Source organism: Ostrinia furnacalis, unplaced genomic scaffold (assembly GCF_004193835.3).
Source record: "Ostrinia furnacalis isolate ACB-3 unplaced genomic scaffold, ASM419383v2 OfSCF0802, whole genome shotgun sequence".
Lineage (NCBI taxonomy): Eukaryota > Metazoa > Arthropoda > Insecta > Lepidoptera > Crambidae > Ostrinia > Ostrinia furnacalis.
The window spans coordinates 92727-209432 of NW_021131041.1; the positions used below are offsets into that span (position 1 = coordinate 92727).

Here is a 116706-nt window from a genome sequence, read left to right on the forward strand (position 1 = left end):
TACTTATTAATAAACAACATTATATTTAAATCATATTATGTTGGTATCCACCCACTTTAAATGCACAAAATAAAGCTATTCAAACCTAGCGGCCGCCCGCGACTTCGTACGCGTGGATCCCGTTTTACCTCCTTCATCTATCTTAGGCGGTTTAGATTTTTTCATACAAATATTTTTTCCGCTAACTCCCGTTCCCGTGGGAATTTTGCAATATCCTGTTGTAACTAAGCTTTAAGTTTACTAAGATACCTGTATGCCAAATTTCAAGCGTTTAACTTAAGCGGTTTACATTTTTCATACAAAAGGATTTTCCCGCTAATTCACGTTCCCGTGGGAATTCCTAAGTATACTATAACCTGCTCAGGAGTATGAAGAATAATTATACTAAGTTTTGTTAAAATCCGTCGAGTAGTTTTTGTTTCTATAAGGAACATACAGACAGACAGACAGACAAAAATTTTACTGATTGCATTTTTGGCATCAGTATCGATCACTAATCACCCCCTGATAGTTATTTTGAAAATATATTTCATGTACATAATTGACCTCTCTACAGATTTATTATAAGTATATGTAGATGATTTTGCGAGATAATCTTTTTCCAACGCAAGATATTACTGTACCGCAAAGTTAATAAGAGTAATTTACAAATAAAACCGGTCCGTAACTGAACTGAATGTTAGTTACTTACTTTTCTAAAAAATGCTGAACTAAACTCTACAATGTCTTCTTTCAGACTTTCAGTTTCATAATTAATACTAATATTATCACCTAGGTACCTATCAAATACTTATCTCATTATTACTATTATACATTTATATGATAGCTAAAAACACATACTTAGACTGATAGGCAGGTATTTGTGTAGTCGTTTTAAAAGAGAAACTTGGGATTTATAATATTGAGATAATATCCAACATAACATGTTTAACATAATACCATAGCATTCTTTGTCGAAAGTTAAGTGCTTATTTAATTTCCTTAAAAGATTAGCAATAAAAGTATTTAAGTGAAATAACGTTGCAGTTAGTATAAGCTCCACTTCGAAACTGACGTTTCGTGATATGAGGTGCATTTAAATACATTTTTAATGTATTATCCTATGTGCTATTGCGTTGATGGTTAGTTTGGAACTGTAAGATTTATTAGAATGCGAAGAGGAACTAGTTATGTACAAAGTAATATAAGAATAAGTAGAAAGTAAGTAACATTCTACTACTACTTACTACTAGTAGGCATGTTGTTGTTGTTGTAAGTAAAAGCAAGAAAATTGGAAATCAAACTTTTTAACAGAACCCATGTTTATAAATTCGCTCTAATAAATATAAAAATCCAAATTAAATAAAATGACGACGTATCCATTCATAGCGTTTTATTGGGGTATAGATATAGAGTTTTTTCCATCCATATTATATTTCGATTCTACGATCAATCGATGTAGATTGCACGCTATTAGTTTTATGAGTTTATAATAGCAAAGTCTTTAAATATGTTAATTAATAATCTTCTATATATATAAAAGGAGAAACTGACTGACTGACTGACAGATCGACGCACAGCCTAAACGGCTAAACGTAGGCACTTGAAATTTGGCAAGGACGTAGCTTAGGTACCGTAGAGGTGCACTAAGAAAGGAATTCCCGAAATTCCCACGGGAACGGGAATTAGCGTAAAAATTCTTTTGTATGAAAAATCTAAACCGCTTAAGTTAGAATCTTGAAATTTGGTGTGCAGGTAGTACCTTAGTAAACTTAAAGCTTAGGTACAACAGGATAATGCAAAATTCCCACGGAAACGAGAATTAGCGGGAAAAAACATTTGTATGAAAAAATCTAAACCGATTAAGATAGACCCTTGAAAAGACAATGCCGGAAATTGGCGTCTTTTTTTTTTCGCGCGGCCATCGACCAAACTTTGTTTTTTGATTACAAAATAGTGTAATAAACCAAACTTACTATGACATGTATACCTCTAAACTCAGTCTGAATTGAGTTACGAGCATTAGAAGTTTGATGATTTTCATACTAGATTTGCTTTTTGCGCGCAAAGTTTTGTAAGAAATTGCAACAAAATAGTGAGATTGTATGTGTAAACAAACAATATCATCCATTAAAGGCTCCAGACATCAGTATGGAGCAGAATCAGCGCAATAAAAAAATAGCGCAATATTTTGTTGCAATTTCTTACAAAACTTGCGCACAAAAAGCAAATCTAGTATGAAAATAATCAAACTTCTATTGCTCGTAACTCAGTTCAGACTGAGTTTAGAGGTATACATGCCATAGTAAGTTTGGTTTATTACACTATTTTGTAATCAAAAAACAAAGTTTGGTCGATGGCCGCGCGAAAAAAAAAAGACGCCANGCTTGAAATTTGGCATGCAGGTACCTTAGTAAACTTAAAGCGTAGTTACAATAGGATATTGCAAAATTCCCACGGGAACGGGAGTGAGCGGGAAAAAACATTTGTATGAAAAAATCTTCACCACGTAAGATAGACGATTGAAATTTAGCATGCAGGTACCTTAGTAAACTTAAAGCTAAGTGAAATTCCCACGGGAACGGGAATTAGCGGGAAAATCCTTTTGTATGAAAAATCTAAACCACTTAAGTTAGACGCTTGAAATTTGGCATGCAGGTACCTTAGTATTTAGCATGCAGGTACCTTAGTATTTGGTATGCAGGTACCTTAGTAAACCTAAAGCTTAGTTACAACAGGATATTGCAAAATTCCCACGGGATCGAGAGTTAGCGGGAAAAAACATTTGTATGAAAAAATCTAAACCGCGTAAGATAGATGAAGGGGGTAAAACGAGATCCGCGTACGAAGTCGCGGGCGGCCGCTAGTACCTAATATAGATGAAATTAATTAATTTTCTTATTTATATGTCACCAGCGACCAAAACTTAGTTAATTAAAAAGTAGATAAAATTATTTATATGATCTTATGTAATCTAAAGGTGCTTATCCCCTGGACTTCTACTACAATGCTTGCTGCTTATTGCAGCTTACGTTTTTACACAACATTTTAAATGGCGTATATCTGAAACTGACAAAATTGCCAGACTTTTACGATTTAACAAAAAAAAGGAACTCACAGGAAATATCTCATACGTCGTGTGAGACCGAAGAGGTTTAAATTTCCATTTAACTAATTGAGCGAAAACAACACAAGCGACGCCATTCAGCGTCACACTAATGAATGGCCGTCGAAAAAGCCAATTTGTAGTTTTTTACCACTACAATTTGTGCCGTAAACCTCAAAAAAGGCTCGACCAAAACCACAATCGAATTAGTGTCCCTTGTTCTGGAGATTAGAGGACTGTCGAGTCCTTATCTCGCTCGTTCGTTATTTTATTGGCTTGTATAGAGTACGTCGATAAACACGACGCATAATGGCCCATAATGAATCGTCCGCACCAGCGGTTTGACTAATCATAAAGGTTTTATGGGTGTCGTATCTGAACACTCGCTTTATGACGTGGACTTGTCCCTTCTTACTGCATAATAGCGCATTTGTTGCATAAACAATGAAAAACACTCCAAAATGTTCCAGTACACAAGTATAAATGTGTGTAAGTTAATCGCAATATAAGTGTAATAATCATAAAGTGCAAGAACGCTGTCTTACTTAATTTGTCTAACAGATAACAATTTAATGTAGGAATATGAATGCGAGAAATCGTAAACTTAACCATTCTGATTCGAGAAATTGATAAAAGCTAATGTCTGAAATATGAATAAAGACACGGTCTGAATATCTTTTATTGTTACAAATTACTTTTCTAACTGTTTTCTGTTCCAGCAAATTTCTAAAATAGTTTGTTAAACTTGTTATCGCGCAGCCGCCTCAACAATGGGTGACACTCACGGTGCGGCCTTCCCATTCGTTGCCCACGTATAACGAGCTCACTTAATATTATATTAATGAACACAAAATGGTGTACAAACCGCGTAAAAGCGCTATTCATAAGGTGAATTAAAAGTGAATTAAAATGTCTGAAATGTCAAATTGCGAGGACGCATTGCTTATTAGCGACCACTATTTGTGGCTGCCACTTACAACGTCGCGAGCAGTGTTCTAATCATCTCTAATATTTAGTGCTATTAGGTAGAATAAGTTTAAAATTATAAAGTCATTTATAAGTTTTTTTTTTATTAAATAAAAAAGCTTAACTACTAGCTTTTAAGAACTACTCACTTGGCTTTTACAAAACAATTACATTGTGCTTTATAGCTTTTATACATATGTATTGGAAAATATGCCTGAGTCTTTAGTTACATGTACTTCAGTTACAATTTGATTGATTCTAGTTTCTACCATAGAAATTTCCTCTGCTTAAAACTAAGCTTTATAAGTTTTATATTACTCGACGGCCCAGAAGTAGAAAACTCTACAGCAACAAAAGTTTAGTGAGTGTTTTTTTTCTACATCTCGTCCCAATTCGGAACTGTGTGACTGCGGCCAGGCCCACCGTTCTCGTGAAATAGATGCCGCTCGTTTTGCCACTAATGACTTCCTGTATTTTTTCATACGGCAATTATTTCCCATGGGTGAGCAGGGCGAAGACAACAGTTTTTATGAATGCCCACGACCAACTTCATTCCGATTTAATTTTGTATCGCTACAAAGTGCTACCTTAACTTGATAGAGGGCTTATTACTCGACTTGCGCTATGTATGTAATAATTTATTGTAATTACATGAAATGTGAATTAAATATGACATTACGTTTGGTGAAATCACATTTATAGGTCTTCGTAAATGTATCTTATTACGAGTATTACTGTTTCCTCGCAACGACTTTCAATTGATATAATGCCCTTTTAAATTGACAGACAGGCTGTTTGTCCAGTGCAATTATATCTCTTAATTAACTCACATTCACATAAATATTAAAACTCCCCGCAGATTGCAGACTTAAGTCGGCTGATAGTTGGGTCGGGCTGTTAATCAGTATGGACTTGGACATGTATGAAAGTTTTCTTCTTCATACAAATTAGAATCGGGCCCGACGACGGCTAGGCTAAAACTTAAGGGCGATCTGATGTGAAATTTTATCTAGTTGAGTAGGTACTAATAGCTATATCTAGAGCTAATCAACTTTACTACCCAAACGCACAAACCTTTATTGTCATATCTTATACGGTAGTGTTAATTCTTGAAATCTGGCATAATCCCAAATAAACTTTGAGAGAGTAGGTAATGAACCGGGAACGTATTTTTTGCAGCATTAGTATCGTACTAATCAGTGGATACTATATTGCATGTAGGCGACAGCTTGAACAACTGGTATATTCATTTGAACTGTATTATAGTATAATAATAATAATAATAATACCTTGACTTGGCCCACGAGGTGACCGCCATGTGGGATGTTGACTCGACGATCATTGTCCCGATAGTTGTCTCGGCGAACGGGCTAATAGCGAAGAGCTTCGACCAACATCTAAAGAAGCTCTCGCTAGATGGTTGGCTCAAGGGTCAGATTCAAAAGGCGGTGATCCTCAGCACGGCACGCATTGTCCGGAGGTTCCTCAGCCTGTGACCCTGACCACCGGTAGCTTGGGCCCTGCTCCGCTACCAGCGGATTAACTATTTTTAAGAATTTTTTTTATAATGTATTTTTAGTTTTTTTATAATTTACATTGTAAAAAAAATATTAAAAATAAGAAGGAAATTGAATAAAGAGATAATAATAATAATAGTCTTTATTTTCTCATCACAAACATTACAATGACACAAGTTATTAAGCACATTACAAATTCATAAAACACAGTTGTTTGTGTGAGACTGATGCCTGTGATAGGTATTTGCATACCTGTAGTACAGGTCATCAGGCTCCCACCACCCCAGATATTGGCACAATTTAGAATTAATTTAAGAACCGATAGTAATAGTAAACAAATATTTGTGATAACCACGCAAACCTTCTAATCTGTATTACTGCGTCTGGTTCGTGGGACGCCAGCTAAACTGTTGTCCTTAGTCCATTACCGGTCGAAGGTGGGTGGTTATAATAAGTCTTTCGCGGAGATTTATTAGACGTGTCGAACTTTGATAACACTGCACCTTTAAAATTTAGTGCATTAGAGTTACGAATTGCTATTTGACTGGATTACTTGAAGCCATGTGTTATTGGAGCATCACACACTTGGCAGAATGTGAGTGACGAACAATCATTATTTTTGGTAAGTTACATTTTAGTCCTATTACCCAAGTGTCCACGATTTTTATAATCTAACTACAAGTATATCATCATCATCATCATCATCTCAGCCACAGGACGTCCACTGCTGAACATAGGCCTCCCCCTATGCTTTCCATGTTACCCGGTTGGTAGCGGCTTGCATCCAGCGCTTTCCTGCTACCTACTACGCTTACTAATAATATTGTACAGGTGTTTAAATTTGTACGTTTGAAAGTAGGAAAAATAATACCTTAGTAGAGTGTAGTTCATTATTTTTTTATCACATCATTAATCAAAAACTCTTTCGTTGATAGGTTTAATATATTCCTGAAAGAAATAACTATATTTTTATGTCAAAACTCGATGGAAAAACACTTAATTGTGTGATAGAAAAGTCTTAAGTACCCACAGCATAAAAGGTAATAAAATTCTAAAATGAAGCTTGTGATGATTGCTTGATTTATAGTTTAGCTAAAATCCACCATTATGTTGATTCCGTTACAAAAGATTCATTATACAGACAACGGCCTTAGAACACAATAAATGAATTATAATAAAGTCGCGGAGGTCGCCATCGGGACAAATGTGTTGAGCGTGTCGCACCCTCGCGACTTGCCTGCATTTAGGGATGACACAAGAGCGACCACATCATTAGTGCGACCGCGTTGCACTACGTTGCGATGCGTATATTTTCATACAAAAACATATACAACGTGCTCTTTTGGATTTCCTGAAACTCTAGGGTATTAATAAGACCACTTCAAAGAATGGAATGGCTTTACATTTTTTGTTAAATTCAAAAAATTTTTTGGACCTATTTTTTCATACGAAATTCTTAACTGTACTATTTTTTACTGAAATAATTCATAATTTACATACACTTATAAAAATAAAAAGTCTGCACAAAAAGACTAGGTGACAATTTTGAAAAAAAAAACTAGATTAATGATACTATAATATAAATCAACTAGGTATCTTCTAAATCTAGAATTCACATTATCTTCAAAAATATGCTTTTGAAACACATATTCCTAAGACTCTTTAACTAGTTTTTATTTATAGAATATACCCCTAAAATTTCCGGAAAACAAAAGGAACACGTTGTATACGTGATCATAGCTTTTAGTGGAGAAATTTTAGGAACGCCATAAATAATGACCTGTTACATACTGCGATCCAATAAGCCAATCCAACATTGACATTGGTAGAGTGTTAATCTCTACATATTTTAGAGGGAGGCCAATGTATGACAGTGTACGTCTTGTGGCTGAAATGATGAGTAATATTAAGCATCTTTCTGCTTATTGGCAACCCTCATAATGCTTGGGTAATCGTTTACTTACTAAAATGAAGAAGAAATCGTAATATAACTACTCGTGGTTTATAAATACATTTAATATTATTGTTTTTTTCCTTTTTATTCCTGTTTAATTCACAAGCTCAAACATATAATGTATTTTCTAGCTAGATTTTCACGCTCTACATTCCAATCTATATTATGCAGAGTTGCTAAATAACATTTATTACCGGGCCGATATATCTTTTCATCTCTCAATTTTAAGACTTTTTTGTAATTAAAGAGCTTTTCATCGACCGATATGAAAGCATTAAATACGAGTAAAGTTCTCATTACCGACGAATACCCTCATTACTTTAGATTCAATACAACGCAAAAAGTCTATAGTGAGTATAACATAAAAGCACTTGGCTCCGAACTTACCTATTTATGATTCGTATAAAAGCAGTAATGTATGCAGACCGCAAGACTGAAGAATGAAACTGAATTTAAACTCATTTAGTCGACTGACACCGCGAATGCCGTGCTCCCCGAGGGTGCGGAAGCCCTCGTCAAAACTCAAAAGAAACTATAGGAAACGGGAAATATTACAATTACACATATTATCCCGCATTATTATGGCTTGTTTGCGAAATCGTTCTGCGCATAGCATCGGAGTGACTGGCTACGTTTAAGCATTTAAGGGTGGGCGAAACCGCAAGCAATTATTATAGCATCAAAACAGACTGCGAGTGACATGCGGTCGGAAATTTTAAGTCGAAAGAACACCATTTGGCGTAAATGTGCAGTTTTGCCAAGTTACCTACTAAGTAATTGTGTTTGTACCTTAAAGTTGTGCACTTGAAGCAATTCTACATATAATGTGCTAGTTCTTTAATTGTTCTGACTGAACAAATTAAACATTAATTTTATAGCTACTTTACGAGTATATCTATACGCTATGGACTTTTTACTCGTACCCTTGTTACTTACTGAGTCACTAGAATAATGTCCTGTAATAAAGTTAGGCTCATTTTTCAGGATTTAATGGAAAAATGTAGAGTCGTGTCATAAAATGTACATTTCTTCAAACCATACGACCACCCACATTACCTGTCTTAAATTAATTAAATCTTGTCTTGCGTAGATTCAATCCAATGTCATTTTTCGACATTACACAGTGTCCAATACAAGTCCAAGATTTCCCAACTGAAACTAAAAAACAGCTTCATTTACACAGCGCCTTGTGAAAATTCCTAGATTTCCCCACTGAAACAGCTTCATCTTTACACTCCACCATTTCCCTTGCCCTTAACAACAACAGCATAGCAATAGTTACAGATAATAACTCGCGTAGCGTTTAATTCATACAAATGTCCGCGAGTGCGCGGCACGTACAAGAGCTACGTGACCGCACCACTGCAATCAAACTACGACGCCCTACACCTGCCTGCCACGTTTTAAATATATCTTTAAAACTATTACATAATTATCATTTTCATAAGTTTGTTCGCTGTATTCGTAGCCTTTGTAACTTTACTTATGTAGTCTTATAAGTAGGTACAACTCCCATGAAAGTTTAGAAATTGAAATGTCGCTTAGCCGCCATCGTAAGTTAAACTGAAGTTACATGAATGCACACATGGTTTTGTTTGGTTAAGTACATCAGCTTTTTGCTAGATCCGATTGACGCTAAAAGAATAATATGATATTCAGATAACAAAGTGTTTCAGCAAAAGGAAAATCTACGATGGCTGAAGGATAGGAGCTCATACCACTCAGGAAAGTGGTGCCACTTTCCTGGTGTTTTAAACTTTCATAGTCACTAACAGAATGATTATTGTTATTAATTAAGACACATGGTAGCAATCTCGTCAATAATTTAACTTTTCAACACGTTCATCAGGTCACCAAAGTTTCATTTATTGGGGATATAAAGAGTCGCGAACATAGAATTAAAATATAAACAGAATTGATGATAAAACGCATCTCTACCAAATGGCTTTTTACATTACCTACAGTTGCTGTTTACACATTTCGACACATTTCAAACTTAAATAACAGACTATAAAAACGATTGAAATTCTCATCAATGTTTTTCCAGTGTGTTTGTAAACTGAGTAAAAGTAGATACGGCTAAGCTCCGTTTTAATTTCCATAATAGCTTTCGCCGGTGGTCCGCATACAACGACTGATGATTTGTAGTATTTGTACTCAAACTACACATTACGTTTTCAAATCGATATTTTAATACCATCGCTGGTTTTAGATGGTCGATTAAAGTGTCTTTGAGGAGGTTAACGTTTGAAAAGTAGCGGAGAATAGCAAAATAACAATCAACGTCCGCTCCGTCGTGTTATTAGCTTATCGTCCGTGGATCGGCCCGGGCTGCGCCAGCGCATTGGTGAGCGGAGGGCCAATCGCGTGCACCGATCGCCGATGGTTAGAGCATCGATTCTTTTTGGTTATTACAATAATTCCGACACGATTGCATCTAATTGCGCTAGTTTCCGATGGTCGTGGGCTCAAGACGAGGAATTACCGGTGGATATGTCTGCTTGAGTGCCGCCTGTCGACTTCGCTAAGCAGTGCCGCAATGAGCAAGACCGATGTATGAATTATTTGTTAGTAAGTACCTACCTACTTTAAAATTTCCAGCTAAATTATAGGCATTTAGTTTTTAAGTTGAAATTTCTCACTTAATTTATTTCATTTTACCCGAAATTGGATTTATAATATTTTATTAAGGATATATTCTAAGTGAAATGGTGTAGAATATTTCACATCACTATAAACATTCAAGATCCGAAGTTAAGTTTAAGCTGCATGTGTCAAACAAGGCTAAGCTGTATGTTTCTTTAATAAAGATAATTAAAGTAGAATAAAACTTAATAAAAAATATACCTAAATTAAAACAAAACTGTTTTTACTACGACTCTACCTAACTACGGTCCTGTATTTCACAATAATAGTTTACAATATTGTTTGTAAATTACTTCTTATTGATGCAATTATTCACGCTGATCATCTGATGATGGAACGTGCTTTATCTTACAGGGGTTTTCCGTGTCTTCAGTAATAATGAGATAAGTAACTATATTATGCTTATAATAACAAAATGCAATGTAAATCCTTCGACAGGAGCTAAAGGACATTGTCAGAAACCGCCTAAAAAACCGCCCAAAAACATTAACCCATCATAATTATTTTCTATTTTTTTTAATACATTAAGCACCCTTTCATTCTAATGGACACTTAAGCATTGAAAAATTAAATAAATAAGTCTTTTAACGTTTATTCTATAATACTATTACAACTTCCGGACGTTTTGGTGCGTGGCATGGTCTAAAACCTATCAAGTTCCATAATTTTTGCCGATAAAATCTGTACGAGGCATTACCGTACTTTATTGCTGGGAGTCCATGTATAGTGATGTTCCTGCGGCCATCATAGACAATAAAATATCGATTTTGAAAATAAAATAAATCGATTAAACTGCTTTGAAGACTAGATTTGCGTTAAAAGCTAAAAAGATATTGACAGTTTGACACTATTACAAGAAGATATCTAAAGTGTCCAACTGGTCGAAGGTCGTAAATAAAATAAAAATAATTGGAATGCCGAGTTGTATTTCTAAAACTTGTTCTATTATTTTATACTATTTGGCTGCGACTCGGCGTGACGACAATACAAAACATTTTTCGCGAATCGGTGTTCATACATTCACACAATACATTAGACGCCATGTTGTCATAAACGACATATTATAAAATCGCTGTGATTTAATATTCTTAATCATTAATTTTATGGCAAGTGTCCATCAGGAATCATTGTTCTTACACACAGAATCGTATTATTTCGCTTTCGGGTAGTAATATGTCAAAATTGTTGGTTCTTTAGGCGAACAATGTATGGAGAACGAACATTGTCCTTTGCATGCAAAACAAGTCGTTAATTACGGCATACTGCATAGGACGTGAGCAAAGGCAGCCATCAAAGACAGCTAACTGTCAACTAACTGCTAATTAGTTAGACGTCTTAAGCTGCGCCGCCTCCGCCGCAACCGCCTAACGACCGCCCTACTTAATCTATGTAACTCGAACTCACTACCCAAACTTACAATGCTTCGTTATTATAACAAACCACAAAATCTCCTTAAGCCGACGATCAACGCAACTTGAAACGATCTCGACTATATTTCCCTAATCTATCTTTGTCTTCACAAAAACTCAGCTACATAAATTGTAACAATAGCTCTTAATACCGGCGTCAATTTAGCAACGGAAGCTCAAAAACTACCATCGGCAAAGGTTTTAGTAATGTTTTTACCGGCGTTTTATAGCCTCAGCGCTAGATGGAATGGAACGACGTACCAACATAATCAAACCACATGCGGGGCAGTAATTGCCTCTGCATTCAAAGACCCGCTCACATCACGCCGTATAATGACAAAAATAGTCCAAAAAATGCCTCCGCATATGAGATATTTTTTTCAGAGTTCGCGCGCTCGCACGAAGCTAAATTACTAAATAAAAGATTAAGTTAAAAGATCAATAAACTTAATAAATGATCTCAATAATTGTTGTATTACGGACACAATGGAGCGGCGTCGTGAAACGTCATTAAGGCGCGAACATCATTAATTTTATTCGCGCCTCTCTGACGTTAAAGGCAATGGCGTCTGTCAGATTTGAAAGGCCGCGCTGCTGCCACCTGTTGGTAGCGCGGGGCATTAGGCGTTAGACCCCGCGGCGCACTCATACTGCCACTGGAATGACTCGCCGAAACTAATCCTGCACGTTTAGATACCTGTCTCAAACAATTAATTTATAACTGGCATTCGCACAAAAAATAAATAAATCTTAGGTGATATTATCACTTACGGTACACTAACTTCAGTTGGGTATACCATATTCTGACAAACCAAGATTTTGGAAAGCTCTACATGTACTCATACGTAGGTATTTTAAATGCATCTTTTACATTTATAGATAGGTAATGTAATCATTGCTACACATTTTGGTTGATCTTGACGAGTTCAGTAATCATTAAAAACATCTTCACGAATATTCAAAAAGAGCGGTCAAAAAACGCGTGTCCGCCTCTTCAGATTAGATTTCCCATTGGTAGCTAATTGCGTCTATCAAATTAGGCTCAGCCCGCGGCTGCGCGTGAGGTGATTGATAATGTTTGGGAACCCGTTCCCACTGGCTTTACTGAATAAACTGTTTTGATTCACACTAACCTTCGCGATTTGTCACGAGGACACACTCACAAAAAACACAAACTAATTTTACAGACTTCGAAATGGGAACCATTAAAACATCGTTTTGTTTAATGATCCAAGTAATAAGTAATCTGAGTAAATCGAATTTGAAAATTAAATACGTTAAATCTTCAATTAAAACATGGAAATTAAAGTTTGATTCACTGAAATATATCATATCGTATTTGATTGTTACTTCACTTTTAGACGATACTATGATCTTATCACCGTAATTCTGGGCAATATTCTCGATTAAAATCCCTGTGTGATAGTTCCACATTTCACTATGAATATTTCAAGCAAAAATCAATCATTTTCCAATAAGAAGCATAAAACACTGCCTTTGGTGACACGTAAACATAAATCTAACTCTACATAGGCAACCCCTAAAGGCTCCTAGTAGGCACCAGGCATATACTCGTAGTAATATAATAAATAATGTAGAGCTCGATGTTAAATACATTTTTGCATTTTAAAGTGCTAATTAAAAGGTGGTAACGAAATACGAGCCGAATGAGTTTTGCGTTCATTAACAGGTGCAATCGTTTCGAGTTTAAAAACTAATGGGCATGCAAGCTGGAGGCTGGGATAGTGCCGCGGCCGGTCAGAGTGCAGCGGCGCGGGCGCAGCGTTTCAATCATTAGGAATTCGGCGGCGCGCACAAAGAGTGATTGATGCGCCGTTTACCGGCCGCGGTGGCACCCACCTAAAAAACGAACGCTTAATTAACTCGTTTGGCACCGCCGCTCATTAGAATTATTAATCAAACCGAGGCTGAGCGATAGTGAGCATGATGTATCGAGCTTTGATTACATTAACGCACTCGTCCGTCAGTAATTAAAACCACGCCGGGACGTCTGAACGAGAACAAAAGGGAACGAAGCACAAATTTTTAAACTAATAGCGCCGAAATGATGTATCGTTTCGCTAAAAATACTTGGCAGGTGCAATTAATTATTATCGACCGGTGAAACAATCGACTTGAGCTAGAATTAGATCCCTTTGTGTGATGCGCACGATGTGACTCAGATTTGATTAAGTATGTCAATCAATGATATTTTTTGAAGTAATTTAAATAATTAACACCTACTTCCAAGAACCGTCGAAAAATGCTACCAACTGGAGTTTCATTTTATTGGACTATACAAAGGATACATTATTCAAGTAGTTACCATCAGGTGATCCGTCTGCAAAAAAAAAAAGTATCCTATCCTATCATTGCTTTTTTCAAACACACAAACATGGTTTCGAAGCATGGAGTTGAGTTTCACCTACAACCAAAACTACCGCTCATTTCCATGCCTCAGATTCTTCCATCGTCCTTTTCTAGGAGCCTGAAAAATCCTAAGAAAAATTACATTGAAAGAAACATCTTAACTGAAGCATTCGCAGTCCAAACGTTTCAAAAAACCAGTATCGCAGTATTATCATAACACGTCCCAAACAAATTATACGACTGCGTGTACAAGGGCCTGCGCCCATGTAGGGAGAGTCCAGCGGGGCCCAGCCGTGGGCGGGCGAGAGATACGGCCCGATCTAATCTGGGCAGATAACCCCCGGCCATAAAGTAGCCGGGACGTGCCGTGTACACGACCTGACGGATTTCTGCGGCTAGTAAATCGGGAATAAACAATTGTTTAATACCAACTTTCTACGTCTATGCGACAATGTAGTTTAAATTTATTTGATTTAAACTTATTTATCCAAAACCAGAATTAAATAATATTTTTAAAGATAAGTAAGAGAGCTTTACCTAGTAAAGGTAGGGGACTCTACATGCACAGATGTTAGTTAACTTTTGATAGAGTTATCATCCAATAAGTCGATAATTAACACTTAAGGACTCGCGCCATAATTTGTGACATTCGTACTCGCTACCGGGTGCGCTGGACCCAGTATATAAAATCCTATGTATTTTTCAAAAACACTTAATAAAAGTGAAAACTATTTTATAAGAAGGATAATATGATATAAACAAACACAATAGTAAACCAAATAGTAATATTTATTGCTTTTTTCTAAAATAACAACTAATTTAAAGAAATTAAGGTTTTTTGGCAAAATGAAGGTAAATTTTGAAAATTTCTGTAATTAATTATTTTTAATAATACCATGTATATTTTCGTAAACTACTATGATTTGCGTACATATAATAATTAACAATGAATGTGAAATTAGTATAGAACATTAAAAAAATCACTTTGAATACCGGGTCCAGCAGACTCAAAAACACCTTTTTCGTCTGTAACACTCACATGCAGTGGGGTATTTGACGAGTACGGCCTTTATTGGCCGTGCTACACTGTCGTGGAAAGGTACTAAGAGCGACACCATCACAAAAGTCAAAACTTAAAAGTTATTACACAAAAATTGAAGTACTGGGTCCGTTAGACCCATTAGCGAGTCCTTAAGTGTTAAAACGAGCTTATTCTTGACCTTCAGGTAATTCATACCTACATAGCTATGTTAATAACATACATAAATAAGGTCATCTCACAATAACGCTTTGTACTTAAACTAAAAAAAAACATTTATTTATCTGTAATCATTCATACAATCGAATCGTGATCACACTAATGGAGTTTAAAGCAATAATTACTGAGTAAAAACGAAATGAAAGAAAACAAAAAACATAATTACATTGTTCTTCCTATCATTTACGTATAAAAGCGTTTTTAAATGATATTTTAAGTTAAAGACAAAAAAGTTTCATTGGAAATGAAAAGAACGACAGGTGTGTCACTGACGCGCGCAGCAGACTCATTTAACAAAGCAAGGCTAGGCTCACTGTAAATTGTATATGGAGTGAGACATAAGCTTTAAAGAAAAAGTGCCTAGCTTAATTAACAGATTATTTATTTTTCAATAGGTACTACCTATTATATCAGTGGTTCTTAACTGGTGGTAACTAGCCGGAGCGGCATGCATGTTGCTCCTTTAAAGCTAGTAGAGGTCGAGTTCCAAATTTAATTAACCAATGAATGGTACCTATTTAAAAAATCTTTTTTCTTTCCTTTTTCTTGTTGAACGAGGCCCGTATGTTCCTGGTGAGAGTTTAAGAACAGTAACAGCAACAGAACATACACACAATAAGTATAGGAACTCACTGTCAGTAGAATATCGATTGCTTAGGCTGAGTTGCACCACCTAACTTTAACCGTAACTACTCGTATAACGATAAACAGTGCTTTTTGTAAAAAGTTTCATAGATTAGTTAATTTTTAATCTCTTTATAGCCATAAAATTTGGTCAACATAGCTATGCAGGATATTGTCAATGCGAGAAGCGCGTGCGCACCTCCTAACTAACCACAATCCCTTGCAATTTTTTATGCAATCTAAAATAGTCTTTATGTTCTTTAGATTAAGCGATACGTTACGCTGCATAAATTTAACGGATATCTTTAATATATCAAATTTGCGCACTTCAAGCGTAAGTTTTAAGAACAAAGCCCGAGTCAGTACGAGTTCGACCACACAGGACGTTTATGAAAACCTTGCGGTTCAACGGTAACTCTAGACTTATTTTGTGGCTGTGAGCTCTACGTTTTATTTGATATCAATTGTCAATTCAATTTAAAACTTTTAAATGATACTTCTACTAAATATAACAAACAAACTTATATTTGGTGGACACAGGATGTATGCCTAACTAATCACGAGTCTACTCCGCTGCAACAAATGAGTCTCAGTATCACCTTGAAATTAGTGCAAGACCTTCGTCGAACCTGTCGTTGACTACGAGTCTATGAAACGTCTGCTGTACGAATGCATGAATGAAATTAATAAGGATAAGACTTCTAGGGTCACCAGAAACTATGGGCTCCTCTTATCCAAGATCATAAGTAAGTATTCTCCTCTCATTCAAGAGTTTTAGAGATCATGAAGTAAGGAAAGGGGAAAAATTTGGCCCAAAATTTTCCAATGACTTAGGCTGAGTTGCACCATCTTATTTATAACATTAACCGGTGCTTTTTGTATGGAGTTTGACAGATTTTTGACGTTTGTCAAAGTTAAAGTAAAATGGTGCAACTCAGCCTTAAAGTGTATTACGCTAAGGCGTGGCCCCAAATAAAGGGTACGTGTAGTAGATAGGTACTGTGACCGCTATTGATGCTCTTAATCATATTACTGGGAATAATGTCAATTTGCTAATCCCGGCCGGACGGGATGTCGCTGTTTATATTGTTGGCTCCGCAGTCAGCCACCAACGCGCGCGCACGAGCTACGATTCGGCTCCTTGGATATGACAAAAGAATATCTTTTAATTTGAACAGATTAATAAAAATAAAATTGTAAATTCTCACTTTATATTAATTTTCAGTAGGTATAAATATCTTTAGTGATGTAACATACCGGAACATTTTATATTGAAACCCTGGCTCCTAAACTAGTGTAAACTGTATTTTAGGAGCCAATATCTTCCCTCCCAAGTGATTTACAGCTTACGAGGAATTTGAATAGTAGAAAAGCTGATGAAACTTAATATACGATTTACTGCAAAACAGATATTATTCACGCCTAAGTTATACGTTACTAACATTCCTACTTTCAACCAGCAAGTTCGTAGGTCGTAGTTGCTACTATGAATGGACATGGGAATATTTGAATTTACTTACGAGTGTAGCATCTACATTATTATAAAGGTCGATTTCTCTATAAATTCATAGAGAACGTAGCATTTATGTATTTAGTTACTTATAATATTTCAATTAGACGATATTTTACTAAGCCACAGTGATTTTTCATAAACAAAAACCATTTTCATGGTCACGTCCCTTGTTAAAAACAACATTTGAATTTTCCTCATATAAATTGCCAACTCCAAACATTTTCGTTGCTCTTAAATTAGTCGTTACCCTCATAGCACAATCAAGTCATTCAGTTCATTAGCAAATCCTGCGCAGGACGACTGCCTCAACATGCTGCGGCGACCGTCACAGATTATTGTTTTAGGTAAGTACTTTTTCCCTATATTCAAGTTTCGCACACACACATATCGCACGGTACAAAAGGCGAATTTAATGCCATTCGGCATTCTCATCCAGTCAACCTTAGGGCCAAACTGAAAATAGAGAAAGACTAAAAATATTGTGCAAAACATGTTTACGGGAAACCCCCTGGATCTGATATTGATGGACTAGAGTTAAACAAGTCCTTATCAAATTAATTTTGAACGTTGAAATTGTTACTTACCGGCTTTACAACACCTCCTTTTTTCAGTTTTCACTCTTACCAGTCTTTCAAGGTCTCTATTCCGTTTTCTAACCAGTATTTATAATTGATAGCGTCTCTTCTCTACCTGGTTTCGGCAACGAAACCGCACGGCAAGCTCACCAGCTGCCAGGAGTTCACGCACGGGCTCACCTTCAACGACAGCCAGGCCATCGGCACCTGGCACCTGCTCCACTACCGCACCGAGAAAACCTACGACTCTGGCGACCCGCACTGCGTGGAGTTCTCTCCTGTAAATGATCAGGTAAATAAGATGCTATTGACAATGCACATATCCCTTTTACTAATAAAAAGTTATACGCACGCGTTGAACAGTAGTAAGTTTAAAATAACATTTCCTAACTAAACGTCACTTAAAACTAATGTTCAACCCGCGTGTAACTTTTATTAGTCCCAAGGGGGTTTATTGACTAAATGAATTTTACACTGCTTTCACTTATGTCGAACCTAGACACACACACAGACATTTTATACATAACATTTTAAAAAAAATGTACCAATGAATAGTGGCTAAACGCCTCTGGACATGGGAAATCGTTGTCTCATTTGCTAACACACCAATTTACAGATTTGAGTGTAATTTAAACTCCTTAAGTAATAACTGCCTACCAAATTATTTTTATTTACTAACAAAAGACGACCTCACCAAACAGGAACGGAAAGAACTATCGGACCGCATCGGCAAGTACGTAGAGAACCTGAAATGGGAGAGCTTGACGCTGAAGATGCAGGTGCCGTGCTCCGGCATGAAGTCCAACCGGAGCCGCGACTACTACCTCGAGAAGCTCGACGGCGACGGCTCCTACAGGACTCTACAGATGCCATCGCCAACTGGTACAGTTTATTTCTGTTTGATAATATTATCTGTAACCGGAAAACTTAAGTCAAAATACATAGTTATGAGTCAGAAAATATTAAAATTGCCTTAAAGTAGACTATACAGTATTTTCTCGAGCATTTTCACTCGTAATGGAGCGTTCTTAAGGATGGGACAATACAAGTAAAATCTCATTTTCCAAAGCACACTTTTTTGTTACAAGTAAAAGCTCTAGTCTATACTCACCTTTAAGCTATTTTTGTATCTTGACAATACACAATTTCTGTAGCTCACTTGTAGGTATTCTAGTCTTACTTTGACACAACCGTATCGCACAGTTTTTTTTTATCCACAACCAGGAAGCTCTTGGCCTGTATCTCACCTGATGGTAAGTGATGAAGATTAAAGCTATAGTTTAATCGTAACCTGGTAATCTCCAAGTTCCTCTTTCCTTGTTGTAGATTAAAAATTATAAAAAAATCCTTTTTCATGGTCATGTCCTTTGTTGAACTTTTTTATAGCTAAGCTGGACCTGGCCGAGTTTCACCGATATCCCATGAGGCTGAAGATCGTGGAAGGTCAATTCCTGGGCATGATGGACTGCCACGAGAAGTTCGTATTCCTGCTGGGGAAGCAGCCCTCTGACGGAACCCGCCTGGACGACCGGCTCAGGAAGATGATAGAGATCTACTGGCCTGAAGAAAATGACTCCAAATAAATAGCTGTAACATATACAACCAATTCCCTGAAATGTAACAATGGTTACCTATAGTAAATATTATGGTCATCCCTCGCCATTTATTAGGGAAATAATATAATTACTGATTTTGATAGTAGGACTAAATAGCACTTTTTAGCTAAATATGTTTAGAGTTTATTGATAAGGCGTTCTAATAGTTCGGTCGGTCGTTATAAGTTTGATAACTGCCGTTAGATTTAGGAAATCAAAATAAATATTACTCAAAATTCTATCATTACATTGGATCATTGGCTTCTCTTACATTAAAAAGTGTTAGTACATTTGCCTATGTATTTGTTTTATTATGTTTGCCTAAGTTTTACTTTCATGTGTGTTAAAAGGCATCAAGTTTCTCAGCAAGCAGTCTGCTTTAACATAACATTATATTCATGCAATTGTACTGCCGTAATACAAATTTAATGACTCGGCCAGTCCGACATACAAAATTAGTACAAATATCAAATAATCAAACCCAACCGGGCCATTACTTATCCACCCCACATTACAACCCCTCGTACTTACAAACAACGCTAAAGCACCACTCAAATTAAGTGCGGCTCGATCAACAGTCATTTTCGGTTACAATTAACCACACGTTTGAGTGAAAAGTCAACCACCCACTCCAATTGATTTATTGTGTCCTTAGAGTTCCGCCATTTTGTGGCTCTACTTGTATTGTGTTACATGAAATTATGTTAGACTGGAAGAGACACATTTCAGGAAGGGCAAAAAGGTAATTTAAGGTTAAATTCACTAATAAATAAAAAAACAGGCAGACCATAGTTCGAGGTTAAACATTCTCTTTAAGTATGTTTATGTAATAAACGGGGGAGTAAGTATTAACGTAAAGTAAAGTAACCTCGAGAGTAAGTTGAAGTGTTAATTTAACCCTTANATGTCATCGGCAAAGGTAATTATAGGTGTACCAGAATCTCATGGCAAATGGGGAAAATAAACTTTGTTGAGTGCAACACTGGGGAAATTGGATTAAACGATCTTGATACTTTTTAATTTTTTATTTATGACTTTAATATTAATGAACATGAAGTACGAATTCCTACCTATACCTGAGAAAAATGAAAAATGTCTTGAAAAATAGGTAAACCGTATATTACTGTAAATAATTTTAATAGGTATCATACTTATAACTTATCAATTCATTCAGAACTAGAAAACGATTCTAAGAACTCCACTTGCATTTCTTGTTCTTCAATAGATGATCAAGTTAAAGAGGTATTTATACAGGGTGGAATTTTGTAATGCCACCTGGAGGAAAGTACTCTTAATACTGTAGATAGAAAATTTTACTGAAAGAAAACATTCCTTTATTTTTGAAAAAAAAAAGAGAACTGCATTCAAAGATTTTCGAATTTTTTTCAAAAATTCACTACTATACCATAAAATTTTCTGTAACATTATCAAAATAATTTAAGATTTCATGGGTTTCCTTTCATTTGATTTATCAAGTTTCTTAGAGAGATTTCATCCTTATACTTAACCCTAACGATCGATGTAATAAAAAAAAAGAATGTAATTTTTAACAGATTTTAGTTGGTTCGATTCCCGGGTGTGGCAACCAAATTTTTGGAAATCTTTGAATGCAGTTCTATTTCTTTTAAAAAAAAAAGGAATGTTTTCTTTGAGAAAAAAAAACTATCTACAATATTAAGAGTACCAGGTACTTTCCCTCCAGGTGGCATTACAAAATTCCACCCTGTATAATATAAATCGCTCTTTCAGCATTTCAATTACTAAAACTTGCTTGATGAAATCTTTTTCAATTTTTCACTATTCATCATCATCATCATCATCATTTCAGCCACAGGACGTCCACTGCTGAACATAGGCCTCCCCCAATGACTTCCACATCGCACGGTTGGTAGCGGCCTGCATCCAGCGCCTTCCCGCTACCTTTATCAGGTCGTCGGTCCACCTTGTGGGTGGACTTTCACTATTCCTCTGCACTAATGTTTCATACATACACCTGAAAACCCCGAAATCAGCTATTAGGTAAGAATAATTAAAAAATAAACATAACCCACCCTCCTTCTGACGCAGTTAGGTAATAAATTAAATGTATCAAAACATTTCACTCCAACTTAATGTCAACTCAACGACGCGCTTTAAAATCAAAGATTGAGTTTGAATTATGCCCTATTTTACAATACACATTGAAAACAATATGTTTTGCTTGATCTTTTTCGACTTTTTCACAAAAATAACAAATAGGCATGAAGAGATTACAAANAGATATGTCAATTTTTATGCGCCTGGGGTAAAAAATTACCCCACGGTGTTACTTAAGGGTTAATAAACTCAGCAAAGTAGGTATATCTCTCTGAAAAACGAACATGTTTGAAATCAGTGTAAACAAATATTATTTGTTTTAACCTTTTACCGGTTAAAAATTAATTAATATGTAAGTTTTTCCAACCTGTTTCATTGCCAACACTTTAAAAGAGTGTCAATCAATGTTTTTCCGTAATTGGTTTTAGGATAAATGTCCAAGATTCCAATCACATCTAGTAGAGTTCTTTTAGATCGGTGGCACTCATAGCAGTGGCGTGTGCCGCGAAGGGTGCACTGCTCATTTGTCTAAACGCAGTATGTAGCGGTTTGAAGGGCACTCGCGAGGGCTGGGAAAGTGTTGCACTTTACAAAAAGTTAAAATGCTTCTCGAGTAGAGTGCGCTCTACCGCTGGTCTTTTTGTCCGAAGTTTCAATAGGTTAATGATTGCAGTTAACCAAATAAATTATGTAAGTCGGCAATAATTCCTCTTTACATAGACGTTTCCTCTGACAGCTGGATAAGTGTTTGCACTTATTATCCTGTCATACACGAATTTATACATAGTACTTTTCAGGTAATGGGGTTCGCTAAAGCAGATGGCGACCTCTATTAGCGAATTTATGTTCTGCACTTTTTCATACATAAATAATTAGGTACTGAAACATAATAAGTGCCCGTAATAAGCTAACTAATAATAGGTAACTTTAATTTATCGCTGTTATTTGGTAAGTTTTACCGACATTAATACTCTTAACTATTTCTCAAGTCCAACTTCCACCGAAATGGAAACTTTATAAATCATAACATAATACAATGTAATCACTTTGTAAGTTTTTAAATTACACTTTCAGCGAGTCATTAAGTCGAATTCCACACGAAATCTGGCGCACGCGGTCTACCGACTCATTATTAAAAGTTCAAATAGTAATAACCGCTGAATACAGCCGATACGAATCTCAGGAATGACGAAATGTACAAGGAGGTGTAATTTTCGGCTGTTTGCCCACTACATCGACAGAAAAGTTTTTCAATTACCCATAGAAGCGTTGTAATTACCGTGACTTAAAAAATAATTGCGCTTATAATTACATGATCGTCAACACAAACACGGAGTTGCTTCGCCGACAAATGAGAAATTAATTTGCCTGTACACTTCAAATATTCATTCCATTATAAAGTTATCGAATTCAAAAATAACGAGTAGGCAAGTCACCTACTACACGATATAGCTCGTATCTAAATTAGGAATTTTTGGTATTTGGGTCATATTATCAGGTGTACATAATTATTTAATGTTTTTATAATAAACAAACAGCAGATAATATACCTTACAGGTGATGTGAACAGTTTGCAATACCTATGTAACTACTAGTAGTATCTAGGTATTCGTAGAGCTTCTATGGAAGTGATGGATTTTCAGTAAAATTACAAGATTATTCAAGAACTGCCTATTGTTAACAAGCTTTTTTCAACGGCAAAGCTTTTTCATTTACCACACTATGAGCATTCCTAAATGCAATTTGCAACATGTACTTACCTAAGTAGTAATTAATTAAAATTCTTGATAGACGCATACAAAGCTTAGATAGCATGCAGCTGTTACGTAGCGTGGCGTGATTGAGCCGCCGTTTACCGCGGCCCCACACCTGTAATTACACCACTACACACATCCACCTTAATTGTTGGGAAAATTCGGAACGCGCGAGGGTGACTTTCCGACTTATGGGAACCCGCGTATTGCCAATTAAATTAGACAACTGTTTCATTATATCAAACTTAAATTCCCTAATTCCCTTCGCAGATAATTTGAGGCTCTTGTATCTGTCGCTCTAATTAGGGCTGGTTATCTATGATTTATAATGCTTTTTTCGACTGTATGTCATAAGGGGAGTGATTAATAAGTCAACTTTCAGAACACATTTTCTGTAATTAAAGATGAGCAAATGAGAACACTTGTATGTTCACACGACAATGTAACTAAAAACTAACATAAGTAGCTCAATAACATTTTGTAAGGAGCATAACGCACTAAGTTACCTAAATGAATGCCTATGTTTTTCTTTAATACGTCTTCAAACATTGCATACTACCCTACACCTACATTAATGCGAAAAAAACATTAATTTTATTGAAATTCTTTAAAATGTTTCTGATTTGTAAAGAAATTTTGCCATTCCATTTTGCAGCTTGAAAACAAGGTGGTAATAGTACTTAACCTGAAGTAGGTAATTGGCAGTTTACAGTGGGTAACTGGCTTTGAATCACACAGTACTTAGGTATGGGAATATCGGTTGCTAATGCTAATTCCAAATGGCGTAGCTGTTGGCCACCAGTGGGTGTACCTACTGTGCAAAAGAATTTCAATTCTTTCGACTCTATCCACCTCTTTCAGTCACTGTAGGAAAACTAAAGATCCTATAGAAAACTACAGGAGAGTAATTGCATTGATTGACACTTTTAGTAGGTACCTACTTACTTAGATCCCAGTATAGGAGTTAAGCTCTGATAGTTGTAATTCACAAGACGTGAAAAGTCCCATATATGAAAGAGACGAATAAAGCTGTCATATTGTATTTGCATAGTAGACCTCCAGTATAAAAACGTTTTGTTCTCAGATCTCTTTCTATGATCTGAGGTTTTGTTCTATTACAGGCAATTCCGGCGGTTCGAGGAGCGCTGCGTTTAGCGCTCGAGGTAAATTCCACGGATTTGCATACCTAATCGACTAGTTACACGCGGCGCGATAAGGGAAATATGCTGTTCAATGATTTACACTCGACGTATACCTACGCATTTATTACGTCTAAACGAGCCAGTTATGGCAATCGTGTAAATTTATAGCAGCGAAATAGTGTAATAAGCTGGATAGGTAATACAATTCAAATTACGTAGGTCCCCAATAGATGAAACGAACCCAAATCCATGAATTTACGATTGTCACAGGACTATCGGAATCGACTCTAGGTAATTGGATCCTGTGATTAGGTATCGTGGTCTACATTGAGGTATATACCGACCTATACCTATACTAAGTAATATGGATCAGTGATTTTGTTTTTTATAACTTAGACGAATCTGACAATAACAGTGCCTACAGCTTCGGCCTACAATAGATTAAGTACTTAAGTACAAACTTAGAATAGGCCTAACTTTTAAGAAAATTATTGATATTAGGTATGATGCAATCCACTAGGTACTCTAAAAGAAGTTTACAAACATCTGAAACGTACCTAAGAAGACAATTTTCTTTCTTATTTCGTTGGAATATCATATGAATTACAATCCATCGGGTAACAAACCGAGACTAAGTGCGGTCGAATGTTCCGTCGACTGTCCGCCATTACGGCGCTATATTACCGGCCACTGAATAATTTGATAGGGGAAATGATTGATACAACAATCACACGTAATCAAAATCGTGGCGGCGCGATTAGGCCCCGCGGCCCTGGCTTCAGGAGCCGACAATTGCTTCTACAATTTAATCAAGCTCTCCTAATGGCTTTCTCTCTTCATTAAATTGTAATAACGGATACTGTTTTTGTCTCTGCGGTGTGTAGGCGGGGCGTACCGTAATCCAGCAAATGCGTTTTGTGTGATTCTTTGACGAATTTTCATCATACTAATAGCTAACACCGCTATGTGCGTAGGTACATTCTATTTTAAGATTATGCTATAACCAAACCCATTTCGTAGGTCCACTGACCGTTTGAATACTAACTTCTAAAAGCGCCTATCAAACATCGAAATCACATTAGTACTACATTTACACAGCTAACTCTTTCTAAAGTAACCGAATTTGTGAAGAAAAACTAGCTTGTTTTCGGAAACGTTTTCACGAAGCTAAACACGCCGGTCGTCATGCGATTTGACAATTAGCAACAGGAGGGCCGGGGTGAGAGCAATCAAAATGAAGTCAGTTCACGAAATATTAACTGACCACTCGGGTACTGATTGACGGTGGGTAGGTATACCATCTAAATGTAAAGCTAATGTTGTGTAATTAGAATAACTCTACTGCTGCAAATGGCCATAAATAACCCGCCTATTATGGTGTTTGTAGTATAGTTTTCGCCTGAGTAAAATAACTTCGCCAACTAAGGCTAACAGAACTCAGTTTTAGGTCTAATTTCGTCTCTACGTTGTATTTCACCTAGCTCTAAATATTTACATCGTTGAATTATTTATTTACCGTTACATTAAATAAGTGAATGCTATGCTATCCTTTATATCAGGGAATTACGGATTTTATTAATGGTTCCTGCGAACAATAAAGAAATCAAAATATACCTGGTCCAGAAAAGGTTGCGAACCACTGCTTCAATGATAATGCAGTTTGCAGATCCTAGGGTTATTAAAGGACATTTCTGACAGTTATCGGACTCTCCGTTACTGACTCTACATAAAACGGTTCTCTGTTTCATGCGGTTCTCATGGGGTAGAAATTGAAACCCATTATTTTATATACACATTTATTACAGTTGCATACAACAGTACACAAGTATAAACAGGTCCATATTACATTGTTTTTACATCTATATACATAAACTTCTGACGCGTGATTAGCAGGCGCTATGGGAATGTAAAAAATACAAAATCTATCAAACTATTATCCCTCCTAAATGAATAAATTACATAATTTTTCATCATTCTATATCTATTTCTTTTGATTACGCTTACTTCTGCCAATTTGATTTCTATAAAAGATATTTACAATAAAAATGTAGAAAAAGTGGTTCCAAAAGCATAAACAATTCTAAAAATTACCATCTGGTTTTAAAATAATATTATAAATATTTTGTACATAATAATATTACAAAATTAAACTTGAACATGAATTGGTGAAAAATCTAATTTGCAAGTAGGTGAGTAAGTGTAACAAATATAATATCTTTCAAAGACCGTCTGTAATCGCCTGCATTCACTCGTCATAATACTAAATGCCACAGTAACACTGCTATACATAATCTCTAAGAAGGCGCATTGGTCAGAAGTACAACTTGTATTCCTGTAAGCACCCTCTTCTATCACAAGCATTCCAGTAACCTATTTGTAATATCAGTCGAACAAATAACTAGATACAGCACTACCTTCCTACACATACATATCCTACTTCACTTTGTGAATTATTACATCGAAATACACTGAGTTAATATTACCTGGTTTTCTATAATCATAAAAGTTAAATCAGGTAAACTTCAATACATAAAAATGCAATATTGTCACAAATATTATCGTACAATAATGTCATCATTACTCTTTATGACTTTTCATGATTTATTTCAAAATTATTTAGAAGTTAACCGCTGAAAGAAGCATGTAATAATAATTCATAGTATAGATACGCCTACCTAAATTCCTTTTAATTAATTAAAACGTGTGATTGCAGTACTTATATCAAAACGTGATGATGACTAACCTTTTTATAACAGGTAGTTTGTTTATACTACCTAATACCTATATTTGGTCATAGGTGTAACAATAATTTAAAATATTTTTTCGTTTGGTTTTTACTAATAAAGCCTTTCTTACACTAGGCAACATTTGAGGACGCATCGCGTAATCTCGACATTCGATACGTTAGCGACAAACGTGACGCTACGCTACGCAATGCTAAAAGCACACGACATTTAACAGTCGAGCTTTAATAGGTATAATGTGCTTCGACTAGTTTAACAACACATGGCGCTTCAATTATTGCCCAGTTTAAACGTGGCACATCATAAATAATAATAGAAAAACATTCATTCTAAACAAATCTTCGTTTTGTAAAATATTCAAGTAGTTAAAATTACAATTTATTAAATTAGGAGTATAAATAAAAAGTAAATTTCTGAACGTTTAAGATCGTTCTCTACAGTTACTATCCCATTCACCGGCTTGGGCTGAACATTTCATTAATTAAATAATATAAAAGCAGTATTTGAAGCAATATACACACGACGAGTGGGGGAGGGGGTTATATTTACAATGCAACTTATCATAAGATGGCGGCGAAGGGGGAGTTTAAAATGGCCGTCCATTCTGTGGTCGCTCGGGCAGCTTTGGCGGCACGTTGGGCACCGGTCGGCTAAACATAAAACAATGCATTAGAATCTCATTCAGTTAATTACTTATCCGTGAATCATATACAGTGAATGCTAAGAATTTACAAACATTAATGTAACGTTGAGAACATAACATTACAAGAGTGAAAATAACGAAATACAATAAAAGCGCATATCGCTGCAGCTAAAAACGTAATTTTATCGGGTATAAAATAATAATTAAAATTATGGAACCATGCAAACAAAACGCATTACGTTGTTTATTTTTTACTTGAATTACTTTCCTTTATAAAATGTATCATTTAATAAACTACATACGCGACCTATTGAAATCAATTTAGCCATTGTTAGTAAATGATTATTACCAAACGCATGCACCACACCTACTTTCTAGTTGTTAGTATTACAAGCCAATAAATTTCATGTTTGAATATTTCAATAAGAATAAAGTTTTAAAAATGGTTACGATATCAAATGATTGAGTAGATACTAAATAAGTAATTTCTTATTGAAATATTAATGTTTAATATACTGCAATATTATAATAGAGCTTACCTAATAATAGCACCCGTTTATGGTTACGAGTTACATCCGTATTAACTGTTAGTAAAAGGCCAATTAAACTGTATTCTAGCAACTACTGGAATAAATCAAACATCTTCATTACACATATAGCATTTAATTACTCTATTTATACAGCATAAGATTAACAATATTAATAAACTATATCAAATCCAACAATCACTGCCTATACCTTTTTCGATGGTACTAACGCTATTAACAAGATAGAGAGAGCAAAACGTTAGATGATTTGATTATTTTCGTATATTATTCTGCTAATATCGATAGAGCAATGAGACAGCTATAGCGTACACTCCGATATGAGTAGGAACTCGGTATCCTGATGCCTTCAGTGTCGCAGCGGCACTGCGCTACTCCTGGTCCATAGTCGGCATCAGCTATCACCCTTTGAACTAAACGGTTCGACTAAACACTACGAACATCGTATGGAATGTCTGCCGCGGCTTGGAATCTATGAACGATGTGAACGTGACCTCTAAATACGATGACAATAATTTTGAAGATTAAAATGTCCATAACTATAAAATGTAATATTCTTTAACGAATCCATACGTATTAATCACCATCAATAAAACATTCTAATAATTGACCAAAGGTATTGATACCCAGCAACAATTTTAAAGGACAACTGCTTTGGTCTTAGCCTTTATAAGTACAATAAATTTTACATACAAACTTTCATTAATACCGCATGAGTATTTCATAAGATATTTTGTTTAATCTAATACCTGATTACATCGATACAGTTGTAAATATACAATATAACAAACAAGCCTCGGGTATAATTTTAAATGCATTAACATTACGTCTGTCGCTACTGGAGACGAAAGAGAGAAACGTTCTGCGACGGCTCGCGGCCTAAGCTACGGTAACATCTAGACACTGACGTGAGAACTGTCACTACGCGGCTATCTCTACGCAACCAATGTGTCGAGTGCGCAAACATCAACAAATTAACTTCATCTTTACATTACATACAACTAGCACAATTTACAAAACAATATGATATGCTCGTTTGGATCTCCCTGACGTTCGACAATCAGGAGCTTGCAATGCTCTCCGCGCACCAACTGAACTATGTATGGTAATTAAATATACACCTATCTTAAGCCACTCAATTTAACATTTACAATTTATTACATAACGTAAAATTAGCTACAATAGCCCCAACGCTGTTACAATAATACATTTGAAGACATAACCCAACCACGTGGAGTAAGCATTGTAAAGTATAATAACCTATAATTTCAAAATCAGTTAAGTAATACTGCAATTTCGATATCTTTTCTTTACTTCCTTTTCACTGGAATGTGAGCATATTGCAGCTCTTCGCACCATTCTTCCGTTTAATGAAAATTATAATTAGCAGTAAACTCGTACACAATGTGTGTGATCTCCAAAGCTGTGTAGTAAGACATTAGCTTTGAGCAACAGTTTCACAAGGTGCAGATACATAATTAATATTTGCCGTGTTTATGTATTAATACAATATCATTATACTACGGTAACATCGTTATGTATCACAACTTCACAAGCGGTGTTGGTAGTTTAGGTGCACACAACAACAAACATTTTAACAGGCCCAGTGTCACGTTTGTTTGAAAAAAATGATTCATCATTGGCCAAAGGTAAACGAAAAGCTGATCAGTTAATTGCAATAATGAATTGATTTCTTGTTTAGTCATTGATTTTTAAGTCCAACGATAATTTAAATCGCAAGTCATTGATTTTACCCGCGAGAATCATTATAATGATCAACTTCCCGGTTGATAGCAAAACATTATTTAAATAGTTAAGGATTAAAGTGTCCTTTAAACATCGCTTACACTAACGACAACTGTACATGTCAATCCACACGTTAAGCCAGACATAACGACGCGACAATAGAACAACACGCATAAGCGATGTTCGAACAAACAATTAATATCATTAGATATTCAACCACAGGTAACTTTCAATAATGGGATATACATACAAAAGGTTATGTAAACTTATACATTTATAAATCATTAAAAGGAATAGACAAACACTCACTTCAGACGCCACTTTCATTAAATTGACGTAAAAAGCAACACAAATAAAGCTATGTTATTCAACCAACGAAATCAAAAATCATTTTCGTGTGGTATACCGAAAACGTCATTTAAATTATGAAGTGACGGCGTGCAAGTAAGTTGCCATAAACAATAAGAAACACTTGAACATTATCTTTAAAAAAAAGCGAGTTCAATTTCAAGCCAGTAATTTGACACAGGCTCCATCCGTTCCATTTCAAAGTAACATTCTGTACAAGAGGAATGCTCGGCAATAACAGTATACATTTGACCCTTAAAACGATACTCAAAACGTGATGCAATCGCAAGCCAGTGATTGATCTGAATTTCGAAATTCAAACAATGACAGGCTTGAGTCTATGTTCGGGCGAATCTGCATTATGTTTTGTGTCGTTTCGTAATAACACTCATTCCGTATGGTTCTGATGTCAAATTACTGTTTCAACCACTAATACCGAGTACAGTAGAGTACATAATCAAGTGTTCAGTATTGCAAGGCGTGTCGTGCGCAAACAATCAGTCGTTTACTTGAATCTAGCGAAGGCTGAGCTGAGCTCGTTGACGGCGGCGTTGGTGACGGCCTGGCCGACCGCCTGGTTGATCTGCTGGCGCATGTGAGGCGGCATCTGCCCCATGACGCCCGCCGCCGCGCCCACGGCGCCCCCGCCGCCCGGCCTCCTAATATTCCCATCACGTTAGCTATACTCAAATATCTTACATCGCAGGTACAGACAGCACATCAGATAACACTGCGGCATCTCGTGAAGTTGTAATAGGTGCTTTAGAGATAACAAAAAATGGATAGTCTGATGTGCTGTCAACTGTACTATACAAAAAGGTAGTTGACAACACCAGTCATACTTCTTTAGTTTATGCCCAGATCTGGGATATCAATCCACAAAAGATCCCATGACTGAATTCCGCTAAACACATATTTACATCATTAACTTGACATCTATTTTTACGAGCCGTCATAGATTCATAGTCATGGATTTTGCATGGCAAAGACAAACCATGACGTCAACTTTCGTTTGCTTTTGCCAACTCCATTGACTCTGATGTCAATCCTTATACAGCCAGTTGTAAACTGATTGGGCATTCAAGGATATAATTTGGTATTCTTTTAAAAAAAGTCGTGTCTTAGAAATACATATTAGTTAATGGTGTCAACTATCCAATACAACTTTGAGTTAAATGTCTATGTCTAGCACTCCAGCTTTCAGCTCTCACAGCTTCTCTGTAAGACATTCCTGAAGGTATGTAACGGCCATAATTAATTTTCATAATACATGTTTAAAAATCTGTTAAATTAGTTCTTACAGGGCAACTGTGAATGATTATCTGAAATCTGTTTAGTTTTAGAATAAAAGTTCAACAACTTATAAATTACACACAGTTTAGACGAATCTCTACACACGGCTCTAATACTTTTGTTATTGTACTAATTTCAGTTGAAGTTTATAAAAGAAGAGCGTCACACAAATCTGAAAGAAGAATTGTTTGAAGACCACACACACTAGTGTAAATTATCATGCAGTGCAGTTACATTGTTGTGTTCATATACCCACTTTTAGTTACAAACATTTAATCACATAATAATTCAGTTTTGAAAGAGCTAAGCAAGTAAAGCATTTTCACAATCTAGTTCCATCGTTTTGCTAATAAAGGATGAAACCGATGTGTACGCAGCGCAGAACGATGCTACAACAACTCTCAATTCATAATCCCTCTCTGTTCCATTAGGTATAAGGTAAAGGTATATTTTAATTTTGGATACACCTGTATTGGCCTATTGTATTGAAACAATTCTATCTCTCAGCAGGCAGCCGAAGAAATGTTCGATAAAACCACAACCTTCATCATCTTCATAAAAATATAATATCACGGATGTGTTAAGACAAAATAGACTTTTTAATTAAATAGTATAATATTCATGTATATAGAAAAAAACTATATTCGTTAAGGTATGGCTGCCTGCAGGAGATTCCCTAAGCACATTATTACGTACGAATAAGTATACTAAGAGTAGGTACATAATAAATTTCACTATTAATTTAATAAATTTATGGAAGCAATATTTTTTTCAGACGTATCGTAAGTATTAATCATTTATATGACTAATATTGTATATAACATATGTATAATTTCATTTTATAAATTTACCGATACAGTTGTTAACTTACTACAATCGATAACTTTTGATTTAATCAAAGCACTAGTCAAGATTTCAAAATTAAATCTGATTTAATAAAATATAAATTAATTTTATTGCATATTATATTTTTTGCTACATTTTAGTGTCGGTCGACCCAGCTATCATAATGTCGAAAGTTATTATCACTGAGTTTGAGTATTTGGTTAGTATTATGAATATTCAAATGGTATTAGTCTAATCTCGTCGTTTTCTAAAATCCTGTCTAATTTCGATGTCAGCTCAAGTATTTTATTAGAAAGCGAATAGTAACCTCAACCAACAAGATGATACCTGGGTAACCGGATAACCCTATGAAATTGAGTGCCACTACGTCTATTCAAACGAACCGATACCGCTTGTGAACGGGCAACTTGCGTCAAATGTACTAAGTTAACAAGCCCATCAGAGTTAGTACCTTATGTTCATTATAGCTTATTGTTAGTAAGATAGGTGGCACGCGCCGAAGCCGCTTAGCGCCGCCTGCGAAAATAACCACACGCTCAAACTCTTGCAGTTAATTAGAACTACTACTTTTAATAAATATTTTCTTACTACGCCACAAAACAAGGACAAGGAGTTAGCCCAAATAATTTAAATTGTTTTGAAACAATCACTGACATATTTTGAAAGCATACTGTTACAGATTTTTATGAATCATTTTGTGTAAATGATGACTACATCAGTTTTGTGAAGTTATCGTTGAAACTGATATTTAAACAAAACAAATGCATGTTAATCCCAAACATGACATGTTAAAGTTTGTAAGTTTAACCTTTCACCTAAACATAATATGAACCCTGTATAGTCAATTTTATTAATATAAAAGTAAATAATAAATGTATAATATGCATAAAATATAATAGAAGCATACTTCAGAATACATAACTATTATGGCTGTTACATGACCCGCACAAATGCCTCGGCTAGGCAAGCAAAGCCCACACAAATACACAGGCAGGGTTATCTTAATACCCACACACTAGTATTTAAACCACTTAAATTCGGATTTTATAGCAGACTTATAAAATACGAAATTATTTAGACTTTGTCAAAACACATTGTAGGTATCAATACTTGAAATACCATAACAAAGTTATGGCTAAGTACTTTAGGTTTAGAAGGGATGGTAAACAATCTAACAAGCAAATCTCTCCAGTTGGTCAACGCGGCCACGCTGACACAAAGAGTAAGTTTAGGCAGACCACCGACTTTTAGTCGGCCGATAGTTGGGCCCGGTTCTAATTTGTATGAAGAATCAATCGGTTTAATGTGTGCACTTTTATACATATCCATACTGATAAACAGGCTGACTCAACAATCGGCCAACTAATAGTCGGTGGTCTGCGCCTAGGCTAAAATCCACTCGCTCGAAAATTTTATTTCATTATCATTTCAAAGAAGAAAATAGACAGTTTGACACCATACCCCAATAATTAGAAACCACAACTTTTTTAAAAAAATACCCTTCATTCTTGTCTTAAAAACTTAATGAATTTTAAATTAACTGTAAATTACGATTTTTGGTCACATTGTAATTGAAAAAAGTAGTTTAATTGAGTAGACAAAATAGTGACGTCACTTGCTTGTAGTGCCATACCAAGTCTAGGTTTTAAAAAGTACGTCAATTGACTGGTGGTGTCAACATGTCTATTGTACAGTCACGGAATGAAAAGGTTCGTCAGTTTTCAAATTGATTCCTTCAACGAATCGCGAGCACATATTACCTTTTGAAACTATGTTACAGAATAATCTCGAGTTACAGAAAATAATCTTTAACTGTTCGTCAGTAAAGTTCAAAATTATTCATATCAAAGTTGTTTGACGATTTAACTTGTCAAGAAGATTATTATGATTGATAAACTAAAACCTTCTTGTTGGTTCAACCTGCCATTACCTATTAAATAAAAAAAACTACATTTTGTAACATTGCACTGATGGGATGGAAAAATAAACAAGCAAAACCTTATTCGTTAGCAAACGTCATATTTATTTAAATGTTAGCAGCACTGTTTCTTGCACGGTTATGTTGGCAGGTTTGACTCTTACAGTACCTAGTGCAAGCGAAAACCGACACTAAGGTGACGAACCTTTTCATTCCGCGACTGTACAAATGATAGAATTGATTGCCCAATTGGAGAGATAGAAAACTGAACCTCTACGTTCGTACAACTAGCACTTACGTAGGTATGAGCGGCGCGGGCAGGCCTCCGCCGGGGGCGGGCCGGCCGGCGGGCGGTGGGGGGGCGGCGCCGCCCGGCCGCGACGGCAGCGGCGGGGCGGGCCGGCCCGTGCCCGCGCCCGGTGGCGGCGGGGCTCCTCGGTTGCCGGGGCCTGTAACAACGGAAATGACGACAAGTCTTCAAAATTTTATACATCTCAATGTCAATGATAAGACACATATTGTGGAAGAGTCAAATAAAACTGGGAGTAGTAATACTGTCAAATTCATTGCTAGCATAATGGAAATGGTGGTGTATGTTCTTTCCAACCAAATGAGCCAAAACCTTGACTTAGAAAGTAGGTAAATAAATGATGTCCGGTTAATGCCCCCTACAATAATGTTAATTACAAAACAAATTGTCGTTCTTTAATTATGTTTAGGTTATTGTGTGATTTACTAACCATAGTTTATAAGACCTTTGTTACTAACACTTTTATGGGCTATGCCTGAAATAAATACCTTTTATTTTATTTTATTTTATTTTTATTTAAAACAACGCTTCAGAGTCCATTCAAGTCAGAGTCTTAACGGGCGTCGACTCGGGCGTGCTCACTGTTGCCATGGAGACGTCGCCGATGACGTCAGCGCCTCCTTACACGCTGGTAAAAGCTCATTCCACTTACCCTGCTGTGCAGGAGCAGCCCTTCGAGGCCCGCCGGGCGAGGGCGGCGAGAGGCGCGGGTTGGAGTCCAGGCGGCTCTCCAGCCAGTCGTTCTTGACGGGCCACCTGCCGGTTGCCATGGAGACGTCGCCGATGACGTCAGCGCCTCCTTGCACGCTGGTACACGCTCAGTCCACTTACCCTGCTGTGCAGGAGCAGCCCTTCGTGGCCCGCCGGGCGAGGGCGGCGAGAGGCGCGGGTTGGAGTCCAGGCGGCTCTCCAGCCAGTCGTTCTTGACGGGCGGCGGCACGGGCGTGCTGACGGTTGCCATGGAGACGTCGCCGATGATGTGCAGCGCCTCCTTGCACGCGTGGTACATGCGGAGCATCTCCTCGCGTTTCTGAGCTTCTTCTGGCGATTCCTCCATCATTTGAGACTGTAACAGGGGTGCATATAAAGCTTGAGGTATATGAAAGAAACAAATACATAACGACTTTATATCTCCGTAATTTCAGTGTCAGAAGTAACCAGACAATACTTTGGACTCTGAAACATGGATTATCGCAAAGACTTATCCCCGCTTTTAAAACGTGCAATATCATACCTAGCTTATCTTGAAGCTGTATAATTACAACTTAGATTACCTGGTCGCCAGAAGCGTACAAATGCGCAAGAAGTTCCCCATTGATAAAATCTTTGGCGTTGTTGATGATCAACATCATGATGGTCTTGGGCACCAGATCGCGAGTCGTCTTGGTCACAATGCGCATGTATGAGTCCACCAGGTTGCGGATCGTCTCCACCTGTCGCTCCAGCTGAGGATCCATACTGCTTGTGGCTTGACTGTCCGAACTCTGCAATCAAATAATACACAAAAATCAACCTTACGGTCAACACTTTCAACGCAGAGCCTCCGAACGCATGAAATCGAACGGAATTTCTTATACGTTGATGACATTTTGTTACTTTTATCTAACTCATGGGTGCGCATGCGATTTCTTGCGGTCGGATGACATGATTCATGACTTGTAGAGTCTTCCTGCGTGTTTACGTGTATTCGTAAAGCAGCGTTACCTACTTGTGAGACCGTGTGAGTTCAAAAATTCTATGTTACGTTTTCAACAGAATGTTTAAGAGAAGTTTCATATAAGTTTCGTCCAAAATTTTTAAGTATGTCTGCCGAATTTACTTTAGTGTCCCTTTTTACCCGAACTAAATTTGTAACAGTATCGATCATGTATTGAATGTATTCTGTAGATACAGCGCGCATGCTCATGGAATTGCATGTAAAATATCAAAACGACGAATTGCCTAAAATTACGTCACAACTACAGAAGAGATGTTCCAAATGGTAAATAGATAACTATTGTTTCTGATATAATCATATTAGTCAAGCAAAATTGTCGCAAAACAATGGAACACCCAATGGAGGTTAAGCTTAATATACAACGTGTCCCAAAATTCAAGGATAAGCCGGCGCCGCAGGGTGGACCTAGTCATGACTGCTTTAGGAAAAATAAGAAAAAAAATCTATCTCAATTATTTTTTAAGTTACATGATAAATTATGAAATTCGTCGAAAATTGACACCCCTTATGATATTTTACATTACCACGACTACAATTTTTCAAATACTTCAGTTTTTTTGTTTGTATCGGCAACTTAAGTAGTGCTGCTGTCCACCCCAATTCTTAAAACCCTCAGAATCCTTGCAGTTTTTACACAAAAGTTAATCAAAATATGATATTTCCTTAAAATTTTGAACGATTTTTACTTACACTCCACTTTGACTCGTCGTTTTGTAAAAAAACAGTATGAACACTACTGCGGCAAGTTTTTTATAAAGTTGACACAACTATCCAAGATTCCGAAATGGTATAATACTCTAAGAAAACTAGTCGCAAAAAAGATATGCGTACCATTTTTACAAGCATTTCGCTTGTAAGTTAGTATGAGATAAATCTTGCAACTGAATTTAAAACCAGTTCTCCTTAACCAATTGAGCTGAAATTTGGTATACTTGTGTAAGTACGATGACAATGCAATATTATGGTACCATTGAGCTGGATGGAGTATGGAGGTGGCCATAGGAACTCTTAACGAAACGGCGGAATTACATCTAGTTTGGGTTCGTTGGACTTGTCTTTTCGAGCACTTTAGTGCTAGACGATGTTCAGGGTCCTGATGATGAAGTCAAGAGGTGGCAGGAGCTGGCCATAGGAACTCCTAAACGAAACGGCGGAAGCTTATCGAGTTTGGGTTCGTTGGATTTGTCTTTTCGAGCACTTTAGTGCTAGTTGATGTCCAGGGTCCTGATGATGAAGTCAATTATAATTTTCAAACGAAGTCAAGCTTGTTTTTAAATTTTTTTTTTATTACAACTTTATTTTAAGCTTTTTAGTTGTTTCTCAATCTCATGGCCTAAGTGCTCGGGAAGACAAATCCAACGAACCCAAACTCGATAAGCTTCCGCCGTTTCGTTTAGGAGTTCCTATGGCCAGCTCCTGCCACCTCTTGACTTCATCATCAGGACCCTGAACATCATCTAGCACTAAAGTGCTCGAAAAGACAAGTCCAACGAACCCAAACTAGATGTAATTCCGCCGTTTTGTTAAGAGTTCTTATGGCCACCTCCATACTCCATCCAGCTCAATGGTACCATAATATTGCATTGTCATCGTACTTACACAAGTATACCAAATTTCAGCTCAATTGGTTAAGGAGAACTGGTTTTAAATTCAGTTGCAAGATTTATCCCATACTAACTAACAAGCGAAGTGCTTGTAAAAATGGTACACATATCTTTTTTGCGACTAGTTTTCTAAGGGCCGATTTTTCAATCATTGAATAACTTGACAAATAACTAACTAGCGAATAAAAATATCTGACTGTTTATCGGACGAATAACATTAGTTGTATTTTTCAATGGTCAGGTAACGGTCCGGCAGCTATCTGGGATTTAAGTTGCTAAGTTCACTTCAATCCTCTGCGAAGCGAGAAGCACTTATACGTTGTTACGTGTGTTAGAAGAAGACAGAAATGACTTGACATTTGTTTATTTGACGATCTGTGATTTGATTGACGTTCGTCATTCGTGGTATTTTCTTTCGTGATTTTGTTTGTTGTTGGGTTTTCAAATTTTATTATTGACTCTTTATTGCAATATTCGCAATGGAATCAAAAAAGAGAGAACGTGCAGCAAATTTTAATAATGCTGAAGTGCAGTTGCTTGTAAGTTTAGTAGACAAACACAAACAAGTTATTGAGAACAAGAAGACTGATGCAGTGACTAACAAAGACAAAGATGCGGTATGGAAAAAAATTGAAACTTCCTTCAATTCGTGTGGTATATCAACGAGTATCCGCACATGGAAAACATTAAAATTAAAATATGAAGGTATAAAAAAAGTTACCAAGAAAAAGTCTTCACTACAACGGCAGGAAATGTACCGAACTGGAGGAGGACCATCAAATGCTCCCGATTTCAACGACGTTGAGGAAAAGGTGCTTAGTATTTGCACCAATATCACAGGGTTGGAAGCACGTCACGACAGTGATACTATTATGAGTAGGTATTAGTTGAGATAATCTCTGACCGAGACTTGAAAAAATATAAGAATAATTCCTAATGTATTAATGCCTGTTATCGTCTCTTACATTTTTCAGTACCTATAACCTATGATGAAAGTGTGGACGCAACGGAGATGAACTGTGAAAATCAAAATGATGTAGAGAATGTTAACAAAATACCAGGTATGTACGGTATACCATCCAGTATTCCAGTTGAGCTGGTTGTGCTTAGTGACAGTCGGATGGACAGTGTTTTTATAATATACATAAAATCTACAATAAAGCTGTCAATAACAGGTACACATTAATGATTGCAAGTAACTAATTCATATTATACTTTTTATCATTTTAGATATGGACCAGTCATTGACCCCGAAAAGAAATGTAGAGGGCAATGAATTTATAAACGATATAATGGACCACTCAGTTATCCTAGAAATAAATAAAGAAGAAGACAATGAATCTCAAAAAGGTAATTACTGTTTAATTTTTTTAAATAAACATTAAGCTGTTTTTAGCAAAATTATGGACACTAGTTCATAATTTTGCTAATAACAGCCTAACAGACAATAGTCTCTGTAGGAAGTAAATAATAGACTTGTACATACATACATTATCATGTCTTAATCCCTTATAGAGCAGACAGAGTCCAAAGCCGCAAGACCCAAAGGTCATTAATGTGATATTGATAATAAATAAATAACATAAATGTGTAGTTTGATGTTTTAAAACTTTTGCTTTCAGAAAACAAATGGGTAAATTGGCATCCAAAGGATCTCAAAACAAAGATGTCAAATGTTATAAAAATAGACAAAGTCTCCAAAGCGAGTGTAACTGGCAGACTGGATAAGTTAAGTGCAGCCCGGTTGGAACTCGTACAGCTGCAAATCGAAACAACAAGGCAGCAACATCAGTTCACAGAAGATGAACATAGACTGAAAATGTTGCATCTTGCTAATGATGAGGCAAGAAAGCAAAAAATTCATGAATTGCTTGTACTACAATTAAAAAATAACAGTAGCGGACCCGTTTTAAATGACATGGTATAGGTATACCCATGCTTACCTGGACAGTCATTATAATATTGCATATTTCTGTACGGTTTAGGTTCCTACCTAATTATAATTATTATTAAAATAAAAATATTCATTAATAAAGAAGAAATAAAAAAATGTTTAAAGTAAAAATGTTTTTATTTAATTATTACTATTATTCAAGGAACTAAAATATTCTAACACTATATTTCTAGTTAAGTACCTTTCTTGTCCAGTGGGATTGGCAATGATGGGGTCAAATATTGGTGGTGGTGGAATGTGTACTTCTGGATCGTTTGGTGGTTCCTCTTCATTTTTCATTCTTGCTAAGTTGTGCAATATTGCACAGGCTACAATTACATCTTGAGCAAGTGGCAACTTACATCTTAATCCAATGCTTAACACTGGGAAGCGTCGCTTCCATACACCAAAACATCTCTCTATTACATTCCTTGTTCTTATTTGTGATTCATTATACAAACTCTGAGCTGGCGTATTTGGGTTTTGAAAAGGAATCAATAGGTAATTGGTTTGTTCATAACCACTATCACCAAGTACAATGCCATTGCCAAATTCACCATTCTCAAAATGGAATTTTGCCGATGAATTTGCAAATATCATACTGTCATGGCTCGAGCCAGGCCAACGAGCTACTATGTCTTGAAATATCAAATCTGACGAACACATTGCTTGGACATTAAATGAGAAAAAGCCTTTCCTATTTCTAAATACCTCTGCTGTGTTTCCACCAGGCGATTGAATCCTAATGTGGGTGCCATCTATGGCTGAAATCACTCTAGGGAATCTAGCTATTTTATAAAATTCTTCCTGGGTTTTTCTTATTGCTTCACTGCCTCTTGGCAATTGAATGAATGTTGGCCTCAAAGTTGCTATAGCTTGTGTAACTTTTTTTATTATATGGCACATAGTGGAGCTATGAATGCCACCAAAATCTCCAACAGTGATATAGAAACTCCCAGTGGCATAAAATCGTAGCGAAATAAGTAGTTGCATCATGGGTGATATACACTGATTCCTGAAAAATAAATTAAGTCATTAGTATGTATGATATTACATTGGGACCTAGGTAGGTAGGTACATAATTTATAAGTATTTATTGTAAAAACTATCTACAACTTACCTTTCTGTTTCGTGTTTGATTTTATCGTTTACCAGGGAAAGCAAATAAATTACAGTTTCTTTTAAAAGCCTGAATCGACGATGAAATTCTTTGGAATCCCACATAGTAAAGTGATCGGGCCTTGGTCTGACAACTCGTGTTTTTCTTTCAGGAGGGTTTAAATATTCATAATAAATAGCCTCTTCTTCTATTGCCAGGTCGTCAATAGTGTCGAAAATATCCATTATATTGATTAACAGTTTAATAACAAAAAATAACCTTAAAATAAACGTCAATGAAACCTTGACTTATCTAATGAATAAACGTTTATCTGGCCATCAAAGAGGCAAATACATTTATTCCTCAGATACGGTCGTTATTCGTCAAATAGAGCCTATTTGACGATTGAAAAATGCAATATTTTGTTATCTGTCAAATAAACACTATCTGACTGTTTATCTGAAGATTGAAAAATCGGCCCTTAGTTAGTATTAGTTTCGGTTAAACAATAGTTTAAACATTATTTTACAGTTGCCAATAACTTTTCAGTCTGAAGTATTTACTTTAAAAGAGTATCTAAAATTGAATAAAATAACATACAGTGTCCAATAAAATTATGTTTCAAGTATTTTTCTTACACACAAGCTACATGCAAGTCCATGCAAAAAGTTGTAATTTTTTCTTCAGTGTTTACCCAACCAGTATAGCCTGACCAGGAACATAAAAACCCTCGCCATGTTGCGGAAAACTAATGGTACTAATTTCTTTTAATGGCAACAGTAACTGAAAACTTCATTGTCATGTCACCTTGCATGTCAGTCTATTGCTGTCAAAGTGTAAACAAACTTTATTTTAAATGTGCGCAATTGATTTTGTGAATTAAATTGTTAAAATCTTTTTATAGTCGTGAAAGAAAAGTGGTTTACAATGTGTTAAAGTATTTGTCGAAGAGAAATACTAAGAGTTCGGACAATATTTTCATTGAATAATGTTTCCGACAAAGGTTGTCAAATTGACTGACATGTTTATCGCATAGTACAGTCCACTATGAAAATTAGCTGTGGTTTGTTTCAACTACCTATTTTTAAATTTTTTGTCACTTTCTAAGTGTTGAATTTTATGGAATTGGGAAAGAAGTACCGAGTTTGAAGCGTTCATGAGCAAATATTGCAGTTGAATATTCAAGTTCTGAATTTGATTATTGATGAATCCCAACTAATATTATAAATGCGAAAGTAACTCTGTCTGTCTGTCTGTCTGTCTGTCTGTCTGTCTGTCTGTCTGTTACGCTTTCCCGCTTAAACCTCGCAACCGATTTTGATGAAATTTGGCATAGAGATAGTTTGAGTCCCGGGATAGAACATAGGATAGTTTTTATCCCGGATTTTGAAACAGGGACGCGCGCGATAAAGTTTTTCTGTGACAGACAAAATTCCACGCGGGCGAAGCCGCGGGCGGAAAGCTAGTAATAAAATAAATCCTACTAGCTCGATTGATGGTTTATTTATTTATTTTTATTTTATTTTATTTATTTAAACCAGGTTACCTATAATAATATTTTTTCGTTAATTTATGAAAATATCAAATTAGCCCGGAATCCTGAATCCTGATACATAAAGTTAGCCTATTAATTTAACATAGGTACGACTGTACTCAGTGTTGCACTATCAAATGCAATTGACGCGCCTCTATGCCAGGGTTTTTATGTTCCTGGTCAGGCTATACTTGAACCATATTGATCCTAGTAAACTAGTAAAATATGCGTGAGAGTCACTTAAAAACATAACCTTGGGGCCGTTCAAGTATTANACACGTTGTATACATTGTTATTTAGCAAAATACTTACCAAACTCCCACATCTATGTTATGAAAAACCATACTAAACGATCGCAGTTATACATTACAACCCAAACCATTAAAAACCAGTCAAAATATCAGATTTCATTCCGGTTCGGAATTATTACTCAAAGTTCAGAATAAATTACTCGCATCTGTGATTTACACATGCATGTATCGAATTAAAATATCACGCATTATAATACAGCAAATCACCAAGGAACAACTATCCAAAATCCAGCAAACAAAGCCTTAAAGTACGAGTGACTTACTCTTCTCTTATTTTCACCTAACCCCAGGAAAGGCAGTAAGAACTAAAAATAAAAACATAAAACATGCTAAAACAAAACTGAATTAAAAAATACATCAAAAGTAGTACTCAGTATATTGTTTTCTTTCATTGCTAATTTGCTGCAATGACTCCTCCATTCATTATTTTCAAAAGTATAGATAACATGTTAATTAAACTCACCGAAACTCACAAACTGTATTGTTTGATGAATTCAATAATTCGTTAGAACAAAGCGTGTGTGATATCAAACAATGCATATGATTTATGAAACACTAACACATACATTTATTAATATTGAGTAAACAATCTACATGCCGCATGCTACATTTAAATGCTGTAATGCATTTTAAGTAAATATTAACATGAAAAGGTATACTGGTAGTAAAAAACACATAAATAAAATACATAAATAATAAGGAACAACTGACATTCTTGAAATTCACTCTTAGTGGAACATCAATGTCTAAAACCAACAAAACGCATGTGTCGTGTGTTCACCAATGTTGTTGTTGTGACAAGCCTACGTTGACAAACCTCAGATCCTTCACTCTGTACAGCATGGCAAAACAACAGATCGTATAACATACCACTGACATATACACTGTATCATTGGGTATATGTAAAACATACCAATACTTTCATAAATAATTTATAAAGCAACAATAGACTGCTTACATAAGCTTGTTTTAAATAAAAATAAGTACACTGTTAGGAAGGGAAGAATACTTGAAATAGAAACCATTACAGAGGAAGTGATAGTATAGAAAAATAAAAGAAGGCAGGCACAGGTGTGAAAAGTATTTACGTACCTCGTCACCGTTGGCGGCTTCTGACGTTTTCTCTGGGTACACACCGGCGCGGAGGAAAGACGCTTTCCATGAGTCGACGTCATCTTGGTTTTCACATGACAACTCTAGCTGCTTGTAGTCCTGTAGAAAAGCGATGTAAAATTACTGATTGAGTGATAATTCATCAGCCAACTAAATATGAATGCAGTCAATGAGGGATATCGTTTTAGCGCTCACCAGTTTGCGCCACTGTAGAGTAAGGTCCTGTCACTTGCTAGTAGCGAAGACAGTGGCACCAACTGGTGAGTGCTAAAGTTGTAGGAGGACTATCGCATTTGCACTCATCAAGATGGCGCCACTGTAGAGTAAGGTCCTGTCAATCGCCAGGGGTGCCAACTATTAAGTATAAAAACGATAGCCCTCATTACAGCTTTCCACTTCATTAGCTGCGACATGATTGAATTAAAGCAATTGTTAAACATTTCGGAATTTAAGTTACTTTATTTGGAACATACCTTGTATACGTTCCTGCCCTCTGGGTTGAATAGTGCGAACATGTGTCGCCGCGACATGAAGCCCTGTTCGAGGTCGCGCAGTTTGAGCCCGTCGAGTGGAAGCATGTACTTCTTCTCGCGTTCCTCTTCGTCCTTGTACCAGGAGATGCTCTCCGACGTTAACACGAACCAGTAATCGCGAGAGCCTCCTTGAAACAAACAACTATAGATAGTATTCAGAATATGAGCAGCATAACCAGGCAATGGTGGGCTACGTACCTTTCATGATACCAAGATTGTGTATGCACATATATCCTTTTCTAATCACCTGATTGCCGAGTGCTCGGTGACCTGACTTGGTTGCGTTCTCAGACTGGTTTTGTGCGCTGTGAAATTCGTAATTTACGTTTTATTTATAAGTCAAAAACAAAATTTAACTCAATTTTTCATTTCTAAGCGCCAATTAAAATGAATATGCCAAATAAACGCGTCTATCTACTTGTTACATTTTGAAAAGTAGTGTGAGAGATTATACTGAATTAACATAATTAATTAATTTTGAATTGTAAAAATCCGTAATGTAAATAAATTTCAGAACATAAAATATTGGAACATTGGCGCCTCACTGGTGGGCTTTTGAATGCTTGCAACACAGTGTCTTAACTAGCATGGACAGTATCGAAAGCTACTCTACCTTGTAGCCATTTGTAAACTGTTCCAAATAAAGATTCATTATTATTATTTATTACGACAATAACAAGTATGAAAATAAAATAAAGTAAGTAGTATTAAAAATGTAAGAAATCCACCACTAAGAATGCAGATTTTTTTACGCCAATCACTTGGCCGCATTCGTGCAGAGATTAGTTGGGTAGAGGGTGTATGTGTGTGTGTATGTTATACATATGTAGGTTATATGGAATCATTTCACACTTTTTGACACAGAAATTATATTATTTTCACAATGTGAACAACACATAACTTTGCATCATGGGATTTGCAATGTCTTTACAAAATATTATAGATTATCTCTTCACCAAGACCCTATATAGATTTAGCTATCAATAGAAATAAGATTTAGAAGCGAGAAAATAATTATCTTCTCGCGAAGACAGAAGGTGCAGTAAGCAGTAGTGCATCTTTGGTAATGCCCGAGAGCATGACAATGTGCAAAATCTATGTGCCCAATATTTGCGGTGCCTCAGTTAGGTATATTACAGCAGAATATTGCTCAATATTACCCAACATTGCCACCCACACTAACAGGCATTTAACTATTTCGTTTACTAGTTAATCGTCCAATTGGATGAAGTAGGTATTTATAGATAGTTGTTCACATAGATGAGCGCGAAACCAACTACAACTGTTTGCAGTAAAATTCCAAAATAGCACCAATTTACAGCCACGTAACATCGAGACAATGTTGACGAACAATACGAACATTTAACACCAATACTTGCCAGACCAATTAATTGTCGTATGAATCCAACAATACAAATTGTCATAAGAGCACACAGCAGGATTACTCCGAAACGCTGTTCGTGTAGTTTCGTATCTATCTGTAACTGTCTTTCAAGCTGACGTCTCGCTTTGCGTGAGAGGGAATATGGCAACATTCGAAACTTTGGATAACGTTTTTCGGAGTAGTCCCGCAGGTAACACAAGGCTGTTTTTTTTCAAGATCGCGGTGTAAAGAAAACTGACCCAAAAGCATAAAGTAATAGAAGTGGTAGTTACTTGGCGAATCCGATGAAGTCCTCGTGGTTGGTGTTCATGTAGGCCAGCTCGCAGTCGATGAGCAGCACGAGCTGGTCCTTGCACTGCTGCTCGCGCGAGCGCACGTGCGACATGATGATGCGCTCCGTCTCCTCGCGCAGCCGCGGGTACCGCGACATCTGCCGGGGGTGACGTCATCAACGGCCGTACAATACCCGGCGATAAATATTGCACATCGACCTTTAGAAAGAGACAATCGGCTAATTTCGGTTTCGTAGAGCGTTATCACAGTCGCACTTGAACAATGACTGACAATGACGTTTTGTCAAAGTGTAAACAAACTTTATTTTAAATGTTGCACACATTTTGAATTGATTTTGTGAATTAAATTGCTAAAAACTTTTGATAGTCGTGAAAGAAAAGTGGTTTACAATGTGTTAAAGTATTTGTCGAAGAGAAATACTAAGAGTTTGGACAATATTTTCATTGAATAATGTTTTGTCAATGACGTTTTGTCAATCGTATAGGTAGTGTGCGACAGAGATAACGCTCTACGAGCCGAAATTAACCGATTCTCTTTCCAAAGGCCGGCAATTTATTGCCGGGTACTGTAACATCTATTGAGTAGCTCGTGGCCCTTAAAAGCGGTCTTACACCACCGGAGTACCTAGTTCCAATTTCCGTTATAATACTTTTTAGATCCGTAGTCTGTTAGTGTTTTAAATCCGTATTTTGACGGATTCGGAGACAGTAAAAAATCGCTCATATAGAAAAGGCGATATATGATAAAGAGCCCATAGAGAACGTAATTTATGCAGTTTGCCGCGTTTTGCTTGGCTACTCATTCAATGAGCTGCTGATTTGCAATATAAGGTATCTATTCTATGAAGCAATTTGGTCAATTTACAAATTATGTAATTTATCGCATAAAAGATACTATGGGTTTTGAAGCCAGTAAAACTTATATAGTATATTTTAGGCGAACTGCATGTTGAAAGATAAGCCACGATTGGTACTTATACATATTACACTTTTAGCATGATAATCTCAAAATATTGGACACGCCCATAAGTCCCATAACAATGATGGATGTGAATTATCAATAACAAAGTATCATTTTACTGATTTATAAATATCTAGTATATTCATACAATGCAATTGCTTTGATTTAATAAATATGTAACCATAATATTAAAATTATCTTCCTCATAATAGCCCCATTTTATCATTTGTTTGTGTGTCAACCCATAACAAAATAATTAGTGATAAGATACAATCATAATACAATAATAAATAATTTTAATTTACATAGAAAATTTGGTATTTACCCTTTCAGTACAGAAACGGACGACATTGGATAACTCTTGCACTACCAAGTCAACGCACTTCAGAGATGGTTCCTTTAGCCGCGCGATTTGCTTCTTTACTATAGCCTCGAACGCCATGTCGGGGGTGAAGAGACCAACCTGCAGAATAGAGCAGTATTTTAAAGAACAAATTACTATGGCTCATCAGAAAACGTGTTGGAGCACATTCAAGACTTAAGTTTCACATAAATCTATATACTTATAATAAATCTGTAGAGAGGTCAATTCTGTACATGAAATATATTTTCAAAATAACTATCAGGGTGTGATTAGTGATCGATACTGATGCCAAAAATGCAATCAGTAAAATTTTTGTCTGTCTGTCTGTCTGTCTGTTCCTTATAGAAACAAAAACTACTCGACGGATTTTAACGAAACTTGGTACAATTATTCTTCATACTCCTGGGCAGGTTATAGGATACTTAGGAATTCCCACGGGAACGGGAGTTAGCGGGAAAATCCTTTTGTATGAAAAATCTAAACCGCTTAAGTTAGACGCTTGAAATTTGGCAAGAAGGTACCTTAGTAAACTTAAAGCTTAGTTACAACAGGATATTGCAAAATTCCCACGGGAACGGGAGTAAGCGGGAAAAAACATTTGTATGAAAAAATCTAAACCGAGTAAGATAGATGAAGGGGGTAAAACGGGATCCACGCGTACGAAGTCGCGGGCGGCCGCTAGTTTTTAAATAAGGTACATTTAAAATTTAATATGAGACCAAGCTTTTATAGTACACAACAGGTATAGACCTGAAAACGCTTTGTACTATAAAACAACTATTGGTATGGTGGCTCGCTACTGTTTGTTATTCAAAAGTTTTGATAGACATTACACTATCGATATACGCACGCATGTACACGTACACACACACGTAAAGCTCACTCGCCTTGTGAGTTGCAAGAACTTATTGATTCTAAAAGAAAATATGGTAGATAAATGCATACCCTAATACCGTGGATGTTTCTGATAGCGAACGCGATCTCCCTACGCAGTTCTTTCTCGTCGAACTCCATCTTGACAATCTCGAAAGGGAACCGTTCATGGAAGAGCCGGTTGATCTTGGCACCGCCCGACAGTTCGTTGGTGTTGATCTGAGCAGAACCAGAGCCTTCGATGGTGCGCTCAAAGTCTGTCTGTAACTGTTGAATCATCCTGAAAGAAAGATACCACTACCTAAGCTACGTGAACACAGTTTCTGTCCTTAAAATTACACAGATTGTTGAAAGCAAAGCATCAGCGTATTATTATAATACAGGGTTTTCCCCTTTTAAGGTAATTTTCTGTTAATAAACAAATAATTCGGAGATTGTACTATGATTGTTCCTTACATGAAGCTGTGGCCAGGCATTGACCGAAATGAATGAACGAACTGGAAACTATGAGTAATTGGTAGCAGCTACTTCTGCAGATTATCGCGCAGGCCCGGCAGCGTGTCGCGGATGTGGTTAGTGAGCTGCTAGTTCACACGCTGCAGAGAACCGGTCGTGAACGAATGAATGGAACACAACTCACTGCAGCATAGCCTTGGTCTTGTAGGAGGGATCGTCGTGCTTATACTGCTCGACGTCTTTCTCGAGCGCTAACTGTTGCTTCTGCAGCTAGTCGCGCAGCTGGGGTAGCGTGTCGCTGAGGCAGCCGGTCATGAATGAATGAATGGAACACAACTCACTGTAGCATGGCCTTGGTCTTGATGGACGGGTCGTCGGGCCGGAAGTGCTTGTACTGCTCGACGTCCTTCTCGAGTGCTAACAGCTGCTTCTGCAGCTTGTCGCGCAGCCCGGGCAGCATGTCGCTGAGGCAGCCGGTCATGAATGAATGAATGGGACACAACTCACTGCAGCATGGCCTTGGTCTTGATGGACGGGTCGTCGGGCCGGAAGTGCTTGTACTGCTCGACGTCCCTCTCGAGCGCTAGCAGCTGCTTCTGTAGCTTGTCGCGTAGCCCGGGCAGCGTGTCGCTGAGACAGCCGGTCATGAACGAATGAATGGGACACAACTCACTGCAGCATGGCCTTGGTCTTGTAGGAGGGATCGTCGTGCTTATACTGCTCGACGTCCTTCTCGAGCGCTAGCAGTTGCTTCTGCTGCTTGTCGCGCAGCCCGGGCAGCGTGTCACTGAGGCAGCCGGTCATGAACGAATGAATGGGACACTACTCACTGCAACATGGCCTTGGTCTTGATGGACGGGTCGTCGGGCCGGAAGTGCTTGTACTGCTCGACGTCCTTCTCGAGCGCTAACTGTTGCTTCTGCAGCTAGTCGCGCAGCTCGGGCAGCGTGTCGCTGAGGCAGCCGGTCATGAACGAATGAATGGAACACAACTCACTGCAGCATGGCCTTGGTCTTGTAGGAGGGATCGTCGTGCTTATACTGCTCGACGTCTTTCTCGAGCGCTAACAACTGCTTCTGCAGCTTGTCGCGCAGCTCGGGCAGCGTGTCGCTGAGGCAGCCGGTCATGAACGAATGAATGGGACACAACTCACTGCAGCATAGCCTTGGTCTTGTAGGAGGGATCGTCGTGCTTATACTGCTCGACGTCTTTCTCGAGCGCTAACTGTTGCTTCTGCAGCTAGTCGCGCAGCTCGGGCAGCGTGTCGCTGAGGCAGCCGGTCATGAATGAATGAATGGAACACAACTCACTGCAGCATGGCCTTGGTCTTGATGGACGGGTCGTCGGGCCGGAAGTGCTTGTACTGCTCGACGTCCTTCTCGAGTGCTAACAGCTGCTTCTGTAGCTTGTCGCGCAGCCCGGGCAGCGTGTCGCGGATGTGGTTGGTGAGCTGCTGGTTAAGCACGCGCTGGAGATATGGCGTGCCCAGCCGGTCGGCTATGTGTCGGTATGATGGGTGGCTGGAGAAAGAAAATACATTTTAGAAAGCTGCCACCAAAACCATAGAGAAAACAAATCATAAAATGTGGAGAAGGCAATTTTATTTGTCTAAACTTAAAGGAAGGAAAATACATTACCCATTGGAGTTGGATTTGGCTCCATAATACAAAAAAATCTAAATAATGCATCTATGCATCTGTGACATTTAACTTGAACTACTTTGTAAAAAAATGTAGGTCATAATAAAACATCTCATTCAAAACGGATTGTCAATTTAATAGCGACGAGATTGTACGTACATCGATAATAAACTATAAATATTGCCTTCAACTAGACCATCACTGATAAAGTTATTATGTAAATGTGTTTTTGTTATCACTTAATTAAAAACTATTTATTCATTAAAAACCTAATTTTCAACAACAAATATTTCAGTTTTCTGTGATAAGCAGATAAGATAGTCAGTCACCCATTAAACATCAATTAATTTCATTAAAATATTTTAATAAATACCTGAGGAAGAATTTCCTCTCGGCTGCGAGAGCAGCGGAGATATCCTTGCGTCCATCGATGTCTTTCTGGGAGCGGTTGACCACACCGATGTATCCACGTCGAAGCGGCAGCAGTTTATTTTCGAGCACGTCGCGGGCGTCCGTGCCTTCGTCCATCAGATCCAGCTTGGTGATCACACCGATTGTGCGAAGACCTGGTGATTAGAACGTCTTTTAGTCCTACCGATTCATCTTAATAATTCATTAGCTGCCTCACTTTCTGAGATGTAACGTAAGAAAAACTGTTACTCGGGGACAGAATTGCTGTGAATGATTTGACGTATTTTTTTACACCTATACTAATAGTCGTATTTACTGAGACAAGCATAGATGTCATCTCAATTTTTAACAAAACTGAAGCCTAAAATTATTTAAGCAGATACCCTTTTCCATAACTGAAAATGTATGTTAGTTTGCTTTTCTTTTAAGTCTAGTATTGTCACTGTTTTTTTGATTGTAAATATTTAATTAATATAGAAAACTAGTGCAATACTGTTATCTACTCACCTTGTGGGTCGACTTCTTTGGCAAGTTTCAGGGCATCGCTGTTAGCTAAATCAGTGTTAGCGGGCGTGACCGCAAGGATGAGGCAGGACTCGCGGCGGATGAACTGGAAGATCATGGCTTTGATCTGCTGCTCGATGTCCACCGGCTGATCCCCGATGGGCACTTTTGTCAAGCCCGGCAAGTCGATCAATGTCAGATTCAGCACTGAAAATAAATGTTAAATGAACACCTTGTTTTATACTTTAAGGGTGGATTCGACCAAACAAGAGTAATAATATCTCAGAATAAATCGTCAGTTTGACATATTTCCCATACTGAAACTGTCAATGTGCCGAGCCAGTTATACCAAGAGTTATTCTTGGATAAAAGTTTGATTGAATCAGGCTTTAATGTCACATAGCACGGGGCAGATCAAACAATGTAGAACCTATTTCAATTCCGATTCGGACGAATCAAATAATGTTAGAAAAAATCTAGAGCAAGTACTTTATTATTAATTTTCAACTTATTTTAGCCTTAAGAAATACTGTTTTAATTAATAAAAGTTGCTTTCCTCAATACATGAACAAGTGAAACTGATATTATGTCTTCCTGGGCTACTAATTGGCTAACAAAGTGTTGGTATTCAATTACTTCGTATAATATTACATTCTCCTCTGAAATGTAACATAGTCTCTAATATTCATTTTATATGTATACCACTGCAGCACTGTCGCTAACATTATCCGTCACATTATTTATTACGCATTATGGAGCAATAAAACTGGTAAAGTCGCCTTTATAACAGTTAGTTATTATTCATATTGCATAGATGACTTTTTTTTAATATTCATTAAGTAAGATCTAGTCATATCTTACGCCATAAGCCAGTGTTTACGCGGGCATCTCAGCAGTCTCTTGTAATAAATGTAAGGACACGCCCCGCGCTCTCTCCAAATATTTCTTGGGAACATTGCGAAATGCATATGAAATCATCTATGCTTTAAAACAAAAATGTTTGGACAATGTGCAATAAACTATTGTAAATAAATAACATTATAACAATGTGTTTGTTTGCATCAATGCTTATGCTCGCTAGGTTTTATTGCAGTGATGATAACATAGATTGTGCATAAATAGGAGCAACTCAAATTGATAAATTATACTTTGATATACATTTATTTACTAATCATTGTCAACAAAAATGGTCTTTGTTATTAATGAAGAAAGGTCGTAAATTACATTCACTTTTATCAGTAGGTCTTTACTCGTAATCGGTAAAATATTTTTTAACGTATTGCGTGAATCATACAAGATAAGATAAAGCGAGATTTATGTCACTAGACGCGCCAATTTGTTGAGGCATTTATCTCTCGGCACGTCTAGCTTTGTCACCTAATGATACATATAGTATTGCACACTTTCCACAAATAATAATCCATCATTAATTTTAGATAGAGGGTTCTTAAGACATGACTATTTAAGGTACAATGATAACTAGAGTGATTGCTAGCAATTATCGCAAGCGATTTGTACAAACTTGTAAGGACGACAGCACTTAGATGTAGTCAAGTATCAATTAAAACATATTTAACTCAATTACGATTGATTGGACTAAAATGGAAATTATTTGACCTTTCTAAATTAAAGAGTATTATTGTATCTTCTTTGTATCAATCAATCAAGAGAAAATGAGGTCTTAATGGTCCCATATTGTCCATTTAAAGAAATAATAGACAACAGAATTCTTGTTTCGATATATCCGTCTGTGCCCAGAGGTTAAATGAAAATAACGGCATTATTTCCAATTAACCAACTATTGTCTTAATCTAAAGTGCTTGCAGTTGTTAATTAAATTGACTCATTATTCGATGGCCTTACGGAGGAAAACCGTCATACGTCATGCTACAAGTCGAGTGCATGATAGATAACTAAATGCCCATTAAATACAAACCATTTAAAAAAAAAACACAATAGGTGTGACATTGCACATTGAGTCATTGACTTATTCCTTAAAAGAATTACATACGTATACATGTAGTTATTAGAGGTCAATCTACAAACAAACTATATTAACCTGTAATACAGTAGGCGCCATATTGCGGCTTCCATCAATACAAAGTGTGTAAGCACAAAGTTATGTTCACAATGTGATGGGGCGCTAAAATATAAATGTTGACATAAAAATGTGGTACACATCCCTTCCCCTTCCCCCTATGACATCACTATATTGGACTAACGCTTTGAATGTGAGGAGAAACGTAGACAGCGAGAATAAATAATCCTACCCTACCCTTACCACTAAATCCCTATCAGTTAAACACCCCTAAATTAACTAAGCTGTCTCTGTGCCGCAATACGTCCGTTGCCGGCGCCTACTGTCACACAGGAAGTCATTTGCCGAGTCGCTATCGCATCGGTATACTATCGGGTAAATTGTTTTCATTTCCGTGCATGATTGCCATGAGTTGACACCAATTCTCGATATAAAGTACAGATATAATTACATAGAATTTGTACTTCTGCAGACCAGTAGTCTAAGAGTCAAAATAGCTATGGTACGAAAATTGCGGGAATTGGATCTTATTTGCTAAAAAGAGTACAAAGTGGACCCTTGGAAATATCTGACATAGACAGGTGGATGGCACATTGCAGCATTGGCGTGGTCACTGGAATTTGTGGAATTCGATTCCCAGTCGGGTCAGTTTAGAGAAGTATAGTTTCTATATTAACTCGCGTTGAGGTGTGCACTGTGCAGGCTGAGGACCCCGGTAAAATGACGTGGCGCTAGGTGACTCACAACACGAGGACGTCCTTCCTCACTTCTAATGATATCTGGCGCATTTTCATACGTACTCATATCGTGTCATACTAACCATTAGGCGAGTAGACGCGCAAGTTGATGGGCACCGGGGAAATGCCTTTATTCGAGCCGGTGATGCGATCCGTCTCCGCTTCGATCTCCTGGCGCACTTCATTGAAGTCCACGAACTTCTTGCCCTTGCAATGCAGGAACTCGGCGTATTCTACAGAATTTCAATAAACATTATTATTTTACTAAATATCTAGAAGATACTAGACTATATTTACTAAAAATGCCTTAAAAAACCCCGCGTTTAAATAGGTAGTACCTTCTTAGTTTTTTATTGTTCATGTAACGTGAATTTTCCGCTATGCAATGCAAGATTACGTAAGTCATTATACTGATTAATCATTGCTTAAAATGATACAAAACAAAGTATAAACGCATCATCATTACATATAAATCATCATTACATTATAGTTAAAAGGAGTAACCTTTGATTAGTACTGATGCCAATACTGATTTATGTTTATGCAGCAACATTTATAATCTTGTCAAAGCGTTTATACAGGAGAGTATTCTGTAGTTGAGGGCCAGTGAACTTTGTTTTTGTGACTGTTAAATTGATTACCAAATACTTATTTAAATTATGCACAAAATTACAAATAACACTGTTGCTACTATACAATTTCACGCATTTTAGTCTTAATTGGAATGCTATTTAGGTACACAGCATGAAAAAACAACTGTTTGATAGGTATCTTATTGAGGGGCCATTGGGGGAAGACTTAACTCACTAGCAATCAATCAGCATTTTAGTATATGACTTACACCTTTTTGAATATCCTAATTACTAGCTCAATTATTTGTTTTAATAACAGCAGGACAATTAGCTGTTTTGTCATTCAGTGAGTGCTTGAAGGTTAATAACCAGCAATTAGTTCCATGCAAAACTACCTCTCATCCACTGACCAACAATGTAACTATATGAGACAGTAAAACTACGCTGTACTGTTATAAGATCATTTTACATTTTAATATTGTTCCACCTGGTGAACATGAATAACTAATTAGGAAGTAAAAATAATTGTGAAACATAATTATAAGAATCATTAAGATCTTATTCATTTTTGATGGTGTTTTTCGTTTTGATTTGTTTTATGAATAAATGTTTACTCAAAAGTTGTAAGAACTTTCTTATTCCAAATTAATACTTAGATTTATCAATAAACATACCTGCATTTCCATGTATCAGCTGTAGAATCAGGGGGCGACGCGTCACTATACCAGAACCACGAGGTAAGAAGTCTCTGCAATAAAGACATAGGTCATAAAGAAACCATCTTTATAGAACACTAAAGAATAGCAGAATAAAAATACCTATTAGGGTAATGGTAGAGAAGACATTATGACTCTTCCTAAATTACAGGTTTCATTTCGAATAAAGCATGGGAATAATAAAATTATTCTGCTAAAGGACATTTATAACTAAAAATATTTTTCTTCGAGTAAAATATAATACGGAATCTGAAATTACAAGTAATTGTGGCATTACTATTTTTCCTTAACAACTAGGATTAACTTACTTTATGATTATGGAGACTTAAAAAACTCAGTTTTGATTGAACAAGAAATGCATTTAAAAAAATATCTTATATTATAAAGTACTGGTTATCAGCAAAAACTATTTCTTATCTAATAGCAATCATACATAATCCTTGAATTTAAGCCACTTGATGTCAGACAAATTACACACCATAATGACTACCACTTGATGAGTCACACTGGTCTTATAATGATCACATTTTATATCTACATAAGCATAATTTACACAAGTGTAAGAAGCTATAACATTTATGTTTCAATTCAAATATGTGTAATTGTGAAAACATTATTATATTATTCAATAGTCCAGTTTTAGTTTTTACCAAAATTAGCCATCAAGACTTCTCCCTTTGGTATTTTTTAATTGTTTATTATAGCTTTATATTTAGCCCGCTAAACACTAGGGAATTGTCTACCTTGAATAAATCACACAACAAAAATACAGTCATACCAATAAATAGTGTATAAACTTTTTCTGGATTACTTAAAAATACTTTTTCTAATTGATATCTACAATAAATTTCAACTTCTATGTATTTTCTTTACTTTTGTGCAAGAAAATTTTGACTTTGCCTGCCAATTCATCTTGTGACGAAAATGCATTTATGAAATTATATTTATGTAGTATGATAAATCATAAAGGAAATACTTGAATGAACACAATGAAATGAGAGTACACTGGTTCCTAACAATAAGATAACAAATATGATAGTAATACAAACCAGGTCACTCTATTGGATTGAAGATAAAGTATCAAAGATGCCATATCCAATCTCTTACAGCTCAAATAGACAGCAATTGAATTATAACAAAAAGAAAAAAATTGTGTATTTTGGTATGTTGACTATTGATTTCAAAATTATCTATGTACATTATCTAGAAAGGATTGATTTTCACTCAGAAAATAGTAAATGTACAATAATTGTAGGTATTGACCTACACAGGTGATTCATGTATGTATACAATAAATACAACATTTTCTTTTTACTTAGGGAATATTGTTAGTTTATTTTCCAATTTCCTAAGAAATTTTATCATCATCACACTAATGGTAAAAGAACCTACCTAAATAAAAATACTTAGCTTGTTCAATAGCCCCAGACCTCTGACCAGGCCAAACAAATACACACAATAGGATTTCACTACTACACCAAGGAAGTAATTGTACCTAATCATATTCTTTGTTTGATGATAATACAATATTTTTTACTAGAAAGTTACCACTTTGTAAAACATTACCACAAGTGTATCTGAATAATTAAACTCGCCAATTACTTGTAGACTTACCTGCCTACAAAATTTTCTAATACCGAACTCTTTCCAGCGGACTGACCACCCACAACTGCAATTTGTGGAAGATCCAAAGACATGTGCACGCCCATTTGCACAAAGGCATCTTGTAATTTGTTTACAATTGGGATCAATTGCTGCATTCCAAAATTCCCAGCCATTTTTACTAAGTAACATTAATTTTAACTCAAATCACTAAAACACTTGCTCATCATCAATTCATCATCGATAAACTAATTTATTTTTCAATATGGTGGTGGGTGGTTACGTCGCGTTCCAATTCTGACGGGCAGTGATGTCAAACTCAAACTGTCAAAAAGAGCTATCATGTAGCGCTGTACAGCGCTTAGAGCAAAATACCACATTTCAGTTGTAAGTGGTTTTAAGGGTTAACAAATAAATAAGTTATTTCGATATCTTCGAAAATAGTATAGTATGTATGTATTACAGTAACAAATAATCAATTAAAGTCATTCACATTTTAAAGTACATAACCAATCAATAACATTAGACATGCGCACTAAATCTAGGCCAGTATACGAAAATAATATTATGTTTCACGAATCGTTTTGAAGCTTAAAGAAGTAACAGAATTAGAAAGTCTTCAAATAATTTGTAAAATCTCAAATGAATTCAAAACTACTATAAATATTCAATAAAAAATACAACCGAAACATATTACACTATTTGAATTAAAAATTGTTAATTAATATTAAGGGAGACTTTCCTCTCTTTAAATTTGATACCTAATCATTTTTTTATCCCACTTATCGATCTTTTTGTTACAACTTATAACACAAATTATATACCTGGGTAATTATGGATATAAATAATATAGAGTAGGTACTGATACTTGTTTTCACTAATGTAGCAACAAATTATTATTAAATGAAAATTTTATTTGATATAAAATAGACTACGTACCTGCCCACAAAATTTTCTAACACTGAACTTTTACCAGCCGATTGTCCACCTACAACTGCTATTTGTGGCAAGTCCAACTGCATATGCACACCAAGTTGTGTAAAAGCATCTTGTAGCTTATTCACAATTGGAATCAATTGTTCCATTCCTAAATTCCCCGACATGGCTGCCGGTTTTCTCAGGCACTCCTCGTTCTATGAGCTTCTCCGCAGAACTTCGCCTACTGATTTTTCGTTCATCAATATGATCCCAACGGGTATAAAGCGCATGCGTATGCATTAGAAGAGATCGACCGTTATTGCCATCTCTACGAGAAAAATCATTGAATTTCCTGGCTTGCTTGTATTTTCACTGCCACCATCCATGCAATAAGTTCTAGGTAGGTAGGTTTAGGTAATGCTTTAGCTCGGGTAGGTATTATTTTACACAGTTGTATGCCAACTGAAGCAAATATTGCACCACGCACGGAAACACGAAATAGTAGACATATTAATACCTAGGATATTGTAAAAAAAAGAGATAAATGTTATCTAATTGTTCATTTGTTACGAGGTATTAGTACTATACATTACCTATCACAGCATGATGATTTCGTGCCATAATTATTATGCAATGTAAAACATGTCTGATTAATTAGTGTAGTATTGCATGATTATTATTATTCTATTTATTATAATAATATTAGACCTCTTCCACCCCTTTGGCCAGAGAAGGTGTGGAAAAAAGGCTAAATGATGATTATGCTTTATATTATGATATTATACTACATTAAAAAGAATATTCGCTATAGGTACCTAAGTATACGTTCGTATGTCATAAAGTTTTGAACCACGTACAGAAAATATTTTGAACAACATTTCACTATCTTAATAGGAGGAAAGAGGAGAATATAATTTTCTATACTGGAATCTATTTTTACCTACAGACTATATAATTTGGACCCATCTACGGACGGGTGGGACGGCATTCAATTTCCAATAACAAACAAATTACTAATGATCATAAAACTTAAATATCATTGGACATTTTACATTGCGTCATTTTCAAATGCAATGTGAATTTTAAATTTATAGCGGGAATCGAACCCGTGACGTCTAGCATGATAGTAGTCCCTTACAAACCACTATCAATAAACAGCCGTCCAATATAACTAAAATTCATTAACCCATTGTTCGAATCATGCAAGCCATGCTATAGGAATGGCGAACGGCAAAATGTTGGCGGAAAGTTAGTTCATGAGTCCTCCTGAGTCCGTTAATGACAAAAAATGTCCAAGTAATAGAAGAAGAGGAGAAAGTGGGACACATTTAATTTATATTTATTTATTTTTTAAATTTTGGTCTTAGCTGGCCCTTTTGTAGAATTAGCCCCCCATATGTCAAAAAGTCAAAGTCAAAAACTGTCATTTGTCAAAGACAATAATATTAATTTTTTTGAACACAACTGCGCAAAGATAATTGAAAGATAAACGCTCATTGATCCATTCTTTTGAAATCATTACATTTTCCAAAGACATTGAAAATCTTTGTAGACACCTTTGTATGGAATACAGAATTTTGGCTTGAAATTATACCCACTCACATAAAACATAAACAAGCGGCCATTACAAAAAGTTAAGTGCGCGTTGAACAAGTTTAATTTATTCACATTAAAATAGGAAAACGACATTTTAAACCACTGTTCAATGCGCGTGTTTTTTTTTGTTAACGTTAAAGATGTTTCTTGAACAAGATAAATTCAAAATTGTTGATAAAAAAATCGTAAATCCGCGGCTGCGGTTTTAGACAAAAATGTTCATGGACCAACCTTTTTTGATTCAAAATAGCATTATATCATCTATGTCAATTTTAAGGTTTTTCCGATAGAGGGCGCTGTGACGCGTCTTTGGTCTTTGTGACGTCACGCTATTGATTGAAAAGGAAGGAGATCGTCTTTTGGAGACGCCATCTTAAAATAAAGTGATATAAGTTTTTGGTAGCGTAGAGTATAGTTAAAATCTAAAGTAATCTTTGTTAGGGTATTAGCATTTGAGCTTAAATAATTTATATATTGTAATACCGAGAATAACGGACCAAGGTAGATATCTATTTTGCTTTTGTTTGCGATCTATCTCCAAAAATTAGTTTGTTTTTACCGTTCTTCTACTTCTATCTTGTCAGTACCGTTATTCTGTGCTAGATTTTGGTTACTTCTGAAATCTAAATGTGAATAATATACACCAGTGAATGAAAAACATAAGTCATCGATCCAGCGTACGGATGTAACACGTCAATAAAGCTCTGAGGGCAGGGCTCCTATTTGTCCCTGTGCTGTGAAAGTGATTTGTGATACAGTGATCGGTGCTTACTTTGACCTCATAACTGCTGAATTGTGGTTGATAAAACGTAGTAACGAATTGCAATTTGTGTAGAAGATTCCGTAGTTGTTTGCATTACGTGATTATTACAGTTTGAAGTGAAGTGTCGCTGCCCTGGTTGCAGTTGGTGGTTGGTGCGAGGGTGACCTCCTGATGGTGTGTACATCGCAGCATGTCTGCACTCTCGACGCCGGGCGGCGGAGGCACTACGGCGCAGACGAAGCCGACGTCCGGCAAGCAAAAATATCAAAAGTTGGATATCAATAGCTTGTACTGCGCCAATAGAGTGAGTAGTTTTTGAACCAGCCCAGTATTTATTTCGAATTCAATTTGTTGTTTCATTACTATGAGCTATGATGATCCCATTCCGCAAACATCTACAGCCCTCTGCTACTGTGGTTAAAGGGAATGCATCTAATAAAGTTTTGCAAGAAATTGATTAACAATAATAAACATAAAGAAAACTCTCAATTAGCATTCATCCATGACAAACATTGAGGATTCTAGCTGTTCTTATGAAATACAGGAATGCTAAACTACATTCAACAATATAAAATTACTGTTACAGTTGAATGCACTGACCTTCAGGTTAGAGCCTAATGCCTATATTCATGTAATGTGACCTTGTTCAACCTGTAGGAAGCTGTGAGTTGAAACTTACTTCTTACAAAGTTTTCTTTATTACTAGCATTCTTAGAATTATGTGACTTTGACTACAGTTAAATAAATTCATTCTTGGAAAGAAAGAAAGAAAGCATAATATTATCAGAAACAATATTATCTATGTTGGAGGGTCATTGACCAACTTTCCTGATGTCATTGTTGTCTCTGTGCCAGATGTTACTTTGTATTTAAACTACCTATCATGAAATTATTACAATAGATTTGGCATTTACTTAAAAATAAAAGAAAAGAACCTATTGACTTAAATAAAAAGTAGGATATGTGTTGATATTTTACATTTCACATTAGCATAAAACAATTTTTGGGAGGACTGCCTATGGAGAGTAATGTTTTTATGTAATGTAACCCAAAATAAAGTATTTACAAATATTAGGTTTATACATAACAAATCTCTAAAACATTGATGTTTATAAAATAAAAATATTTGTATATTTTGAAAATGATATTTAATATTATTGTATTTTCAGAACGAGAACTCTGAACCGTCCTCAGTAAAATCTCAACTAAGCCGCAAACATGGAATGCAAAGCCTTGGAAAAGTACCTTCGGCTAGACGCCCACCAGCTAATTTGCCTTCTTTAAAAACTGAAACTGGTCAAGATCCAAACGCTAAGTAAGAAATTGATATTATTTTAGTAGTGCATGAATTTTTAAATCTTAGCATTGATTGAATTGCAAAGATTCTCATATTCCTGTGATCTGGTCTATGAGATCCAGAGTAACCCTATTGTTGTGTTAACTATGTCAATGTATTAAATGGTTTTTGAACTCACAAAGAAAGTAAGATGAACAAATAGATGTTACTGAGTTTGTTGTAGTGATCACACAACATCTTGTGTAGTGAATAAATTACTCATCTTTTCTTATTGTTTCTAAAGGTTAAGTAGTCTATAGATTAGATTTAATTCTTTTTTATCCAGAATTATTTGTATTCAGCCTCTCAAATGTAAAACTTATTATATTTCAGCTCTATTTCTGCTGCTACTACAACTGTATCTACACCAGCAACATGCTCTTCTCAAACTATAGTAAGTAGTGCATAATAAATAGATTTCTTATGCATATTTTCACCATCATCCCTAATTTTTAAGTGACCCCTATGGCAACAAATAACAGGAATATTGTTTACATAGGGGTCACTTAAAAATTAGGGATTGATGGTGAAAGCGGGCATTAGAGTTGTCTAAAATGTGAAAAACCTATACAGGGTGTTAGGTAAATGGGTATATGAGCCGACACTAGCCCATGTTAACATGGGCATATAAATGGTATGGTGAAGTCAGAAAATTGATATCTTCATTTTAATTATTTTTATTTCCATACAAATCGGATTTTATAAAATTTATTTTGTATGAAAATTAAAAAAAATAAAATGATGATATCAAATTTCTGACTTCACCATACCATTTATNAATGGTATGGTGAAGTCAGAAAATTGATATCTTCATTTTAATTATTTTTATTTCCATACAAATCGGATTTTATAAAATTTATTTTGTATGAAAATTAAAAAAAATAAAATGATGATATCAAATTTCTGACTTCACCATACCATTTATATGCCCATGTTAACATAGGCTAGTGTCGGTTCATATACCCATTTACCTAACACCCTGTATAAGATGCCAATAATTTGCTACAAGAAGGATTAATATTTTTGACTGCCAATGGTAAAATCTCGTACTTAAGACTTAAGTTCATGTGATCATGTACAGAGTCCTAATATTATGTATGTATAATCTCTTCCATTTGAACTTGGCCTGAAGGTTTCAATATACGACAATTTACGTAACATTGTATACCCTTCACTCACATTTTTCAAATATGGTACTAATGAAATGCAATTCATTTGCAGACTACAACATCGAACAGCGGTGTTCTTGCGGGCACGGGCCCAGGCGGATGGGTGGCGCTGCCGCCGCCCTCGTCGCCACACTTCCGCACAGAGTTCCCCTCCCTGGAGGCTTCGGCTCAACCTTCACATCGCTCTTCAGAACACTCAGTACCTCAGCCACAACTCAGACCACAAAGTAAGAACTTTCACAGTTTGAAAATATAGCATGTTATTATTTTTTATTGCTTTGCAGTAATGGATTTATTCTGATGAGATTTATAACTGACAACACTTGTCCATGACTATTATGCAGGCCACTTCCTGTTCAGTGCTGACACTTGTTCTCGAGAACTGCTTGCATATTTATGATACTATGACCTGGATGCATTGAAACAACTTTCAGTAGCTATCTTAAACCTTATTTTCGGCATACTCATAGATTTGTGTTTGTTTCGCAGCGGAAGGCAGTTGGACGTGCGGTGGCACGGCCGGCGTTCGCCAAGAAACTACATCCTCACCCGCCGCCGCGCCCGCCTCGACGCCTGCCGCACAACAAACACCCGCCTTCCGTGCAATTCTGCCATCCTTCGTAAGTAGCTACAGCTCTTTATTACATTTACGCATCAAATTGAACATCAAAAACAATACTTTTTTGCCCAGTAACTTGAAAAGACTGGATGCAATTACAATGAACAGAACTAAATAATGTAACATTTTGTTTTATTAGTGTAGCAATATTTTCTTTTTCACATCCAAGGCCATACAACATGTAATTACAACATTTATAATAAATGTTTATTTTTAATTTCAACACTTTCTACACGAATGAAGATAAATTACGAATTGTTAAACAAGGCTGCGGCCTTCTGGTCTGGTGGTTCGCATAAAAGGCGTACCACTTCTTGCGATCTTTACCACTAGCTGCAGTAACGAGCTAGAGTGTATTTCTTTCAGTGGTGTCTAACTTGAAGCAATATGATGCGACAATAGCCGAACAGTGAAAGTTAGACTGGCCGACTCGTGATCCAAAGAATGCGGGTTCGAACCCCTTGCCGCTTGACTATTGTGGTGAACCCATGACACAAGCATATTTAGCTTAGTACGAGCAATGAGGGCTATCGTTTTAGCGCTCACCAGTTAGCGCCACTGTAGAGTAAGGTCCTGTCACTTGCTAGTAGCGAAGACAGGGGCGCCAACTTGTGAGCGCTAAAGTGGTAGGAGGACTATCGCATTTGCACTCATCAAGATGGCGCCACTGTAGAGTAAGGTCCTGTCAATCGCCAGGGGTGCCAACTGTTAAGTATAAAAACGATAGCCCTCATTAACGGTACTAAAAGTAATTTGTGCATTAATAATTATAAATAATAAATAAATCTGGACAATTTCACACAGCGCCAGCTAGCCCCAAAGTGAGCAACTCAATGCTTGTGTTATGGGTGCTAGCTTAACGGATATACTACTTATAAACTTATAACTTTCTATTTAACAGCTGATGAAAGGTAGCAACGGTAGCGGGCTCGGGCTGGGCACGCTGGGCACGCTGCGCGACGGGCGCGCCGGCGGCGGCGGGCGCGCGGCCCGGCCTCCGCCCGCCACGCCGCGCGCCGTCGAGGTGCTCACGGCGCGCCCCATCCTGCGCGACGAGCAGATCTCCTCGCTCGACAACATCTCCCGCGACGCCGGCTGGGCGCAAAACGACGACATTGATTACGAGTGAGTTTCAGCACAGAATAATAATAAGTACTACGTACAGAAGTTTTACTTCGCGAAGGTATTTAAAAAAATGTATGCTCAATGTCATTAACAATATGGTGTAATTTAGCTTGTCTCAAGAGTCAAGCAAGTTTGTCAGAAGTTTTGTTGACAAACGTCAGTGATCGGTACTGCGCCCAAGCTATAGGGCTGACTTCGGTAAAATGATGTGACGTGAGGTGCCAATCTGCAGAAAATGGCGGAGCAAATACACGATTTAGCATGAATTATCATGAATAATATTAACTACTTATTTACCTCTCAGTGTCTTGAGGCAACTTAAAAAAGTACATTCTGTGTTTTTATTATTATTTAGGCAGTTAAATACTGCACAGTATTTAGTACACCATTTTCTTTATTTTTCTGTACCTCTAGTACGAAAAACTTTCGAGTTCGTTTCGTTGCGTATTCAAAGTGTCATCGAAAAATTTTGTATGAAAAATTAAACAGCGCCCCCTATATTATAGCCGCCCTAGGGGGCGCTGTTTAATTTTTCATACAAAATTTTTCGATGACACTTTGAATACGCAACGAAACGAACTCGAAAGTTTTTCGTACTAGAGGTACAGGTTTCAGTTCGAGTGGACTATGACTGGTGACCGATCGAACGAGTGGATGTGATCATTTACTGTTTCTCGTGATACTCAACTCTTTTGTTAAACGACGTTGACGGCAACGCGCGACGATGTGAGACGAGACGCGGGTGATACGGCACCGTCGCGCGCTGGTGTCCAACGTCGAAGCTGACGCCGAGCAGCGCGCGGTTTTGTAAAACGAACGTTTTTGAATTTCAGTCAAAAATTGGACTTCTCCGACGGAGAGTCGTCTGCGCCGAGCAAGAGTTCGAATAAAAATAATAACCGGGCCAGTATTGAACCTGAACGCGTGGACGCGAAAGGTCTGGAGCAGGGCGACGAGGACCAGATTTGGGCGGAGCGCCGACAGAAGCATAAAAATGACATGGTACAGATAGCGGCCCGCGGGCGCCAGCGCAAGGAGGAGGAGCAGCGGCGGCAGATGCGGGACTCCGCCGCGCCGCCGCCCAAGGACCGCGAGCCCGACGCGCGCGACAAGGAGCGCTCCGACAACCGCGACAGGGAACGCCCCGACAACCGCGACCGGGAGCGCCCCGACAACCGCGACCGCGACCGCATGGACGCCCGGGACAAGGAGCGCGGCGACGTTCGCGACAACAGGGACCTCAGGGACAAGGATGTCCGCTCGGATAACAGGGAACGCGATCGCATGGACAACAGGGACCGGTTCGATAACAGAGATCGCGACCGCGACGGCAGGGACAGGGAACGGGACCGCGACCGTGACAGGATGGACAATAGAGACAGAGGAGGTCGCATGGATAACAGAGATCGTCAAGAGAGCGGCAAAGACAGAATGGACAACCGCGACAGAGATCGTAATGATAATAGAGAACGTATGGATAGCGACAGATTCGACAGAGACAGAGAGCGCGGGGACAGAGACCGAGATCGCGATCGCGACCGTATGGATAGAGATAGAAACGATCGCGACAGAGATCGCGACCGCGACTTCCGAGATAGGGACCGGGATTATGGCCGCGATCGTGATCAAGCCAATCCAGGTTTCTCGAAAACTTTCCAAGCAAATATTCCGCCTAGATTTTTGAAGCAGCAGCAAAACCGGCAACAAGAAGATCAACACAAAGGTTGGGCGTTCGCATCGAAGCCGGCTCCCAGGCGGCAGGATCCGCCTCCCTACAATGCGCCTCGGCACGCCGCACACAACGGCCGTAGATCTTATTCCAGGTAAGCAAACAGACTTACCAGGTATTAACTTGACCATTTATCATTCCAATGCTATGCTAATCTTTAAACTAATGAAATGTTACAATGATAAACTATTCTTTTTTACAGAGATTATTCAGATCGTGAAGACGACTTCCGAAGAGAAAAAGATGGACCTGGACCGCAATGGCGATCTGAAATGCAAGATTATGACAGGTCCGGGAGAGATTTGGACAGATCCAATTCTAAAGACTCGTATAAAGACTACGAGTACAAGGACAGGCGAAACGAGTCAGACAGAAAGTCAGTTGACTCCAGTAGCACTATTGAAAATTGCAGTAGAACAGCTGCTGACAAGTTGACCGAAGTATTTGAACGAAAGAGTATTGGGCTTACCGAGTCATTTGGATCTTCAGATTCGTCATCCCAAGCGCCAATCTCCGAAAGGCGCAGTACGCCGCCCTCGAACTTATCTCAACGCGAGTCATCGGAAAGAGACTTCGGTAAAACTTCTTGGGCTGAAGTATCTCAAGATGAATCGTCGAGTAATTACACAGCTTTGAAGGTAGAAAAAGTTGCATCACCGAAAGATATCGACCAGAATGTCAAAGAGCCTGTAGCACTAGAACCTGAAATTGACAATAAGGTGACAGTTTCACAACCGCAGCAACCAGCGCTTCCGCCGCATGCAGCGCCCGCGCCGCAGCCCGTCAGTACTCCGACTCCTGTAATGCAACCAAACCTACCCCCCAAATACAATAATCACCCTCCTAGTGGACAAAATTTCAGCCATCCACCACAGCTATCTCAAGGTATTGCTTTTGGAAATAACCAGCCCCAACCCATTCCTTCTATTACTCAATCTCAACCTTCTTTCTCTGATAACACTCAATCTATTTCTAAACCTATAAATCAAGCACTTCCTAAACCTAATGAAAATCTCATATCTCCCCAACCACAAAAGCAACCATCTGACGTAGCTCTGACTGTTAACAAGCCAATGTTTTCCTCTCAAAAATCTGAGAAGGAACTTTCAGAGTCCGAATCTATAGCATCTAAGTCTAGTACTGATCCGACCGGATTAATAGGAGTAAAGGGTAATGAAACACTCTCAGTAGAATCTCTTCATGGTAGCATGGATTCTCAAAAGCGATCAGGTGACGATAAGAGGAATGAAAGATTCGGTAATGAACAACTGAACAAAATGCCTCTAAAGGAACCTGTAGAGCGCAAGTCTAGTGGATCTGGATCTGAAAAGAAGGGAAGGGGATACGGTAGTGGCGGATATGCCGTTTACAACAGGGGTTGGGGACCGAGAGAATCTCGCGGGCGGCGATCACATCGTAGCTCTCGATCTAACAACAGAGCCAGTGAATCTGATGGCTCCACTGATGGTGCTCCAAACTCCGACCGAAAAGAGAGAAGTAGAGCGCCACGAAGTCCTCGCGGGCCTAAAAAGAGTGATAGGCCAGAGGATATGAACCGTCCGCCTCAGTCTGATCAGGCTCCGTCGATGTCGGATGGAATGGAAAACAGAGAACCTTTTGCGCCTCGAGGGCAGCCTTCACGACGCGGCCGAGGAGGTTTCCAGGGCGCGTCACGCCCGCCGGCACCTGCTAAAAGAGTGACTGGTTATGGACCGCCAAACACTAAAAGTCCATTCAGTCAAGCTAATAGAGCTGTAAAAGATGATGAAGGTATCAAAGACAATCTGCTGGTGGACGATAAAGGTAAAAATAATAACAAACCACGTGCCGGCTCGTCGACCGGTCGAGGGCGTGACCGCCGACCCAAAGGTGCCGGGCCCCTTAGTGGTGAAGATGAGAATTGGGAGACTACGTCAGAACATTCCGAAGGTGGTGGCAACAATGGCCGTCGTCGATCTATTGGTGGCAGGCAGTCGGGTCAATCTCAGAAGAATCAAGGACGAAACCAAAATTCTGGTAATCGACAAAATAATACCCGCAACTCACAACAAGGCAACAAGAAAGATGCGACTGGTGATAAAAGTACTGATATTACAGAGGCTATGTCTGATATGAAGTTATCATCTAATGTCAAGAAAGAAGACGAAGTTGTGGATGATGGTTTCCAAGAAGTGAGAAACAAGAAGAACTCGAAGGATGCAAGAGGTCCACAGTCAAAGGAGGAAAATCCACAAACTGCCAAACAGCCAAGATCTCATTCTAACCAAGGTGGCGGTCGCAACGGTTCATCCACACGAAACTCTAGTGATAAATCCAATTCTCGTAATTCAGCACCAACGGCCAGCAAAACGGGGTCACAATATGACCGCTCTCGTCAGAACAATCTAGCGCCCCGTTTTGTCAAACAACGGCAAAAGCAAATGGGTATCGTATCGGGATTCGGTCCCGACACCGGAGCGGCACCGCCTCCGCCTCCCGTCAATGCATGGGACAAGCCTATATCGCAGACTTTGCGAGGCAATGTGGAAGAACAGCCACCAGAAGTGGTCGAAAATAAGTCTGCACAGTCCAGTCAACGTAGCACTCCAGCAGATATTGTGCCTGAAGTGAAACCAGTTCAGCCGGCGACCACTTGTACTATCGTCGCTGACAAAGCCGGCGTCTTAGACGGGACCACGCCTCCAGTAGAAACTATTATATTTGAGAATACTAACTATAAGACTGCCCCACCGGCCGAGGCCTTAAAACAAAAATATCAACCCAGCGCTACCACTGCCAAACCGCAAGGAGAAGAGATCCCTGCGGAAATGGAGGCTCGTCCTCTACCTTTCAACGGAGACGTCAGACCACGGCCCAGGTCGATTCAGGAGTTGATCGGTGATAATCCTCGTCCCGCCGCAGACGGGGACGGTGCTCTAGGCATTCAGATGACATTCGATACTTCGCAAAAAGCGGAAGACTCCTCTGACATGAAGCTCGACTTCGCTTTCGATTCGGATCTCGGTCAACTCACCGAGGACAAGTCTGCCAAGACGCTCGGCCTACCGCGCGGCGTGCACATGAGCACATCGAACACAATTTCCCCATTGGCGGCGGATCTCAATTTAAAAATCGCCAGCGTGAAGAAAGTTTGGGAAATGCCCGCCGTGGCCGAGGGCGCCGAGGAGTTGCAGTTCGCCGGTTTCGAGGAGAACAACACCGAGACGGGTGCTCCGCCGAACGTGTGCAAGGTGAAGCCGACGCAGCAGCTGCAGTCGCCGCCGCCGCAGCACTACAACCACGTGGGCTACCAGGGCGGCTACGGCGGCCTGTCGGTGCCGTCGCCGCCCGCCGTGCTGTTCAACTCGTCGCAGCAGCTTCTGGGCTCGTCCCAGCAACTGCAACAGCAGGGCAGTCTGTATGGTGCTTTCCTGGATCAAAGTCGTGGACAGTTCGGAGGATTCCCTGGTACCCCATACGGTGCCGGATCGGCTGCTCCGTATAACTATCAGCCACCTCCAGACATGTTCCAAAGCCTTCCGAGCCAGTACAGAATGGTAAGTTAAGTTCATGTTCATGTCCTATTTAATTACTTTTCTATTTATTTGAAAGACAGTTAGTATAATCATTTCTTCATTTTTAGGCGGCAGCAGCTGGTGGGGGAGCAGCATTTGGTCAATCCGGGCAGCTCGGGAACAGCCCTAGTACTGTTCTCATCTCAAGCACTTCCAACTCCCTCATGTCCGCCACTGTCAAGCCTTCGACGCAACAAATAGGCGCTATTGGTAAGCTTTTTTTTGCAATCAAATAGTACTGATTTGAAACAGCATACTACTAAAGTTTGTTTACTGTATCACAATGTCCTAAGCTGATTTTACATAATTACCATACCTGATTTGAGGCGATGACTTGGAACCTATTCTCATGACTCCCAATTCCCAAACAGGCAGCAAAGGCGGCGGCGTTGGCGGAGTCGGTGGCGTGGGAGGCGTTAACACGTACCAGCAGCAGTACCTCGGCTATTCCGGGCCGGTGGGCGAGGCGCCCTACTCGCTGCCCGGCCTGCTCCCGCGGCCCGCGCCCCCCGCCAGCTCGTACTACTCGCCCTACCAGCCGCCCGCGGCGCCCGCGCCGACCTATCCGCTGCAGTTCACGCAACCCGCGCAGTCAGGAGCCTTCGGGTCCCAGTTCCTGTCGTCGCAACTGCAAGTCGCGGCCGCCGTGCAGCAGATGCAGGTACTTAAACTATATTTACTGTTAATAACAGCCACTAGCAGTAACTTGACTAGGGCGAAGCATACTCGCGGCCCGCGCCCCCCGCCAGCTCTTACTACTCGCCCTACCAGCCGCCCGCGGCGCCCGCGCCGACCTATCCGCTGCAGTTCACGCAGCCCGCGCAGTCGGGAGCCTTCGGGTCCCAGTTCCTGTCGTCGCAGCTGCAGGTTGCGGCTGCCGTGCAGCAGATGCAGGTACATATTCTTTATTTTAGTATCCATACCAGCCAGTAGCAGTAACTTGTCTTGGGCGAAGCATACTCGCTGCCCGGCCTGCTCCCGCGGCCCGCGCCCCCCGCCAGCTCCTACTACTCGCCCTACCAGCCGCCCGCGGCGACCGCGCCGACCTATCCGCTGCGGTTTCGGTCGCTGTCGGGAGCCTTCGGGTCCCAGTTCCTGTACTTTATTTTACTGTTAATACCGGCCAGTAGCAGTAACTTGGCTAGATCGCCCGGCCTGCTTCCACATGCGCGTATTTGAATGAAATGGTGCCCCAAAGTATGGAAATCTTTATAAAGTTATAGGCCCCTTTCAGTACAACATACGTCCTAAATAGCTATTCAGGTATCTTACGAATTTATTTCTTAAAGACAGAGTAAGTACTTTACTCATATCTATTGCTTACGAATGCTGACGAACATGATTGACTCATGCATGAGTTGCCAAATACACTTGCCTAAACCATTCGGGACTTCCCTTTCTCTGCTATTACGACGGACGGTAGTAAAGAGCTTATCACATGATTTTATGATTATTATTACATCGCTCTTTAATTAGCCCAGCGTGCAGCGGAATAGAAATCCGAAAATGTGACTAGTACTAATTAGGATTTTGGTAGACGCCTTCCCATCCAAAAAGTTCGATATTTGAGCGTCCTTACATTTCATGATGGACCAAGTGATGTTAGTCGCGGTACTGTGTACTATCAGAAAACAAAACACAATTTCACCTAACGAATACATCTTTTACAGCAACAGTACCGGACGCCGCTTCAGCAGCAGTACGCGCCGCCGCAGCCGCGCCCGCCGCCGCAGCAGCAGCTCAAGAGCCCGCTGCACGAGCACGCCAACGGGTGAGTTGATGACATTCACCAACAGACTTCATGAATCGGTCATGCTGTATAACTGTATGACGAAATCATCAATGTCAAGTGATGATATGTTTCTACATTAGACTGTATAGTATATTGCGATTGTACCATCGGCAACAGTGTTAACTATCCATTGCCTGTCATGTCGTCTCGTTCTATCGCAAAGAATCACCATTTGATGAGAGCGAGAGCAAAAACGGAAATGGATAGTTAACAGTGTGGCCGTGTGTACCTACTATCTTTTTGAAACAAACATTGCTGTAAGATTCTGTCATCAAGTTTAACAAACAGAAGTAATAAACCATGTTATTGTTAATCAATCCGAATTTTTTATACATTGGCTGGCGGTATGATACCGAAACCGTGGGATTCACAAAACAAACAGCTTAGTTGGAAGTTTTAAATGTAGGCCACAAATGGCAATGAAATCTTGACCATTTCATTAACTACAATCGACTCTGTTACATCCCTTTAGGCCTGATTCAGACAGCGGTAAACGCGCGGTTGCCGGGCAGTTCTCGCACATACACACTTGCAACTAACGAAGGCGAGTGAGCTTTACTTGTGTGTGTGTGTGTGTGTGTGTACGTGTACATGCATATGCACATACCATAGTGTAATGTGTATCAAAACTTTTGAAAAACGAACAGTAGCGAGCCACCACACATATAAAGCTCATTGGCTTTCGTGAATTGTAACAACTATAGCATCAAACGTAACCGCACGGTTACCGCCTGAGTTCCTCGCCAATGGGAACTGCCTAGAAACCGCGAATTTATCGAGCGTCTGAACAAGACCTTAATTTACCGAAAGCCGCCCCTCAATGAGGGCTATCGTTTTTATACTTAACAGTTGGCACCCCTGCCGATTGACAGGACCTTACTCTACAGTGGCGCCATCTTGATGAGTGCAAATGCGATAGTCCTCCTACCACTTTAGCGCTCACAAGTTGGCGCCACTGTCTTCGCTACTAGCAAGTGACAGGATCTTACTCTACAGTGGCGCTAACTGGTGAGCGCTAAAACGATAGCCCTCATTTAGATATTCCGAGCGTATGTAATACCATTGGTATCAGCAGGTTCGCGCCGCTGTGCGAGAGCGCGTCGCCGACGCCGAAGGGCGCGGCCAAGCCGCAGAAGCCGCCGCACTCGCCGCCGCACAAGTACCACCACGCGCACCACCCGCCGCACCCGCCGCCCGCGCACACGCCGCACCAGCACCACCAGCACCAGCAGCATCAACAGCATCAGCAACATCAGCAGCAGGTAACTAACTTTAAGATTATTAGTTCGTTCGTTCGTTTCAGCCAAATGACGTCCACTGCTGGACAAAGGCCTCCCCCAAGGCTTTCCACAATGAACGGTCCCGCGCCGCCCGCATCCAGGCTCCTCCCGCGACCCTCACCAGATCGTCAGTCCACCTAGTAGGAGGCCTGCCCACGCTACGTCTTCCAGCCCGTGGTCGCCACTCGAGAACTTTTCTGCCCCAACGGCCATCGTCTCTACGAGCTATGTGCCCCGCCCACTGCCACTTGATTTTAGCAATTCTGCGAGCTATGTTGGTTACTTTGGTTCTCCTGCGGATCTCCTCATTTCTGATTCGATCACGCAGGGAAACTCCGAGCATAGCCCGCTCCATCGCCCTTTGGGTGACCTTGAGCCTTCTTATGAGGCCCATAGTAAGCGACCACGTCTCAGATCCGTATACCATCACTGGCAACACGCATTGGTCAAATACTTTCGACTTGAGACACTGCGGTATTTCGGACGTGAGTATTCGCTGGGTGCGAAGTACTAGGTGGGGGGGACATAATCTATCGCAGCGCTCATGGTGGTCAAAAGTAGAAATAATGTTAGCTCTGTCATCAGATGTATCTGTCAATGGCAAAGCGATTCTACATAATACATTTTAATATCATTAATTAATCGCATGAAAAGGGTCCTACTGGGAACTTAAATAAAAGAGTGGACTGTATTTCGATAGGGCTGTTTTAATAGCCGTTTACAATTTGGAAATAACTAAACTATACAACGTGGTAGTACAAAAATGAGTCACAGTAGTTGTTGTGCACAGATGTTTGCCTTATGATGAGAGCGTGAATTATTGAACTCTGCCCTTGTTTTGTTCTTAATTCTTCTACATCTCGGACTTGTCCAGCCAATACCAACAACTTTCCTTTAAATACGGTTTGTGGTTGGAATTTGATATTGTAACTCTCACAAACCCGGTCTTCAAAACGATACTCATTTCGATCTGAAAACGATATTTAATTTATTACTAGCGACACAGAAACATTTAAATATATTTACTGTTATATAATAAAACCGTTAAAGTAGCTTTTTCTTTTTGTTTTACTGTAAAACTACAACTATAAATGAAGTAAACAAACCCTGACACAATCAAAATTAAACACACTTTTTGGACTTACCTCATTTGATTTGAATGACCAAAATGATTTCAAAACCTTTTTTCCACCCAAATCGTGGTATCACAACAATTTATTAGTTGAAAATATTTGTTATTTTTCATTTCGATATTTTTTCACAAATTTACGACCTAAATGTCAATGTGACAGAGCCCACAAAGTTGTGGACGCTAGTTGGCGCTGTAATCGTGCACGGAGCCAATATGGCGAAGCTTCCCGAACGCTGCCCATCCGAGTTGGATTCGACGATTGACCTCTTTCTCGAAGTTGGACCTACCTAACTGAACTGAAGATTATTAGTAACTAGCTTTTACCCGCGTGAAATTTTGTGCCACAGATTGGCATAAATTATCGCCTATATGTTAATCTGGGTTACAAATAATAATACTGTAAAGTTTCAACCAAATCCTTTCAGTAGTTTTTGCGTGAAAGAGTAACAAACATCCACACAAACTCGCCTTTATAATATTAGTAGGATTTGTTATTACACAAATTACTAATAGTCCCGTTAGCCCCTCGTACTAAGCTAAATATGCTTGTGTTACGCCATCCCCGGATCACGAGTAGGCCAGTCCGACCCCTTCACCGTTCGGCTATCGTTATTTCACTACTAACTAATTTACTTATTAAACTAAATAACTCGAATATCTTCTTGTTCAATATAATGAATGTCTATTGCTGGACAAAATTGCAACAAACTAATTAATCAAACTTACCTGCGCATCCCAGTCGCTCCTAGCGTATACGAGATGCTTACATTAACGGGCTTTTTTCTCCTAAACGATGTCGAACTAACGCTGGCAAAAGAGCTCCTTTACGGCGATTTAACCGATTGAGTCCCAGACGGCATTAATTAATGTCATAACAATTGATTGATTTGATTTTTGAAATTGATTGATTGTATTGTGTCCAGATTCGCGGAGCTTGAAGGATTAATGGATACTTATAACAAATATTTTACTGATATCGATTTATTTGTAGTGTCACCCTCAAGGTTTAGAAAGTGCAAGCAAAATTACAAGGACCGGTCTCCACTTTGAGGCAGAAACGTTCTCGAGAGACCACACCTCGGAAGTTGGATCCCATCACTTTATCCATGTTATTCTCGCTCCATTTACATTATTCATAGTAGTAGATAAAGTAGGATCCAGCCACTGTGAGAGATGTTACGTTTACGTACTACGCAGACCTTGGAGTGGGATCTCGGTGAATCGATCGACGATCTAGTGAGGCTCTGGAAGCGTCTGTGGGTCTAGACAAAGTGCACAAAATCGCTAATCAGTCAGAAAGTGGTCGAAAGGCCTTTTTTTGTATGAAGTTTTTTTTTTACATTTTACACTGCGCCGCGCTAGTCCCAAACTAAGCAAAGCTTGTACTATGGGTACTAGACAACGGATATAAACATACTTAAATCCATTTTTTTTTTGTAAATACATACATAATATTATACATAGAAAACACCCAGACCCGTCACAGAAACTAAAATTCATCATTTCAATTTCTGCCCGACCGGGAATCGAACCCGGGACCTCTCGGCATAGTAGTCCGTTCTGAACCACTACACCAAACGGTCGACGGATACGATTTTCGGATCGAACAGCTCAAGGCCGTCATTATTAGAATATACCGAATTTTTTGAGAACACTCACGCGCTTATAGCAATATTTCATTCATCATGCACCTATATTGAATTGTTCCTCAATCCTCCAGCAGATGGTGTCGGGCAACAACGGTCGCTGCGGCGGCGGGCAGGGCGGGCAGGGCAATGCACGTATATTGAATAAAATTGTTTTTGAATCCTCCAGCAGATGGTGTCGGGCAACAACGGTCGCTGCGGCGGCGGGCAGGGCGGGCAGGGCAATGCACGTATATTGAATAAAATTGTTTTTGAATCCTCCAGCAGATGGTGTCGGGCAACAACGGTCGCTGCGGCGGCGGGCAGGGCGGGCAGGGCAATGCACGTATATTGAATAAAATTGTTTTTGAATCCTCCAGCAGATGGTGTCGGGCAACAACGGGCGCTGCGGCGGTGGGCAGGGCGGGCAGGGCAATGCACGTATATTGAATAAAATTGTTCCTCAATCTTCCAGCAGATGGTGTCGGGCAACAACGGTCGCTGCGGCGGCGGGCAGGGCGGGCAGGGCATGGCGCGCGGGGGCCTGGCGCCGCGCTACCCCGCGCCCATCCAGCGGCCGCACGCGCCCGCGCTGCCGCTGTACCGCGCGCCGCAGCCGCCGCGCCACCACGCGCCGCACCCGCACCACGCGCACGTGCCGCGCCACAACCTCTACTACCACCACCAGCAGCGCAGTGAGTTGCACTTTAAACTTTCGCTGCAGCATAGCAGCTGTAGCGTTAAAGGCTTCCACAGACCAAACGCGGGTCATAAGCAGTGCGGGTCAGTTGCAACGCGGGCGGTTTTCAAAAATTTAAATATTCGAAAACCGCTTTCAACGCGCTGCTACCGCCCTGCGTCCGGTGTGTCATGCTAATATGGCCGCCATAGTAATACAACAGCGCGGGCCCGCGTTCGCGCCGCTTCCGTCCCGCACCCGTTTGTCGTTCGGCAGTTGCAGACACACTTCAAAGAGTTTCTTGTATTTCAACTTGCGCGGGCCCGCATTCATACTGCGCCGCTACTGCCCCGCGTTTGGTCTGCCCAAGCCTTTAGACCCGTGCCTTTCTATTTTAACGCAGTGAGTGTCAATATTAATATATGTAATAAAAAATTGTTTATTGCTTTTTTACAAAAGAAAACTTATAATAAAAAGGTAGAAGCAAATGAAGGCGGCTCAGCCTCCACTACCACCACCAGCAGCACATTGTCTGTCCGCACCACACATTAATCTCTTTGACCACAATATCAAAAGGGCTTACGAATTTGCCGCGATGCTTATGAAGCTAGGCGCTATAGGAATGACGGGTAATTCCGAAGGGGCAAAGTTATTCAGGGAGGTGAAAGGTGTATGCCTGCCTACAACTTTGACATTTGAAAAGTATGTTGAATAAATGTGGTTTTCCTACCCAGATGGCGCTGCAGGCGGCGATCGCGCAGCCGAGGGCGGCGAGGTGGCGGCGGCGGCCGACGAGCCCGCCGAGCCGGCGCCGGCGCCCGACGCGCCGCCCGCGCCCGAGGTGAAGGCCGAGTGAGCCCGCGCCGCCGGACTTCGGCCCTGCCGCGGAACGGCAATGCTACAATCGAGTGGACCGATGGCGCACTTTACGATACTGCCCACGAACTCCACTTCGTTTTATGTATTCAAACAAGTTAATATGGACCCTTGGCTTTATTCTGAAACTATCGTACTGAGTGTTTCGGTCCGAACAGGCAGCGGGGTGTGATTTTTTTAACCGAACTCCCTGTAGCGCTCGTGTGCCTCCTCTGCAAAGCGGTTTTCCTATTTTTGGCTCTGCCAGCCGTTCCCGCTTACGAAAGCAATTTTGATGAAGAGACAGAGCTACGATTACTGACATCGCCTTGCGGAGTGGGGCCCATGATGTGCCCGTGTCGAAATCTCGGTTTCAACAGGTTCGGAATGCTCTAGCCAATGTATCGTAATAACTTGTTACTGCTGAAGCCCTCTACGCCAGACTAACTGAAGATCTTAAAGCCAGTGGATTTTTGGGAATCAATCAATGATCTATCTAAATCGTCGAGCTATTTCTGTAGATCATTGATTACAGCGCCCTAAAACCCGTTGGCTTTAAATCTCGGTCGATCTGTGATAAAAGTCCCATTCGTGGTCAGCTAATTTGGACAAGGCTCCAAAGCTTCATTGTCATTTTCACACGCGCCACTCGTGACGACCGGTGAGATGGAAGGCGTGAACAATCAAAGAGATTGTATGAACAGTCGACCACCGCGATTAGTATATGTGATCATTTGTGGCCACGATCGAGCGGCTAGTCGCCCCGCGTAGTGGCAGTCTTAGGTTTTCGGTATTTTAATTAAGTCGTAAATTATGGAAGTGATTTTTAAGATTATTTAAGATGCGTACGGATCGACGCGCCGCCCGGGTCCGCCTCGGGCCGGCCCCGGCGTGCTCGGTAGCGTGCGAGAGGCGCTCTGTTTGTATATAAATATATTGATCGGACGGACATCCGGCTGTCTATTTGACTGTTATGTTTAAGTAATGTAAACGCGAACGGTCGGCGGCCTCGCTGCTCTCGACCGAAGTTATCGCGAGGACTAAACGTCCGACTGACCGATGCTGCCTCGAGACCTCTCATTAGTGAATATGTAGCGACGGTTTTTGCAAAACGAATGTCGATGCAATATAAATGAATAATAAATGTAATTCGGAGTGAAAACGATTGCCCCCGATATTGGCCGGCAGGCGCGCGTTCGAACTCCATGTATCATAATCAATTATTATATGCGAATAAAATTATTATGACCGATTTAACTCTTTCATTATAAACTCCCAATACCTATCCCGATAAATGAAAACGTAGGTAGGTATAGGTCGCTCTATAAAAAGTTGAGGCGAACACGAAACACAATATTAGAATAGGTACAGAACACGCACATGACATCAACACTCTCAAGCTTGAATACAGCTACCTCTACGGATTATTGCACTTGGTTCACCTGAGTGAAGAAAGTGGAATAATCCACCTCGACCTCGCTCTTGATAAATGTCCGCAAGTGGGGCAAAAGCACTTGTCAATGCCACTACGCAAAACGTCAGAGCGGCGCGAGCGTATACAGAACTATTTTTAGCACAAAAGGTTAACTGGTAGAGAATGCCTCAGGTCTTATGGCATTAAGTTCCACTTATGTACCAATTTAACCCGGCGAGGATGTGGAGGGGTCAATTTGACCCCGTGCTTAATATTTTTGTGTACAGTTAGTTATATCGTAGCGGTGTGCTGTTGAAAGTCTCAGTAGCTGGAGTAATTGAACTCTGCTACCCTTTTCACGCCACTAATGAATCAACCATCGCTGGTGAAAGAAAATAGACGTGCGAAAACGTAAAAATGACGAAATTTTGCCAAAATTACATTGCTCTATTTTGTTAAGAATGAGCTAATTTGTACCTTAGAAGACTAATTATGAATAACTAATGATATAAGATATTGATTACCAGAAAATACTAATTAATATTATGTAATATGATGAAATTGCGTTTTTGTTACAAGATAACGCAAATTTCACTATTTTTTAGACTTTTAGAATATCTCTATTATTTAAACGTGTATATGGCTATTGGTGAATTTTTCAATTTAAATCCATTAACTACTAACTATTACTTAAGTTTCTTGATAAATATTACTTTACTTACCGCTTAGTAGGGAAAAATCTACAAATCAAATACAGGGTCATAAAGACCCTCCACATCCGCGACTTATACCTTTTGTACCACATCCTCGCCGGGTTAAATGGCATTAAAGATTAAACAAATAAATTCACCCGTCCGTAATACCGCATTCACAAAGCGGACACTTCGCCTGATATTGCACGACGATTCTATCATTACGAGTCGTAGCACATAATGACGCAAGAGGAATAACCGGTTTAAAATTTTTCATTTGAATAGCCTCCAATCGGCTTCGTTATGGAAAAGAAAAGCGAGAAGTTAGAACACAACAGCTGTTCTCGTAGGTAGAGGCTTACCGAATACATATTGTAAGGAGGGTGGGTTCCTTAACAAAATTGCGCTCATACTCATCAGTTGGCGAGTGATAGGGCCTTCTACCGCTTCATCTCCATTAATTAATTTGAACTATAACTACAGAACACAGAATAAGAAGAGATAACTTAGGTGTCCTACTAAACCTTGTTTTTTTTTATTCAAAAAGTTAAAAGCGCGATGAATACTGTTGGGAAGAAACCCCATCATAAAAATAAGTACATAGGTACTTGCCAGTTCGCAATACCGCGCTTTCTATGGGGAAAAACAACGAAAAGTAAGAGTATACAAGAAAAAACCATGGTGAATTAATTGGCGACGACGTTCAATATTGCTAATTGACAAAAGCAAATGAAATGGATTTTAGCTTGATGATTCGCTTGGCCATTCTTTGTTTGCAGTAAGCTAAGTAAGTGGTTTTTCACGAAACTGTCCGTGCACGTTTGTGTAACTGTTTCAGAATCAGAACGAAGGGATATTCAGGTCGGGTTAGAATAACCATCTCCTTACAAATAATTATAAATTCCCAATCCAGTCATCATCATCTCAGCCATAGGACGTTCACTGCTGAACATACATCCCAATCCAGTAACTGGTCGTAACCAGGGTAAAACTTACTCAATACTTTATTGCTTCACCACATTAGCGTTTAGGTCTTACAATTCAAGCAGATCAATGTGGACCCAGTTAGGGCACAGCAACTTTTGGAAGGAGGCAGAACTTAAATAAGCTAGCTTAGCGTTTATAAGAATCCGCCCCTCCAGAAATCCGTTAGTCGATCTGTTGGCATGGATTACGCTAATTACATGACGATAACGTAACGAGGAAATTTAATAAAAATGCGTAAACGCTGTCACAAGTCGCTACTATTTTGGCGATCAGCCAAAACGCACCCCGCTACTTTATGTAGGGGAGCGGGAAACTAGGACGACTGGACGGCGCCACTGCATCCTTATGTTTTGCTCATGTTACGATAAAGTGGCACTAACATGTGTTAAGTAATAGGTAGTTTTACATAATGTAAATATTAAGAATAAACGTCCTTTTTAGGGTTCCGTACCTCAAAAGGAAAAAACGGAACCCTTATAGGATCACTTTGTTGTCCGTCCGTCCGTCTGTCAAGACCCTTTATCTCAAGAACGCGTGAACGTATCAAGCTGAAATTCACATGAAATACTCAGGTCTATTGTCCCTTTAAGCTGTGAAAATATCAAACTTCTAAGCCAAGCCAATCAAAAGATACAGCCGATTATGTCGATATTTTCAACAAATTTTCGACACTCGCAAAGGAATCAAAACCTACAGGATACTTCCCGTAAACTCAGAATCTTGAAATTTGGCATAAAGCATTGTCATATAATGCAAATATAGGAAAAATTGCGAAAATTACATTTTTTTAGTTATATAATATAATAAAAATATTTTAATAAAATGAAACTTACTACCTTATTTCTCACGAACGAATAAAGGTATCAAATTGAAATTTATACCAAATACCTAGATCTATTGTCCCTTTAAGAAGTAAAAAAATCAAACTTCTAAGTTAACGCGATCAAAAGATACAGCAGTTTATACCGACACCTTAGACGAATTTCCGTCACACGCTAGGGAATCAAAACCTACAAGGTACTTCCTGTGAACTCAGAATCTTGAAATTCGGCACGAAGCAACGTTATATAGTACAGATAAAGGAAAAATTGCGAAAATGATAAATTTGAAGTTATATAAAATTTAAAATATTATTTTTGCTTACATGACATAAAATATTTTTTTAATAATTATAAACTTACTACCTACCCTTTTTCACATGAACGCGTAGAGATATTAAAGTTGAAATTCATATCAAACACTTCTTAAATCTAATTGCCTCTAAACTGTGAGAAATTCTAAATCAACGCAAAAATTCAAAACGCTGAGGTAGGTACCTACCTATAATGCAAATATAGGAAAAATAAATAAATAAAAAATAATCATACCGCATATTTTGAAATTCGCCACTACTCGCAACGGAATCAAGTAAGTAATTTGATTTAATACGTCATAAATTGTAAACCGCTACGTTTGTACGGCGGAACCCTCGGTGTGCGAGCCCGACTCGCACTTGGCCGGTTTTTTATATTTAAAGCCACTTTTATCGCTAGTTGTATTAAGAACTGAAGGTATTTTTTTATTCAAAATTGTGTTCGTAATTTTTTGGAAAACGATAGTAGAGATTGACCGAATGATAAGATAAAGTTACATCACAATATGCAATTGGTTGCAAATAGTAAAACACTGTTCTGGTTGGCGGCTTTTACCCGTGGTCCCCCCAACATGATGTCCCCCTGGTGGGTCCACGGGTAATTTTTTTTACCCGTTGTCCCACCGTTCTGAACAGTGTTTGCCAGTGGGTCTACAGGTAATTTATTTTAACCATGGTCCCACCGCACTAAGTGGCAAATATTGCATGTCACCTAGGTATCTATAATATTATAAAAAAATCTATACTTATTATAGAAAATAATTATAGGTAGGTCCGGCACCATATATTTATAAGACTTAATTCTTAAGTTCATATTTATTTGAGAATAAAGGATAAGTCGAAATTAATAATTGCAAGAACATTTTTTTATAATATCTTCACATCACACATGTGGGTTTAAAGTTCCTTGAGTGTAAATAAATAAACAAGGAAATCTCACCAATGAGTAGGTACGGATATGTGATGAAATATCAAACGCCGAGTAGGATATGAGTTCATATGAGTGACTTTAACACACATATGTGATGTGAAGATATTATAAAAAATGTTCTTGCAATTATTAATTTCGATGTATCCTTTATTCTCAAATAAATATGAACTTAGGAATTAAGTCTTATAAATCTATGGTTAACCTACCTATAATTATATTCTATAATTAATTATAGATTTGTTTATAATCTCTCCATTATAAGATACCTAGCTAGGTGACATGCAATGTTTGCCACTTAGTGCGGTGGGACCATGGTTAAAATAAATTGGGGACATGTTGGGGGGACCACGGGTAAAAGCCGGAAAAGAGACACACCATAGGTATGGCTAATTAGCATTGATTATGTATGACTACATACTGGAATACTCCACTCTGCGTGGTATCGGATAATGAGTGGTATGGATAAGCATAATTAAATATTTCAAAAGAGAGATCCGATCAAAATCATGATTAATTTTTTAATCAATCAATGAGCGGAAGTTTCGTCGATAACGAGATACTTTTTCCAACTTGTCTCACAAGAAAAATATTTTGGTTTCAAACAATGCAATAATTTGTGCCACAGTGTTTGTATTAATTGATAATAACAGTGTTAATCGTATTTATTAATAAAATAATCATACTTAAACAACATCAACCAGATGTATTAAACCAGAACAGATTCCATTACAATATTATATTACTTTCCATGGAATAATATTATAATGATAGCTAGCTAATACTTATTTTCACCCATTTACTATGAGTGCTATTCCTATTTACTTTGCAATAAATGCATTTTATATTATAAATTCTGAAGTCTTATTTTTTGCATGGATACCTAGAATCAAGCCTAGCTTGGGGTCATTTGACAAAGTTCTACGTGCTCACGGACCGTCGAAAATCGAATCCGTCAAAACTCCATATAAAAAACCGACTCCAAAAAACCTACACTAAAAAGTAGAAAAATAATTACTAATTACCTACTTATTTATTAGGACGAATTAATATTTATGTAGGTATACCATGATTAATACTTCTGGAGTCGGTGCCAAGATTATGAAACATGTAAAGTTTGCCTGCACCGACTCCAAAAGTATCAATCATGGTACACCTACATAAATATTAATTCGTCCTAATAAATAAGTAGGTAATTAGTAATTATTTTTCTACTTTTTAGTGTAGGTTTTTTGGAGTCGGTTTTTTTTTTATAAAATTTTACTTATTTCTTGCTTTTTAGTTAACTAATTATTACCTTGATGTTACCACTGAAGGTAGGCGGTACATTGAGACCATATTCTTCATGTCTACTGTAAAATAATATTCCCTACAAAATACAGGTTACCATATAGGAAACCTAAAAAGACCTTAAACCGTCAGCCCACCTTAAAAACATAAAAGAATACAACTGTTGGTCTATTTGTACCTATAATATTTAAAGAATTTACCTCCAATTCCTAAGCATTAAGGAGTTGTACTTACCATGACCAGTTCATCATGATGAAATGATGAATATCTGATGTAAACACTTGAATAACTTTAGAAACTATACTTATCTATAAATTAAAAGAATTATCTTCCAACTCCTAAGCATTAAGGAGTTTTACCTTCTATCATCAGCTCATCAATATGAGATGATGATTTCCAGGAGCAAATACTTGAATAACTTAAGAAAAAGTTTGAAAAACGATATACGTGCCTATAAAATTTGAGGGTTGCCCTCGATTTCCCTAGGATCCCATCATCAGATCCTAACTTGGTGACAATGGGACCACCTCAGAAGTGTACTCTATCGAACAAAAAAAGAATTTTGAAAATCGGTCCACAATTGACGGAGTAATCGGTGAACATACATAGAAAAAAAAAATACATACAGTCGAACATATAACCTCCTCCTTTTTTGAAGTCGGTTAAAAAAAATTATTTGAACAATAATTTTCTACATCATTTACATGAGATTTGTTTGAAAACAAATCATACAATTCTTTTAATTTGTTAGATGCTCCTTTAAAGGTTTTAGCATTATCACAATATATGGAGGATGGTAGACCTCTCCTAGCTATAAAACGCTGTAGACATGCCAAGAAAGCTGCAGTTGTCAAGTCGCTGACTAGCTCTACATGAATAGCCTTAGTAGAAAAACATACAAAGACAGCAACATAACCCTTGTTTACAATAGGTTTTCGTACACGAGCAACCTTGATGTCGAATGGTCCACAGAAATCGACTCCAGTGACTTGAAATGGTCGAGATGCTGAAATTCTAGGTGAAGGTAAGGAACCCATAAGTTGCTTAGCAGCTATTGCTTTATTTCGAAAGCAAGTTAAGCATTTGTGAACTACCTTTTTTACCTCTCTAATTCCATTTAATAGCCAAAATTTTTGTGAAAGAGAGCTCAGAACTAGCTTGGCTCCAGCATGAAGGAGTCTCAAGTGTTCTTTTCTTATCATCATGTACACAACATTGTTAGATTTTGGTAAAATAATAGGATATTTTTTGTCATAGGACAACTTAGTTGCATTTTGGAGCCTACCTCCTACTCTTAATACTGAATTACTATCCAAGAATGGATGCAAACTGCTCATGTGTGAATTAATTTGATTACCCTTTTGCAATAACTCAATTTCTTTTGAAAATGTTTCATGTTGAATATGTTTTATGATGACCAGCTCAGCCGACTCTAACTCTTGGGGAGAGATGGAACCAGATAACTTATTATTTTTATTTAGACAATTATTTTTGAATCTTAAGAGTAGAGCTATAACTCTTTGAAGCTTATTGAAATCTGAATATTTATCAAAAATATTGTATTGAATTTCAGAGTGGGTTTGTTGTAATTGACAGAGATTTTGATTTTCTTCTTTATTAAGTTCTGAAACTTGAGGAGTTGAAAAAGTTATATTATGCTGAAATTGATAATCTGATAGAAAAGATGGGCCGTGCCACCATAGTTGGTTATCTTGTAATTTGTATGGAGCAATACCTCTTGATAGGAGGTCTGCAGGATTATCAACTCCTTTGACATGAGACCAGGTGAAATTTTTAGTTAAAGCTTGAATGTCTCTGACTCTATTGGAAACATAGGTTCCTTTGACTTTATCAGAGGAGAGCCATGCTAAGACTATCTGCGAGTCTGTATATAAAACCACTTTTAAGTTGGGGTACCTGTCAATCAAGGATTTATAGACCTTTGAAGAGAGTTCCGAAAGTAGGAGAGCGCCATTAAGCTCTAGGTTTGGGATGGTAAGTTTTCTACTAAGAGGGGCAACCCTAGATTTTGAGCACAATAAACTGACCTGGACCTGACCATCATTTGATAAAGATCGAAGAAATATACAGCAACCTATGGCATGTAGAGATGCATCAGAAAATCCAACCAGTTCCACTGTCTCTATATTATCAAAGCCTACAGCTGCTCTGGATATTTGGATTGTGCCCATGTCTTTTAGTTCTCTAAGGATTTTTTGCCATGTGGGCAACAGAGCAGTAGGTAGGGTAGAGTCCCAATTTATCTTAGATTTCCACACTTCCTGCATGAACAATTTAGTTTTGACTACTATAGGGCCTATTAAGCCAAGAGGATCATACATTTTTCCAATAAAGCTCAATATGTCTCTCTTGGTTTGAAGATTATTGTTATCATCAGCTATGGAGCATGAAAATAAAAAAGTATCAGTAAGTACATCGTACTTTAAACCTAGTGTTTTAATAATATTGTCCTTATTGAGGGCAATCTGATCAAAATATTTAATACTATCAGGCAAATCATGCAGAGTTTCTGGGAAATTTGAACACCACTTATGTAAGTTAAAACTGCCTATTTTCATTAATTCTATTAACTGTTGTTTTAGCTCAAAAATTTCCTCTTTGCTATTTGCACCACAGATTATGTCATCAACGTAAGTATTTTGTTTGATAGCCTTTGCAGCAGCTGGAAACTGATCCTGATATAATTGAGCAAGTTCAATTAAGCATCTGGTACTTAAAAACATGGAGGATTTAAGACCATAAGTTACTGTTTGCAACTGTAAACATGAAATAGGTTTTTCAGGGTCATCTCTCCACAAGATATTCTGCAATGGTCTAAACTTTTCACTAACAAAACACATTCTAAACATTTTCTCAATATCACACATGAGAGTGTACTTGTAGGTTCGCAAAAGTGTAAGTATGTTAAATAAATCATTTTGAACTATTGGGCCATTCAACATCAAGTCATTCACTGAGACACCATTTTTAGTTTTAACATTACCTCCAAACACAACTCTCAACTTTGTTGTTTTGCTATCTTCGTTGTGAACTGCATGATGAGCAAGAAAGTAAACGGGATCATCATAGACATTGTATTGACTAATGTCAACTTCCTTGGCATGACCTAGCTTCACAAATTCGTCAATGAACTGTTTATATTTTACAAAATATTCATGATTTGTAGCAAATTTTTTCTCTAGGGCATGAAATCTTTGCAAGGCAAGTGAAAAGGAATCTCCTATATCTAATTCTTCCAAAGGAAATTTTAATGGAATGTCAACATAGAAATGGTTATTTTCTAATTTTACAGAGTTTTTAAAGCATGCCTCCGCCTGCATAAATTCACAATTTTGACTATTATTTTCCTCTGGTACCTTTTCTGAAAGCCAAAAGTTTTTCATTATATTTTCTAACCTATCATTGCAGTTGTCATCCTGAATAATAAAGTTTGACACTAGGTTGACATTGGCTGTATGTAATTTGGTGCTCTCAACTGTACCAGAGACCACATGACCAAATATAGTGTTTTGCAGAACAAGACCATTTTCTAATTTAATTATGCCATCGAGGATAATTTTAGAATAAACATCTACTCCTAATAACAGACATATCTCAGATGGTTTATTGAACTCATCATCTGCTAATTGTATATGAGGAGGAATTTGACATTTTTTGAAATAATTTTGTGGCAAATTAGCAGTTATTGCATCCACAATATGACATTTAATTGATAATTTTACATCTTGTATTGAAGATTTGATAAGTAGGTTAGTATACTCATGAACTTTGTTTGGTGTATTGCCCAAACCAGTGATATTAAAATCTTGAGCCATAGGGGTCAAGTTCAATTGCTTTGCTAGTGAGCGCTTTATAATAGATACTTGACTGCCACAATCTAGAAGTGCCTTTGCAAAGGTTTCCTGCCCGAGATTGTCAACAACTTTCACTTTTAATGTAGGCAAGAGTATTTGTTTTTCATTCAAAGATAAGTTGGAATGCAAAGTAATTACATCTCCCTTTGGTTTCCCTTCATGCAAAAGAGTATTGTGGCTATTTTTACAAACCCTACATTTAAAGTTGTATTTGCATTTTTCTGAATGAACTCCAAGACATATTGTGCACAAGTTGTTATCAGATACAAATTTTTTACGGTCAGCNGCAAGTTTATAACAACTGCCAACGCATCACCTTGCAAGTATTTCCTTAGATAAAACATTTTTTGAACATTGGATAATGATTGATTATTGTCAATAACTGCTTTGAATAAATCCATAAAGGGTTTAAATTGAGTAAAATCTCTACCATCAAATGTTGACAACTCAATATTAGGCAATTTACTATTTGACTGACTTTCTGAAACTAACTCTGATTTAAGTTTAACTATGGCAGCATTGATTTTACTAAGAATATTAAAGTATTTGTCTTCGACCAATTCCTGGTCTTCTTCATCACTTTCGTCTAAACATGATATATCTATGCATACACCCTCATACTCCTTGTAGGTGGTGATGAGTTTGTCCCTGCGCGCTTCCAGCATCTCAACCTTGGATAATTCCAGGTTATTAGGTTCATCAATAAATTTTTCTAAGCGAGTGATTGCAGACTTACATTGTCCTCGCTGTTTGCAAAGTCTTTTCAGCTCCTTTTCCGTGGTAGCCATAATAACGAAACGTAAACACCGCACTTAGTAGAACCACTTGATAAAAACACACAAACACTTTCACTTTTGACGAATATGGCCGGCACCCGGCAGCACCCACGCCGCGAATTTCCGCCAAGTGATTTTGTCGCCGGTGACCCTGCCTCCCAGGCCGGGGTGTCGCACGGGGGTTGCTCCAAAAATGACCCTGGGGTCTTGTAGCACGAGGATATTGTCGTAGACGCGAGAATTTATAGAATTCTCGATGTAGGGACGCTCGCTGGCACGTGACCGGTTCCGGCTTATAGACCGAAATTATCGCCGATCCGCAGTAAAGACGAACGAAAACACTCACAGGTTATTTTATAGCTCGAAGGACCACTTTCCGCCTGTTAAATAAAACAGGCGGAGTATTTTATAGCAAATTTTGATTTATTGAAACCAATTTATAAATGCACACAATATGGCTGCGCTGCGCTCCAAAATAGAAGAGAGAGCATAGAGCAAAGACCAATCTAATCATAGACAATATTTTTAACTTTTTTAATTTTTATGTTCCGTATTGAACACTATTAATAGAATCATTACCGTGTTATGATATTTATCGTTATTTCGCTAATTACGGCATGATATTACATCAACACACTTATCTGGAGGCGTTAATGTCATTAATGTTTTTAAACTTAAGGTCATAGCAGACTTATCAACTCGGAAAGGGATCAACAAGGGGTAATCAGGTACCTATCACCTTTCGTGAGCTGTCATCGCCTTTCGCGCGCTGTCAACCATGAGGCGAGGCGTTTGCGTTACAGTGCGGATACGTGTGCGTTGCAGCCTATGGAGTTTCATACAAAAAATACTGACCGCCTCGAGTTGATACGGTTACGATCCCTTTCCTGGTTGAAGTGTACGACGACCTTTAACGTTAACGATAATCGACGTATTCCACGTGTAAGAAGTAAGCAATGTAACATTTAAAGTATAGATAGACATTAGATTTATTTGTACCCATAAGGGAGAAGCTCTTGGCCTGCATCTCACTGGATGGAGAGTCCGAAGGAGGAAGCGACCTTTACCCGGAATCCTCACCCAGTGAGGAACTGCCTGTGTTACCTCCATCGTGTTATTAATTTTGTTGTTGTTATGGGGATAGACTTAGTTAAAATGGTGGTAGCCAGGGTATTTTTCTTCACTTACGATTAAGTAGGTACCTAATAAACTTCAAAATTTGAATCTATGAAAACTGTTGTCAGAAATAATTGTAGCTACTTCGCACCAATGTTCTCGGATTTGGATAGAATGCAGTGCGCAATAGCTCTGACTGAAAATACTGTTGTTTCTACGCAAATTCAAAATCTAACCTGATTGTTATTGAACACAACATACCTTTACATAAATTAAAGATAATGCAAACAAGTGTCTAGCGAAATTATCATCGAATAGCAATTAAAGCAACTACGCGCGTCGATCGCTTTATCTCTACGTGCGACAATCTACTCTGCACCCATATCAATGCGCATTTTAGTCTATTTATGTCATCATCAATTTCAACTATTCTAGTACATACTGTAGCCATTAGGGCTGCACAGTATTCAGAAACAGTCTCTTCAATACAATAAAGTCTTGCCTTGCCTTCTTCTTCATTATCCTCCGTCCCTCACTGATGAGGATCGCGACCACAGATAGTATTCCTCCACACACTGCGGTCATAAGCTATGTGCCTTGCGTTGCTATGCATAAAAAAATAACATGGAGTGCAGGGCGGTTTTGTTCCCCAGTCGATGAAGCACATGATATCGTGCCCTGAGTGCACGTAGGAGGATTGAATGCTGCTGACAACGCCACTCTTGTAGCAAAGTTTTGGGCTGACACTGTGTAGGTTTGTTGTCGACACGATAAGAAGAAGAAGTCTTCATCAAGTACTTAGTCCAACTGGGAAGAGCTGGTTGCAAATTTTCATTTAGAAAACGGATAATCATAACTAAATATGAATAAAAGACTATTCCCACCTCTTTCCCACTACTGCATCACCTGTGTAGTCAGATCAATTACCCGGCATTTCACTCTATTATGTTTTCGGCTTGTCAGATTTACGAGTAGCTTCTGCCAGTTTTGATCACTGAATGATAGATGGAAGTTATCTATCACTCGTTCCTTGTTATTTCTTTAACAAGGAACTCTCTCGTTCTCACCACTGAAACTTCTTGGTAGCCAGGATTTACAGCATGACCGTCAATGAAAACCCAACCAGTAGGTACTTACCAACCCAATGCAGATTTAAATGAGTCTCGAGGAAAATTGTAGAGTCACAAAACTCACAAATAACAGAAAGAGACAACTTAAATGATGTTATTTTTCTGGCTGGCTTTAATAAAGTAGACAATAAAAACCAAATAATAACGCTTCAGATTCTTCAAAAGTTCAAAGCATGGCTAAAACAGTGGCAACCATAGTTAAAGTGTCCATGCAAATGAGATCGAGCTGGAAACTTAATAAGCAGCAGCCTTGAAACGATATCTTGTCAAATTTATGAGCTGCGCCTGCGCACCGCGAGTTCTAAATTGAATTATAAAGCAGACTGTCGCTAGGCGCGACTATGGGATATTAGGAAGAATATAGTTATGGTGTGAGTACATCAAGCTTAATAAGGCACTTTATGCAGTTGAAATAAGTGTGATTTTGCAAAAAAGATTCGTCTGATATGCAGGTGTCTAGGACATAATCTAATTACAAATGTCCTATAGACATTCAGATACAGGCGAGACGATACGAGGAGTGTGTAAAAAAGCTATGACTAGATCAGTATCTTTTATTTGGGTTTTTTTTTAATTTTATCTCTTCTTCTTCTTCGTCGCTACACTCTTGCCAGAGTGGTCGTGGTCGTCACACCAGGTCCGGTGGCAAGTCTCACAATCCGTCGCCATTCCTCCCGCACTGTAGTCATTCTTGTGCACTCGTGGAGTGGACCATTGAGTGCGGTTTTGATCTGGTCAGTCCAGCGCATTGGCGACCTGCCGCGCGCTCTTGTTTTATTCTGGTGATTGAAATTTGAAACTTGTTTAAAAATACGTAGTTTGATTATTTTTTGGTATGACAAAGTTATGTTGTCAAAAAAAAAGAAATATTGTATAGGTACGACTATTTTGATGTACCTACCTATCATCACCTTTTATTAAGTTGTAAGTTTAACCAATATTAACGCTATAAATAAGTAGGTACGGTCAAAGCAGAAAACAATCCCGATAAACAGGTAAACCAAAACAAAAAATACAATCAACACAGCAGCGAATTAAAAAGATAAAATATTCAAAACAAGCTTTATGCTATGACCGCGTCATTGCAGATTGTTTACGGCTCGCTCGACCGTGGGTACAGTCAGCATCATATACATAGTTCGTGTCACCCAAAGTGACCAAAAAGTGGACAACACAACCTTATTCCAATTGTAACAAAGACGTGTTGCGAACGTACACATTGGCTTTAAGAGACCGAGGCGACTTAAAACAGAGGTGAATTGTATGTAACAAAGACAGTAACTCTGATCCTAAAGATTGTTTATCGAGCTAGAAACTTCGCGAATCCGTTGCTCTTTCGCCACTACACTACACTACAGTGTGCGTGAAATTGTCATCTCGCTAACTGTCATAGGCGCAGAGATATCGGCTTTGTGACAGGGATATTTCCTGGGTAAAAAAGCAAGAGTTTGTATTAGTCCGTCGGTTAACTTATCAAAAAAATACTCGACACGTATTTTTCACTTTTTCAAGCGCGCCAAGTTCAAAAGAAGAGGCCCGTGGCGTCAATGCGTGCTCGAAAAAGTGTAGCACTTTGTGACGCTTCGCGAAACTTCAACGCATCATACATTAGTAATAACTCGTTTGATTGACAAATAAAAATATACGTGTTCAATATTTTTTGATAAATGACGAACTAAAAGTTTTTTTTTTTAGGAATCTAGCCTATTCTACTAGGTCTCCCTTTGGGTGTCACGAACTAATTGGCGCTGACTGTACCCACTTGTTTATTACATTAATCGTGGTTAGTTCAAACGCGTAATTACTATTAACTTGTTCTCAATTTAGTGCCTCGATTAGGCGTTCACGACAACCGGATTCGATAAATGATATGTTTTATTAAAGTTTAATATACATTTTATCGAAGTGCCGGTGTTGCTATGCCAAGTTATCGGTCTGCGTTGACATGACATGTTATGATTTGTTGAGTGCTTTTCGACTGTATACGTTACTGCTTTTATTATTTTTTGCCCACAATCATACACAAAAAAGTAGCAAATGTGGTCTAAGCTAATTTATTCCAAGAATTTTAACGATTTTGTTTGAGTGTTTATTAAATTTTCCTGTAGGAGATTTGGATAAAAATATTGACTTCAAAGCAAGTAAAAATGTAATTTTACCTTAAATCTGATAACTAATTATCTTCTCGTAACTCGCCTTATCATCAGCAAGCCTCTTTTGTATTATGTAAATATAATAAATTATGTATTTTATCTGAACTCCTGAAGTAGATTATAAAAGCTCAAACGCTCAAAGCACTAAAGTCCTTATTAACCCTCCATTACAAAAAACTCAGATCTAAAATCCCCTATTAATAATTAACCTTTGTCCATGCTAATCCCCTAGTTTGGCTGCGTACGAAGTTAATCATCTATCTATACTATCTATACTAATATTATAAATGCGAAAGTAACTCTGTCTGTCTGTCTCTCTCACTTTCACGCCTAAACCACTGAACCGATTTTGATGAAATTTGGCATAGATGTAATTTGAGTCTCGGGAAAGGACATAGGATAGTTTTTATCCCGGTTTTTGAAACAGGAACGCGCGCGATAAAGTTTTTCTGTGACAGACAAAATTCCACGCGGGCGAAGCCGCGGGCGGATAGCTAGTAATAATATAAATGTCTGTTGCCAACCAAACAATCCAGCTGGAGCCTGGATGCGTATTTGCTAACCATAGAAACAATATTTGTAGAGCAATAAAAAGCAAAAGCTCTAGGTCTGAAAATATTTTGGTTTTCTAATCACGACTACAAGAGATTAATAAAACCACTGAATCTGCAAATTGAAAATCTGTGTTTCTAAATAACCTTACCACAATAATTGTTAAAATTTTTAGCTTTCCAAATACATTTTCAGGATTTTCTTGCTTTGTTGGACTAGCTATTCATTATGATAGAACGAAGTTCCTGGCTCTATCTGGGGGCACGGCAGTGCCCCCGCCAAGTCGAGCGCGAAGCAAACACTGCCGTACCATCCTTTACTGGAACCATTTCGCCGCATTTTCAGGCCCCTATTTGAGAACCTCTGGATAAGACCAGAACGCAGAAATTTTCGTCATCTAGTAAGCTATAATCACATACTTAAAATCCAAAATTTCAAGTCTGTAGGTCATTTATTTCCGAAGTTATGCGAAAGCAAAGTTTCGTATCCCACCAAAAACATTCTGTAAAAACCTAGCCAAGTCTCGATGGAACTGCTTGTTTATCTCTAAAAAGTAATGAAATCTAGACAAAGTCGTGCCAAGTCTATGGTTCCTTACTGCGATTTCTTTATTATTATAGTTAATGTTGTGTGACTTGGCCGTTGAAGGGTACAAAACCAGGTGCTCCATGATACCATTGCACCAATCTGTCGCCAGAACCGCTACCCATTGACGATGGAAAATTGCCACTTGGAAAACGTTGATTCAACAATAACCATTCAATTGTAGGTTTAATAAAGCTGCGTATTTCAATAATACTTATGTATGATTATCTTAATAAAGATTGTTTAACGGCCAAGTCACACAACATTAACTATAATAATAAAGAAATCGCAGTAAGGAACCATAGACTTGGCACGACTTTGTCTAGATTTCATTACTTTTTAGAGATAAACAAGCAGTTCCATCGAGACTTGGCTAGGTTTTTACAGAATGTTTTTGGTGGGATAGATACTACTCGGCCAAATATTTTGACCAATATAACACCCGTTGTCTAAAAGACACTGCTTACCTAGTAGTAGCCCTAGTATAATTACCTAATAGTGGCTAATAGTAGTAGACTTTGGAAACATACATTAATAAGGACTCGTACGTGATAACGACTATGTTAATGTTAAAAACATTAACTTAGAATTCATCCTAAGAAAAATACGGACCAAATTACGTAATTTTACCGGTGCCGCGATGTTTTTCGACTTAATATTTCTTCTGTCACTTTAGGCACACCAGTCACAACTTATTTACCACTCTATAAATGGTGGTCTGCGGATATGGCCACCTCGCACCGTGCCTGAATTTGTTATGGCCACTTATCATTTAATAAATAAAATTGGATATAATCTATTACGAGTGATTTATGACCGTCGCCAATTCGTTCGACTGTTTGAGCGTGTTTCTGGATCATTTAAATACAGATTAATGTGGTGTCTTAAAGTAAATAATGTAGTACATAATAAGTAAATAAGGTGAACAAACAAGATTTAGGACAAACAATACAGTGTTAAATATTTGAAATAAAGTATTAGATGTGAAAAGTTTAGAACACAATTTTCCTTCGTGACATTGTTTTATTTATGAAAGAGCCAGACCCTTTCAAACATAATATTCAATAGTCTAGCAAATATTGAGATAATAAAATAGGTATTTTACCTTCTCAATTGTTTTTAACTATCTCTCTCTACATCGAATTGTAAATGGAGCAAGAGGGCCGAAAAATATTTCCTCAAAATACAATAATAAATAATGTATAAAATTTCTACAAGTTTGAACATGTTACATACGTGATCTAAATCAGACGTCCTTGAATGTCTAAAATCGAATTTTATCACGGAAACCAACATCGTAAACATTTTTTTGGCGCTACATACAATATTTACGAGCTATTGTTGATTTTTTATATGTTTAGATAAAAAATACCACACGTGTATGTCCATACCTTTTAACTATTCTATCTAAAAAATCTTAAGTTTTACTACCTTTCAACTTTTAATTTTTCAGATCAAATACAAATAAGTACAATATATTATTATGAAACACATGTTACATTGTCATTACAAATTAGCCTTATCCATTTAAGTTTTTAAAAACTTGTCCTAGGATAAGGCTGCTAAAAGGCTCAGAAGTTGAAACCTTAAAACCTTTTTGTTTGAAAAGTCTGGCTCTCCTTTTATGTAAAAAAGAACCTTACGATGTAAATACCCAACCTTTGTCCTTTAAATACGAATACAAATGTGTAGTGTTGTGCTAAAGTTTATGTTATTTGCCCAACCAGACTAACTTTAACGGTATATTTACAAAAGTATCTTTAGCTTTTGGCCGAACAGAATACAAACATGCCTACAAGTATAGCTGTATTTACAATGGTTGATATTTACTATTTACCCCTATACGCCATGTTACTTACCATACAAGATTAAGGAATACCCTCCTTCTGGCGCGGTCGACTAAAAACAAATTATTATCATCATCATTATCCAGCCTCCAGGTTCAATGGCAATGCTCTCTTTCTCCCAAGAAAGCACTATCTCAGCATTCCCAGCCTTTCTATTCGATCTATGAGTGACGTGTGTCTTCTGCTGAATAACATCCGGAATCCGAATGCGATCCGATTTCATCCGGAAGAAATAAAACTTGACTCTTTTCTCACTCGGTATGGGACGCACTGAAAACCAGCGTCCGTGGCTTTTCTCACCATGGGCCACGGCATATGCCGAGTGGAGTCCCATTGCGATGGGCATCGCTGTTGAGACAGGGTGACAATGCTAAATTCACTTTTTCTTTCCTTGTAATGTTTTATAATATGCTATTTCTGTCTTTTTTCCATAAATCTTGTTTATTTTTTATAAGTGATGTTCATCATAATAAAAAAATGTTTCTTTCTTAAAAAGGTAGGCCACGCATCGGCCACTCTTCTGGTGTCGATTATGTTACTACGGGTGTTGATCGTGTGCCATCAAGCGATCCATTACCCAATTGCCCTCTTCTGTAAAAAGTACATAATTGTATTATCATAACTGGTCTTCTAACAGACATTTAAATACCGATAGCTCTATAGTGCTGTTGCATTGTTGTCGATGTTATGGTGCTATGTTGTAAGGCAATATTATAAATAGGCATCGATACCATACTTTTAAATTACTTGCTCCATTTATACAATGGATGTCAAAACAAAATACAACAAGTATTTGGAGCGAACATCATAGATTGCTCGATTGTATTTTGCAACATACGATTCTCATGCAATCGAAAAAAGTTCACATTCGATCGATCGAAAACCACTCGAACGCTACGAGTGCTAGCTAGTCGAACTTGAAATTCGTACACGAATTTACCTGTAAAAGTACTCCAATTCATAATCCTAATGAACTGTGAAATAAAACCAAGAAATTTTGTACTTTGCAAGGATATTTTTTTATAAAATAGATTGTAGAATATGAAATAGCCTCTAATAAAACTCGTATAAAGAAAAATAAATTATTTGTTATATTTTTTTCAACGATGACATTGGCATTAATGACATAACCATTTTAACGTGTTCCGAAACATTCAGTACACGTAATTAAATATTTAAAATTGAACCTTTAAAACTTTATGTTTTGTGATACTGCGTATTAATTTTACAAAATTATTATTAAATTATAAAAATAAATGGGTTTTGTAATCAAATTTCACTAAGTAAAGATAAAATTAATCATACGGAAGTTACAGCGTTTTTAATAACGTCGCAACGGACCGTAACAGGAGTTCGTATAGCGAAAAAATTCGATTGCATGAGAATCGTATCCCAGTTCTAATAAATTAGTAGTGTCAGATATATTTGAGCACCATCAATTGATCGATGATAGATTATATCACAACACAACACTATTTTAATACGTAAACAAACTCGCGACGCAACCGCGCCTACGATGACCTTGGTCAGTTAGCGCCGTACGATTTTTAACTGTATCTGACTTGCTATCGTTCGTTCTCACAAAAAATACGACGACTGTGCCAGGTTATTTTAACGGCGCCAGATGCTGGCGTTTGTTTTATATTGTTCTTATATCAACGTAATTAATATTACACATGCAAAAGTTACTCTGTCTGTCGGAAAGTCGAACCTTAACTTCGAACTCCTCCTATGTTCTTCTGATAAATTTCGTTACGGGTTCAATGATAGTTTTACTTTCCCTCGGGACAAATTTGACCTTATCTGGTTGGGTTTTTATTGGCATTCAAGCTGTTAGATCCTGGCTACACAGGAGTTTTTTCACAACGAAAAAGTTCTTGGTCTGTATCTCACCTGATGGTAAGTGATGATTAGGCCGAAAGTGGAAGCGACCTTCACCCGGAATCCTTAACCACGTAGAAACTGGCTATCTTACCAGGTAGCGGCCTAGGGGCGGCAGATTTCAAATGACGCTTACTCGATTTCAGAAGATAAAAGTTAAATAAAGATCCAACCCTACACTAGCCTACGGGCCGCAAAACTGTAAATCCGCCACTGGTCACGTCATAATACATGATCAAACGAACTTCCAAGTGAAGTTCGATCAGTATTATATGAGTCACTTTATTCGAAGATATAGTTCTAAATATTATATGTATTCTAAAATAAGTGACGAAATAATAATATGACAATGTCACCCCTCTCATGCCGCTTCCATACCTTAGGCACTGAGTTAAGTGCTAGATCTATAGTTAGGTATTCATTATTAAGCATTTTGGCAAATAAACATAGAATCCTACATCCTATCCTACTAATATTATAAATGCGAAAGTTTGGATGTCTGGATGTTTCTTACTTTTTCACGCAAAAACTACTGAACGGATTTTGATGAAACTTTGCAGTATTATTGTTTATAACCCAGAATAACATATAGACTATAATTTATGACGATCTGTGAGAAACAAAATTTCACGCGGGTGAAGCCGCGGGCAAAAGCTAGTACCTTTATAATGTCACGCGTGAACTTTAGATTACCCTTTCGAATTGCTTGGCCTATTTCACCACCACAAACTTGGTAATTGTTGTTCCCAAGATTCCACTGATTTATGTATAGTCTCTTCACGAGTCGTTGGCTTACAAAGCATGAAAAGGCATATTCAGTATTAATATGTATGAAACACTAGCGGCCGCCCGCGACTTCGTACGTGTGGACCCCGTTTTTCCTGCTATAAACCTCACGGAGCCCGAAACCTTTCCAACGAATGCAAAACCGTGGAAATCGATTGGTGCGTTCTGGAATTATAGCGTCAGGAAGGAAAACCCGACTTATTTTTATATAGTAGATTGGCTGTGGGCTCGCTATTATTTGTGAAAAATGTTTTATTTTTCAAACAATACCGCGAAAGTCAAACGATCACTTCAACTGTTGAGACAACAAAACACAATGTCGTCAAGATAGACCTTACGTTACCATTGTGTAACATTTCCCAGATTTTGAAGGGAAACTTGGAAATGTTACACAATGAATTAGAATGCTAGTCCTACGGTAAACTTGGTTGATATATGATACCCGCAGCAGTTGGCAATTCTCAAGAAAAACGCGATCCATTTTGTTGGATGCGGCACAGAAAAGAGAATTGCGGTTGACATTATCTTCATTCTTGAGCAACGAATCTCAAACGTTTTGGCAAACGAACCCTTTTGATACATTTAACCCGAACGGAAAATGAGGCTTCCGTCAACTGGGACCGCAATTAACTAGGACAGCGGTCCCAGTCGCCGGATCCATAAAAAAAAAAAATTTTCTTCCGGCGACTGGGACCACTCATAGATAACTTAAAAGAAAATATTATTCAATCCAAAATTTGTGCAGTACTAAAATCCATGAGTGGTCCCAGTCGCCGGAAGAAAATTATTTAATTTTTAGGCATCCGGCGACAGGGACCGCGGTCCCAGTTAATTGCGGTCCCAGTTGACGGAATCCTCTGGAAAATATGCATGCGTTTTCGCTATGAATCTCATTAGTTCCGTAAGAAGTAGGCGTATGGATCATAATTTCACGCATCATCGTGATAAGCTGACATATTATTTTGTGCACAGATCACATCACAACATAGCATAATCACACAACCTATGTCTATGACATGCGGCTTTACGCCCGAGGGATTTGGATCATAATTGCTTGATGCTACTTGACTTGCTTCATAACTCTATGACTATGACTTTTGCTTCTGCTGCTGCCTGTAAACCACGATTTTCAGACATTATCAAATTTCCTTTGTGATGGAAAATTTTCCAACGCCTTAGTTTTTCCTTGTTTTCCCGCTTCAGCCTGCGATTCACACCGCACCTCAATTAGTGTATCTTTATTGACGTTAATTGCATTTGCTTTGATCCAAATAGACAACACTAATGCATCTTGATTGTTTACTGTTTTGTTGCATATAACATATGTACTTAGATAGGTATATCTAAGTACATATGTATATATACTAATATTGAAGAGTTTATTTGTTTGCTTGAACGCGGTAATATCAGGAATTATAGGTACGATTTAAAAAAAATGTGGTGGATAGCCCACTTAATTTTATCGAGGAAGGCTTCATCAGACACATCACATCACATCACCCTACAGCCAATAAGGGCGGAGCAGTTAAAAAAAATGCTGCAAAAACGGGAAATATTATTCAAACTATTTTCACGCGTACGAAGTCGCGGGCACAGTTAATACCTGCTTAGTATATTCCGTTCCGTATAAACTGGACGTTTGTCTGACAAAACACATTCTTAAAAGATAATAATGGGTCATGAATATGCATTGATTGGCCGTTTGAATAAATGTATTGACATGTTTACAGTATTGAGTGGTAGTGGTGGTCATTTGCACATCTTTATCCTTTAGTTTTTAGTGATTGTAATATTTTAACTTTGTTTAGTTTTATCTTGTTTTTCAACAGTGATACAAAATTTTGAATTTATAATTCTTAATATTATTTCAAAGGAATTAAAACCAGCAGGCTACGTTGTTTTTAAATTAAATTCGTTGTTATTTTCAAATTATTTGTGAGACCTTAACGTACACACAATATACTTACTTATGGATTATGGACATTTGTGCTACTTTTTTTACTGACATTTTCGGAGCAATCATGTCACCCAATGGAAATGTGTGACATCTTAGCCAAAAAGAAATAGGAATCGACGGGTGACACCAATGACTGTCAGATTGGCATTATTACGGGAATCGGGGACGAAAATAGGAAACTCGCCGACCGTGTCGGTCAAGAAATGTTAGGAGGAATGTAGATTACATCATTTTCTCGAATTTTCCATGCATAAATATGCTAAAATAAACAAAAGCTCAATCAAAGGCGCTTTGTCCTCTGGGACAATCAAGTTTGAGCATTAAGATTCAAAGCTGCCATAAGTAGGTACCTACTGGCTCCTTGAATCTTCCTTAGTTACTAGTATACAGGGTGAAAACGATAAGTGATCTCACTCGATTATTTCTAAACTATACAAGATATCAAAAAACTTTTTACTGATCCTGAAAGTGCTTCACGAGCTCTTTCACGGTATCAGTAATAGGTTACAGTATTTACTGGTTCTATCCGAAAATCCAATGGTTTCAGCCGTTCAGCAGTGGGATAGAGCTCGTGAAGCACTTTCAGGATCACTAACCAGTTTTTGGATATCTTGTTTAGTTTAGAAATAATCGAGTGAGATCACTTATCGTTTATCGTTAAATTGTATACCTATCATTGCTCTGTAAATGTAATGTTCGGTTCACTTACTGTATTAATGTATTCTGTTATTCTGTATCGTATGTAGGTAATTACTGGTGATTTCTCTTGGTGAGGGGTTGTCTTTAGGGAAGTGTTTCATAAAAAGTAACTTTTCCCCGAATATAGGTCCTTTGATTGATGTGCCTTTACAGCTTACGCTGACGATTTCCACCTATCATTGCTCTGTAACTGTAATGCTCTCCTCACTAACTGTACTAATGTATTCCGTTATTCCGTATCTTAAGTAGGTGATTACTTCTGCTGAGGGATTGTCTTTAGGGAAGATTTAAAAAAAGTATCTTTTCCCCGAATATAGAGCCCTTTACTTCTTAAAACGAGTGACGATTTCCATTTAATAATTTTGTACCAGTAACATACTCCCTTTGTCGTTTGTCGTTGAAGTGTCGGATCTGCAATTTCACGTGTGCAGCGCTCATAAATTGATCAAACCGCTCATGCACGTGCAACACCCTAAACGAGTTACGACCTGCTTGATAACTCAATAACTAACTCTCGCACGTTTTGCCTACACTCGTGTCTTAGCTAGATGGCTAAATGTTACACTTTCTTTGTAAAATTAAATTGTAACAACATCAGGCTTTTGGTTTGATGGGACTTGAAGACGTAGTTTGGGCAGGCCTTCCACTAGGTGAACCAATGATCTGGTGAAGGTAGCAGGAAGCACCTGGATGCGGGCAGCGCAAGAACTGAATATAAAAATCCATGGAGTAGGGTCTTTGGCTAGCAATGGACGTTATTTTGCTGAATCGAACAAAAATCAAGCATTTTTCTCAACATTCTTTCTTTTCGTTGTCAGCAGCATTCATTAAATCCTCCTGCGTGCAGTTGCTCGGGCACTCAGTGCACGACGTCATCTGCTTCATCGACTGGGAACGTTTGGGTCGTGATAGAGCAGTACGCAGCGTTATGTTCCGTATTCTGTTACATACATATTATTGCTCTAATGTATATTTACCTTTACATATTCCCTTCGCATCATTTGACACAAGTCACAACCAGCTCATTTTGAGCTGGATTTATCAATTTTTTCGTGTCGTCTATTTCGGTTGATTGTAAACATGTTTACGATATCACGACGGAGCCTTGAGTGCGTTGAGCGTTTGAGTGTTTAATTTGAGGCATTCTTAGGCCGATGCAGTGTGATTAGCATCTTAATGATGTTGTTGGCATTCGCCTCTAAAATCATTTCGAAACTTCATCGCAAATGGACAACCATTTATAAGCAAGAATTATGACGTATTCCACTTTGAGCACGTTAAATAGCACCTGGCCTATTTCATTTAGTGCACCTATCGATATTTTGGGCTGGTGCTCTTATTTGTACTAGTGTTGTGCCTCTAGTAATCGAAATATCACGTCGAGCCTTTACACTTGAAAATAAAGTAATAGAATGTAGGTTAGTACGTAGATATAAAAAAACAAAATTATCTTAGTAGGTAGGACTTTTCGTATCTCCTACTTGTTTGGTAAATAAAAGAGTTTGGACACACGCACGCCTCATAATACTGCCGTGCTAACGATATATTAACTCCAATATTTTGCTGTAAAAAAACTCCTGTCAGCTCATCTGAAATAGTGCTCATTATAGTTTTGCCAAAAAAAGGAGTTACTAAAAAAGAGTTGCTAGCACGGCAGAATATAGATAGAAGAAAACAAACAACAAATATTTTGTGATCAAAATAAAAGTCTACATATAGTAGAGCTAACGACTAAACTTATTAAACAGATACATAAAGGACAATGTTCGTTCTCCATACATTGTTCGCCTAAGAACCAACAATTTTGACATATTACTACCCGAAAGCGAAATAATATGATTCTGTGTGTAAGAACAATGATTCCTGATGGACACTTGCCATAAAATTAATGATTAAGAATATTAAATCACAGCGATTTTATAATATGTCGTTTATGACAACATGGCGTCTAATGTATTGTGTGAATGTATGAACACCGATTCGCGAAAAATGTTTTGTATTGTCGTCACGCCGAGTCGCAGCCAAATAGTATAAAATAATAGAACAAGTTTTAGAAATACAACTCGGCATTCCACTTTAATCGATTTATTTTATTTTCAAAATCGATATTTTATTGTCTATGATGGCCGCAGGAACATCACTATACATGGACTCCCAGCAATAAAGTACGGTAATGCCTCGTACAGATTTTATCGGCAAAAATAATGGAACTTGATAGGTTTTAGACCATGCCACGCACCAAAACGTCCGGAAGTTGTAATAGTATTATAGAATAAACGTTAAAAGACTTATTTATTTAATTTTTCAATGCTTAAGTGTCCATTAGAATGAAAGGGTGCTTAATGTATTAAAAAAAATAGAAAATAATTATGATGGGTTAATGTTTTTGGGCGGTTTTTTAGGCGGTTTCTGACAATGTCCTTTTTGTCGATCTATAATTCTAATGCACGCTACTTTGTCTGCGTAGAAATAAATAACTTAAAGTGCTATTTGACAAGTTCTCATTACTTTAAGAAATGACTTTCATTTGGCACCAAAAATATACTCTGGTATGCTGTCTGTACTATAGCATTTATGACAATAATAAGTATGAGGCCACAGGGACTACGCGACGTAGTGACAGACAAGCGGACAGTTTTATTAGGATTTATGCGCGCGCGCACCGCCGGCATACTAAATGCCAGTCTAGCCTCTCGCGTCGCGTGTAATAGTGAACTACTTATTTGGAATTCAAATGAACCAATTAACAGGTGGCATTGCAATTTGACTTGTTTTTGGATTAATCGCTATAGTCAACTATCAAAAATATGTTTTCTTTGCTCGACTACGGCAGAAGGAGGGGGAGTTCTAAAACAACTTTTTGCATTTATCTATTGGTTTTTTAAAAAGGTTTTAGATAATATCGCTATTAGTTATGAATAAATTGATGTTGATCGAGTGGTTTAGCCTTAATTAATTATAAATTAATTCACCCTGCATTGTGGCTTACTTGTCTAATAGGCACTGCATGCCTATTTACATACATAGTTGAAAAACTATCTCTGCAATTCTTAAGGTTATTGACTGTTCCAAAAACCGTTATCTAAACATTATCAGTAACACTGATAAGTGATAATACATCTTTCATCATATCTTAACGTCAAGAAGTCTGGCGATATATAGACTTAAATAAGTCATGCTGTGTACATAGATATTAGATAACAACTTAAATAATTTCTTTGCTTGTCGTGATAACGATAAGATACCATACAGGGTGTAAATGAGAAAAAATCCTGGAAATAAATAATTATCTGCTCTGAAATTCTATGAGATGTTTAATGACTATAGATTACTTAGTCGGTAGATATCTTGTTCGTATATCAGGGAGATAGTAAAAGGGCGAAAGAGAAAATTTATTTTATGATAATGTAGTCTACTTACAAAAAAAAAACGCCACGTATTTCATTCTTTAGAATTAGCATTTCGTTCTGCAACTGCCACAGCGCGCAGCGTAGTATTGGTATATTTTATACCAACATATTTATTGACTCTATAATATCTCATTTTGTGAAGCTATCATACATAGATTCACTGGAAACTGGAAAATATTTCAGCTTAAATAAAACAGTTTGTTGTAATAGCTGTTGGTTGTTATTATTAAACTGAATAGTTGTGTAGAAAAATATATTGATGTAGAAAATATACTTGATTTTCACAACTCTACAACCCACAAAGCGTTTCTCTCTATTTTATCTCGAACAGCAACTGACGGAAACATGCTTCCTTTAGATGTTGTCCCAAATAATATTTCAAAAGTTTCAAAACCCCGTATTGTGGACTCTTACTTTTGTAATAACCAGAATGGAGGCAAGTTTTCCGCCTCACTGTAGTTAAAAAGACCATTTTGTATGTAGCTTTTGCTTATTGAAGATTCTTCATTATACATTATACATACTTACATATTAAAAAAGATGAAATTTTTGATGCTGATATTATTTTCATATTATATCCTCATATAAGAATAAATACTTATTATAATTACATTTTATAAATAAATATGTAATTTCAAATGTCACAGGAACATTTTGTAAGTTACTCGAAATTATTATAAAAGCCCTTACTAAAGTGTGTGCTCGCAAACATGTTTCAATTTTACACCCTATATAAGTATTTCAAAAGAGATTTCATGCACTTGCAAATGTAAAAATATGATAACATAATAAAATATAGAGTTCTACATTTGACAATGTCGACTTTTATATTTATTTATGGAATAGTTGATAAGCATATTTATAATTCGATACCTTATTTTGTTTGTATGGTCGTAAAGTGAAACTTGAAACTTATCTTTCTTGTTGACAAGGTGCAGCCACACAATCAGCGAAAATTGGACGCTGTTTACTAGTTGAATATGTTTTTTTTATTACGGTAATATAGACAGGCGTAGGTGTAGGTACCTGCCTATATCTAAAACTGTTAAATCAAACTTGTTTTCTGGAGTCTTCCAGCGACTTGCCCCGTTTTTAGCTTGGTCCAAGAGCCCGTTTTAAATTAGGCCGTGGACCAAGCTAAAAACGGGACAAGTCGCTGGAAGACGACTGACAAACTCTTAAACTTACTGTACTGAGTACAAAGAAGCCTACCGATTCCTATCAAACTAATAAAATTAAACAACAGTAATACATTGTATTAACAACACGCTCGCTGTGCTTGAGGACACGCCCTTATGTCGAAATGCAACTTTCCTGTTTTGATTCAGGGAAGCTCAACCGGTTTACAACTTGCTTGTACACGTTCGATTCCTTCTCAAAATAATTACGATTTTGTTTCGAATCGATACCTTTGAGTTATTAGTGGAGAGCAATATTCAACCGACTTCAAAAAAGGAGGAGGTTCTCAATTCGACCCGTATGTTTTTTTTTCTATGTTTGTTACGCGATAACTCCGCTAATTATGAACCGATTTGAATAAATCTTTTTTCGGCGTATAGGTAATACCTCAAGGGTGGTCCCATTTAAAAATAATAGAAAAAACAACCCCCAAGGGTGGAAAATTGGGGATGAACTTTTTTATACGCAATATCTCCGCCGATTATAAATCAATTTGAACGATTATTTTTTTGTTGAATAGGTATTCTCAAAAGGGTGGTTTCATGCAAATTTGAAGAAAATATTTCACCCCCAAGGGTGGAAAATTGGGGATGAACTTTTTTATACGCAATATCTCCGCCGATTATGAACCAATTTGAACGATTATTTTTTTGTTGAATAGGTTTTATCAAAAGGGTGGTTTCATGCGAATTTGAAGAAAATATTTCACCCCCCAGGGTAGAACTTTTTTTTTAATTTTTAGTTTTTTTTTGTGTTCACGCATTTGAAGTCGGTTTTATTTTTTTTTAAAGTTAATTATTGTATAACTGTATGTATTTTAAAGACTGTAAGCCCCTGAAAATAAGTAGTTGTATGCTGATAAATAGTGACCGAGTTTCTTGCGCTACTTCTCAGCACTGGCCCATTTATTGTCCCGAAGCAGTGGTAGGGTTAATAGTGTTAATACTAGGACGTGTAAAAGTGCTTTTTAAAAGCCTGCTTGCAAAAATTACATGAGGTTATGAATATTTTTTTAAGTGGGTTTTAATTTTTGTTCTTTTGTCTTATCTGTTACTATTTGGTCTTTTCTTATCATTCGTGTTAAATTAGTGTACCACCAACGCAGACGTTTCACAACTTAAGAGATAAAATAACTCCTACTTAAAAACCACAACCCCAACGCTGTTAAATTTTTATGGATTATGCAAAATAACATTCTAAAACTGACTCAATTAGAATAACAGAACTGTAGGCGTATAATTGTAGGTAATTAAAGAAATGTTGTATTTCACATTTGTGTAAATAATATACTTAAATGGGTGTCTGTTCACATACCCAGTACCCACCCTTGATCTTTTTTATTAAGACAAACCTTAATAATAAAACTGCAAGAAATAGAGTGAGTTACGACGATTAACGTCATAATAAAACAATAATTAAGACATCACACGTAGCTGTTAATTGCTCCTAGAAATAAATAAATAAATAGCATTCCTTCAATGCGTTGGTGTCGCTGCATACCATTGAGGCTACTGGGATGCTTTGCGATGCACTCCGAAGCATGCGATGCATCTGGCATGACATTATATGCGCTTCTACATCAGAGCTGGTTCCGTACAAAATAAAAAAATGCTTGAATAAAAAAGTATAGATAAAAATTTTTATTTTCTACGTCAGTCCTGGTTCCGTACAACTAATAGAAACCTAACTAAAAAGTGAAGATAAGATTAAATAGATTATTTGTATACTACGCCACACAAACACTGTCCATTGCAAATAACGCAATTCGGGACGGCACTAATTTGACATGAATTAAGTTTTTAAATCTGTACTTTAGAATACCAAACACAATCTTAAATCTATACGAGACTTGAGTATAAATGAGTTTTGTTTTGTTGCGTTTTGTTTGTTGACGAACGTAGCTCACGTTCGTCAACAAACAAAACGCAACGCCAAGCTTTCGTCACAGCTGTCAAAGTTCGCCGTCATCAAGTCGTTAGGCCCGTTTTCCACCAAGGTGGAGCGGAGTAGAGAAATGTTTTGAATAATCAATTGGATTTCCTGGTTTCCTGAAGATTTCATCTTTAAAAGATTGGTTATTCAAAACACTTCGCCGCTCCGCTCCGCTTTGGTGGAAACCCGACCTTACGCGCTGAACATAAAATATCGACAAACATAATACACTTCTTCAGAACTCAACAGCATTAAGGGTTCGGACAAACCAACGCGATCACACCGCGATCAGCCGGCGTGCAGCGATGGCGACCAGACCTTAATGCTTTGATCGCCATCGTGTGATCGCATTGGTTTGTCCGAACCCTTAATGCTGTTGAGTTCTGAAGAAGTGTATTATGTTTGTCGATATTTTATGTTCAGCGCGTAAGGCCGGGTTTCCACCAAAGCGGAGCGGAGCGGCGAAGTGTTTTGAATAACCAATCTTTTAAAGATGAAATCTTCAGGAAACCAGGAAATCCAATTGGTTATTCAAAACATTTCTCTACTCCGCTCCACCTTGGTGGAAAACGGGCCTAACGACTTGATGACGGCGAACTTTGACAGCTGTGACGAAAGCTTGGCGTTGCGTTTTGTTTGTTGACGAACGTGAGCTACGTTCGTCAACAAACAAAACGCAACAAAACAAAACTCATTTATACTCAAGTCTCGTATAGATTTAAGATTGTGTTTGGTATTCTAAAGTACAGATTTAAAAACTTAATTCATGTCAAATTAGTGCCGTCCCGAATTGCGTTATTTGCAATGGACAGTGTTTGTGTGGCGTAGTATACAAATAATCTATTTAATCTTATCTTCACTTTTTAGTTAGGTTTCTATTAGTTGTACGGAACCAGGACTGACGTAGAAAATAAAAATTTTTATCTATACTTTTTTATTCAAGCATTTTTTTATTTTGTACGGAACCAGCTCTGATGTAGAAGCGCATATAATGTCATGCCAGATGCATCGCATGCTTCGGAGTGCATCGCAAAGCATCCCAGTAGCCTCAATGGTATGCAGCGACACCAACGCATTGAAGGAATGCTATTTATTTATTTATTTCTAGGAGCAATTAACAGCTACGTGTGATGTCTTAATTATTGTTTTATTATGACGTTAATCGTCGTAACTCACTCTATTTCTTGCAGTTTTATTATTAAGGTTTGTCTTAATAAAAAAGATCAAGGGTGGGTACTGGGTATGTGAACAGACACCCATTTAAGTATATTATTTACACAAATGTGAAATACAACATTTCTTTAATTACCTACAATTATACGCCTACAGTTCTGTTATTCTAATTGAGTCAGTTTTAGAATGTTATTTTGCATAATCCATAAAAATTTAACAGCGTTGGGGTTGTGGTTTTTAAGTAGGAGTTATTTTATCTCTTAAGTTGTGAAACGTCTGCGTTGGTGGTACACTAATTTAACACGAATGATAAGAAAAGACCAAATAGTAACAGATAAGACAAAAGAACAAAAATTAAAACCCACTTAAAAAAATATTCATAACCTCATGTAATTTTTGCAAGCAGGCTTTTAAAAAGCACTTTTACACGTCCTAGTATTAACACTATTAACCCTACCACTGCTTCGGGACAATAAATGGGCCAGTGCTGAGAAGTAGCGCAAGAAACTCGGTCACTATTTATCAGCATACAACTACTTATTTTCAGGGGCTTACAGTCTTTAAAATACATACAGTTATACAATAATTAACTTTAAAAAAAAATAAAACCGGTTGATCGCGTTGGTTTGGCCGAACCTTAACTAACAACGACGTATCTCTAGAGATTACTGGTTTGATTTTAGTCTAAATTTTGAAATTCAACTAATCACTTCATACCTACTTGAATCAAAATTTTACTGAGCCGATTTTATTGAGAACCGCACGTCCATTTCAAAATTCGTTAGTGCGAGAAATGTGGTCATCGTATGAAACCGTTTTCATTTTAAAACAGCTAAAAGCATTTTAAAGCGACAAACAATAAATTCATTGAACCAACTCAAGCGCTCCCCCAATTTAAACGCAAACAAAATAGTTTGAAACAATGACTGTCTTCCGCGTCCGAAATAGAGCTCGGTGACCCATATTACTTTGTTTTGAACGTAAATCCAGTGCAAGAGGATGTAATGTTGTAAAAATGCGATATTTAATCGGTTTTCTGTCTGTAGGTCTAGGATGTGCGCCGCGATAAGCTTCTATCGCGACATTTTATCGATTTTACGCGATTATCCCATACGTATGTCGTCTAAAATCATCGATAAGATTCTATCACGGCGCGCATCCTATCCCGGCTGATATATGCTAGTATCTAGCTAACCAAGCTAGCTAGCTAGGCCCAAGGCTGCTCAACCCCAGGCACTCAAATTCTTTCTTGAATTTTAAGTGGCCCGCGCAAGTAATGTTTTGATCTTAATAATTGAGTTTATATTGCGCTGTATGATCTGATCATCATCATCATCATCATCTCAGCTATAGGACGTCCACTGCTGAACATAGGCCTCCCCCAATGCTTTCCATGTTTCCCGGTCGGTAGCGGCCCGCGATATGCTAATATTGTGTTAACCTTTACACGACCTAACCCGTCGCTTTTTCATTGCAAGCCACAAAAAGGTAGCGTAAAATAAAAAACTATGATTGTTATTAAATTGAGACGTAACATAAAATGGAGAACATTATTTTTATCGGACCCTACAAACGTTGTCCTGTTATTCCATAGAAAAAGCATTTCGTCCCAATTAAAATAAGTTTTACAGATTTAATTTGTTTCTGGTCCGGTAATGGTCCTTCGAGCCGGATAATAAAAAAATAATGCTTTTTTCATTTCAATTTCAAACAAGGCTGTACGTTTCGTTAATAAAGAATAAAATAAAATATTATAATATATTGAAAATACGAGTATTCATGCGATTGCATAAATTTTGACTTTTCAAATTGCATGAACGTGTAATTGACTAATTAAAAATATCATATTATGCGAAAGTAAATGAGTAGACATTCCTAAACAAAATGCCGCCTGTCACACTAAGAAAAATTAACTATAGCATGCTAAAACAAGGAAGAAATGTTGTATTGTGTATGACTTTGTATGTTGCCATAAGGTCGCACTTTACCAGTTATGGGCTTGATGACCGTGAGATTTGGAAGCCCACATAAAAATAAATGGCTGCCCAAATGTATGAGACATTAAGAGTAAGTAGACACAAAGGTTTTTTTTTGTTTTTTACCTTTATTGCACTCACAGATCTGCATGTCCCAATGTACAGGTCTACTGGCATAGAATTTTTAGCATTTATTTAATTTGTCTTTTGCATAAATACATATAGACTCCGTGAGTCTATAATTTACGAGCGAAGTCTATACAGAAACTAGATGTTTTTATATCCAAATATAAATTAAAGCTAATTAATTATACATTCACAGTCTGTTTAGCTGTCAATAATTAAGCCCTGAACTACCTACTGCTTTCCAAATTATAGTGAAAAAATTCCATTATTATTAAATTCCAGTTTTCAACTTTATTCCCTAAGCAACAACACAACTGGCAGTTAAAGACAAAACATAAATGTATATGACTCACGCGCACCTTTTTACAATTGTTCGATCATCCGACTATTATAAGTAGAAATCCATTAAGAACACGTGTGCAAACAACCGCGTGTCACCTTATGGTGGTCGGGTGTTTGTTTACAAGAAAATCAACTTGCTCTTGAACTATTGACTGACCAAATTCCAGTGTATTCTTGCTGTTGCCAGTCGCAGTGTTTAATAGATCATAAATTAATTTTGGTTTACGTTCAGTTAAAGAAAAGTAGGCTAAAAGGCAGTTAAGTTTGTTTACCATAGTCAGTGCTGGGTTCCTCAGTAGTCCGTCCCAAATCCAATATTGGTAGTTTTTTTTATCGTTGTCTGGTTGTACTGTGAGTTGTACAAACAGCTTATTAGATCGCACTGAATAATCCAAGAAGGATAAAACAACATTGTAATCTACGGATGTAAACAAACAATCGATAGAGAAAACAGATTTTATTTCTCTTTCAGATACTTAATGTCAGCAATAACGAAGTAATCACATCGAAATCAGTAAAAGTTGTACCTTTTGATTACGATTTATTTCGAAAGTTCTCACCGAATATTGCTCACTGAGCTGGAGCGGGCCCTTCCACGCCGCTATTCGTACAGTCTTCACCAAACCAGACTATCCATTTTTGTTCTAAAATAGCATTAATAATTACATAAGGTACCACAATATCTCTACAAAAAGCGCCATCAAAGGGCGATAAGAACCTGTATTCACAAAATCTCATTTTCTCCGAACGAACATTGATCATTTCTCGCGGCAGCTTCAGTCTATTGAAAATTCGACTTTAGCAATTCGTTCCATGGCAATCACCAGGTTTTGTCTTTATCTTTGATTTTAAGAGTTCCGTAAGTCAACAAGGAACCTTTTCAGTTTCGCTTTATCAAAGGTCAGACAGATAGTAAATATGCTTTACACGTCATAGCCGTACCCCTCTTTCTCCCAATTACGTAGATTGAACATTTTCCAATGATCTCCTTCCTACAGACAGTGTTTTCTTAGCGATTCAGGTGATAACGACTGAGAATAAAGGGCTTACATCTTTTTCTGAAAATGAAAAAGATAAGGAAGGAGCCCTCAATGGACGATTCTGACTCGCACTTCGATATTTTTTGTGCCGTTCCATATATCAAAGGGAAATCGGAAAACGGAACCTTTATATCAGTATCACTTTGTTGTTCGTCTGTCAAGGCCCTTTGTCTCGGGAACACGTGTAACAAGTAGAAATTAAAATTACATAGTCAGGTCTACAGTCCCTTGAAGCTACAAGCTTGTGTGGAACCCTCAGTGCTCAAGTCGACTCAAAGTTGATCATTTTTTATCACAAGATCAAAGGTAGTAACGGAACAGCCACCGTTACGCAGGGCTCGGACGTGACCACAATGGCCGACTCACGGTCACGCACGACCCGACCGAAGGGCCGCTCGCCACGGCACCGATGCACGGGCCCTTTCCCAATACTTGCCAAGGTCCCCGCGATCGAAGGGCTCTCAACAAATCGCTATTTGTAGCCGCGTTCGACCGAAGGGCCCGCTCACGCCACTCGTGAGGCACTGATGCTCTCAAGTCAGGGCCCTTTTTAAATTGCCACTCTAGGCAAGTGCCAATAAGGTCCCCGATATAGACGGGACCCTGCCTGCCCACCGTTTCATTCTACACATTTTTAATAATAATGATGATGACATTAAAATATATCATTTTAAACACTTACTATGCAGGTTTGCCATTTGCTGATTTTAAGTGTAATTGCAATCTAGGGAGGTAAAAACCTGCCACTTTTTCATAACCGTACTCTACACTACAGTTTCTCACTAAAAATTTGAGTCATAGACAACAACAGCATAAGTACCTGTCAAATACCTGCCTTGTGTATGCATAAAAAACCTACGTTAATCATAATCAATTTATTTGTCTTCAGTCTCACACAGCCGCAGATGGCGTAGTTCGGTAGCAAACCGGTAATAAACGCCCGTCAAAATAACCTACTGAAAGAGATATTCAATTAATGACTAACCATGCACACTTATAACATTGAAAGTCGTACAAAAAACCCATTGACTCTATTACGCTATATTATTATGTTGTTATGATACTTTACATCTTACACGTGTCTCGTTGTTTACCATTTAGTTGCACTGTTATTCTATTCTCTGCCAGAATGAAACTATCACTCGAAAATAATGCACTCTAAACATGAGCTTATAGAGTTCATATTTTAAATGTGTGAACAAACAAACAAAACCATTGATCGTGATATACATACATAGAGTTAATGAATAGAGCTTACGTTAGTTGGAATGGCATCATAATACGCGCGGGAGTGAAATATGAAATATTTTCTTTTAACATGGTTTTACAAAGATATTTTACATGTAACGGACCTAGCAAGTCTGAAATAAATAGACTGGGTTAGACAAGAAAATATGTAGACTAACAAACAAAATTACCTACTTTTGATTTTATTTATCAACTAGCTGTGCCCACGTCTTCATACGCGTGGAAATCGCTTTTGACGCAAGTCCTTTCATTATCTGCTTGATTCACAGAAGTGCTAAATGGAAAAGTTAAAATAGTCGTTAAGTTTTCTGAATTATCTAATTTTCTTCGCCATTTTTCTTTCCGTTAGAAGTAAGAACCCCCCGTCTGTAAATTATTCGAAAACTTTGAAAAAGACGATAAATGAAATCGGACAACTCGTTCTCAAGTCATGATGGCGTGAAAAAGGAAACAGGCTCATTTTTATGTACAATTACGAGTGATAATACGTAATATAGATCTGATCCAAGTAGATTTGAATTGAAATTGATAAACAGAATCCTGTTTTTTTCCAAAATACACCTGTAAGGTAATCAAAAGTTTCGTAAGCAATTTCCTGCTAAAACCATAGTTTAGGTCCTTTTCACGAAATAACCGTTATTATTGGGGAATCTAATTTAAAGTTATTAACTTTCGGGCAGGTAGGAAATTTTGTTAATTCCAACAACTTATTATACCTACGTACACGAGATTCCACAAAATCATCTCTACACAAAAGCATTGTTGTGGTTATGAAATGATCGCAAGAATATTTGCTGAATTACGCGAGCATCACACATGGATAGAACAAAAATTCTCCGTCGTTAAATACATATAATACGAGTAGGTATCTCCTTGATATGGAATGCAAGGTGCAATAGGTTTGTAAAAACTTGAACTTCGACTCTGAATCTTGGCTGACTTCCCGAAAAATGTATGACTACCAAATTGTTAGAATTAAATCTTTCATTTTGTTTTGCTGATTTGACCTGTGAATTGATACAGCCCACACAAGAAGAAGTGTCTTGATGTCTAATCGTGTTATTTTTACTTAACTATGCACCATCGGCATCAGTGTTAACTATCCATTGCCTGTTCGCCTCGTTCTATCGCAAACAATCATCATTTGATGAGAGCGAGAGCAAAAACGGAAATGGATAGTTAAAAGTGTGGCCGTGTGTACAAGTTACGAAACCATCTGAGGTCTCCAAAATTCGTAAACTTTTATTATCACATCTAGCAATCTTCATAATGTCTGGAAACTAGTAATTAACAATGCGATTAAGCAATTTACAAGTTAAATTGAGACGTCGCGTCTGCGTTATTTCAAGATAATGTTTAACCTTCATCAACTAGATGTCGAAGTACCTATCTATAATCTTATTTTTACTAAGTCAAATAGATTATAGAGGTTTTTAATTTTCACGTGTAATGAACATTTATTGAACCAGAGTCACATTTACTACAATTTAAATTGCATGCGACATAAATCAATTCGATTTCCATTATTTACTTTACTTATTTATGAATAAAATTCTTTGATAGGTTTATTATGTTGTTTGTTTGGTAAAATATTCAGGCTTAATTTTCTTGTTAAAGTTATTGAAAAGCACAATAAACGTACTACATAGATTATACTATCTATATTTAATAAAACGCACGCTTAAGGGCACAACATTGTTGCTAGAGACACGTGTGTCGTGTATAGCGATGGTCTAAGTTAAAAGATATCTGAGAGATTAAAATGTTATCAAAACACTACGTTCTTATGCAACACTTGGTATTGTGACGTGCTGAAAATTATAATGGTCTCAATATTGAACCCGGGGACACTCTAAATTATAAAGAGGCACGAAGTGTATAAGTTCTAATAATACAGAAAAACATTTGTTAGTTGGATAGATAGAATAGAATCATTAGTAACTCGCTGAAATAATTGACTTGAGTCACTATTATTTTCTAACAAACAGAAATAATGTAGAAATTGTCTCTCTATAAATAATTATCAAACGCCTTTGATTAGTCACAAATTATGCTCGTACTTTATTCATGTCTCGCCTACTAGACGTGTTTGCTGTTTATAATGCACTAGCTTTCCGCCCGCGGCTTCGCCCGCGTGGAATTTTGTCTGTCACAGAAAAACTTTATCGCGCGCGTCCCTGTTTCAAAAACCGGGATAAAAACTATCCTATGTTCTTTCCCGGGACTCAAACTATCTTTATGCCAAATTTCATCAAAATCGGTTGCGAGGTTTAAGCGGGAAAGCGTAACAGACAGACAGACAGACAGACAGACAGACAGACAGACAGAGTTACTTTCGCATTTATAATATTAGTTGGGATTGGGATAATCAAATTATGTCCTATGTGTGAAAAAATAATAATAATTGTAGAGCTTTAGTTTTTTTTTCTGTATAAATATCAAATATGTGCTATGTCTGAAAGAAAAAACTAAATAATTGTCCAGCTTTAGTTTTTTTCCATATAAAAATCATTTTTTTATTACCTTTTGGTGTATAACTTAACGTTTATTCCTCGTATCGTGCGCCCGCGCATCGCGCTGTCTCTACCGCTGATTTGTCGCCGCTAATCATGAACGTGGATGCGAGCAGCCCCTGCTGACATAATTAATTGGTCTACTGCATTATCACTATTTATCACCTTCTTATCAACGTCCACTTTACACATAACGTAAAGGACATCATCCATTTTGGTCCAAAATCAAAAGTGCCGGCCAAAAAATAAAAGTGCTGTATTCTGATAGAATACGTCCGCCTTAGCATTTATTACTATGGGACCAAAGCTGTAGCACCACTGTGCATCGTAGTATTTGAGTTCTAAAAATATATGAAACGACTGACTTTGATCTCAAATACAAGACGCACAGTGGTGCTACAGCTTTGGTGTCATAGTAACAAATGCTAAGGCGGACGTATTCTGTCAGAATACAGCACTTTTTTTTTATTGGCCGACATTTTTGATTTTGAACAAAAAATGTATGAATCGTCGATGAATTTTA

The 116706-nt window shown here is 37.8% G+C and overlaps 4 protein-coding genes across 15 annotated transcripts; 3 read left to right on the plus strand and 1 right to left on the minus strand.

Moving 5' to 3' along the window:
* Positions 1-17593: 17593 nt before the first annotated feature.
* On the plus strand, positions 17594-19724 carry LOC114350200 (uncharacterized). The gene is made up of 4 exons (XM_028300907.1): positions 17594-17686; positions 18019-18209; positions 18619-18799; positions 19304-19724. The coding sequence occupies exons 1-4, from the start codon at positions 17653-17655 to the stop codon at positions 19498-19500; spliced, it is 603 nt and encodes a 200-aa protein (XP_028156708.1). The 5' UTR covers positions 17594-17652; the 3' UTR covers positions 19501-19724.
* A 6620-nt stretch (positions 19725-26344) lies between these two features.
* shi (dynamin-1 shibire) lies at positions 26345-58434 on the minus strand. 8 transcript variants are annotated; one of them, XM_028300886.1, is made up of 18 exons: positions 58212-58434; positions 55629-55702; positions 54466-54615; positions 51611-51814; positions 51066-51258; positions 50363-50572; positions 48669-48876; positions 47685-47822; positions 46378-46535; positions 44920-45026; positions 44662-44849; positions 44168-44287; positions 43339-43380; positions 36152-36361; positions 35709-35943; positions 34866-35016; positions 31020-31169; positions 26345-27878 (listed from the first exon to the last, which is right to left on the minus strand). In XM_028300886.1, the coding sequence occupies exons 1-18, from the start codon at positions 58373-58375 to the stop codon at positions 27815-27817; spliced, it is 2766 nt and encodes a 921-aa protein (XP_028156687.1). In that variant the 5' UTR covers positions 58376-58434; the 3' UTR covers positions 26345-27814. The 8 variants fall into 8 exon arrangements, 7 of the variants coding, with proteins under 7 accessions (XP_028156687.1, XP_028156688.1, XP_028156690.1 ...); XM_028300887.1 differs by lacking the exon at positions 58212-58434 and adding an exon at positions 57285-57570 and having other exon boundaries at positions 44662-44846; XM_028300885.1 differs by lacking the exon at positions 58212-58434 and adding an exon at positions 57285-57448 and having other exon boundaries at positions 27815-27878.
* On the plus strand, positions 38337-40172 carry LOC114350188 (uncharacterized). Its single transcript, XM_028300893.1, has 4 exons — positions 38337-39074; positions 39173-39259; positions 39429-39548; positions 39821-40172. The coding sequence occupies exons 1-4, from the start codon at positions 38678-38680 to the stop codon at positions 40123-40125; spliced, it is 909 nt and encodes a 302-aa protein (XP_028156694.1). The 5' UTR covers positions 38337-38677; the 3' UTR covers positions 40126-40172.
* A 1672-nt stretch (positions 58435-60106) lies between the features above and the next one.
* Positions 60107-78696, plus strand: nocte (no circadian temperature entrainment). 5 transcript variants are annotated; one of them, XM_028300866.1, is made up of 15 exons: positions 60107-60287; positions 60692-60853; positions 61719-61864; positions 62219-62279; positions 63107-63281; positions 63544-63674; positions 64575-64798; positions 65632-66621; positions 66730-70063; positions 70150-70291; positions 70453-70742; positions 71752-71852; positions 72946-73135; positions 76386-76605; positions 77324-78696. In XM_028300866.1, the coding sequence occupies exons 2-15, from the start codon at positions 60740-60742 to the stop codon at positions 77443-77445; spliced, it is 6240 nt and encodes a 2079-aa protein (XP_028156667.1). In that variant the 5' UTR covers positions 60107-60287; positions 60692-60739; the 3' UTR covers positions 77446-78696. The 5 variants fall into 5 exon arrangements, with proteins under 5 accessions (XP_028156667.1, XP_028156669.1, XP_028156670.1 ...); XM_028300868.1 differs by having other exon boundaries at positions 72949-73135; XM_028300867.1 differs by having other exon boundaries at positions 60116-60287; positions 60660-60853.
* The last annotated feature ends 38010 nt before the right edge of the window (positions 78697-116706 follow it).

Coding starts and splice junctions, on each gene's coding strand:
- LOC114350200 (XM_028300907.1), top strand. CDS start 17,653: ATGCTGCGGCGACCGTCACAGATTATTGTTTTAG. Junction 18,210..18,618: donor TCTCTCCTGTAAATGATCAG/GTAAATAAGATG, acceptor CTCACCAAACAG/GAACGGAAAGAACTATCGGA. Junction 18,800..19,303: donor ACAGATGCCATCGCCAACTG/GTACAGTTTATT, acceptor ACTTTTTTATAG/CTAAGCTGGACCTGGCCGAG.
- LOC114350188 (XM_028300893.1), top strand. CDS start 38,678: ATGGAATCAAAAAAGAGAGAACGTGCAGCAAATTTTAATAATGCTGAA. Junction 39,075..39,172: donor CGACAGTGATACTATTATGA/GTAGGTATTAGT, acceptor TACATTTTTCAG/TACCTATAACCTATGATGAA. Junction 39,549..39,820: donor AGACAATGAATCTCAAAAAG/GTAATTACTGTT, acceptor TTTTGCTTTCAG/AAAACAAATGGGTAAATTGG.
- shi (XM_028300886.1), bottom strand. CDS start 58,375: ATGTCGGGGAATTTAGGAATGGAACAATTGATTCCAATTGTGAATAAG. Junction 36,362..43,338: donor TAGGTGAAAATAAGAGAAGA/GTAAGTCACTCG, acceptor ATTTGATTGCAG/AGTTCGGACAGTCAAGCCAC. Junction 27,879..31,019: donor TCAGCCTTCGCTAGATTCAA/GTAAACGACTGA, acceptor TTTTATGTTTAG/CCGACCGGTGCCCAACGTGC.
- nocte (XM_028300866.1), top strand. CDS start 60,740: ATGTCTGCACTCTCGACGCCGGGCGGCGGAGGCACTACGGCGCAGACG. Junction 60,854..61,718: donor GCTTGTACTGCGCCAATAGA/GTGAGTAGTTTT, acceptor TTGTATTTTCAG/AACGAGAACTCTGAACCGTC. Junction 70,743..71,751: donor CCGCCGTGCAGCAGATGCAG/GTACTTAAACTA, acceptor CATCTTTTACAG/CAACAGTACCGGACGCCGCT.